The sequence below is a fragment of the Pleurodeles waltl genome, chromosome 3_1, assembly GCF_031143425.1.
Source record: "Pleurodeles waltl isolate 20211129_DDA chromosome 3_1, aPleWal1.hap1.20221129, whole genome shotgun sequence".
NCBI lineage: Eukaryota > Metazoa > Chordata > Amphibia > Caudata > Salamandridae > Pleurodeles > Pleurodeles waltl.
In genome coordinates, this window is record NC_090440.1 from 1,349,027,751 (window position 1) to 1,349,171,929 (window position 144,179).

Here is a 144,179-nt window from a genome sequence, read left to right on the forward strand (position 1 = left end):
GTGTAGTTTTGGCTGATTGTCTTACTGCTGAGCAGAAAGACAATTGCATAAATCTCCTAGGACAATTTTCAGAACTCTTCTCTACTGTGCCAGGCACCACTTCTTGGTGTGAGCACACTATAGATACTGGAGACAGTTTACCTGTCAAAAGTAAGATCTATAGGCAGCCTGACCATGTCAGGGACTGCATAAAGCAAGAAGTTCAGAAAATGTTGGAACTAGGAGTGGTTGAGCACTCTGACAGTCCATGGGCTTCTCCTGTGGTACTGGTACCAAAACCCAATTCAAAAGATGGAAAGGGAGGCCTTTGCTGTGGTCTGGGCTCTGAAGAAGTTGAGGCCATACCTGTTTGGCACTCACTTCATTGTTCAGACAGACCACAAACCTCTACTTTGGCTAAAACAAATGAAAGGTGAAAATCCTAAATTGTTGAGGTGGTCCATATCCCTACAGGGAATGGACTATACAGTGGAACATAGACCTGGGAGTAGCCACTCCAATGCAGATGGACTCTCCAGATATTTCCACTTAGACAATGAAGACTCATCAGGTCATGGTTAGTCTTATTGTCCTTCGTTTGGGGGGGGGTTGTGTAGGAAAGTACCATCTTGCCTGGCATGGTACCCCCATTTTTCACTGTATATATGTTGTTTTAGTTGTATGTGTCACTGGGACCCTGGTAACCCAGGGCCCCAGTGCTCATAAGTGTGCCTGAATGTGTTACCTGTGTAGTGACTAACTGTCTCACTGAGGCTCTGCTAATCAGAACCTCAGTGGTTATGCTCTCTCATTTCTTTCCAAATTGTCACTGACAGGCTAGTGACCATTTTTACCAATTTACATTGGCTTACTGGAACACCCTTATAATTCCCTAGTATATGGTACTGAGGTACCCAGGGTATTGGGGTTCCAGGAGATCCCTATGGGCTGCAGCATTTCTTTTGCCACCCATAGGGAGCTCTGACAATTCTTACACAGGCCTGCCACTGCAGCCTGAGTGAAATAACGTCCACGTTATTTCACAGCCATTTTACACTGCACTTAAGTAACTTATAAGTCACCTATATGTCTAACCTTTACCTGGTAAAGGTTAGGTGCAAAGTTACTTAGTGTGAGGGCACCCTGGCACTAGCCAAGGTGCCCCCACATTGTTCAGAGCCAATTCCCTGAACTTTGTGAGTGCGGGGACACCATTACACGCGTGCACTACATATAGGTCACTACCTATATGTAGCTTCACAATGGTAACTCCGAATATGGCCATGTAACATGTCTATGATCATGGAATTGCCCCCTCTATGCCATCCTGGCATAGTTGGCACAATCCCATGATCCCAGTGGTCTGTACCACAGACCCTGGTACTGCCAAACTGCCCTTCCTGGGGTTTCACTGCAGCTGCTGCCAACCCCTCAGACAGGCAGCTGCCCTCCTGGGGTCCAGCCAGGCCTGGCCCAGGATGGCAGAACAAAGAACTTCCTCTGAGAGAGGGTGTGACACCCTCTCCCTTTGGAAAATGGTGTGAAGGCAGGGGAGGAGTAGCCTCCCCCAGCCTCCGGAAATGCTTTCTTGGGCACAGATGTGCCCAATTCTGCATAAGCCAGTCTACACCGGTTCAGGGACCCCTTAGCCCCTGCTCTGGCGCGAAACTGGACAAAGGAAAGGGGAGTGACCACTCCCCTGACCTGCACCTCCCCTGGGAGGTGTCCAGAGCTCCTCCAGTGTGCTCCAGACCTCTGCCATCTTGGAAACAGAGGTGCTGCTGGCACACTGGACTGCTCTGAGTGGCCAGTGCCACCAGGTGACGTCAGAGACTCCTGCTGATAGGCTCCTTCAGGTGTTAGTAGCCTATCCTCTCTCCTAAGTAGCCAAACCCTCTTTTCTGGCTATTTAGGGTCTCTGTCTCTGGGGAAATTTTAGATAACGAATGCAAGAGCTCATCCGAGTTCCTCTGCATCTCTCTCTTCACCTTCTGATAAGAAAACGACCGCTGACCGCGCTGGAAGCCTGCAAACCTGCAACATAGTAGCAAAGACGACTACTGCAACTCTGTAACGCTGATCCTGCCGCCTTCTCGACTGTTTTCCTGCTTGTGCATGCTGTGGGGGTAGCCTGCCTCCTCTCTGCACCAGAAGCTCAGAAGAAATCTCCCGTGGGTCGACGGAATCTTCCCCCTGCAACCGCAGGCACCAAAAAGCTGCATTACCGGTCCCTTCGGTCTCCTCTCAGCACGACGAGCGAGGTCCCTCGAATCCAGCGACTCTGTCCAAGTGACCCCCACAGTCCAGTGACTCTTCAGCCCAAGTTTGGTGGAGGTAAGTCCTTGCCTCACCTCGCTGGGCTGCATTGCTGGGAACCGCGACTTTGCAGCTACTCCGGCCCCTGTGCACTTCCGGCGGAAATCCTTTGTGCACAGCCAAGCCTGGGTCCACGGCACTCTAACCTGCATTGCACGACTTTCTAAGTTGGTCTCTGGCGACGTGGGACTCCTTTGTGCAACTTCAGCGAGCACTGTTTCACGCATCCTCGTAGTGCCTGTTTCTGGCACTTCTCCGGGTGCTACCTGCTTCAGTGAGGGCTCTTTGTCTTGCTCGACGTCCCCTCTCTCTTCAGGTCCAATTTGCGACCTCCTGGTCCCTCCTGGGCCCCAGCAGCGTCCAAAAACGCCAAACGCACGATTTTCGTCTAGAAAGGCTTGTTGGCGTCTTTTCGGCGGGAAAACACTTCTGCACGACTCTCCAAGGCGAGAGGGATCCGTCCACCAAAGGGGAAGTCTCTAGCCCTTTTCGTTCCTGCAGAAACCTCAGCTTCTTCTGTCCAGTAGAAGATTCTTGGCACCCGCAGCTGGCATTTCCTGGGCATCTGCCCATCTCCGACTTGCTTGTGACTTTTGGACTTGGTCCCCTTGTTCCACAGGTACCCTAGATTGGAAATCCACAGTTGTTGCATTGCTGGTTTGTGTCTTTCCTGCATTATTCCTCTAACACAACTTCTTTGTCCTTAGGGGAACTTTAGTGCACTTTGCACTCACTTTTCAGGGTCTTGGGGAGGGTTATTTTTCTAACTCTCACTATTTTCTAATAGTCCCAGCGACCCTCTACAAGGTCACATAGGTTTGGGGTCCATTCGTGGTTCGCATTCCACTTTTGGAGTATATGGTTTGTGTTGCCCCTATCCCTATGTTTCCCCGTTGCATCCTATTGTAACTATACATTGTTTGCACTGTTTTCTAAGACTATACTGCATATTTTTGCTATTGTGTATATATATCTTGTGTATATTTCCTATCCTCTCACTGAGGGTACACTCTAAGATACTTTGGCATATTGTCATAAAAATAAAGTACCTTTATTTTTAGTATAACTGTGTATTGTGTTTTCTTATGATATTGTGCATATGACACTAGGTGGTACTGTAGTAGCTTCACACGTCTCCTAGTTCAGCCTAAGCTGCTCTGCTAAGCTACCATTATCTATCAGCCTAAACTGCTAGACACCCTATACACTAATAAGGGATAACTGGGCCTGGTGCAAGGTGCAAGTACCCCTTGGTACTCACTACAAGCCAGTCCAGCCTCCTACAATTGTCACTATAGCTATGCCAGGCCTACTGCCTTTGTCCTAAGTTTCCATACTAAAGAGATAGACCTATTGCCTCGATAACTGTCTTGTCACGTATTTCAAATCGGTCCTGCTGTATTGGGAACGAGCTTCCTAACATGGTAAAACGTGTAATACAAGCACTCTTTTTCAGAGAAGGCACACAACTTCTGTATAATCAAATACTACACTCATGGGACTCAATCTAGGGGTGCCGCCAACTCTGGCATCTCAGAAATGTTTCTTACAACTCTTTTCCTGTTGTTCTTTTGATTCTGATGCCTGACATAAGATATGGAAACATATGTGCTGTCAAGCCAGACCTAAAAAGTAATATGTCTATAATCTCTGAATTAAGAGGTGTGGTGTGGTGTCCAGTGTCGGAAGGGACGCTGAGTCGGAGGAAGGGGTTAGCGGCGATCCATGCATGTGCGTGCCGTCAAATTACTTTACTCCGAAGGCCAGTGGGAGGCGCCAAGGCACAAGTGTTACCGAGCCTTTCTCTTTACAGCTCTCTGCACGTTGTAAAGTGGTTTATTAGGTATTGAGCCAGTCTCACACTTCCTGCAGCTGTAGTGTGAGATTAGGCATTGCCCTAGGGGAGAGTCTGCGTTCACTGGTTTCTCTTGTTAGTTCAACCAACACTGTGCTGGGTGATTGGATCCGTCGCTGACCGTCTTATCTTGGCATTAGCCACTGATTACATTTCCTCTGTCAACTAGCCGCCGTTTACTCTGCCCCGCGGTTGCTCAGCCATGGCCGTGTTTATGTCCTTATTAACCACGTAGCGCAAAGACCCTGGAGTAGGCGGCTCAAATCTACTCGCATTAACTACTGTTGTAGTATCGACACATATTTGTAGGTGCCCTTTAACTTTGAATGGGCCAAAGAAGAGAGAGAGGACTATTCGTGTGGTTCTGCCTACCATCTTTGGAGTGTTTTTTTCAGCTTTGGATGGGCATCACCTTTGCCCAGCCATGGTCCTTCTTTCCTAGATATGGAATGTGGTTCTATGTGCTTGGCGGGAGGTTTTCTTAGATGCTCTGGTCTGGTCATCTAGTCTATGGACCTAATTTAAATTTGGCAGATAGAGTTCACTCTATCAGGCCAATGGTAAATTACTGTGTTGCCCTGATGGAGTCCCTGCCTGCCAAATTTAGAAATGTTCACTGGCCCAGCAGACATTTCTAGCATCGGCAGGAACTGCTGTCATGGTGGTTCCTGTCAATGCATTGTAAATTTGATGTACCACTCTGTCAACGTGATGGAGCCATACAGCAAACTTATAATGTTTTTTTATTTTTATAAAGAAAATCCCAAAGCAAGATTTTCTTTTTGAAAAAATAAAAACAATGCCCCCTCCCTCGTGATGGGAGTTTCCTACCTTGGCAAGGGGGCAATTCGATTATTTACAGTGCTCTACACCGCCAGGAAAGCCATTGAAAAACAGCTTTATGTTCACCCATCTGAATTAGGTCAGTGAACATACAGCCAAAACTGTACTTTGACCATGGAGTAGTCTCCAATCTCGCCCAGCTTTGTTCCACCCAAATTATAATTTGATAAGCAGACCATAACATTTAAATCGGGCCCTATGTTTTCACATTCTACATAATTTAGCATTCTACATGACATACGATATTTTGTTAACATTCTATCAGATAACATTTACACAAGTGTACCACACATTTTCCCCCTCTAAAGTTGAGAATATCAATGATTTGCATAGTGTCCCATGCCACTTGAAAACACAACTCCAAACACACTATGGACATACCCTCAGAATAAAACACGTAATACGCAAATGCACTCTTATCCCTTAGCTACAAAACAATATAGGAAACTTGATACATTTCATTACATTTTCTTGCACAACTAATGTTCAATTCATGATTCAAAGTCTCTCACGTGTTAGACAGTGCCATGTATTTCCCCTCTTCTTATGGCGCAAGTGCTCTCCTTCATTACTTCACCCTTGTCGCCTTTGGGAGTCCTAGAATTGGCTTATTCCTCTTTCCCTCTTAGACACTGAGGGCCATATTTATGCATTTTTAGCGCCGCATTTGCGTCGTTTTTCTGACGCAAATTCAGCGCAAATTTACAAAGTACAATTGTATTTTGTAAGATTGAGCTGATTTTGCGTCAAAAAACGACGCAAATGCGCCGCTAAAAAAGCATAAATATGGGCCTGAATTTTGAACGTGATTTTGGCCACACTCTTCAAGTTCATTATGCAGCTGTCATCAATTTTTTTTTTTTTTTTTTACAAATTGGCTACTGTACTTGGCACAGTATTTTTCGAGCCCTGCTGATTCCTAATTGGAGATCGTACCCTGACTAAGGGCCTGAATTAGGGTCTGGTAGATGGTACTCTGCCAGGAACCTGCCTTTACCAAGGATACACTTGGATGATTTAATCTGACGAACACTCCTCTGAGGGTTACACCAGCATATTTATCAGCTCAGCTTATTTAACCAAGTCCTCCTCAACTCTTTTATCTACCCTTATCTCCTAAGTACACCGCTTCTCTGCTGGAGCCCACTCCCACATATCTTTAATCCCGTTTAGTACAATAGGTGAATTAGGGTTTCTCTATTTTTCTTTTTGCCAACAGCAACTCTAGTGCTATAAACCTGCATTGAACGTTCTTTTACTTAGGTTTGGGAATCATTCCCAATATAAAGTCTGAGATTGTGACCTCTACGTTCATATGAGTCGAGGTTCTAATTTCACCACTACTGCTGCACATTAGTCCGACACAAATCTGCAACTCCAAATCACACGTAGAAATGTAAATTCTCTTCCTTAACATCTCGGGCAGGTATGTGATTTAGTATTGATATGTCCCATACAGTCTCACAGAGGTGAAACATGTGTGATGCAGAAAATAAAATTGCACTACAGTAAAACCTAGCATTGATAGCTTTGTTCTTCACCTGACCACAAGCTCTGTCCCCTTAGTTTAATATATGGCTATGAAACTAATCTCCCACAGACTTCATCTCCAGTGGCAGATCTAGATCTAGGAGATAATTGGGGCACTGGGAAAATCCGATCATACAACCAGAACCATCTTGGTTTACTTAGCGACTTGGAGAACCTGTCCCGGGTCTGTCCCATGAGCCTCCTTTGCTTCGGGTAGAGCGTCCCCCCAAAGTTGGGGGGGTGCGGCCCGTTAGGGGACGGGCCTCCGAGGCCCAATGCTTCCCTTACGCACCGGAGGTGCACAGGGCTGGCCTGGACTTCCGCCCCTACGCCTCACAAGGCGTGGGGGCGGAAGTACATCTTGGGGAAACGTGGCGGCTGCGTTGGCCGCCGGCTGGATCTGGCCCCCGCAAACCAGTGGGGGGCTATTTAAGAGCCCCCCCAAGAAGGCTCGACCTTCTTTACCGTTTGCGGCGGCCGGGTGCTTGTCGGTCCGTGTATAGCTGGTGGGGGGAGTGTGGGCTGTCTGGAGGCCTACGGTTCCTATTTGCAATAAACTCCTTTCTGGGATGTAAACCACACAGAGTGTGGCGCCCTTTTTACTGGGACATAGACATGTCTCGATTTAACTGTGGTAATGATTGTAGCCACCAAAGCGGCAAGTATCTGGAGAATGGATGTATTAAGACTCTCTTGACTGCTGCCAAACCTGCGGCCGCCACCTGCCCCACTATATGCCGACGGCCTATAGTCTGATGATCTCCTCTCATCAGTCACACCAGGAGTTGTTCTCGTTCTAGCCTCCAAACAAAGAGCTGTTTCTCTAACTTGTCCTCCTCCACCTTTCTTGTGGCATAATTAAGTGGTGCAGCTATATAATAAAGTTCCCAGTCAGATAGACCCAAGCCTCTTTCACTCTTGTTTAATTTCAGTGTTTCCAGATTTGTTCTGTTTATGTGTCATGCTCACACCAAACAAATCAAGAGACTGTCAATCTCTTTGACGGTCGTTCTTGAAATTGGACCCTTGGGGCCTAATTCACAAACTGCACTTTGTAGTTAGCTTTATATTACTACAGTAGTACAGCAAGTCTTACTACAAAGTGCTATTCACAAACTGCACTTTTGTAGTAATATACAATTTTAAGTAAGTTTACTACTTTTTGCTAGTTAAAAACTGCATTTTTGCAGTAACTTACAGTTGTGTAGCCATCCCTACTTCCACTATTTTCTATGGGAGTATGTTGCAATATCAGTGGTTGGCCATGTTTAGTAAAAGGCTGACTACAATATTGTGAGCTACTACAAAAGTGCAGTTCATCAATACCAAAAAGCAGTAAACCTACTTCAAAGTGTAAACTTAATCAAAAGTCTAAGTTAGATTGATGTATCATGGTATTTTGAAGAGTATATAAGAAATGGGGAGGAGCACTTTACCGGAGCGTAAATTTCAGAATTGGGTTGATGATCTGAAATTATTCAGTACTCTTTCTATAAGAGTGTTGTTTCTCCATGGCATGTGCTATCTGAATTAGGAAATATCTAGTTTGCAATGCTGCTTAAACCATGGAAGCTCATTCAGGTTCTTCCCAACAAGGCCTGCAAGAGGAATAGCGCTTTCTTGTCTTTTGTTATGTATGTACCTGAGGCCCCTCTAAAACTCTGCAACTCGGACAACATCTTAGGTATCGCACCTATGGCTATTGCAAATACATCAACATAGATTGACACCATATGTATTGTGTCTCCCATTTCCATAACCCATGTTCCCAGCTACGTTCTAAAGTGTATTGAAAAAAAGATCAATTGCCAGAGCGAAGAGGAAGGGGACAAAGGACAGCCTTGTCTAGTCCTTTTCTTTATAGCCCACCTCGTCATATCAGGCCTCCTAAACAGTTCCATGCCATCGGTACATAGTAAAAAAAATGTATCCAGCTCAGGAAGTTTGGATCGAAACCCATCCGGTAGAGCACAGTCAGCATATATTTCCAGTCAAACATATGAAAAATGTTTTCAATATCAAGCGCCATCAATACTTCCTCCAGTTCTGTATGTTTCAAACGTGTAAAATGAGATTGAGGCATTTGAGGTTTATGAGAGCACACCCTGGTGGAATAAAACCGCATCGATCTTCATGCGCCAGCGTCGATCACTTGCAGCAGTCTGTTGGCTAAAATCTTAGAAATCATTTTTGTATTGGCACCAATTGTCGATAGGCACTTTTATAATCCCTGCAACTGCTGATGGCTTACTTCATGGTCTGGGGAAATCTAATGTTAAACTTTATTATATCCCCCTATCAGTCTATCAGGGATCTGCACTACCAAAGATTGGTAAAATCTGTGGTGTCGGGGGGGGTTGAGGACATCCACCCCTGCACCTTGTTCCTTGGCATCCTCTGTATAGCCTCCACTGATTCTTTTTTTAGAGTTCCTTCTCCAAATTATTGATCTGATCATTGGTAATGGTAGGAAACTGGATCCGCCCTATTAACCCCTTGACCAATATTTTACAGCTCAGGGCTTGTTTTTCTTATGTCAATTCGCTAGATATTGGTGGGGGTGTCATTAATTGTCCCCTGGGTCACAGCTAGGGTACCATCTGGTAACTCCAAGGTCAGTAACATCGGAGCAGTTCCTCTTGTCTTAGTAGCTGTGCCAGGCATTCTTCTTGCTGTATTAAGCCATGTTGCCATTGTCATGTAGTAACATATATCTTATTTAAAAATTCTCCCCATAGAACCACCTTCACGGTTTCCCATTCATTCTCTCTAGTGTCAGTGGACCCACAGTTGTTTTGCAGATAAGTATCTACTGTGGTGCAATTTTTTTACAGGAATGCTGTGTCCTGCAACCCTTCTGGATTTACCTTCCATGTGAGAAAGCAAGCGACCCCATGTATACTCCACCAGGAGTAGTGTGTAGAATCAGAGAAACCTATTAAGATGTTGCTCCATCTGTATTTTTGTACATAGATCATAATCAATATAAAGTCTATTCTGCTATATGTCTTAAATGTGGCTCTTTAAGCTGGAATCAGGGCCTTCTAATTATCAACATAATTAGACCTTACTCAGTGACCTGGCATTTTTCCAGTTCAACTAAAAGTAGTTAATGCTTTGAATGCTGGTACTTTTAGTACTGTCTATAATGGGAAAAGCAAAATAAAACTACATCCGACAAGAGAGAGGTTGAGATCTCTACTTTAGAATCCTGCAACGTAATGTGATTATTTAACTATTGAATTCATTCACTGGATTGTTTACATAATGCAGAGGCCTTACTTTGGTTTAAACAAAATATATGAAGCACTTATAAATATTTCAGTAAAGCTGGTTACTTTCGTTTTTCAATGATGTGCTTGTATTAGTCTATATTTAGAAATTATTTTTAAACTATATGTATTGCATGTTGCTTATTATTTTGGCCTGGCACATTATTGAAAGCATGCCAGAGGGAAATAATCACTTCGGATTTCAAATTCTTTAATGGCAACACTGTGAAATCGCCTGCAATGACAAACATTTACTGTCCTGGCCAGGCCTTATGTTTTCCCCTTATCAGTACATACTTTAAACAGCTCATGTGAGAAGAAAGCACTTTGGAACATGTTCTACAGCAGCCCCAATGACCCCTGACTGATAAACGTCAGTAAACAAAGACATAAAGGCAATGTTAAGAATACATTTTTTGTACAAAGTTTTACTTAACGATCATGTGTTTGCCTTTGCAGTATCTTAAAATGTGAATAGTGGACTGGCATTTTTCTATCTGGGAAAGGTGGCAAGGCTACTTCTACTCCAGTAACTTCTATGCTGTCTCTTCCCTCTAAGATATGCAGTGCTCTGTGGAGAAGGCTTTCTCTGGGGGCACCTCCACACCCACTCCTATAAGGTGTCTGGCATGCTCAAACTGAAAAGAAACAAATAATTTATTTTGTTTCTTATCTGTCTGAGGCCAGCGCTGGCTGCGTCATCTCAAAGCAGGCAGCACACTGCAGCTGCTTTAGAGAGACACTGCACAGACAAGCTGAGAGGGCTCCCATTCTGTACAGAAGACCCCCCCCACCGCACTATGGATGCTGCGAGGGTGTTTGTTATGCCCCTGCCCTAGGTTCTCCCAGAGGCTCATGGAGGAGGCCAAGTGCCCCTTCCCCTAAAATGGGTTTTCTGCCACCATCCGCCTCCTTCCAGGACCAGGCCCAAAACGTAGGGTCGGAAGGGGAGGAGGGGAGTAATTATTTGAATACCGCAAATTTGTGCAAAATTATTTTACTACGTTTTTTGGCCTTGGGTTGGGTCCCTTTGGGACCACCTATCATCAGGCCTTGGGGGTCAGGGTATCCGTACCCTGGCCTTTTATGTCTTTTTTTTCCCTTTTTTCATCACTCGAGACAGAGTCCCAAGTCCTAAGATGACTGACGTCACATCATTGTTCATGTGGCAGCAGCCAATCAGATCTCATCTTGAGATCTATCCCGTCCACTGAGTCCCTGTAGTGTGATATATACATTTTTTTTGGCCTTAATTGATCAAAAACTACTGAATAGATTTCAACCAAATCACAAAAAGCATACTTTCTGCACCAAGATCTAGCTTTCTGCCAAATTTGATGTAACTCCAACCAGCTGTTTTTACAGTATCGCTGTTCAATTTTCCTACTGAAAAATGAATGAGAAAAATGTGTTTTGGGACTTCCCCTTTTTCTTGGCCCCCACCTCACGGATCACCCCGAAACTTTCCAGGAAGGAGCCGAGTTGCATGAGTGTTTTTTTGTTGTACTTTTTGTGAAAATTCGTCAAATGCCCCAAAGTAATTTGAACATTTTTAAAAATGCTATTCCTATGGAAACGTACATCAAAGTATAACTACCCTGTGGTGACTGCAACTGTGTGCTATATTGCTTCCTTTCCGTCATTTACTCTTTCTTTTAATATAACAAATACATGCCAAAATCTCTATTACAGGTGTTTGTTTAATTCTTTTGTTTGTAAGGTATCACACAATATCTTCTTTCCTCACAAACACTCTGGGCCGCATTATGACCCTGGCGGTCACCAGACTGCCATGGTCACGGTCGGTTTGACCGTGACATTATGGCTGTGGTGAAAGCGCCGAGGTCGTACCCCCGGCACCGCCACATTTCGGCTGCCAGACGGCCTGGCGGTGCCGGTGCTCCCAATCCGCTAGGACAGTGATGCAAGCAGTGCTGCCCTGGGGATTACAACCCCTCTCTCCTCTGGCGTTTACATGGCAGTTCCACTGCCATGTAAATGCTGGTGGAGACATGGTACTGGGGGCCCCCCTGGCCAGCACCGTCATGCAAATCACAATGGGTGGTGATGCACCTGACGCACAACAGCATTACGCCGGGCGTAATACGAGCTGGGTTAATGTTGTGCATTTCCCGCCCACCAAACTCCTAATGAGGACCTCAGTGTTTTGCTCTAAAATTCCTACTGTAATTGCAGATTTGGGTCGATGTTTTAGCAACAGACTTAGGCTTGACGGATATCAGATTCCTGACCTTGGACCTAAAAGTGCAGTGCTATCCGTCACTTGTCAGAGACGGGGCCCGTCTATCTTACGAGGGATGTATGTTTGCAAACATAAATAAACTGTTGTGTGTTTTCCATCATTCAAGTATCAGATGTGTTTTTGTTATCACATCTCTGACATGTGCGACTAGCATTATATGTCTTTTCTTTGGTATTCCTCAAGAGAGCAATGATTGGAAGAAGGAAGTGGACGAAAAGTTAATATTTTAATGAATTGCCATTGTTTTTATTTCTCTGAGAGGAAACGCTCTGCCTTCTGTTGGTTCGCAACGCGAGCCTTGGTGCAGGAGCGGCTAGGGTAATGTACAGGATATTCTCCAGATGGAGGATGGTCATTTTACCTTCCTGCAGAATGGAGGGAGGAAGTGGGAAAACTATGGTTCCGCCCTGGAACCAGGTGCACCTCAGAAGGGTAACCACTGGCACGAGGTAGAAATGACCCACAATGACGGCTTTACCGGTAATTAAACCAGAATTCAAAGCTCCATGTTAGTTAGTAGTGCACATAAATTGACGGTAGGCCCAAGTCAAAGGAGTCAGACCCCGAGGTTATGAAGTGAGGTTGTTCTCTCGAGGTCGCACTGCACGAGAAAGCGCCCGCAAATGCCTCTGTAAGAAACCCTGTATGTGCCAGCTTCCGCATCACGTGAGCCTTGGCAATAGATGTTAACTTGCAATGTCAATAAAGCATGCATGTATTGTACAGTCAGTCTGAGAGGGCGGGGGTGGTGGGGTTGCGGTGACTGGCCTCAGACCTCTCATCTCTTGGGTGTCAGGCGCCCACGGTGATGGGATTCGGAGGTCAGGTGTTTGCAGACACCCCTGTTTTGAGAGTGTTCATTAATCATTAACCCCGAGGTGTCTTGAGGAGGAGCAGTCTTTGCGCTGTACTTTGCACCTCGGTGCAGCAGGAGGAACCCTGAAGAAGCGCCAGCCATGGAGAGGGTGGAAGGTAAGGAGACGTGCCTCGGTGTGAGGGAGAGTGAAAAACTGGGCCCGGACGAAGAACGACCGAGTGAAGAGGGAGGACGGTGCAGGAATGGGGTGATAGGTGTTAAAGCGGGGTCTCTGGAGATGTGCGGGCTAGGCAGCGAGATTAGGCCTTGGTTGCGAGCGACTGACTCAGTGAGGAAAGAAGGTGCAGGAATGGAGGGAACGGGTGGCGAGAGGCTGTCTCCGGAGATGAGGGGGCCTCAGTGTGCGCAAGGAGGCGAGAGACTAGGCCCTGGATGCGAGCGAGTCAGCGAGGAAGGAGGGAAGCCGCAGAATTGAAGAAGAGAGGAAAAGAGTCCTTCCCTCTCACCGCCTCCCGCTCTGTTCCTGCTCTCTGGATTGGCGGGGCCTCCGTGTGAGGGAAAAGGTGACAGCCTGGGCCCTGGAGTGGTGAGCGGCTCAGTGAGGAAGCGGAGGACCTACAGAAATGGAGGAGAAAGAGGATGTGATAGCGCTATGGGGTGACGGAAAAGGAGGGCCGGGGGGACCGAGGGGAGAGAGGTAGTAAACGATGGGGCCCTGTGAGGGTGGAAGGGACGCGTTGCAGGAATGGAGGAGAGCAAGAGAGACTAAGCCCACTAGATAAGCGGGGGCCTCCGTAACGAATGGGGGAAGCTACAGGGATGGAGGAGAGAGATGAGAGATGCCTGCCAGCCATGGGTGGTGTGAAGGGAAAGCAGCTCACCGAGGCGGAAGGATGCGCAATAGGGTGACCAGACGTCCCGGATTTCCCCGGATAGTCCCGGTTTTTAGAGGACTGTCCTGGTGTCCCGACGCTTCTCCTAATTTTGAATAAGTGTCCCGGTTTTTGGGACAGAGGTCATATTATTAAATAAATGACCCGGTTTTTGGGACAAAGGTCATATTATTAAGTAAATGTCCCGGTTTTTTGGGACAAAGGCCAGATCATCTAGGGAAGCATAAGTTAAAGAGGCCACAAAGTATGAAATAATGAAAGAAATGTATCTGTTACTGTATACACACATACACGTATAGGCACACATTCAAAAAGCTACGCATAAAGCCGGGACAGGCCAGATATAAAAGTGACAGTAATGTCTTTAGTCCTTCTTTTATGTCTGACCTGTCCCGGTTTTTGTTCCTCAAAAGCTGGTCACCCTAGCAGAGAGGAGGGGGGCACGGTCTAGAGCTGTATGAGGAAGAAGAGTGGGCGTAGTGCTCCCACAAAGAACTGAACGGCTTTTAGGCTCTTGGGCAAGGAAATCAATAAACCTAACCTTCATGATTTCTCGCAGCCAAGTTATCAGAGAGTTCATCTTGGTTCTGTGAGCTTCTCTGGGTAAAAGTTAGAGTTAACTGTGAAGGTGCCCGGCTATGCTTAAATGTACATGTTATTTTCTGATACTGTGGTGAATTGTGTCGGTGGTTCTAGTTCTTGGCTGTCAGCGTGTTTACAGAGAGAGGGTATCTGGTGCCAGCTTATTAGTGGGTTTCACGCAAAGGTTACCAGCAGTTGTGTAGCTAGAAGCCACGGGGTAGAAAGGATTTGGGATGCCGCGTCACCATCACAAGTGAAGTTGTGAAATCAGCAATATTGGGGCGCACAGGCTCCCTCACAGGGCTCCTCCACCCTCCGCCCCATTGTGGCTACCACACTGGTTGTCAGTGTGTTTTCCATTGTGAGGTTTTCTGATGCTAGGTTATCAGTGGCTTTTACAGTGAGGGATTTATTTGGGCCTAGGTTACCAGTGTGTTTAAATTAGGATTATTTCCTGATGCTGGGCTATCAGTCATTTCAGCAGTAGGGGCTTCAGATGCGGGGTTATTCATTGGGTTTCATGCTGAGGGGTCTATCTACTTTGAGTTTAATACTAAAAGGTACCCAGCTTACACCTTAACGCCTGTCTTTTTCACGCATCTTAGCTTGAGTTGTGGGGCTGGGAGGTTGGAGCGGGAAACGGCCTTTGGTTGAGAGGTAGTTATCCTGGCATGTGACTGTCCCTGCCCAGCCCTAACAACCTATCGAAAAACATCTTATTTTTCTCTACGCCGGCCATCTCTTTTTAAGCGCCATAAGGCAGTGAACTCTGCTTGTTATGAAAGCGCTGCAGTCATACAGAGGAGCATTGTAAGCCCATGACCTCTGACCCCTTGTTTTCTTTTACCTCACAGGGACCGGAAATGACAACGAATTGACACGGTAGGTTTTGCACTCGTGCCCCTTCCAGAAATATGCAGGTTATGGCTGCTTATTATTGAATTAGAAGCTGGAGGGTGGACGCTTGAGGGGAGGGAACTGTGAAGGCGCAGCGGAAGTCTCCGGCGTGGTGGCAGCTCCCAGGAATACATTATGCGTTACTGCGAATCCATGTGGTAGTGGCGAGTGACGGTGCCTGGAGCAGGGCCAGGCCTGCTGTGTGGGTGATTGAAGACTGGGTCTGATAACACCCGTAAAAACCCCTACGGTCACAGAGGAGCTAGTAATTTGTCCAATGCTACAGCAGTGGCCTGTACCCAGTGTGTCATGGGCCCTAGGGAAAATAAGGGAATTGCCCCCCTCCGGCTGCTGTCTGGATTACAAAATACATCAATAATCAGGGCTGAGTGGACTCATCAGGCCTCCGGAGCCCGGTATCACCTCACCTGCTGCACTAATGGAAGCGTCACCCCTATGCTGCAGGTATGTGAATCCTTTCATACTCCGGGTTTATGTTGCATCGGTGATCTTTTTTGCACGTGGCTATGGCAGGATGGCTCAGTACGTTCCTGAGTCTCGTGTCATCATGTTTGAGGGGACTTGTGATGTCTCTGTAAGTGTCAGTTCTGAGGGACGAGGGTGCGGTTATTTTTGGATTGCATTGGTGACTAGGTGTGATGATCTTCAGGTTCCTTTGCTGAAAGGTGATAGTTCTCTGTCACACCTGTGATCTGTTTGCATCATTTTTTCGGTGGCTTGAGCAACTCCCTAGATTCCTGTCCCGACAGGCTGCTGTGCTCTTCTTGACCATGCGTGGTGAGCTGTGATGTTCTCTAGGTTCTGATCATGTGAAGCGATGGCGCTGTGCTGCACTTTTTTAGGCCTTGGTGGCAGACAGCTTTACCAGTCAGTATGAAGACCTATTGTTTCCAATACATAATATATACTTGGGCCCTCATTATGAGTGGCCTACTGAATGGCTGATGTTTATAAGATGTCAAAAAATCCAACTCTGCCTGGTCAGAGTTTATCGAGTGCGCTAAATAATACAAAATATCTAGTGTTTGGGGAATAACATGCAGATTTTGGTTCATATGCTGTGGTCACTTCCAGGTGTTTTTTCCCACCAATAAATATGTCCAGGTTTAACCTGCCAATATTTATCACAAAAGTCATAATTGCAATATGTGTAGTAAGAGCAGGCCAATTATAGCGAGGGTGTTAGGTGGGTTTGCCTCAGCCCCTTGCTCATGATTGTAATGCCTTGTTTAGGTCCTGGCTAATGCAGCCTTGGCTGTCTGTGGATGACCTATTGTTTATAATACATAACATATACTTAGAATGGGCTTTGGGACAACCCTTTGCTTCAGACTGGATGGCCTTGTTGTCTATTTCAGGTTATGCAGAGGCTATGTAGTCTAATTAAGGACAACCGAAAATCAATTGATTTTGAGCGGCATCATTTAAATCAAAAGATATTTCTTTCTGATGTTCCCCTGAACACGCCATAGTGAATGGTAATGTACTATGAGTCTCATGAGTAGATTTAACAATGTACCGTCTACCGCCCTGACTTATTGCATCTTTGTTTTCTCTTTTGCTGACCACCACAATTGGTGTGCCATTTTTAAGTCTCCTGAAGCACTCAAAGTGGCTAACTCAAATGCCTTTCCCTTAGCAGACGCATTCACCGTTAAATGTCTTCATCACAAGTCCACTGTGTTTTTTATAGACCTGTTAGCTGGAGTCAGGCACCTTCCAATCAATAAATGGACTCCAGTCATCACTGAGGAGAAACTGTTTCCGACCAAGCCCTGGATTGTCTTTTACCACATCCTTTCAAAAAAGGTTGATTAGACCTGCAACATAAACATAAATTATTTTTTTCTCTATTTCTCTTCTTGTCCTGTAAATAAGGGTGGTCTCACTGCTCCTATCTGCGTAGGTTCTGGGTGAGAGGGTCCTCCCTTTCATCTTTGATTTATCTAGATTCTTATACCAAACCCTTCCTGCAAACCTCTTCTTTTCGCCTTTCCTCTTGTGTAGTCAATGATCTAATTGTAAAATTAAATCAACCAAGTCCTCAAAACCGATTGCATGATTAAGAATTAGGGCGAAAATACCCTTCAACCCCCTAATGAATAAGGATCCTTTCTTTCCTGCGTGCCAGTCTGCCTCAATTGCTAATCGATTAAATAGTGTTAAATAAGTACGAAGAATAATTGCAGTCCCCCCCCCCAGTTTTTGGGTTCACACGTCTGGTGCAGGTCTTGCATGGCCTTAACTTTTCTTTGTGGGGCAGATGTGTCTAATCTTCTAGTGCCTGTGACCTGGTTTCCTCCTAGAGCAATAACCTCCCAGACCCCCTGCTTTTGCTCCCCGGTTGCCCCCTACTGCAGTTTTGTAGGCTGTGTCATTATCTTGGACAGAGGCTTTACATACATGACCACAGCTATCATGTTCTATTTGGTTCTGTCTGCTGACAAGAATTCTCTTCTCCCTTTTCTTGATGCTGTGGCTACACTGGTTGAGTGACGCATAATTTACCACTGGTTCATGTTTTCCGTCCGGAATCAGTATTGCTTGCCAATACGGCTATATGTTGCTGACAACTAAATAAATGCATGTTGCTTTAAAAAAGGTAACAATTCACTCCCTACTGTCTGTGATAAAGTTTGTCTGTTGAAACGTTTCTTTTTTTCTTGTTTGAAAGCCTCATAATCATGAGATATTTTATGATCAAATGTCACTGAAGTTATATACCAAGAGGCAGCATCTCCAGTTTGGCATGATAAAATAAAAGCCACCTGGGATTCTGAAGTAGGGAACAAAGAAAGCCTACACAAAAAAGAAGACTGCAATGATTTAAAATATATTAAATGTAATTTCAGTCATATCTCTTGGGAGGGATCAGGGGGATAGCAATCGATGATGCCATCATAGAGGACCCTTGTTCCTCACTACTTGATGTTTTATCTACTTCTCTTTATACCAGCATCCAACTGTAAACGTGATGCAACATTAGACCCCGAAAGAGAGGGTGGACACTGTATCTGAGAAGCATACGCCATTTCAGACTTTTGCATAAGATCTAAGACTTGTTTTAACCACTGCTTTTCATCAGGTATATCTGCCAACTCTTTCTGCACACCAAACACCATGTGACCCAGATCAGCTCACGTGAAATTATTCACCTCAATGGTGCCCTGGCGGGAAATAAACATGGCTTCCCAATCTGTCACAATAAAGAAAAGATGTTCCTTAGTTTCACCTCAGGGGTGCCATGTTCGACAACGCCAGTTCTCACTGCGTCCTTCTAAAAGCCCCCCAGAGCCAAATCTTACATAGAAGGCTCGAGAGAACTCAAGGGAAAAAGGGGAATGGAGCTGAGAGAAAAAGCAGCTGATAGGAGAAATAGTTTCTGTGTTTTAATGTCTAACAAGTCAGTTAGGAACAGCTTAACCCTTGTAACCAGTCGGTTACTTAAGCCAACTTCAACATGCTTCAAACAAATGTCTTTTGGCTCATATTCATGATAGCAAAATTCTTGAAGTCTTTTCGACAAATGCGAACAGACTAGTTTCCAACATAAGCAGTGCAGAAAACTTCTGCCATTGTCTCAGTGAACTAAAAAGGTCACCTTGAGCATAAATCTGCAAAGCTATTCCAAAACCAGTTCTCCAAGTTCCAACAAATTTTCAGTACGAGAAAGTTCGGGCTCCTAGCTATCAGCAAACCACTTAAACAGTTGGGAAGCAAGAACCGTGACGTCAGAGCTTCTTTTATGCCAGGATGTCATGCCAACAACTTGATCTCATTGCTAGAACTCTCACGATTCCAGTCTAACTTGTCTTTACCCTTACTTGGTACTTCAGTCCATACCGGATTCAGAGGGAGCATACGCGTCTTTGAAGTATTCATAGTTTGCTCCTCGGACCCAATACAGCATGTTTTTCCATTCTAGGCTTTACATCATTTAGTATCTGATAAATCATGTTAAGGTAGGAATTATCTACATTTTTGCCTGAGCGCTCTCTGTCTCTCTATCCCTGACAGTAGGTTCATTTACTTGAAAGGCAATGGTGCACGGCTACACCTTTGATCTGTTTGCAAAGTCTTTGTGGTTTGGCAAGCAGCAGATTCCTGAAAACAACTTAAGAAACGATCATGATGTTTTATACATGCTATCTGCCTGCAAGGTGCTTGTGGACTGACAGCTCTGTAGGTCTGGTTCCTGAGATGCAACAGTGCTGGGTCAGACAAGTGGTACATTTGTGGTGGTTTGTTGTGGCTTTATATATTCCTGAGCTTTGAGGCTTAGGTGTTGTGACACACCTATGATCTGTTTACAAGGTGCTTCTGGTGCAGTGACTGTGGCATTGTGTCCCGAGAGGCAATGGGCTGTGTCACACGTGTTCAGTTTACATTGAGTCTGTGATGACCTGTGTTTGCTTTGTAGGTTCCTGTCCATTGAAGTGTAGGTGCTGTGTCACAAATATGATCTACGTGCGGGTTTCTTATGGTGAGGTGGCCATGTTGGTTTGTTTCCAGTGAGGCGAGGGTGTTTTTGCACACCTTTGTTGTTTGCTTTGCGCTTGTGAAGGCTTCTATATGCTCAAGGTTCCTGTCCTGAGAGGCAGTCATGCACGCTGTGCCACAAGTAGATTCTGTTTGCATTGTGTTCGTTGTAAGGCGTACTAGCTCTTTATGTTACAGTCTTGAAAGGCAGTGATGCTGTCACCTCTAATCTGTTTGCAAGGCGCTTATGATGCAGTGGCTCTGAAGTTTGTTTCCAGTGAGGAGTTGGAGCTGTGTCACACATAGCTCTGTTTGGATTGTGTTTGCCTTGACTTGTGAGGGACAGTGCTGAATTTCAGGTGGTGGTTGCATGTGGGGCCCACCTCCACTCATTTTAAGGGATCAGCACTTATTTGTCATCATCAGAGATCCAGAGCAGACAGGCAGAAAAGGGAGAAAGGTGACCGAAGAGAAAGATGGGGAGACAGTGACAAAGGGAGAAAACAGACATGAAAATGAACCGCAAAAGTGAGACAGAGGGGCAAGGAGTGGATGGTAGTTGATGAAAAAGGCATGAGTTTGAATTAATATTTGATATGCTTGGTGTTCAGCAACCCCAACACCCAGCAGCATCAGCAGCATTGGCAGCAGGCTCCTAAAGACAAATTTGAGCATTGGCACCTATTCCTTTACAGATAAAGCTCTGGTGCGGGTTCTGTAGGTCCCTGTCCTCAGAGGCGATGGTCGAGTGTCGCACCAATGCTCTGTTTGCATTGTTTGTAGTGCCTTTTGATGGCTGTGTATGTTGCAGTCCTGAAAGGCAAAGTTGCTGTGTTACACCTTTGATATGTCAGCAAGAAGCTTGTCGAGCTAAGACTGTGTAGTTTCTTGACTGGCGGGGGAAAGAAGCTGTGCCATCCCTGAGTCGTGATTGCGTGGTGCATATGTTGGTTCTGATGGTTGTGTCTATTACTGAAAACTCCCTCAGCGTCTACAGATATAGTTGTGTTGTGAAAATGTATGCCCTACAGCTCACTGAAAGATGTAGGGTATCTGTGAGAAGCTCATCTATGGCTGAGACTGACCACATTTACCAGATTAGGTCGAAGCTATATCAAGGTAAAAAACACACACCTACAACAAATGGCCCCGCGTTTAAATCCACAGCCAACAGTTGGCACTAATCCGCACCACAGACCCATTCCTTTGGGCAACCCACATTTATTCCATATTACAAGACCCCAACAGTGCTCGGATGCCAAGGAAATGGCAAACGCTGCAGTACACAAAAACTGCTCAAAGTGTATTCCGCTAAAAGCCTGGCAGGCCTGTGGTGTCAGCATTACAAAGTGTGCCACCTCCTCACATTTTTGCAGACTGACACAGAGGTGCTTTGCGTCAGATGCTGGAAGATACAGGTAGAAAGGGGTAAAGTTTCTGAACTTTCCATCACTTTGGAAATCTGTGAGATCTTGTCATCTGATATTCCTAGATTGCCTGGTCGAAATTCTTATGTCCAGCATATATATTGATTTTTATGCTACTTCATAAAGGAGCCTGGGTATTTCATACATATCGTTATATAATGTGGGGGTACCTGGCGTTGTAGTTGAAGGTACATGTGTCTATCCCTTTTATTTTAATTCTTACTTACTTGTTACCTCCCAAATCTGCCCTGGTGTTGCTGGGGTGACGGTTGTGGTGGTACACTAGGGTGGTATTGTAGGGACTGGTGATATTTCTTATCGGGTTCCTAATTTTGTGCCAGGTCCAAGGACTGTCCCAGTGCTTGTGTGAAGCAGAAGAGTCCAGCTCAGATTGAGATAGATAATAGCCCCAGTTACCAAAATAAAAGTGGCTCTCATTGGTGATTTAGAAAGCTAAAAAGTGGCCCTTGTTTGCAAATTGGGGCAATTCTGAATTTCTAAAGGCCTCCTGTATAAGTCTTTTGAGCGGGATGAGAGTTTGCTTGGATCAAAGTTTGCTGCAAGCTATGTCTTTTTTAATAACAGGGAAATCAACAGTAAAAATCGGCCCAGCAGCCGAAAAAACAGGCCCACACACTGACAGATGAGGCCGGCCCATCGGGCACTGCTTGATTGCTTTATGAGCCAGTCGACCTTGGAAGAGTCTTACCCAACATTGTCTCACTCTCTGGTTTGTAGCTTGACTGCGGTTATCCGTTGTGGGTCACCCACGTGCTGCCCACTTGCTGCCTTACTTATGGTATGAACAGTAGGGGTTTTAACAGGTCCTGCCATCTTCGGGTCTGTCTCCAGTTTTAAAGATTGCAAGCAACAAGAAATGTCTGGGGGAATATGTCCAGCATTGACTTGAACTAGACTAGTTCTGTTTGTCCACTTCTTGAGTCCTGGAGAGTCTAGTTCCACCTCCCCGAGAAGTCCTTTTCCTGCTACAGACCTTCAAAGCCAGACCCAGAGCCCTTCAGGGCCTTAGCCTATCAGATTCACTCAGTCACTGCCACTCAGTATGCTCTACCGAAGCAGAACTTATATCTTTCTTGCCACGAGCCATGTGAATGTCCTCCTGCCTTTTTACTTGGACACACCAACTCTAGCACATCACACCCAAGGTTGTTTTGCTGCATGTAATAGTGTGTGTGTGTATGCAGGGAGTGGAGACAAAGGGCAAAGTGACACCGCACTTACCTTTATGCTTATTGTTCATTTTAGGAAATTTCAATTCAACCCAAAGCTAGGGATTGACAACCCGGTACTGTCCCTGACGGATGACATCGGTGAGTCCGTATTTGCAATTTGATTCGCATTGGGACTATTTTTCTTGAGGATGGGCATGGAGGGAGGAGGAATACAACCACGGCAGGCTTATGGCAAGCGATAAGTCATTCATGTGGGGCAGGAAATCCGCTGGTCTGCTTTGTATAAATTCATATGTAATCTTAGGTGAATGTTACTTACTGCTAGGAGTGGGGATGGGATATGGAAGTTGCGTTAAGAGAACTTTGGAGTCTTGGGCCATAATTTTTTCAAGGCACATAAGAAAGGTCAAAAAATATATCTTGGAACAAGTTAGGTATCTTCATTCGGTGAATACATACCATACTAATTTCTTCCCTCAGAGTCCGAGGGTCCTCTAAAGCCCCGTTTCTGCTCACTGACCAAGTCAGAAGGAGGTACCTTTGGTTTCTTCCTGCGTCAGGAGCTTGGTGGCGTCGGACATGTCATCCGACAGGTGGAGGTCGACGGTCCGGCTCAACATGGCGGGCTGCGGGATGGAGATCGGCTCCTGGAGGTGAACGGGGAGTACGTAGACGACATGAATCCCATGAAGGTAAGGAGAGATACTTTGCACCCAGAACCACGGTCCGGTGCTGGTGGAGCCCATACTCTGTTGCCTGTTTCTACTCTCCACCCTGCTTCTCCAGCAGCTGACTCCGCTGGAGTTACACCTAAAAGAGTGCGATTAAATATTACACACTGAATAGTAATTTTCAACTAATGTGCGCTCCATTTTTAGACATTTGTAGCCCGAGTCACCTTTTTTTTTGCACTGCTGCTGAAGCATCTCAGACCTACACAAACGCTTTTCTACCGTGTTGCACCGGACCAAGGCCCATATTTATACTTTTTTAGCGCCGCATTTGCGTCATTTTTTGACGCACAAGCGGCGCAAACTTACAAAATACAATTGTACAATTGTATTTTGTAAGTTGTACAATTTTTGTAAGTTTGCGCGGCTTTTGCGTCAAAAAATGACGCAAATGCGGCGCTAAAAAAAAGTATAAATATGGGCCCAAATGCGAAGCAGCGCAGGCGTTCTCAAGACAAACAGCCTGCAATCTTTATTTGCTGAAGAGAAAATGCTTGCGCACTTTTTAATCCCTTTGACAACATTTGGTTCCAGACTTTTTTAACGGTCCAGGTACACGCCATCCACCTAATTCTCCCGGTCACATCTCAGAAAAATAAGTAAATAGGGTAACGTGACAACATCTGTCCTGTACCAACAATGCAGATTGATGCTTAGACTGCACCTTTCCAATTTGTCTACAACATGTTCCCTTATATTCGTCTTCCAGTGAATGATGTCAACATAAATATTAAAACCAAGCAGACATAAAACAACATTCTGTAATGCGTAATAGTGATTGTGAGAAATGCTGAATGGTTTGTGTGGCTATCGGTAAATGATGTCACAATAGGTAGAAAACACAAAGAGACATCAAACAAAAGCACATTCAAGAATACCTGTTGGTGATTGTTAGAGATGAAGCCCCTCTTAAAATATTTTATTGTGTGGGATCAAAAGCAAACATTGCATTTATTCAGTGCATGGATAAAGTGCATTTTGGCAGCGCAATGCATGAAAAAAGAAACACAAAAAGAAGAAAAGAGCATTATAGTAACCAGAAAATACTTGCAAGGCATCCTAAAAATTACAAACAAAATAACTTCGATAAGAATTGTATAACTTACTATCCCTCCAGGCGTTCATCAAAATCATGCCAAATCGCTTGGAATTTACCCAGACAATTGTTTCTCATGGCATGTAAAGGTTCAAACATTCTCTCACGGACCATTTTAGAATGCCAACACTCCATGGTTGGAATTTCATACGATTTTCAAGGTTGAAGGACAAGAGATCGTGAAAATGAAATGACAATATATATTAAATACTGTGCAGATTTTGGAAGATCTCTCACAGTAACCTAATAGCGCTATGTATGGGTCAGACTGAATATTTGTCCTGAGCCTATTCAGTGCTTAATTTGTGCTTGTTGTTTCCGGTGCTGAGCACCGGCACTTATTTTTGAGGGCCGGGGCTTATTGTTCTGCCTCAAGCATTTACTGCGAGCAAAAGACACATATGGGAAAGACGGAGGAAGAGAAAAACGAAAAAGCGTCACAAAGGGAGAAAGTAGAAAGCTGCTAGAGTGAGCTGAGGGGGCAGAGAGTGGCTGTAAAAGGATGGAAGAGGCCCGAGATGGCTTCAGGATTACGCCCCCTCAGTATTCCGTGTTCCGGCACCGGCACGTTTTTATTTACAAATTAAGCTCTGTGGCAAATAGATTAGGATATTTCCTTCCTTGCAGGGCAAGTGAGAAAAAACTGTAACCAACCCATGACATTAGTTCGGCATCTAAAACATACCCAGGCAGCGCGGGATCAATATTATCCAAGGCAATAGAAGTATAATACCGCATCTTGTTTAAAAAAGGACATCCTTTCAAAATGTCCGACAGCAGCAATCTGTGGCCCATTGTACAGGTCACTTGCCATTGACCAGAGGTTATAATGCAATCCGTAGCTTTCGGGATTCTACATAAAATGTTGGGGACCGCTATTCGATGAAGACTTTGATGCAGCACGTGACACCATCTCTCCATCCGAAGTAACTTAACATTCATGTAAGCAAAGACCTTCATCGCAGGAGAAACATGTTTTTATAGACATTAAGGACTGCATTAAAAAAACTGTTTTTTTTCCTTTTACTGGATGGACGCTTCAAGTGTACTCGAAAATCTTTCCTGTAATAGATGTTTATAGTGCTTGATTTGTGCCAGGGCTTACAGGTGCGCCCACTGACTCTCATTTCTGGGGACTGACCCCATTTTTTCCCTCAACAAACTGTGATGCAGAACAAGACGGAGGACATCACAAAAGGGGGGAAGAAAGCAGAAGAGAGTGGTGGAAAACAGTGACAAAGGGAGAAAGCAGAGATGAAAAGAATTTGCCAAAAGGCAGTTTAAGAGGCAGGGAGTGTCGAGTGGTGGACTGAAGAGGAATGAGGTGGAACCAAGGCGATGTACTCTTGGCACTGGGCACCCCCACCAGAGGTGGCCCGTGGCACGGGCGAGCTAGGCTGCTGCCCAGGGCACCTGTGCACTGAAGGGCGCCAAGAGCCGCTGACAATATGTTAGGGCGCTGCCAAAATTGGGATTGTGTAAATTAAGGGAGCGAGAACCGTGGAACAAAAGCTAAACACTCAAAACCCGAAAAGTAAGGCAACAATGCGTTTTATAGCCTGCAGCAAATTAAGCCAACCCTATCCCCCCCACCCCCCCCCCTTCTGCTACTGATTTAAATATTCTTTTTTTTCGGGGCGGGGGAGAGAGCAGTTTTTAATTTGTAAATAAAAAGGTGCCGGTGCCCAAAGCCCTCCTCTTAAACACACGGCTGCTGCATTTAAATGTGCGAGTACGGAATTCTGAGGCAGAGTAATCCTGAAGCCATCTCGGGCCTTTTCAGTCCATTTATAGACATTTCCTGCACCTTCAGCTCACTCTTGCAGCTTTCTGGTTTCTCCCTTTGTGCCGCCTTTTCTTTTTTTCTCTTCCTCCGTCTTTCCCATACGTGTCTTTTGCTCGCAGTGAGTGCTTGAGGCATAGGAATAAGCACCGGCCCTCAAAAATAAGTGCTACTGCTCAGCACCGGAAACAATAAGCACAAATTAAGCACTGGGAAAGAGTGATGTGAGTTGGAGCACTTATTAGGTCCCTGCTGTGTGGGACGATCTGAGACTGGGGCGAAGGGCACCCTGTGTGGTGGCCTGCTGATGGACAGCCGACTGATGTCAGGGATCTGGCCGATGCAGAGGAGGGGGGAGGGGTTTTCCGCTTTCTGGTGTAGGGAGTCATTGCTACGTGGATATTCTCACTTTCTTTACACACCTTCGCTGTCTCTCTCTCTCTCCCTTTCTTTCTTTCTCTCTCTCTCTCGCGTTCTCTTTCTCTCTCGCTCTCCTTCTCTCTCTTCTCGCTCCCTCTCTCGCTTTCTCTCTCTCTCGCTCTTTCTCTCTTTCTCACTCTCGCTCTCTTTCGCTCTCTCGCTCTCTTTCGCTCTCTATTTCTCACCCCTTCTCTCTCTTGCTCTGTTTAACTCTCTCACTCTTTCTCTCTCTCTCTTGCTCTCTCTCCCTCTCTATCGCTTGCTTTCTTTCTTTCTCTCTCTCTCTCTCTCTTTCTCACTCTCTCGCGCTCTCTCTCTCTCTCTCTCTTTCTCGCTCTCCTTCTCTCTCTCTCGCTCCCTCTTGCTCTTTTTCTCGGACCTCCTCTCGCTCTCGCCCTCTTGCTCTCTTCGTATAACCCACAGGAAGGCAGTTCTGTCCTCTGGTTGCGTCACGACTGAGGCCAGGTTGTTCAGAAGCTCGTTTCATTTGTGCATGCACCCTTATCAGAAGGCCTAAAAGTTCAGTAATTAGAGTTGAAACCGACTGTATTTTATACATAGTGTAAACTGTAAACGTATTTTTTATCTTCATGTAGCAATGACGTACATCAGGTTATTATCTTGCTTTATCGTTCTGTTTCCCCAAAACGAGCGACTCTAATCTAAGATCGTATTAAGGGTAGGGTCATTCGCTAGAAAGATTCACTGGTCAGGCCAGACCACCGCTATTAATATCTTGAGTATCAGTGAGACACCCCGTTGTGTTTTTTTCAGTCTGCGAATTCTGTTTTTTATTTTCTTCGCAAAGCGACTTATTTAAGAGTTAACCTTTGCTCTGCTAACTTCCAGTGGTACTTTGCTTCGACTCCATGAGCAATGTTATAACAGTGATTAATGTACATCTAATACACCCTTCAGCTTTTGTAGGTTTTGTATGACATACGTAATTTAAATTAATCATTTTTTTAAACTAGCTTCTAGTCTTTCAATATAGGGCAACTGTTACCTTCTCATAACTTGCTCTTGTATAGCGTTTTATTCTTCAGTTCGGCCATTTCGTAGCACAGGTGCTATTTTACCCAATTTAGGGTCGTATTTATAGGCCCCTAGCGCCACAGGAGCTACTTTTTGTGGCTTACCGCCACCTTGTAAATACGGCCCCTTCCCACGCAGCACTGTGCGTGGAAGGGATGTGCAATGGGTGTTGCTGTGGGCTTGCCAGAGCAACACCCATTTTATTTTGACGCTGCCTCAGATTTATGAAATCTCGTAAACCTGAGGCAGTGCCAAAATCTAACACCACCCCCGGGGGTGGCGCTAGCAGGGCGCAACAAGGAGAAATACTTTGATTACTCCTCGTTTTTTGCTTTTTCTATGTGTACTGTATTCTGCCGCACGCATAGAAAAAGCAAAACGCCAGAAATGATTGTTTATGTGCGGGAAGGTGTCCCTTCCTGCACATAAACAATCATTTGAAAATGACGCTTTTGCACTTCTGTGTGTGTGCTGCATTGTGCAGCACACACAGAAGTGCCAAAGCACCATTAGTAATTGTTTATGTGCAGGAAGGGACACCTTCCCGCACAAAAACAATCACACCGCTCAACACAGACATCCTTGCACGACGGTGCAAGGATGCCTGCATTGGCGCCGAGAGCTAAATTTAGCACCAGCGCAGGGGGAAATGCAGGGGTGTGCCGTATTCCCATAAGTACGGCGCATCCCTACGTTTCTAAGGTGACAGAGCGCGGCGCTGCCAATTTTGACGCAGCACCGCTTCTCCATTTTTCTTGAAATCTGTCCATTAGGGCCTGATTTATGAAAAATTAGCACTACCTTTGCGTCATTTTTTTACGCAAAAGCAGCGCAAACTTACAAAATCTAGGCCCATATTTATACTTTTTTGCCCCGCATTTGTGTCCTTTTTTGATGCAAAAGCAGTGGAAATGTACAAAATAAAATGGTCTTTTCTAAATTTGTTAACTTTTCATAAATCAGGCCCTTAATGACGTTCAGTTTGTTACTACATGAAAGCTATGCTTTCTGGCGTCTAGATCTCAGAGATTAAAATGATTAACTAAAGCAGAAGGGACAAGACAACATCAACAGGAGAGGATGAACTGCTCACATATGCCATGGGATTATTGCCTAGACTAAAATGAAGTATTGCTGCTAATTATAATGTGCCTGCCATGTACACATGTGTGGCAAAGCTTATATTGTTGCTGCCATACGGTAACTGTACAGTGAATAAGAAAAAGTAGTACTTGTTCTGTGCACATCGAACCATGTGCTTATGAGATGCATGACTCAAGTTCATCAGGTGTGCCAATTTGTTTTCTGCCTATGGGGCAGACTCCGAAATTAGATAGCACCTGCTGTTGACTTCGGAACAAAACTTTGGGCCCCGGCACTTAGGGCCATATTTACAAGGTTCTTTTTGCCACTGGAACGTCACTTTGTGGCTTTTCATGGCCTTATAAATATGGACTTAGTCAACGCAGTGCAAGTTGCTGCTTTGACTCACTCTGCAACAGAGAGGCATTCCATGGGTGTTGCAGTGGGTGTTCCCAAGCTTCACCCACTGATTTTGATGCATTCCCAGATTTACAAGGATTTCTGAACCTGGGAATGTGCCAAAAGCCTGCACCTCCCCTGGGAGCCATAAGGGAGGAGCAACCTGGAGAAATACCTTTATTTCTCCTAGTTTTTAGGTCTTGCCTTAAACATCGCTCGAGCTGTTACTAGTCGACAATCTATTGTTTCTTTAAAAAAAAAAAAATCTAAAAGGGGCTTGGAGCCTGCCTGTTGCTTACTATTGGTAAGGATCGTACTCACACTCATTTCACTGATCCTGATTGGTCAGCATCCGGTCACTGCATCCGGTTTCACTTTCTTCTTTGTTTTGTCCCTGTGACACAGCAAGGAACAAGTACTGACTGATACATTTATATGTGTTCCTCTCGCAGTTGCCATGAGGTACTTTTTTCTCTCCATTACTTCCCTAGTCCCTTCTCCATTGCTTGTTATATGTGCCCTCCTGCTGCTTGTGCCCACTGAGGCTCAGTTTTTCTTTTTCTTTGGCATTCCCTTGAGCCGCGCACTAATGGTTTCATTGGACACTGATGATAACTGAACTGCAGGTCAGAAAAGCAAACACCCCACCCCCATTAAATCCACTTTAAACTTGTGGAGAATAGGTTTACTTACATTCAAAAAGTGTGATTTCTGCCAATGACGTGTATTCAGCAGTACATCAATCCAGTCTCCTTTTTTGACTCTGTCTCCTCCATTGTTTGTCACACTGCTGGACAACTTTATTAGGCCATTATGCCATTAGGCCATTTTTTACTCATTGTGCACTTCGTTGTCTATCTTTTTAGCTGTCGTGTAAGACAGAGATCTAGAAAAAGAGTCATTGCTGTTAGTTTCCCCGGTCACTGGTCAATTATGGAGTTCCTGCACATTTTTCAGTCACGCAGGAAGCAAAAAGGCATATGGTTTTCTTGGACAGCTGCCCTTTCACGCCTTGGACTGCAGCTCAGAGAAGCAAATCCTCCCGTCTTTTAAATCTGCTTTTAACTTCGGTGCCCCAGAGTAAGTGGGGAAGAGGTTTCCATCCTTTCAGTCAGCGAGACCAGTGACAATGATGGCTTAAGGGTCTCATATTCGTTGGCAAATCAATCCAGTCTCCTCATTTTCACTCAATATCTTATATTCATTGTCCTACTGGCGGACAGCTTCTGGGTGCTTACCTCAGCAAAGTGCGTCCCATCACCACAAGTGTCTCCATTTCATATTCGCTTCGGGGATAGTAGGATTCTTTTTTTTTAAATAACCATCATCCGAGTTAATGTACCAACTGTGCTGTTTAGTTTCCTAATTCAGAAATTACTTATGTGAAACAATAGCTTCAAACTAGACGCAGGGACACTGTGGGAAACAAAAACGTACATATTTAAAGTGGCATAGCCGTACCTACAAGATACAGCGCATTCCTCTCCTTTTTTCCTGCGCTGGTGCACAATGGCCTGCCATGCGCCAATGCAGGCACCCTTGGACGATGTTGCATGGGTGTCTGCATTGCGGGGATGATTGTTTTTCTGCAGAAAGGGATACCTTCCTGCACAAAAACAATCACAAATGGCATTTCCCTTATTCTATGTGTGCTGCAGCATGCAGCACTCATAACAAAAGGAGAAAAAAGGTATTTCTCTTCAATGTGCCTCCCTTACACTTCTCCTGGGGAGGCGTAGGCTTTTGATGCATTCCCAGTTTTACAAATCCTTGTAAATGTGGGAATGTGTCAAAATCCATGGGTGTTGCATAGGAACACCCATTGCAACAACTATTGTCGCAGAGTGAGTCAATGCAGCAACTTGCTCTGCATTGTCTCAGTCCATATTTACAAGGCCATCAAGAGCCACGTAGGGTGTCTTTACGTGGCCTTGTAAATATGGCCCTGCAGTGTGACGTTCCGGGGGCACAAAGGCCCATATATATATGGCCCTGGATGTTTAACTTAACACACTGGCATTGCTAGAACTTAACTGGGTCATTCTGTTTGTCCGACACATGCCATCAATAATTCAACCAATCGAGAGTGACCCTTTAAACTTCAGCTTCAGGGATGGATGATAAGATGCCTGTGCGTGACTCCTTGGGGATTTTCGCACATCATGAGAGTATTGTCTTCGTTATGTTCATGACACAAACAGAGCCGTGCCCGCATGTGGGTCTGATGAAGTCTGTTTGCTTTGCCCAACTAAGGCGTTATCTCTTCTTTAAGCCTATTAAGTCTCATCCCTTCCACAGTCAATCCGGTCCAGAATCCTTCCTTTAAATATGAACGAAGGTTTTTTTTTTTTTGTACACATTGGCAGATTCTCAGCTTTTTTGGCCATGCTCCAGAAAGCACACAGGGACGTTTTCTTACCACAGGCACTGCATATAAATATAAGTCGCATATGTGAAATATATTTTTTTTCCATATCGAAATGTATCGTACTTTCGATCATGTTTGTGTGTGGTCATTTCTCGTTTCAGTGGCCGATTTAGGTGTTTTCATTATTTTCGTTTGTAATTCTGTACTTTTAACTTGCTTCTGAGCCAGTCTGTTGAGCAGGGGCCACTGTCCCAGAGAAGGGCCCAGCATGGACACTGTTTCAGATCCCAGTTCACTTCATGGAACTGTTAAGAAGCTCAGTAATTCCGAGCCATGGGTCCCTGTCAGCACCGTTAGATACTTTTAGGGGTTCACTATATTTGAAGCCCCGTAATCTGTATCCTGAGATGCCTTCAATGTCATGACAATCCATTTCCGTCACAACGTCCCCTCATTATGATGACATCCCTTCATTACCACAACTATCCCCTCTCTGTCATGACATCCCTTCATTACCACAACTATCCCCTCACTGTCATGACATCCCTTCATTACCACAACTATCCCCTCACTGTCATGACATCCCTTCACTACCACAACTATCCCCGCTCTGTCATGACATCCCTTCACTACCACAACTATCCCCGCTCTGTCATGCCTAACGCTTCACTGTCACAACTATCCCCGCTCTGTCATGCCTAACGCTTCACTGTCACAACTATCCCCTCACTGTCTTGACCATGCCTTCACTGTCACCACTATTCCTTCGGTGTCACAAATATAAATCCTTGTCTCTCTTTCCTGCAGGTCGCGCAGAAGATTATGGGAGCAGGGAGATGCGTCTCGCTTGCGGTCCTGGATGAGAAGTCATACTTGGAGGCCAGGGCGCGTAACCTGAACACGGCCATGTTACTTCCAGCTTGTGCCCCAGCTCAGGAGCCTGGTGCTCGGCCCAGGCTCTGCTATGTTCAGCGGAACCAGGGAAGCTTCGGGTTTCGCATCTTAGCAACAGGAGGTAAGAGTGTCATTAGAGACTGAGTGACAGCCAGGAGTGCGTGAGCTTTTTTTAAGCAGAACCCTAAAAGTACAAAGTTGACTGCAAGATAAGTCCCCCAATGCTTTTGTTGTACCTACAGAGTTCTGGTAGTTCAGGACCAGATTGTCATGTAAGTGCAGTCAGACCCTAGAATGGCGAGCCACCCTTAGCACTGCCCTCAGTGATAATTATTTATTTAGCTTTTTTTAAAATACAGCTTTACTCTTACCCCTCAGAGTTTCTGTGCACTTTACTGATTAACAAAATACAGAGACTACCACAGCATGAGCCTCCTTCATGGGTTTTGTAGTGCCCTAGCAGTCCTACAGTATCACAACCGTGCCCCGTCAGTGTCATGGTGCCCCAGCATTGCCCTGTCACTGCTATGGTACCTGTAGTAGTAATTATTTGAGCACCCACAAACGCTCAGGAACAGGAACAACTCTCAGGGATTGTGGAACCTCATTTACAAAATGCCACATCAACTAATGAAAACAGCAGACACTCAATAGCAGCCCCCAAGTTTGAAGACCCCTGCTTTAATCTGACTTAATCCTCCACTTAATCCTTTTGGGTTTCAATAACTTTAACAATGTTCAATGTAGTGTTTGAAAAATGAGACAATAATTGAGATTCAACAATATTTCTTTTTACCAACTTAACCATATACACATTTTAACACCTTATTAGGTAAAATATTTTAATGGCATAGCAATATCAGAACACTTTTTACAATTCTGGAATAATATTAATGTAAACCCCAAAACTACTGAACTTGATCTTTGTTAATTGGTTTTCAAATTGCTTGAAAGGCTTTTAACAAATCCCCTTTTTTGGTGAGATACCCTCTTTAGAAATAGAGTTTCCTAAATACTCTACTTCAGTAGCAAAGTATTCACACTTATCAAAACAAATGGTCATGTCCTTTTAATTTAAAATTGACATAATTTTATCAAGCAGTTGATAATGATGATCTGCAGAGTCCATGTACACAAGAAATCATTCTGAAACTACTCCATCTGTACCTCTAAACAAACAAAACCTGACGTTTTGAAAAAGCAACGCAGCAGAATCCAGATGAAACAGCATTCGTGTATGCCTGAAAGCTCCATCTGTCATAATAACACTAGTAATGTGACAGACTCAGGCGTTAACTCAGTTTGATGGTAGACTGCTTTAAGATCAATGGTAGTAAAACATTGCATCATGATCTTCACCAATTACTCTCAAATATGTGGAAGTGGATGGCAGTCTGCCAGAATCTCTTTATTAACAGAACACAGATCTACACACATCCAAAGATCTCCTTTATCTTCCTGACCAAAACTATTAGGGTTACTCACTCAGCTGCAGTAACAGGTGCTATCACACTTTCTTTCCACAAATCAAACATCATTTTAGATTAGTCGTCCCAGCAGATAGCGGAATATGTCCTAATTTGTGTTTAACAGGGGGAGCATTTTTTTAATTTGGATGCAGTGAGAAAATCCGATCACTAAATCCTCACAAAATAAATTCTTATATTTTTTCAATAAACTTTGTAGACAGTCAAATCCATGGCTAAACTCTTGAACCATTAGTACATTTTCAGAAATATAAACTGGATTATTGGCATTAGGATTGAATATAATACCAAACCTCCCTTGATGTTGACAGTCCAAAAATTGTAAAACATCGAGTGCAATTTAAACCTTTCCAAAAATAGACCTATTCTGAAATGTAGTTTCTGCTACAAAATACCCAAGTGTATTAATTACCTTACCACCTTTAACCAAATGCACTCTCATTCTTAGGTTCAAGTTTTTCCTTACCTCTATTCTTGTAAAAAGAATCATTATATAAAATTGTATACAGAGAACCAGAGTCTGCCATGACTTTTATTTGTTTGTTATCATTTGAAATTTTACACATGAAAGGTACATATGGTTCATTATCAATAAGGGTATCAGAAGAACCCATCTTGAACTTCCTCCAACACACCATTTCCTGGACACACAGCATTTCTCACACCATCAATCATATTCTGAACATTCTCCACCAAACAAAGCACAAGATGTTCACTAGAATTACTCTCAATTTCAGTATGTTTGCTAACTAGCAAAATTCTTCTATTGGTATAAGTCATAAACACACCACAAAAGTGCCCAATTTTCCCACTTGTGATACACTCTTTTGCTTTTGCCATGCACAACTTCAACTGCAAAGAATGTGTGTCTTTGAGCCTTAAGTATTACAAGTAAATTTTCCAGAATCACTAAATAAGTGAAAATTAACTGAGTGTTTAAACTTATTACACTTTCCTTTTGCATTGGCATTGGCGGCCAGCGGCAAATTAAGTTGACAAAATATCTACATAGATGTTTTGAAATAATTATTAGAACCTTCTTCACTCTTGGCTATATCGTTAGCCTCCAAAAATGTCAGATTACATTATCTTTGTAGTTGTCTCTGTATTTTTTTTTTATTTCAGCAAAGTATAATTAACTGATCTCTGATGTAAGTTTCAACTGTCACTCTAAATTCACAATCAGCAGCAAGAACTCTCAAAGCTGATACATATGAATCAACAGTCTCATTAGGATGTTGATGTCTGCTGAAAAAAATTAACCCTTTCCAAAACAATATGTGATTCCTCTGAAAAGTCTTGTCTATTGCCTCAGTAAAACAATCAGAGGGGCATATTTATACTCTGTTAACACTGAATTAGTGTCATTTTTTTACTCTAATTCCGTGCGAAACTAACTCCATATTTATACTTTGGCGCTAGACCCCTCTAGCGACAGATTTATGGAGTTAAAGTCATTTTTCTGGATGTGGAAACCTACCTTGCCTTAATGAGATGCAAGGTAGGCGTTCCCATGCAAAAAATGACTCAATAGCCTTAACGCCATATTTATACTCCCATGCAAAAATGATGCACAGGAGGGAGAAGGGGTCAAAAATGGGGCAAAGCTTGCTTTGCCCCATTTTTTAACGCCTGGGTTAGGGAAGGTGTTAGGGGACCTGTGGGCCTATTTCCATGGTGGAACACCATGGAATAAGCCCACAGGTGCCCTCCCCAGGCCCCAGGGACACCCCCACCCACACCAGAGGGACAGCGGTGGATGGGGGACCCCATCCCAGGTAAGCACAAGTAAGTATTTTATTTAGTTTTTTAAAGTGCCATAGGGGTCCCTGAAATGGCCCCCCATACATGGCACGGGGGCAATGGCTATGCCTAGGGATCCCTGGTCCTCTGTGCTGGCCATTGGGGTAGTGGGCATGACTCCCATCTTTTCAAAGACAGGAGTCATGTGGTATGAATGGTTTTGCATCAGAAAATGACTCTAGGCAGGTTAAAATCATTTTTTTTACTCTAACCTGCCTAACGTCATTTTTCGATGCAAAGCCCTCTTCTTCCATACCGCCAGCCCCACCCGACTAACGTCATTTATTTTACACTAGCCTACCCATTGCACCGGCTTGAACCATTTCAAAAATATGGTGCCCGGCTGGTGCACAGAAATGGTGCAAGCCGGTGCTAAACATTTTGGTGCAAAACTGCGTTAGTGCAGTTTTGCACCAAAAAGCGTAAATCAGGGCCTTAATTTCTTGCATCCACATCCTGAGGTGGTAACATTGGTTGTAAGTGTTCAAATATTTCATCCGTCTCCATGCCAATTACGTTTAATAAGGAATCCTTCTTCTGATTAGAATCAAATTAGAGTCAAACAACATATAATTTCTAAACTGTGTAAACCATTTCCTCATTTCATACTGGCTTCATTAGAACTATTAAATTGTGGTGGTGGTGGATTCCAAAATGGAACACATGTGGTGCAAACAGAAGAACAAACAGCTAGTTAAACTATATTCCAATCCAAAGTCACATTTTCTTTTTTTCTCATATTTATCTGTGTAACCAGAAGGTGTTCCTATTGCTGTTGATAGGCTGTAAGGTGTGTTTATCACCACTGAAGATTTGTTATTTGAAAACAATTAATGAGCTTGTAACAACAGCACATAATTCCATAAAACCAATGCTATTGAATACCATGTTGCTCAAACATCCAAGATGGTCGACCTAGAGGGAAACATGTTTTCATTTGTAAACAGCACTTACCCAGAACAAGGCTGATTTTATACCCATTGTTCCTTGTTACGGGAGAAGACCAAAGTAATTAAGGTGCCTGCCGGGGATATGCGTTCTGCTGACGTATAGTACAAGGATTCAAGTGTGTGCATCTGCATTACATTGATCCATGAAACAACAGATAAGACGTGTAGTGTCCTCAAAAGTCCTTCCAGAAGACTCCAGCAAAATCCAACAAGCTTACACAGATCATCCATGGGGTGATCCACAAACAGTAAGCAGCTTCGTTTCTTTTTTTCCCCTTTCCGTCGAAGCACTGCACAATGAGCGTTTCGATGGACGATCCAAATACCCAAATTAATTGTCACAAAATGTAGTAGTAGAAATCCACATTGCAATTAGCTGCAGATTCACATATTTCTTGAAGCACCCACACACACGCACAGGAGCAGGTACATCTCCCATTAGATGTGAATGAAACCTCGTTTGAACGAACACCACATCAACTAATGAAAACAATCGAACATTCAATAACAGGCTTCTGTGATAAAGTATAACAAGCTTCAATGGTAAATGTACATGCATGTACAATTATATATAACACCTACACATGGACATATATAACTACTACACTACCCCAGTGCTGCTCTGTTGTTGGTAAAGTACCCTGTCTGTGCCCTGTCAGTGCTGTAGCACCTCAGCAGTGTTTCCTATCAATTATTGCAGTCTGGATCCTTCTCCTCTTCCCTCTTGTTTTCTCTTTTATAACGAGACAGGGGTGCCCTGGGCTGGTTGTTTTCATTAACTGTCATCTTTCTTTTTTTAAGTTAATTTCTTCTTGACCGGTATCATCAGTTTTTTTCTGTTTTACCTGTAGGTGAGAAGGGACCATTCCATCTGACTGTGACCAGTGGCGGTCCTGCGGAGGCAGCTGGTGTCTTCACTGGATCCAGGCTTCTTGAGCTTAATGGAACCACCGTAAACCATCTCACCAAGGCCCAACTCAACAAAAAGGTACTACCTGAGGAAGAGAGACGGGCGTACAAGCAGGCTGTTGGAGAACATCCCATTAGTAACTCTTGTAGTTTGGTGTAGATGCAATAAACAGATACCAGTTCCTGTGGGTGATAGAATGGAACATCAGAAGAGATGCATTTGTTGAGTGGGGAATCAGAGTAATAGCTTACTAGCTGGTACCTCTAGAAAGGGTGGGCAGCCCTACAAATACTGAAATGGTCCCACACACCTAAATACATTTTGTTTCCTGGCCCCTCTTCCAGCTCAAGCAGGCTGGTCCAGCCGTGGCACTTCTGGTAATGGAGCCTAACTCAGAGGAGTACTATCGCCGCAGAGGGTTAAAAGTTACAGCAGCCATGGCGGATCCTGCCACCATACCTTACAAGGCCCGGAAGCTGCATATGGTGAAGGGACCAAAAGGCTATGGATTCCTCCTTCGGCAGGAGAAGCATTTCAACAAGACAGATGGTACAGGGGAATGAAAGGGACACAAAAGAACTTGCAATGAGATGGAGGACCTATTGAATGACTGGGTAGGCAATAGGATGTGTGGTTGATGATAGGACAGTCAACAGAAGGTAGGAATGACAAATGTGTGAGTGCAATACATGCGTGAGAAATGGTTGGGCAATGGGTTCAAAGTGTGTGTGATGCATGGACCAAGAAGTCTCTTTCCATGGTTTGTAGCCAGTGGAGAGAGATTTATTGTGGTGGGGATAAATAAATATACTACAATACTTCAACCACCCTATTGGGATATTTCCTGATATGGCAGAGGTCTCGTAAATGTCAGTAGGATAGTTAAGGAGTCAGTGACATACCAGTGCTCCTCTGTAGGCCTGGATGTCTTATAACCACTATATTCTCAACAAGAAGGTCTCAGTGACAATATGTTACCTGCACATACTCCAGTGAACGTTACATGCATGTTAAAGGGACCTCTATGGAACACCACATCTGCATAGAAAATACTCACATCAAAGCTTCTCTGTGGGAATTGATGGAGTGGGACAAAACATTGTCTAAGTTCACTTCAGCTAATGTGTGGATGAGCGGAAGTCTGTCCAAGAGCAACTAGGCTGAAGAAGAAGGGTTGGATGATTAGTGAAACACCTGTTCCCTCCATCACACCTTTCTGTGTCCATTCCATAGGCCAGTTCCTGAGGGAAGTGGATGTGGGCCTCCCAGCAGAGAAGGCTGGTATGCAAGATGGAGACCGCCTCTTGGCCGTCAATGGGAAGGCGGTAGAAGGACTGACACATGAAGATGCAGTGGGACTCATCTGTGTTAGTGGTAACCAGGTCACAATGCTGGTTATCGACCATGTGGGAGACCAGTTTTACAATATGGTGAGTTTTGTTCTTGAGCAAGGGTGAAGGGAGTAGATTCCTGCTCCATTGTCCTTCGCATGACTGTTAATGGCAGGAAACAGCTAAGTGCCAGGACTGCTCTCATGGTTAAAAGATGTTTTCAGCGAATGGTCTACCTTGCCATGTAGTGTTAGCTGGTTTTGTGGCGGGACAGTTGAATGTCATGGTGATTCTCATTGTTGAGCAATTGGATGTTCATTCTTGCAGTACAGTTCACATGATAGTTAAATGTTTGAAAAAATTGTGTGGCATGGCAAGGCTCAAGGTTGAACTTAGGAATGACGATCCCAGCTGTATTCTCTGGCACCTGGAAATGGGTGACTGTTGTAAGGAATTGCCAGTGTCACTGGAGTATGAAGGAGATCATGACCGTTATATGAGTTTCCTTCTAGCTGGATGTTTGAAGGTAATTTATGACCTGTTACATTTTATTGTTGAGCTAGTGGTGTCTGCTTCTACGTTTTTGTCCTTCTCCTTGTGATTGGGTATGAGAAAAGGTTGATTCTCATAAGAATATGTGGACGATCCTTGCTGCTGTACATTTCTTCTGTCCACAGTCAATGTGGGAAAACCCTTTTTACTGGTGTGGCATAGAATTGTACTGCATGGTGAGTCTTAGATACTAAATCAAAAACTCTTGTTCTTCTCCACACAGCTTGGACTGTCTCCCTTACTCTTCTATGAGGAGGAAAGTCTGGAGCCAGCTGACCTTCATCCCACCATTGACCTTCCGCAGACAGCAGTGGTGACCAGTGACCAGAAACTTGGTGAGATGATCCAACCAAGGCCTAGGCTCTGCCATCTCTGCAAAGAGCCATCTGGGTATGGATTCCAGCTTGGGAACATTACGGATGAGGATGAGATCTTTGTTGCACAGGTGAGCTACTCTGGGATTTCATTTAGGAACCAGCCACACTACCTCACTTCACAACCTGGGGCCCCTGCCTGTAAGCATTAATAACAAAGTGCCAAGCCTAACAATCTCAGTCTAGCAGCCCGATCTACCAGGGCTGACAATCCCATGAGTCTCGGCCAACAATCTCTGCCATAACATTTCTTGACTATCACTATTCACAGATACATTGGCTTATTCAGTAATCTCTGGCCTATTGCCTCTTGATTACATACAAACAATATAGATACCACAAATCTAGTGCTTGTCTCCCTTGCTATAACCATTTGTAGCCCACTGTGTCATCATAGGTTACAAACGACCCTAGACTACAAGGTCTTGACTGTGTCGCTCTGAAAAGAAAACTAAGACCTGAGAATATTTCGAATAACTCAGACCAAACGCTGTTTTCCACAAGAAACTATAAATCCCCAGACACAGTGTCAAAGGGCTGTACCCTGGAGAAGCCCCACAGACCACAGACATGCCTACAATGCCAGATGTAGTGCCCTATGACTGTGTATACTCCATAAGTCCACCCCTTGATCAGCCCCCACCAGGGGGCCTAAGTTTGAGGAAGTTGGCCCATCATTGTGTGGGACAAACTAGCTTTCAAGTAAATTCGTTATGCACACTTAAGTATGTACCTCAGCAGTCAGACCATCTATAAGTTCTTTAGAGAGAGAGGCACATACACAAAATGCATAATAAACATTTGGAACACAGACAACCACCACTGAAATGCCATGCCTAAGCCTCTAACCATTGTTGCTGTACATTGTTTCTTTCCAGGTGGTCCCTGAAGGCCCGGCTCACCGGGCAGGGCTGCAGGATGGGGACCTGCTGATCGAAATAAATGGTACCAATGTAGAGAAGCTGTGCTATCAGGAGGTGATCCATTGGTTAAAGGAGAATGATACAGGGCAGCTGACACTATTAGTGATCGACTGGGAGGGGTATCGGTACTGCCGTCACCAGGGTCTGACTATTTGCCCAGCTATGGCAAGGGATGTTGGGCAGAAGACTACAGACCATACAGAAGTGAGTGAGGGTACTGACTTATTCTCAGATTATGGTATGCTGTTTTTTCCAACATTTTCATAGTGTAGAACTGCCACTAATGTAGCACTTAAAATGCTCACCACAGTTACAGCAGGAATGTGTAATTGACTGGGAAAGTGCATAGGCTAATATATCAAATCAGGGAAGCGTTAAGTGGGGTGCACGTTTTTTTTATGTGTACTGGCGGTGTCACTGCCAATTTAGCCCTGCTGGTGTGTGAGTCAATACTTACAGAGGTACATGAAAGGAGTAGATCGTACTTCATATAACATTTATTTCACTGACCTGATTAAAGAAATGTTGCATGGTGTATGCTCCCTCTTATTGTAAGCAGTGATGTGCAACCCAAGGGAGCTATTAAACACTTGTGTATAGGGGTGTCTGGTCTGTAGCCAAGAGCGGTACTGGTGCATTCCAACGGGAATGTTCCTTCATTGTATAGCAGCATGTTTCCCTGCCCTGAGTGTCCAACTGCATGAGTGCCCAACTGCATATAAATTTGGTATCCCGACTTATCTTTTAACACTTACAATATGCTAATTTAACTGTGTGTGCAGAGGGCTAGGCCTGTCCCTCTCTATATGAGGTCCTGGATCTATCCTGTAACCTTGGAGAGGACAGCATGTGTGCTGTTATTAGCGGCAAATCACTAATGTGCCTGTCCTGTGTATAGTGGATATAGTGGTGGTGGTACCACACTATGATTTAGAAGGATCAAGTGACCAGACCTCTTTATCTGTGTCACTTGGAGTTTGGCTTACTAGCCTCACTTGTGTAAACTTCTGCTATCATGTGTATACTCAGAATCTTGCACTGGCATCCCATGTGTTATGTCAACTGTGGTGCTTGCAGGACTTCTGTAGTGCTAAACTGCCTCTGTGAGAAAGCCCAAATTATAAGGTCAGTGGGAACCAAGCTGGATGCACCTGGCCTGGCATAGCACAAGATGAAGGGTGAGGTTGCTCTCCCTGAAAGTGAAAGTGTACTCCCTGCATCCCTGTGCCTGGCGAGAGGAGATCCAGACACTGAAGACAGGTGGATGGAGCCAGGGCTACCTTTAGAAATTCCATGAGGTCTTTTGTTAGCAAGGAGTTACTGAGTAATCTACCTGCATTTGGTGGGTGGTAACGATTAGCGGTGGGACTGCAGTTTTTATTGTGTAAGGTGAGGAAGTTTCTCGGTCAGGACTGCCATTTTGGCTGTCTTTGATTACTCCTTCTGTGGGGCTGATGACAGCCAGGTGCGGAAACCTCACACCTCATTGTGCTCATGTTGTGGGTTCTAAAGATTGGAGATGGTCCCATTGCTACCTGCTGTGAGAAAGACAGTGCTTGGAGAGCAGCCTGAAAAGGGCACTTGAAAGAAGAGCCACCCAAACCAGTTCTGCAGTTTGAAACCAGGGATCCACATCCCTCGTCAAGAAGTCATGTATAAAAGTGAGACCCAAAGCACCCCACTTTGTTCCAGTTTCACATCCTTTATGGTCATGGAAAGGAGCGCTCATCAGAGAGCTTGAAGGACTGCTGTGCAACAAGGGCTGGTGTCTGCTTGACAATCAGTCGCCCAGACGTGAGAGGGGACATCTCATGTAGTCTGTAGTTTTTGCTTGATGCGCTGTGTATCTGCCTGAATCACCTAGAAGCATGCCTGTGTGCTGAGTGAGGGAAGAATTCTGCTTGTCTAAGAGGAGAGAGGCCCTGTATGTCCCTGGGAACTGAGGGACAGGAAGAGAGAGCTCACTGACCGAGAGCGAGCGGGAAGTGACCCGTGTGATAGAGGGTCTTCTAGGTTTCTTGCCACTAGTTCCTTGCAGCAACCATTACAAGCTGCTGTCCCTTTACCCCTGCTGAGGGCTGCAACTTTTGTGATCACTGTAGGCTCAATGAGTGTTGCATTTATCTATGACCCAGTAGGAGGATGCAACAACTGTGAACATCTTAGGGCCAATGGGGCTGTGTCTAAGTTTGGGCAGATCTGGGGTTGTAAATGCCATGAACATCATATTCATGAGCAGGGGTGTGACTGCCTTTGGCCCAGTCAGGGGCTGCATCTGCCATGATCATCTTAGGCCAAATTGGGTCTCCATCTACCTTTGACCCGGTCGAGACGGTGACTGACATTATCATCATAGGTCTGATCAGGGCTAAATCTACCTTTGGCCCAGTCAGGGGCTGCATACACTGTGAGCACTACTGTTCAGATTGGGGTTGCAAATGCCATTGGTCTAGGCCGGGCTGATCCACAGTGATCAAAGCAAACCACCATGACTGGGACTGAACCTGACTGGACCTGCAGCACTGAAGAACTGAGCTGGACGAGCGCAGTGTGACATAGCCTATACTTGGCAGACCTGAGCAATCGATGGTCACCATGGCCACTGAACCAGATGCATGGAGGGTCCACCTGGACGTCCCGAGATGAGAGAGAAACAGACAATAACCTGATACCACATGAGGGAGTAAGACTCATAACGATCTTGAGCCTGAGCTTGATTCATGCTTTATTTGATTTACAGGAAGTGGAGATTAAAGAGAGATGGGCTACCAGTGAGTGAGTAGTACTGGAGAACCAAGGATGTAGTGCCATGAAAGAGGATTGCACCCAGAGACGCTATGGCTCTAATTTGAAACTCAGATGATAGGTTACTCCATTACAACCATGATGGATATCCCATCAGCCGAAACCAAAATTACATTATCTTCTATGGGATATAGATATGACTGGACGGGATATCTGTCACCGTTGTGACGGAGTAACCCGTCCACCGAGTTCTAAATCAGACCCTATGTTGTATAACAAATTGGACTGTGCAGTATTTAGTGCTATTGTTTGATTAATTTTAGTTTCTTTTCCTGAAAAGACAAGCACTGGGCTGGACATGGAAATTATTGTATCTGTTGGTTGATTGTTGAGTGCTGAGTTCTAGTACCCCATACTTCCTCCCTGAAAAGCCTGTGACTGCTTGCCCCAGTTAAGTGCAGGAATGTTGGTACTTGGCACAGTTGGCAAAACCATAGACAACGGACGGCTGGAAAAGTGGCAAATAACTCAACCAACATGGTTGGGGCCCAGCAGATGCCTACCTACCAACTCACACAGTGGATCCGTGTGTCACACAATACTAGCTCACTTCATACGGTCTCCCAGTGAAGAGCTGATACCACACTGCAAAACTGAGAGTTCAAAGCAAGCGGGAAAACCCTGAATAGAGTAGGTGTTCAGCCTATTGTAAAATTGCTGAAAATGTGAAATCTATGCCTGGGTTTTCAGCTCACCCAGCTGAGGCATAGATGGCAGCCCTTTCTTCAAACTCCAACTAGGAATGGTGTGCGTGGCTAGCACTGCACTACTTGGAAGGTTTTGACCACCAAGATCGACAAGCACTGGAATCCCCAACCCCGTCAAGTGTTGGTAAAAAGGAGCATCTGCTTTAATTCTCACATTGCATCTGAACACTCTGAAGGCTTCTGTGTGCTGTCCTTGTTGGGAGCTCCTGTTCCTGCCAAGGCTCTGCTTATGTGGCCTGTTACCTTCTGCATTTACTGCCTCTGATTCAAGACCTGCTTCAGGAGGCCAGACTTGGCTTTATATTAACTTCAGCTCCAGGAATCAAGGTCTCTGCACACAAAGTTTAGGTATGAATTTAAATTAATCAACTGTTAGAGGTTGTCCCTCTTATGTTTTTGGTAGCTCCTTATACGTCCTTCGGACTACTCATAGGATTGCTGTAATAATTTGTTCTGTCTGCTGTGCCCTTGCTCTCTTCCATGAGGTCTTTGCCCCCTGTTGTACTTCTAAATTCCCTGGGCAACTGTTGTTTTGAGCCAGTCATGCCAGTGTTCAGACTCTGCAGCAATTAAACACATTTACTGATTTTGAAATGGCTCCAGACAGCCGAAGCTACATCTGAGAAAAGTGAGTCTTTGGATAGAATGCACATGCCAGCTCCAAATGGTCAGTCTCTGAGGAATTTACATGTTTAATGTGCACTGCAGTCGTGAGGTATGTCGGTGGTGTGAGAGACATGTACAGAAAAGTGTACTGTTCCTATTAAGAAAATCCTTTTAGCACCAGCCAGCCATGTTATCAGACAATTCACTACCTATATAAATTATTAATTGTATGTAAATTTATGTTATGTGGCTATGCTAAATATTGGGCTGGTTCCAGTCTTCATGGGCCAATGCTGGACACCCCAGAACAGTTAATGCACACGCAGCAATTAATAAACTACTTGGTAATTCTCAGAATAAGCATGTGTATGTTTTATGTTTTACTTCTCACGGCGCAGCCCAGCATGGTATGTCCAATCCTGTGAATCAGAGGAAGGATCACACTGTGGATTTTTTTCCAAGGGTTGCAGATTTGTAGCTGCTTCTGGCTGTAGGGCCCCTGGAACAGGTCCCGGTGGTTATATTTTGTAATCCTAATTCTTCTCTAACAAAATCTCCATTGTTTAATGAAGAAATTCTGTGGCTGTGTATAAACAGTGGTGCGCACTTCCAAATTGTTTGCTAGAAAATAAATTATGTGAAACAGTTATTCAAAGTCCAGAATTCTCAGAGTTCTTGTATCAGGAGTGCCGGAGTGGTTCCACACCTAGCCACAAGGTGTGTGGACTGTGAACCCAAATGGTCCACAGTCAATATGTAAAGAAAAAAGAGCCACGGCACATCCAAATGTTCATAGGAATGTTCCTTTATTCTTCCAAGTCCAATCGTAGAATAATTCACAGCAAATGTTGCGCCATCATGATCATGAGTCAAGTCATAGGAGTTCCAGGTATAGCGGCGTGTATAGTAGCCTATTGTAAAATTGCTGAAAATAAGAGGCTACTATACACGCCGCTATACCTGAAACTCCTTTGACTTCATTTCATTAGACGTATCATGGTCTTGGTGTAGTTTTGGAGGTATTACCAGAATGCACAGACAAATATACTTACAAGAAACACTCTCATACTTAGGAGGTTTTGGATTTTGGAACAAAATACAATATGGATACAATATATACATTGTACTATGAATTTCTTTATCACACATAAATAGCCTTGAAAAAGTCGCCAATGACGAAACACGTGTCGGCTGTCTTCGCAATGGATATTATATTAATATACTAATATATTGACTTGACTCACGATCATGATGGCGCAACATTTGCTGTGAATTATTCTACGATTGGACTTGGAAGAATAAAGGAACATTCCTATGAACATTTGGATGTGCCGTGGCTCTTTTTTCTTTAAAATCTCCATTGTACGCACCAGCATGGACACAGCAGAAAATTGAAAAGGAAAATAGAGAAACAATAAGTTCCAACTTCTACAGATTTAAATTTGTGTTTTGAACCCAAGAAGTTGTAACTCTATTATGAAGGACAAGGAGGTACAGGATAAAGCAACAGTGAGGTAAAACAGATATAGAAGCAGTCACAGAGGACAAAAAAAAAGAGAAGGGGCAAAATGAGAGCTTAGTGTGAAATTACAGAAAAGGTGAGTTCTACTGGTGGGAAAAATTATTTTAAAACACTAAGCACTCCCATGTATTAGGAATGAAAGGTGCCATCAAAATGCAGTAGCACTAAAGCAAGGTAGGGGCTCATCACTGCACTTGCAATCCATGGGCAAACAAGGTTTGTGCTGTCCAAAATGTTTCACACACAGCATTGACAAGGTACTGACCAATGGCTCGATTTGCAGGTATATTGTAGCCTACGCCATAGATAGCCATGAACAAAAGTTTGTTGTCACATGTAGGTAATGTTAGGCCTATGGATAAGAGCTGTCAAAAATCATTTGAATAGGCATTCTGCCTAACTGTCTTGTGTCCTTCTTGCAGAGGCGTGAGGAGTAGCAGGAGAAAACATGGCCAGCCGGAACACAAACTCCATAAACTGACGGCATTGATACTTCAGAGGTCATGACACCATCGACCAGCTAAATCAGCCACAAAATATGATTTATCACCAACGGAGCATGGCACTCACTTAAACTTTAATTTCCTGGCTTCGCTCACTATAGCATTTCCTGGAAAAAGGTGTCAACTAGGGGTTTGTAGTAGAAAACCCACAATCTAAGGATTCTCTGAGAGGGGGAGAAATTCACTCTGGTGTTCCTGGATAACCAGTAAAGTGGCCTGGAGGAGTCCAATTGACAATTATGATGCTGACAGGTAATGGCGGCTCAAGGATTGCCTGTTGTAGGGTGGGTCAGAATGTTCTTTTAACAGTGCCATGTTCTGGAATATCTCCAAGATGAAGTAGTCTTGTGATATACTGGATTGAAGATGGCACCACAGTTGGTTTAGAGGAACTCAGAGAAGACAGGACTTTTTCAGACACCTACTGAGCACGGTCCCGGACCTTCTAATGTAGTTGTTATTGTGACAACAAGTGGGGTAAAAATATATAGGGCATTCTGATGACACTGGTTTGGTGATGCCCCTGGGCAAATGATCTGGCCAGTAAATTTACTGATGGTGCCTCTATTGTGAGTAAGTGACTGAGAATCTCTTGTAGCTATGAAATATATAAAGCCTGCATGGTTCATGGACATTGCTTGCTCCCCACCAATGTTCATCTGTACTGTAGGACAATCATCCTGTTTGCACCAGCCAATCATAGCACAGGACAGACTTTCATATACATTTCTAGCAATGGGACGCCCTTTGCTTTTCTATCCTTCACCTTAAAGTATCTTGAAATTCAACCTGCACACCATTCAGACACCATACTATTTCACCCGTCTGTGGTGAGCCCTGCTATCTCCAAATGCACACATATTTTAAAAGGTACCTTGAAGTTATTTAACTTACCTCTGCAAGAGTACTTTTACTGAGTTGCTTTATGTAGAGTTGGTATGGTGGGCCTATTGCTTTCCCGCTTTCCTCTGAGGAGGGTGGAGGAATTATTACACCAAACAGATTCTTGCACTATCTTCTTATTTCTTGAGTATCTTGCTTATGTCTTGCTTTGGTCTGGAAGGGAGATACTCTTGCTTCTTTCTTTGGTCTAGAGCTGCACATCCATCTTTTTTTTCTTTGGCAGTGTTCTAGCTTAACTAGATTCTGAGGTAGGTGGGAAATGTGTCCATCTCTTTTAAGAGGCCTTAATGTAATCTGGCGGTGAGTGGATCATTTGACTCCCTTGCCATGTTTATGTTTATCATTGTCCCGTGACTCTTTCTGGTGAATTTACGAAACCCAAACTGATCATGAGAGAGTCCCTATGGCTCTTTTTCTGAGGCAGCGTATGAAAGAACAGGTTTGGATCAGAAATTTGTTGTTAAAGCTGATCCCTTCACCTCCCAGAACCTTTTACCTCTGCATTGCGTATTTTCAACCACAGCTGCACACCTACCATAGATTTTTATAACACACATTAAAAAACCTGCCTATTCCTGGGGCGCATTGTGACTGTATATGCATATACCAACATCTCACTATTTTTTCTATTTCTGCGTCCCCATTCAGCGGAATTACAAAGATTGGCTGGTGAAGAATAGGCGAGTTTGTGTTTAAGAGCTCCACAACAAACCTGCAGATTTCTCCTGGGGTTTACTAATGCACTGGATTCAGTGCGATGAACTGAACTTATTACTGTTTAGAAGGTTCTTCCAGGAACACTGAATATCCAAACCTGCAGACCAGGCTAAGCGTGTAATTGATGGCTTGCAACACAATCAACCTTCTAACACACAATCTCTTGGTTTTAGTAAAAAATAGATATCATGTTCGACTCGATCAACACTCGAAAAAAACATTATTAACATACTAAAGAATATCACCATAAACATTCCAAATGTATTAATAAATTGATGTTAACCACATACATTTCTGTGTCATTTTTTCGGACGTTGCTTTCTATGATACAGCAGAAGACGATAGAGGACAAGTATTCATCACCTGTGGAGTATATTAACAAACCATTAAAAAACATGTTGCCATGTCAACCGTAATAGGTGATAAAAGGCTTAATAAAATGAAAATACATAGTACAAGACAATTGGCAATTTACAAAATGATGCAATTTTTGATACATTTTATAGCAGGTAAATGAATAGTGTTTTTGAGGACGATAATAACACCAAATAATTTACCTAGTCACCACCAAAGAAATCATAGCAGATTTTCTGCTATTTTATGGGAAGGATATTTACATTGCGTAGAGACATAAAATCTCCGATAGAAAATGATTTACAAAGTTGTCGGTATGAGCAGGGATGACTTAATCCTGATTTACAACAAAATGTACTTGTGTCTGCTGTGACTTACTCTTGATTTGGGCGTTTGTGCGCCTCGACTCCAAATCCAAATACGTCAATAATTTAAGAGGTTTGAGGCCCAGGGGATAAGTAGTGATAACCAAAGCGGGTATGTTAAATGTCACTCGCTGTTCCTTTATTCTTAAGAAATTAAGCCTGAACACAAGGAAAGACAGCAGAACTGTTTTTACAAGTAAAAAGACTTTCTTTTATTATTTCAAGTGAAGCACAAAGAAAGGCTGGTTACAGAACAACGTTCTATCTTTTACAAAGGTATGTCTCAGTACTGGGGTTTTAATATTGACCTGCCAAAATACTGTCGCCATGATATTGACTGCTGACATATCGTCAAACTAAGGGCCTCATTTAAAAGAATCTGACGCATCACCATCGATGCGCCAGATTTCTTGTGCTTCAGGCACATCCCCTAACGAAGCCATTGATGCACTGCACTGTATTTATAATACAGAGCTCCATGGTGCACGTTTTCACAGATGTGTCAGAACTTCTGACGCATATGTTGGCACTTAAACGTTTGCATTGCTAGAGTAGCTTTGTTAAACTGATGCAACTCCAGCAATGCAAGGGGTGTCACATAGGAAAAAGCCCTGCGCCAATTTTATGCCCGCTCTGAGCAGGCGATAAAATTCTGACACTGTGAAGTTGCAGAGTAGGTAGTGAAATGTTGTAAATTTCACTGCGTCAGTTCTGCATTGGCTTTTCCCATGGGAATGCCTACCATGCATACATTATACCTGGCGCTGGTAAAATGTGACGCAGGGCTTTACAAACTGAGGCATAGGGCCCAGTGCGTCAGTTGTAGAGCAGCGTAGTGCAGAGCTATAAAAATGACCCTGTGCTGTAAGAATGTCTCTCAGGTCTATGGTGCACCGGTGACACTTTGGTGCATTACTGCCCCTCTGGTTTCAGTGGGCTCCTGTTTTCAGTGTACCACGGCCCCGAGCAACGTAAGCTATATCACTGGTCCCTGACAACTTCTCTGGTTCTGACTTGCAATTCTCGTGTAAAGTAGCCGGCCCAGTATGACCGTCTCTCACTATAGGGCAGGCTCTCTAGTAAATGACTGCCTCTTCTATGCATGACTGCTCTTCTCTGTAATACTGGTCCTCTGGTGCATGATTCCCCTGGGTGAACACGTACGCTGTGGCATGTAATATAAAGCGCTGATAAGTGACTACAAGGAAAGGCAACACACTTTCTGACCTACCCACATAAATAAAAATTTCTCTGTTTTAAAACGAGTCTCCTCTCCAAGGTACATACACTAATGTGAGGTTTTTATGTAAACTGTTTAGAATCTTATCACTCACTCTGACAAGCCCCGTGTAGAACTCGGTAAATATGCTGGAAGACACGTCTAAGCTATGTCTTATAACCAGATAAGGACACACATGGTCACTCAAGCTTAAACAAGGTGACACTAATGGGAAAAAGTAAATGTTGCGTCAAGCCAAGGGAACCAGCGAGATGTAATCAACAGACGCATACATGGTTTATAAAATCATCCATGTCCATTGTTCGCCATAAGCCAGTGTATGCAATTGTCTTCCCTGCTCCCCTGGGTGCCCCATGTGACTGTACGTGCTTATTGTTTGGAGGGGCTTAGGCAGTCTGTGATGGACTGTTCCTGTAGGGCCACAATAACAGTTGATTTACATATAGCTGGATTCTGTTGAGAGAGGCACAGAAAGTGAAAAACGATGGACTGCATTGTGGCCCTGTGCATCTGTCAGAAGCTGAGTTTAATTGTATGAATTTCTCCCCTAAGGTGTATGATTGCCTCTCTGATTATATGACTTTTATTGCTATGTAGTATAATTGCCTCTCTGGTGTATACATTTCTCCCCTAAGGTGTACGGTTGCCTCTCTGGTGTATGACTTTCCCCATTAAGCTGTATGATTGCCTTTCTGATGTATGAATTTCTTCCCAAAGGTGTATGATTGCCTCTGGTGTAGAACTTTCCTCAATTAGGTGTATGCTTTTCTATGATGTATGATTTTCTCTGATGTATTACTGACACTCTGAGGTGCGACTTGTTTCCTTAAGATGTACCTTTGCCTCTATGATATAAGACTTTTAGCTTTGAGGAGGACAATTTCCTTTCCGACGTATGACTTTTCCCATCACGAAGTACGATTGTCTCCATGGTGTTCAAGTGTCACAGTTATGTCATGACGTCCCATTAACATTCTATGATTGCTCCTCCAAAATGTGTTCCCCTACCCCATTTGGTGTATTACATTCCTTGTGTTGTATCCTCTTACAGTATACGATTGACTATAATGACTAACAGTCCTAACCTTACAATCTTTGAAAGTGTATAAGCATGGTTCCTCATCATGTATGTCGTATGACTTTCCCTCTTACAGTGTATGCGGTGTCCACTGGTGTAACCTAGATACTGTTATACCTCTTTTGCTCCGTGCGGTACTGCCCATCAGTGTATGACCACCTCTCTGATGTATTAGTTTTCCTTCTTACAGCGTTTGATTGCCATTATGGTGTACTACTTCCCCACACATCTTGTCCCTTGTGTGTGATTGCCTCTCTGGTGTATGACATACCCCTTAGTGTATATGACTGCATCAAGTCTACAACTGTCTTGTAGCGTACTGCAACATTTATATAGTGCTTACTATCCCTATGTGGGGTGCTTAGCTGCTTGCCTACATGGGTGCATGCAACACCATGTAGAGTGCGTGGTTGGGAGTGTGTTGTCTTTGTTTTGATCCTATGTGGGAAGTGTTTCAATGCTGTGCATAAGGACCACTGAAGTGTGGTTATCTTATTATGGGGTGCAGCACTCAGCTGTGTACGGATGATGAGGTGTGATAGGTAGGCACGCAGTTTATGGTTTTCAGGAAGCTGGCAGCTTTGAGCAGGTCTGGAGGTCCCGTAATGGTATTTCTTATGATCATAGTCTACTTAGCCGGTTATGTCTCAGGGTTATCCACTCTGAGATATTTTGTTTGAAATTTATGGTCCTGAGTGTGCATGGATTAGAGAGAAAGATAATGAAGATGACTTTCTTCTTTATAATCTCCTTTATAATCTATACACCTCTGATGTATGACTTTCATTTTTCAAGAACCATGACTGCCTCGTTGAGTATCTTGTTCCCACCCGTCTTCAGTTTATGGATGCCTTTCCAGTGTTCTCCTTCTGATGGTGGATTAGTGTTTCTCTAGTGTAGGACTCCACACCCCAGGCAAGACTTCTCTTCTGGGAAACTTGCGCATGAGGTGTGTCTCCTTTTTCCATGCTCTTGCTGCCTAAGAAACAAAATGTTCCTGAGCACCTGCTGCTAGAGTCCACATCGAGATGTCCTGTGTGCTTCATGCAGAAGCTGCAGAGTCAATGGCCGTCATTCCTTACACTGTCAGATGTCCAAGGGGTTGAGTCCACACTCCTGCAGCGTCTGCTTGCAGGCCATGTGGATGGAGGTGGCTTGCTCAGTCCACTGCATTTTAGCGACTGCCAGTTTGGAAAGAAGCCCGTCCAAGCTGTCCTGTCATGAAGCAGAAAAGAAGAGACAATGGTTAGAACTGTAGGAAAAGAGACAACAATGACAGCTGGAAGAACTGAGCGACAGCTCTGCTGTATCAATCATCACTGGGATTAATACTAACACAGCTACAGGATAAATCTGCTGACTGGTGGCCACTGGCTGGTTCCGTCAGCACCTTGAGCCCCTCTCCAACATTTCCACATTTGCTCTATTGTCTTCATCGCCGATTTTCTGTCCCAGTCTGCTTTGTGTACAGTACCTATTTTAGGACCTCTTTATTCATAATGTCTCATTCATCATCCATAATGTCTCATCTTTCGACCATCATTCATCCTTTCTTATACTTCATTTATCATCCTTTGTTCCTCATCCATCACTCCTCTTACCTCAGTCATCAGTTATCGTCTTTCATCCATCATTTTTCGTCCTTTATCCCTCATGCCTCCTATCAGCCTTCATCCATTATCAATGCTCACTCCTCCTTCTTTAATCATCCCTCATCCTAATTACTCATCCATCAGGGATGAGGAATGTATGATAACAGATGATAAATGAGAATGTACTTAAATGTATTTTTGTGACCTCTCCTCTTCCAATGGCAGGCCCCTGACTTCCTTTCTACATTCCTCTCATTCCGCACCACTTTTTGAAAATCACTTCTTAATTCCATGTCTCTTTACAAAGTTATTCTCTCTTCATCACGATTTCCTTTCCTGCCATGGCCCTCTGATTCTCTGCCACATCTCAGAAGGTCCTTCCTGCTGATTGCTTGTCTCCCCACTTGATTTCGCTGCACCACTCCCTGAATTTAGGTTCAACTCGTGGGCTTTCTGCCTCATTGGTAATTTCCTGTTTGCTCCCTAGGATGCTATTCTTCCCAGCCCTCCAATCTCCCTTCATCCATCCTCCATGTCCCGCTCCACTCCCTGCTTTTAGCATCTTGATGTGTGCCCTAAAAGGAGGTCGACTCAGGGGAGCCATGTGTGGGGTGAGGTCAAAGTGGAAACCATAGTTTGGACATCCAAGGAGGACATGGGCCAGGGTCTGTCCTACAGAGAAAGAGGTAGATATGGACAGGAAGGGAGAGAACTCTTATGGACGGAGTGCGCCAGATGTACCAAAGCACTCGCTGGGGGGCGCCACCGTCCAAAGATTGTCTTTACATTGCGTTTAGGGCAGAGGTCTTCAATCTGGGTTCGCGACCCCCAGGGGGGCCACGGAGACATGGGCAGGGGGGTCACACATTCCCCCAGCCTCACTTCTCCGATCATTAAAATGCCTCAGCTGAACTTTGATTTATTGAGGCTCCTGTACAGGGAAATAAAGCCACACAGACAGCTGAAAAAGCTTTTGTGCCAGGTTGCCTGCTTCCTGAATTAAATGCAAATGTGTGCTACAAGTTGCTCTGCAAATGTAAAGGGTAATCTGCAACTATAAAGGATGCTTAAGAGCCGGATCCTGGCTTTAAATGATCGAGTCACTCAAAGTTTTATTATGACAAACATTTATTCTTTATGAGTAGTAGTGCAGAGTTAACAACTGTACTGTGAAGTGTGTGATTTTAATTATAATTGTATTTACATAGCGCTTACTTCACCTGGAGGTGTTGAAGGGACAGCTATTAAATATGGCATTACATATGCTCTGATATTACTTAAATCTACATTTTGGAAGCACCGTTTTATCTTAAACCTTTTTGTAGTGGCCTATCTTATACTGTGTGTAATACAAGTATGAAATAATGCCTCACATAATCACATAGATTTCTGTCACAGGCTGTGACCTTGTGGCACTAAAAATACTCAAGTCACAATTTTCCACTGCACCAACCAAGATTTAATTATTTTGCTTTTCCTTTACACACAGACCTCTGCAGTGCATTAACTAATAGAGGTTTCGTAATGCACTACAATGCATCTCCCAATGAGTAACATCTTTCATTTTTTTTCATTTAAGCTCACTGTTATTTTATATGTAGCTACCTGATGGTGAAAGACTTAAAAAAACGTACAGAATATTTTGGGGCTTATTTATGACAGGCTTGCACTGCCAGAGCATCACATATTTGACGCTCCTGCGGCACAAGCCTCTCATTCATACCTATGAGGCGACGCAAAGCCACTCTGCATGGCTTTGCATGGCGTCATAGATATGGAGTAAGGCAAAGCAGCACAAGCCACTGTTGCCTTTGCGTCAAGGGGGCAACCCATGGGAGTTGTGGTGGGTATTTCCCCGCAACATCCATGGATTTTGATGCTGCCCTAGATTTACAAAATCACGTAAACTGGAGCAGTGCCAAAACCGTACGCCTCCCCAGAACAGGCGTAATGTGGAAAAATGTTTGAATTTCTCCTTGTTTTTATCTCTTTCCATGTGTGTTGCTATCTGCCGCACATATAGAAAGAGGAAAATGCCTCTCTGGATTGTTTTTGTGCACGAAGGTATTCCTTCCTGCACAAAAGCATTCCTGCCTTCGTTGGCATTAGGCAGTAATTTGTGCACCAGCACAGGGGGAAAGGACAGGAATGCACTGTATTTCATAAATACGGTCCATTCCTGCCCTTTTACATTGCAGTAGGGCAGTGTAGCAAGAAGACTTGCGCCACTGCCCTACGCCAATTCCTCATATATGCAGACCTTAGTTTTTAGCCACACCTTTAACCACACCCCCACACTACTGACCTTTGGTTTGCTAAACACTGTTTAATATATTTCCTCACCGTAAAAATTATTTGTTATGGGAATTGGAGACGTTTATGATTGTCAATGATAAGGAGTAAAAGGTTCTAAAAAATTTTGTCAGAGGGGGTCCTTACACCTAAAACATTTTGAGAGGGAGTCCCAGCATCAAAAAGTTTGAAGACCTCTGCTTTAGGGAGATGCTGAACACATTTTGTGAATCCATATCAGGGGCTATGTTGTGTTTGAGAACATGAATGGTGTTTTGAATATTTTTAAGCTTAGTTACCCTGAAGGGGCGCTCTTTTGTCCTCTGCTACGATAGCTGTTATACCAGGGTCAGGATGAGGGATGGCCATGGGCGTCCGCAGAATTCTTTTCCGGGAGGGGGGTGGGAGGCATTTTTTCAGGGGAGGGGGCATAATTTTAACTGGGGCCATGGTCGTACTAGTGCAGGCAGCCTAGCACTACGGTGGCCGCAGTGTTACACTACATTATGAGCCTGCACATCAGGCTGTACCTAAATCAAGACAGGGCAAGCGCTGCCCCCCCAAAACCTCCAAGGGGGTGGCTCTGCTTTCTCATTTTGCCATACTAAGTTGTCAATTGCACATGTTTTGGTGTGACCGCCTGCTCACACTCTACTCACGTGCAGGATTTTCTCATACTCGGTCTCCATGCTGTTGATCTTGTGTTCCAGCGCCTCAATGGCCTCGTTTTTCTCGGCTAGAATTCGGTTGTTCTCCGCGTGCAGTTCCTGCACTTCACTCTGGCAAGTTCCTGTCGTGTGAAAGCAGTGAGTTATTGCGTCTGCAGGCGGGAGCGATAGTGTTTGGTGCAGGAAGTTTATAAAGCTGCTCTGTGTGACCATCCACCCTCGGGGCAGGATGTGTGTGTATGCATCTCCACTACGGGCTGTAAGGATGTGTGTGAGTATTGCACTAGGAGTGTGTGTCTGAGCATCCGCACTACAGGATGTAGGCATGTGAGCATATGCACCAGGGGCTATAGGAGAGTCTCTGAGAAACTGTACTAGGAGCAGTAGAATTGTGTGTGTGAGCATCCGCTCACATGCCTACATTCTGTAGCCATGTGAGCATCTGCAACAATGGCTGTAGGCATGTCTGTGAGAATCCCCACTACAGACTGTAGGCATGTGAGCATCTGCACCAAGGGCCGTAGATGTTTATGTGTACATTGCACAAGGAGCAGTAGGTGTGTGTGTGAGCATCTGCAATACAGGCTGTAGGAGTGTGTGTGAGTATTGCACAAGGAGCAGTAGGGGTTTGTGTGTGTACATCTGCACTACAGGCTGTAGATGCGTGAGCATCTGCTGTAGGGGTCGTAGTTGTGCGTGAGTATCTGGACCATGGGCTCTATGCATGTGTAGGAGCATCTACCTTCGGAGCTGTATGAGTGTGGGAATGGTCATCTAAGGGTTGTAGATATGTGTGTGACCATCTACCTTCCGAGCTGTAGATGTGTGTGAGAGCTTCTGCATGAGGGGATGTGGGTGTGTATGTGTGAGCATCTGCCTTTGAAAGTGTAGATGTTTCTAAGCATTTGCACATGGGGCTGTATACATGTATTGGAGCATCTGCACTATGGGCTGCAGGTGCGTGTGTGTGTGCATCTGCACTAGGGAATGGATGTGTGTGAGCATCTGCACAAGGTGCTGGATGCAAGTTTATGAGCATCTGCACTTGGGGATGTATGTTTGTATGTTAGCATCTGCGCAGGGTCTGTATGCATGTGTGCATTCCACCAGGGCTGAATTCTTGTGTGTAGGCATCTGCACAGGGGCTCTATGGGTGAGCAAACATTTATAATGTAGTGTGAATTAGCCTGGTGTATCTGCAATGCATAGCAATGTGTGTCATGACCTCGAGAAATACAATATTAATATTAATAGAGCTGAGCCCATCACTCCCTTTTAAACATGATGATGTCACAATGTATCTCAAAACCCCAGCTGACATCCTCAAATAAACTAAGGGGCATATTTATTAAAGTTTTGCGTCACCCTTGCACCAAGCTAGGTAACACAAGGGCAACGCAAAAGTTGGGTGAGATTTACCAAGCCAAGCAAGACCACCTTCTGTGGCCCTGTAGTGCTTGGTAAACCTGGAGTAACATAAGGCAACGCAAATCCATGTCTTGAGTTACTCTGCCCTTGGACGTTCCATGGGTGGAGCATCAGTGTGACCATGAATTTTGGCGCATTCCTAGATTTATCATTTAGGGTAGACCTGGGAATGGGAAAAATGCACCATCTTCGTATGAGAGCACTGGTGTAACGAAACTTGTGGGAGGGGGCCTGCAAAGTACCTTGGGTGGGCCCCCTCCCCCTGGACCCAGCCATGGGCCTGCCACCAGTGCACAGTGCACTGTGCTGACAGGCCCCCTGGAGATCAGGTATCCCCCCCACCATGGGGGCCTTTGTTACTCCACTGTAAGAGAGGCATAACGAGGAGTAATAGTTTTATTTCTCCTAATTGTTTCCTCTTTCTATGTGTGCTGCCAAATGCAGCACATGACACAGAAGAAAAAGCATCAAAAGATTGTTTTTATGCAGGTAAGTGCTCCTTCCTGCTCAAAAATAGTCCTGCCGGCAACGCAGGCACCCTTGCACTGTGGAGAAAGGGTGCCCGCATTGACACTAGGCAGCCAAAAGTGCGCCAGCAGACAGCAGGAATGCGCCATACCTTGGCGCATTCATGCCCTGTCCCTTTCATGCAGCGCAGCAAAATGTCTTGCTGCGTTGCGTGAAAAAATGCTACATATGGTCCTTATTTTACAGAACACTATTGTTGGTGGTAGAGATGCAGAAGTGGGAGTAGATACACATTTTGTTCCGTGCAGTGACTGCCCCTTTAAGATGAGCTAGGCCCTCTCATGGTTCCCGGAGAGTTCAAGACTGGCCTTTGATTTCTCCCGCAGCCACTGTGTGGAGTTTGCTGCTCATACTACCCAAACTCTTGCTTTGTTAGTTTCTGTAGGAAGTTCACCGCATCAGATCTTTTGGGTGACACCCGCTGTTGTGCCTCTACACCACAAGGAGCCCCTGATCACCTGACCCCTGCGTGATACAATTGTTGGGCTTCTTTGGCGGGATAAGCAGGGTCACTCCCCGCCCTACAGCACCTCCTATGCTCCTGTGAGTTGAACTTCAGCGTGTGCTGGATTATCCCATCCCCAGGTCCTTGTGAGATTAACTCACTGGTTGTTTAGGACAGTGTGTGCAGAAGGTTTCCTGTCCCGTCTCCTTCCCTCCCTGAGCTCCATACTCACCTAGCTGCTCCTCTAGGAGATTTGCTCGGGTCTCCAACTGTTGTATGCGGGCCTCGGACTCCAGCTGCAGCTCCTTGTACTGACGGATCATCTCTGAACGAAAAACAAAGGCAAAAGGTAAGACCCGGAAGTTTTTCAGAGTTGACAGATGGAAAATGGAAGCATCTCTCCTGCCTCTCTGATATACATACAGTGTCTTGTCGAACCATGAGGACGCTGGATTGATTAAAGGGGTATACGACTTAAACAGCAATTGGAGCAGAAATTGTATACGAAGGATTTTTCCTAACACCTACCTACCCACACATTGACATGCTTGGAGCTTCCTTTAGGCTGGTGCGCCTACTCTTCTGTTTGAGTGGCGACTCAATGCGGCCACCTGGTGGCGAAGAGCTGTTATTTTTTTAGGACTTTTCTGGCATATTAGCGCTTGGGATCGTAGACATGATCGTCATAGCAAGCATATTACCTAAAGATTAATTAAGATTAATTAAGTAACTGGGATGAAGCGAAAGAGGATGCAAAAACGTGTACATAATGCACCTGCCCAGTATCACCCTAAACCACTAAAGTAGGCCTGGGGGCAAGATCCTGAGGTATAGACAATGAACTGCTTTGAAGTCTTTAAATTCCAATGATTGTCAAACAAAATGTTCATGCGATAAAAAAACGCTAAAGTCCCCATCATCTTATATGGTGATTCAGATCCATTCTGTGACTTTGCAAACAAGGCATCCCTTAAAAACCTTGTAGGCCTAATGAGGAAGACTCCGCCACGCCCCGTTTCACTATGAAGCCAGCAAAAGGACAATCGTACATTCCGGAGGACTACAAGAGTGTGACCAGCGTCCTCACCAAGCAGAAACTTGAATATTGACTTTTTAATGACAGCTCAATACTACGTTATCTGTGCTTGAGCTGAGAGCAGTCAAATCCCGGAACGAATCTTGTATCACTTGAAAAAAATCAGAATTAGCAGTGAAGACTGTTTTACGGATTTCATCTTTCACAAACGAGTGTGCACTTCTCTCATCTAGGTCATAGGTTTCAAATGCTGGTTTTAGGACTGAATCCAAGTCAGCAGAGACATCCTCAATAGGATATGTGAATATTCAGTCACTGAAGTGGCATGCTCCATCATTGTGCCAGCTCCTCCTAGGGTGAACGATGCAATACCAAAGGGTGACTCCCTGACCACTTCAAAGGTTCTCCGGTAAAGAGCCCCCAAAGGGGCCCGTTCGCCATTGCTGCGCCCACCCAACCGAGAGCTGGCGCAATGTGTTTTCAGTACAGTCTCCATCACCAGCTATTACGATGAACCAGTTTCCATCTATTTCTGCTGTTTAAAGAAGCTGGCATAGCACTTGAGAAACAGGAAGTGCCCATCCACCACCACATAACCCTACTTGTAATAATGTGAAATCACTTGAAAAAATGGTGTGCTGATCTTATCAGAGGTGTTAAGAGAAAAACCTTAAAGTTAACAACTCGTTTGCATGCCCACAAAGACCCGTAAAATTTATAGTAGAAATATTTCTTCTTGGTTCAAAGATTTTGGAGTGTTTAAAGATGTGCATTTACCAGCACTTTAACGCCCTTCAAAGTGCTTCTTCGATTTTGCAGATCAGGGGAAGAAGCGGAGGTTAAGCTTGCTGATGCTTAAATGACCTCCTTTTCTCAGAAGATGGGTTGTCCCTGCAAAAACAAATTAAATAAACAGAAGTGCAAGAACAAGAATCCCTTGCAAGCCTTTACACGGTTATGCGGTCCAGCCCTGAGATGTTTTGTGATAGCTCGGTGCTATTTTGACCTCACGTTCACTCAGGGCTCTCCCCTTTTCAAGTGTGAGACATCAGAGTGGGCTGTGAAGTCGAAAGGGACAGCATAACTGCACCCCTCCAGCCTAGGGCGACTAAGGGACCCTCTACTCAGGCCTTGGAAAACTGACAGTGCTGGCCTTGGTATCGCTAGCCAGGGGTACAGGCCTTTCTACTTAAACCCGAAAGAGACAAAGGCCTCTGACCCCAACCTCTGTATAATGTCTGTTCAGTTCGTGTGTGGAGTAGAAGGTGCATGTGGGTATGGATTTGCATAGCTGGGTGACTGACTGAATGAATTGTGGCATTCACTGTAGTTCTAGTGTGTGTGCACTGACAAGAGGGTGGTTGGTTTTGTTCAAAGCTATCTAGGGTGCATGCCGTACCTTGGAGCCTGCATGCAGTCAATTTCCCCACCATTGACCTCAAAACTATTTATCGCCATGAGTAGGGGAGGTAGCCCACCACTTTTTGAAGTATCTGCGGTTACCCCTTTTAGAGAGAAACAGCTTCTTTCTGCCAAGATCTGCATTCCTTAAGAAGCTGATCTCCTTTTCTCACCTGAACCCACTCAAACCATCCCAGGAGGAGCCGCAATGGTTCATGATTAGACTGGTGATCAGGGCAGGGTTATGCACCTCTAGGATTGTGGGGAGAGGGTCCTCAGAACGTGAAAGCAGCGTTATTCTTGATTGACAAGCCCACCTATGAAGGATCAGTATTTGGCCCCCCACAAAGTACTTTGCTCACTGTTCTCTCATCGACCAAGGGACGGTCTTCCCACCAGTACAGATGAGAAGAACTGAGATCCAGGAGTAAAATCCCGTCGGTTGCCGCTCTCCCTCTGGAGGCTGAGAGTAAGTCCAGGACCACTTGGCAACACTTCCATTTCCGAGCTGTAAAATGCCCTGCTGGCCTCTGCAAGTCATTGGGCTGCATCTTTAAGGAGGACAGACTGCCCTCTATCCCCGTGAGGAACGATGGCCAGCTGTGTGGAGCAACCCAGCTACCTACGTCTGCCCCAGAGTCACACAGCCTCTCCCAGCCAGCTGACTTGGAAAACACAATCTCAGTACAAAGTTCTGGGCCCAGTCTTCAAGACAACAACACCAAGAGTGAGCCTGCTTTGTCCTTGCATGTGTGCAGGATGCACTGGTACTCAGAGCAGGTTACACCAATAGGTAATCCAGTGGCTACTGCGCTGTTGAACTCTAGTTGATTGTGACCGCCACATAGGGCTCCAATACCAGACACAGGTCACTGGGCTGAACATCAGTAAAAGTCACACAAAGGAGTTTGCTTTGTGTTCTAAACTTGGAGTGGACACTTTGATCTTTAAGTGGTGGCTCCGCAGATAGACTGGAGGGTCCACCTGAGGTTTCGTACCATGGTCACCGAAACCTCATTCATTTTCCTGCACTAGTTACTAAAAACCAAATCTCTGCACAGCACACATATTACCATTACTTTTACTTGCAGAAATATACACTGACAAATTCTGTCTTTAATGTGTACCCTCAAACACCTCAGATTCAGATACTATTCTGGCTTGGGAGCCTGCAGCTGCTTAGTTAGAGGTTGGTTGCACCATATAGCCTAGCAATAGTCTTGACAATATGTTCCATAGCATACAATCGACTATGGCCCCATGTTAACTGTATGTCTTGTGCTTAACACTTAGGAGCTATAATACTGTTGAGTATTTGATCTTTGGATAGGAAGTTCCAACATGCCTCTATTTTTAATTGCACAATCTAATGGTACTTGTAGCATTTTATGCTTATTGTAGGAAGCTGACCCTTTATGTGGTACATCAAAATGAGATATACTGTGCGAAGAGTCCAGAGGCTCCCTGACTAGTGAACAAAGGCTTGCTCTAGCAATCCTAAGGTGCTCTATTAGGGGGCACTTTGGTCAAGCAGTCTTAGGCTTATCAGGGAGGAGGGTTAAACATCTGCAAATACACACACAGTCAATAACTGATGCACAAGACTTAAAAAGAAAAAAGGAGATTCACACCAATTTATAAAAACAACACGTATCTTAATATATATTTAAGCACCAGAATCAATACAATCGAAAAAGTAAGTTTTGTAAGCAAAATACTTTTGGGTTTTAAAAGACAACACTAAGGCCCTCATTCTGACTTTGGCGGGCGGCGGTCGCCGCCCGCCAAAATCAGGCTGCCGAAAGACCGTGGCGGCCATTCTGGCTTTCCCGCTGGGCCAGCGGGCTCCCGCCAAAGGAGCGCCCGCCGGCCCAGCGGGAAAGGCCCTGCAACAATGAAGCCGGGTCCGAATGGAGCCGGCTGAGTTGCAGGGGTGCGACGGGTGCAGTTGCACCCGTCGCGATTTTCACTTTCTGCAATGCAGAAAGTGAAAATCTTTATGGGGCCCTGTTAGGGGGCCCCTGCACTGCCCATGCCAGTGGCATGGGCAGTGCAGGGGCCCCCAGGGGCCCCACGACACCCGTTCCCGCCATCCTGTTCCTGGCGGTAAAAACCGCCAGAAACAGGGTGGCGGGAAGGGGGTCGGAATCTCCGCGCCGCCATGGAGATTCAGCCCATGCAGGGGAAATCTGGCGGGAAACCGCCGGATTCCCTTTTCTGACCGCGGCTTTACCGCCGCGGTCAGAATGGGCTGGGAAGCACCGCCAGCCTGTTGGCGGTGCTTCCGTGGTCCCCGGCCCTGGCGGTCTTGGACCGCCAGGGTCGGAATGACCCCCTAAGTGCATTTTTCAGAGGCAGCAATGTTATCCTATGGAGGAAAAACAAATAGTGCATACAGGTATAGTACAGTGACTTACAGGACTAATCTTTAGGAGTTAAGGTAAGTATTTGGCAAGGTCCAAGTCAGCACCAACAGGTCACCTCTGGCGGCACTGGGGCGGCTGGGTGCAGAGGTGCTTTTCACCATCAGGTGCCTAATGTTATACTATGTGGGGAAAAACATGCGGTGCATTCCAGAACTTCACAGCGACTTATGGGACCAAGCTCCTGGACTTAATGTAAGTATAGAGCACGGTCCAGGGCATCACCCACAGGACACATCGGGCGGCACCGGGGAGGCCGGGTGCAGAGGTGCCTTTCAGTGTCAGGTGGCCAATGTTAGTCAATGAGGATTGGTTTAGTTAAAAAGAGGCTGCAAGTTTGTACTGGAAGGCTAGTGAGGCTGAACCAGCAAGGGGGCGCAGCTCTCACGATGTTTGGGGATGTGGGGATACCTTATGTCCTCTTCTCCATGGGCCAGAGGCAACAGGTGTAGAGGGGTCTTGAGGTGATTTTCATCACCGGGAGCACCTGTGGTCTAGGGGGGGCTGCAAAAAGAGGCTGCAGGCTGCGTCGGTGAGTCTACAGTGGGCAAGTCCAAGGTAGGCTTAGCCTCTGGAGGGCCAGGGGACTACGCTGGCACAATTGGACCACTTCAGCTCGGGCGAGGCGGCATGATAAAAGTGGTGCTTTGCGGTGTCAGGTTTTGGTGGTCGGGAGGCGGTCTCTTGTCGTGCCTGGTTAGTAGGAACCCAGTGCACTTCAGTCATAGTTGCATCAAAAAACAGCCAAAAAGTGGGGGGCTTTTGCAACCAGAACCAAGTTTCCTACACTCATATATATGGAAACCCTTTTATTTTTCAAAATCAAGATATGACAGTAAAATAATCTTATTTATTCTTACATTAATGTAAGCTGCATACCGAGTTTCTAATCTCATTCCACCTCCTTTACTAAGCCCTGACCTCCAATCATTGTCAACAGTCAATCTAGAGAGCTCAATTACAGCACAATCAGTAAAGTATTACCACCAATGACCAAAGCTAGGAGGTTCTACTGCAAGCAAGTTCTTGGGAGTACAGAGTCTGGCCATTAAGACTGCAGAGAAAACAATACCTTCCTGTTCAGGCAATACTGCGGCTGAATGCCCTAATACAACTTGTTTTAGGGGAAGGTTCTAAACCTGTGCCATTAACCCTAATAGTATAATTGAATATCTGACACCAGTAATCGTAACCCTTATTGCACTGCACAAATAGGTGGACCAGATCTGCTTGAGGTGATAGTCTGGATCAGATAATAAGAACATGCAAACTACCTTCTGGGGTTTGAATCAGGAGTGAGCTAATCCAATTATTTCCATATCAAAGGAATCCATCCTTTGGTGTACAGCAGTGCATGTCTGCTGCATTCTATAACCATAAGCCTCCTGTAAGTAACATGCAGATTTTTCAGAGGCATATGTGTCCACACTAAAAAAGAGTGGGCTATCCCAATTAGCCGATTTCAATAGCAGTTTTGAAACCACCCCAAGCTCATCAGCAGTATAACCATAAACTGAGTAAATGGTTATATGTTGATTCTGCTTTTTTAATTCAACAATAGCCCAGCACCCTTTCTCATCTGCTTTACGTGGGTGACATGCCCAAGGATTCTCTGTATATAATATAGCCACTCTCCTGATTGAGACAGTTTGTTCGATGGCTGAAGGTACTTGGCAGTCAAATACCTTAAGTTCAGCTCTTTCTGAAAAAGCAAGATGAGTCTCTTGTATACATACTGTTTCTATTCCAACCCGCCATAACTCTCGCACTTTTCCTGTTTTAGATCGTAGCTGCAGCATTTCAGCCATTCACGTTCCATGTTAAGAGTCTAACACTGCTCCTTTTGTCTCTAACCACCATCGTCACTGAATATGATGAGCAGAGAGTCAAAAAGCAAGTTTCAAGAACACAGTTGCCATCTTTCCATTTTTCTAAATTCACCCATTCCTTACCACCGTATTCCTCTTTGAAGCTGAAATTCCATGTCCTCCCACCTGTGGAATTCACCCACATTCCTGACTGTCACAATGACAGCTATCAGAGGGAGATCACACTCTCTTCCCCGGTACTCGAACCCCAGAACGATGAAAAAGCAAAAACAAACTACAATCAGCCATCAGTTAGAATACTGATTCAAACATCAAATATATCACACTGAAGGGACTTTGGTTCTTAGCTTTATCCCCTCCTTAATGGTTAAAAAGAAAGTCAATTCTTTATAATCATATTTTCATACAAAAGAGTTAATTGTCAAGAGTATCTATTTTTCCAAGCATTGATCAATTATTTTTCTCGAGCGTAACAAAGTATTAAAATGTATTGTCACCAAAAACAAATTTTCAATTTTCATTTTCCTGCAGATTTACCACAGTGCCTTGTTCCTGCACAGTTGTTATCCTCTGCAGTAAGCTCCAAAGATGCTCACCTTTGTGTAGTAAAGGTGTGCCCACATATGAAATGTCATACAATTCACTAAGGGAGAGTTTGGGGGGCATATCTGATCGCAGATGAGTTCAAGTAAAAATTCATTACCAATATAAAATATGATCCCCTGGGGTTTGTCTTGAGCATTTAGATATTGGGGTTTCCTAAAATGGCAGCAATGTGTCCTTTGGATCTGGCTATCTGTGTCCTAATCTGCAAGACTACTGAAAGCTATATGAAAAAGTACCACTACAAAGCTCTGAGTACCGTTTCCATTGGCACCTTTAGGAATCCATAAAATGCATAGATTGTGCCAACAAAGCCTATTCTCTTGATCCTCTACCTTCCAAATAATATCCCCAGCTTTTGGTTTCCTGTGAACGTAATCTCTCATAATCTCTCATTACTCTCAATGATGGTCTTTTCCAGTACCTCAGTTCTCTGCTCCACTTTACTTAATCTTGTGACCAGTAAGCAGACTTCATTTGTGAATTTCCAAACAACTGCCTGACATTCAGATTCAATATTTTAACAGCCAGATTATCAGTCATCTTCCTGATGAGTGGTGCTCAGATCTGAGATCACAATTGATACGGGTTCATGAGAAGCAACCTCGGGTATTTATCACATCTACTGCTGAGACTTCATTAGATGATTTCTCCTCATCAACATTCTGCTTTTGGACCTTCAGGCCTGCAAAAAATGTAAATTTATTGCCTGAGTCGTCCCCACTGTAATCTCTTCACATCTTCCTCACTGCCTGGCACTGCCTCACTAGTGTTGCATAGCTATTTCTTTTTCTATTATGTCCCACCAGGTCATTGATGTTAATAGGTCCTTCAATCCTGTGAGATATTCATAGCAACTAGAATCTGAAGCACTTTTAGATGCATCTGTTAATAAAAAGAATTCCATTTGAGATTATCAGTCTGAAACTTCCCTTGCATGAGTACAGTAATGGCCATCTGAGCCTTGGCCACAGAATCATATACTAAGATTCCTCCTTGTGTTTATCAGCCCAAAGCATGTCATAATTGCACCTTCTAGGCTTGTCAGGGCGCTAATTCGTATGCTTAAATTTCTGGTGTGTGCCTAGATCTATATTTCTTGCAACAATCATGTCTACTTCTGGTGTCAATGCCCTGGGTATTTGCGCCAGGGTATTACTTGATGAAGAAAATGAAAAATATCTTTCTGGAAGGGATTGTATGTCTGTTTGCTGTGCTGTTAAGGAATGGAGTCTTCTCTGCTCTGCATGCCTTTAATAGCTGTACATGATTCAAAGTCTGTGATCAATAACATCCATAGTAGGAGTTATCTCTGTTCTTTACCTTGTGGGTTTTAATTAAACTCTTATTGCTGTGCAGGTTGTTTCAGTATCAGAAATAGAAGCAATTGCTGTGCAGCTATTAATGCTGACCAGGTTCCAGCTGCTCCTATGGTATTCGCCGTTTGTTGATCATGTTGTCTGAAACACACTGGAGCCTGTCCTCCTTAGTTCTCTGTTTAAAATCCCATGTGACCCGGGTGCTGAAAAGTGGCTTATTCTGGTGTGCCGGGATTCTCCTCAGTCACAGATATCAGGAGACTCTGGCCATTGTCTTTCAAGGACCTGTGTGTCTCTAGTGATCCCTGATCTTCCTTGTTTACTGTGATATTAGTACAATCCCCTTGTTTACACTGATGAATTCATGTTTGAGTTGGAAGATCAGAGGTTTTTCCCAAATAATCTTTATTGCTGCATCCCATCATTAGCAGCATTAATGAATGCTGTTATTATTGGCCAATGCTGATGTTCGTAAAGAGGCCACTGTCAATCCCCTCACGCACCACTAGGCCTATGATCTCCTTTCCTCCACAAGGCAGAAGTAATCCTTGTGCAGTTGGAAACAACACATTTATATTGCTCCACGCAGCCAAATTGTAGCTGCTCTTCTTCTAGAGCGGCAACATCTGCCAGCGGCTCGGGCCCAGCAAAGATGTTTCATACATCAAATTTCATCCAGCATTGTCAAGCAGATTACAGGCCAGTATGTGATTTCCAAGTGTCCGCAGGGGGAAAAAGAGAGGGCACAATCAATGAGATGCAAAAGGAAGGGTCAAAAGCCACAGACCAAAAACTTCCCAGACTCCTCTTTATCAACTACCATACGAAGTCATGAGTCCTCTTTCCACCACATGTTAAATGCATTTATATAGGGCCTTCCCACCATTTGTGTGTACCAAAGAGCTATTCAGAATGTAGGAGCCATTGTGAGGAAAACTCACACCTATCTACCATGTAAATTTGCTTCACAATATAGAATTACTATATTTAATGATTGGTTGAAAAAGGATACAAACGTACAAAGCAAGGATTTAGTGATATTAAATAGCTCTCTACCAGACATCTTTGTGTCCAATGCAAGGATTGCATTACTGTTCAGTCTTTTAAGATAGCCTAAATGCTTCTGTGCTTTTTCAGGCTATTTGGGAACATTGACATTGGGGTGTGAAGCCTTCAATGGTTTAGCCATTGTGCACTGCATTTACATTTTTGGTCAATCTCCATAGTTGTACCATGAAATTTATTATGACAGGTAATAATAACAGCTGAGTATGATGGGAACAACTCACTAGAAAAATGAAAGAATTGAAAAAGCATAAATATGAAACAAAACAAAGATATGAAGACCAAACAAACAAATTCTACAGCTACAGTAAAATTATTAAGGAGGAGCAATTAGCCCAAGTCCACTGAAACGAAAAAAACACCCCTTCCCGCTGAACAATTCAAGTCAACTTACCAGTAAGGTAACAATGCCAGAGTCTGGTGAGATATTGTGCTGAGCTGGGGGAGTGGGCAGAGGAGTTCTGGAGGTATCCAAGGCCCTGTAATCGGGACGGTTGCATTGGACGCTGTCGCCTCCTTCCCCTCATTCCACATAGATAACAAATGTACACAACAACATCAATCTTGCTAAACTAGAGCAATCCTCCAGTCATATTAACAGAGATCTTGTCTGAAATGGAACCGGAACCCACTTTCAGCAGGGCAGTATAGTGAGTATCATTTAATAAGGCTCATACAGTGGTTGAAGTGGATGGGATGACATGCCCAAACTTGTTAAATTTATGAAAAACCATTACCCTACTTCTTATTAAAATTTAACCATCTCGGGACGGTAAACTCTGATCATGCAAATGCTTCAGCTTAAGTTTCATTCAGGGAAAGAGAGAGGCATTCAGCTTAACAATAAACAGGCCTTTTTGCCAGAGTGCCTTCTCGCCTAAAGAAATGCAAATGCGCCAGTGCTTAATTTGAGCCAGTGGTTTTTGGTGCGGGGCACCAGCACTTATATGTGAGGGTGGACACTCATTTTTCTGCCTCAAGCATTTACTGCGCGCAAAAGACACATATGGGAAAGATGGAGGAAGAGAAAAACGAAAAAGCGTCACAAAGGGAGAGTGCAGAAAGCAGCAAGAGTGAGCTGAAGGGGCACGGAGTGCCAGTAAACGGATTAAAGAGACCCGAGACGGCTTCAGGATTACGCTGCCTCAGTATTCAGTGCTTCAGTCCATCAACTGTTTTTTTTGCATTTGTCGCCCCAAGTGGGAAGGGTATGCCCAGACGTGGGTCCTCTGCTCACTATGCCACCAGATTCAAGCTAGCCTGGCAGGATGCTTGTTTCTGGTCCAGGGAGGACCGGGTCTGGTAGTTCGGGCTGGACTGTTCCCATTGGGAACAGGGTCAAGACTGTTTTGCATATGGCTGGGTCCAAACTGGAATGGCATGGTGAGCAAAAAAACTGATGGATTAAACCCAGATCTGTGACTGGGGGTGAATGTTTGATTTGTTCTGCATTCCGTCCATCAACTGTTCTTTTTACACATTTAATTGCAGCAGCTGTGTGTATCAGACGAGAGCTTTGGGCACATGCACGTTTTTATTTACAAACTAAGCACTGAAATGCGCACAGCCGGTTAATATGCAAATGTAAAGGGGGCTTGGGAGCGGATACTGGTTTTACAGATCGAATCACATTCTTTTCAGTTGGTAGTGCAACGGAGTTCAGCTGAGTTGTGCAGTGTGTGCTTTTCAGGGCAGTTAAATAGAAATAAATAATTACCTACAGTCTGGGTATTACTAAAGCCTTTATTTTGAAAGCACCGTTTTATCTGAAACCATTTGCACATTTGGTAGCAGTCTGTCTTATACTGCGTGTAATGCAAGTTTAACATAATGACACATTTTCTCAGTGCTTCCTGCCAAATCACAGGCTGGGCCTTCGCAGCACTAACAACACACAAGCCACAATACTCAATTGCACCAACCAAGATTTAATTCTTGGGCTTCCTGGGTACACACAGAGCTCTCAGTGCATTAACTAATAGAGGCTTCATAAAACACAATAGTGCACATACCACTGATTAACCTAACTTAAAAAAAAAGTTTAACCTGTGAGTTATTATATATGTAGCTACTTGAAGGAGAATATTTTGTTTTTTTTTAGCCAGACCTTTGACCCCGCCCCAATTGCATGCAGCATTACATTTTCCATACTTTTTTTAATGCACTTGACCGCTGGACTTATCCAGTGTGCACACAATTTCCACACAATGAATTACATCTTGAGAATCAATTACAAAAGTCACTAGATGACGGGCATTTAGTGAAATTGTTATGTAGAAATATTAGGTATGGCAAGGTCATAAAACTGCATTGATAGCCTAGAGATGTTAGTCTAATAAAACTGCTTGTGAAGATATGGGGCAAGATGTGGTAACATATTTTGTGGTCGCAAATACAGTGATTTACAAAAGCAGCGTCTTTGCAACCTCAAGAGAGGTGTTCCTAATAGAGGAATCCCTTTTTAGGAGACCGTAAACATTTACTGAATTCTAACATGGGATCCTGAATGACTAGTGGTGTGTTTTGGGCATCCCTTCCAAACTGTGAATTGGCAACATATGTATCAATTATTTGCAATCGGAATTTGGATTGTAAACTATTGAAAAGTTACCGACTCCCAATTTGAAATGGTAACTCATTCACAAAAGAAATGGAGCCCTTCCCCTTAGTGAATTGCAGAAACATTTCTGGAGTGTTGGGCAGTAGTTCAGGAACTTTTAAAAAAGAAAGTTTTTTTGTGATCAGCCCCATTTACTTTAAGGCATTTGACTATTTTTTGTATTTTATTCTTCATTAGAAAGCAATCTCAGGTATGATGACACTAAAAGGCCACCATGCATGTGAATGTCACCAGTTTCGACCTGCTCATAGAATAGGCACTGTGATCCAGGACTTGCTATGATTCTTTGGGGCATATTTATACTCCGTTTGCGCCGGAATTGCGTCGTTTTTTTTGACGCAATTTCGACGCAAAACTAACTCCATATTTATACTTTGGCGTTAGACGCGTCTAGCGCCAAAGTCCATGGAGTTAGTGTCATTTTTTAGCGTGGACACCTACTTTGCGTTAATTATATGCAAGGTAGGCGTTCCCGTCTAAAAAATCGACTCCGAGGCATGTGCGTTGGATTTATACTCCCGGGCAAAATTCACGCCCGGGAGTGGGCGGGTCAAAAAAAATGACGTACGGCCGCTTTTGCGCCGTTTTTTAGCGCCTGCAAAAGGCAGGTGTTAAGGGGCCTGTGGGCTCTGAAGGAGCCCAGAGGTGCCCTCCCATGCCCCCAGGGACACCCCCTGTCACCGTTGCCCACCCCAGGAGGACACCCAAGGCTGGAGGGACCCATCCCAGGGACATTAAGGTAAGTTCAGGTGAGTGTTTTTTAATATTTTTTTTTGTGGCATAGGGGGGCCTGATTTGTGCCCCCCTACATGCCACTATGCCCAATGACCATGCCCAGGGGACAGAAGACCCCTGGGCATGGCCATTGGGCAAGGGGGCATGACTCCTGTCTTTGCTAAGACAGGAGTCATTTCTATGGGGGTTGGGAGTGAAAAAAAATGGCGTAAATCGGGTTGAGGCGAAAAAATTGCCTCAACCTGACTTGCCCCATTTCTTGACGCCCAAGCCCCATATCCCCCTACGCCGGCGCTGCCTGGTGTACGTCGTTTTTTTTAACGCACACCAGGCAGCGCCGGCGGCTAACGCCGGCTAACGTCATTCAATAAATACGGCGCCCGCATGGCGCTTCAGAATAGCATTAGCCGGCGCAAATTTTTTTGACGCAAAACTGCGTTAGCGCAGTTTTGCCTCAAAAAGTATAAATATGGGTCTTTGTTTTGTGAACTGTGCTATTAGCACATAAGTAAGGTTAGTGAAATCTGAAGTGATTCCGAAAAGCCTATGTGCATTTTCCAGCTGCTTATTGCAGTTTGAAATTTAGCAGGGCACACACGTGGAGAAGTGTGGTTCAATGGTTAGAGTGGCAGACCCTGATGCAGAAATCTGTCCGGGGACCAGGGTTCAATTCCTGCCTCAGCAGGTCTTGGCTCAATTTCCTTGGACCTGATAATTCTCGCATCAGTGCCTAATCTAATTCATGGGTCCCACTCTGGGCAATAGCTTACTTAATCTCCACAACGGCCCCAACAGTGCTGGGATACCTGGCTTCACCTTGGAGGTTGCCCAGGAGTGAGCACCTCACAGGGAAAAGCCAGGAGGGGTTCCACAGCGGTATACATACATCGCCTTGAGACCCTAACGGGTGAGTAGTGCGCTATACAAGTACGAAGTTTACAGTTTACACACCGGCATATTATCGCTAAACTCAGGATTTGATTTTATGAACTTAAGGAAGGTGGCAGACAAGAGCTATCCTTATGCCCCTTTGTGAGTGGTAAAGGATAATTAATTTCTGATTATTACGATGAGCCACATTGCTACAGAATTACAGAGAAGTTGCAAATAATGGGAATGAGCTATTAAAATGCCAAATAATAACAACTGTAAATGTTGATTATGAATGACAAGACCATAGAGTACTTTAGGTAAATACTATTCCAAGATGATTGTCATATGATCCATTGAGCCTGACTGGACTTCTAGGTCTTTGTGTAGAGGGGCAACCTTGATGTGGGTGCAGGAAAAAAAAAGAGTGCAGCTCTAGGCCATATCCCTACTTCTTCAGGTGGAATATTTTCCGTGGCTTTACTGGAAGGAATAAATGAGTGGTCTCCTATTGAGAAAATCTATAGGGGTGATGCAATGCTGTCACATATAAAGTTTACAACAAACAGGACAACGGGCTGCTTTCTGGTAGATTAAAGTGAATTCAGCGTTTTAATCACCTTTAAGTCTCACTTCAGATCAGAAATCAAGAACGATAGGGCACTCTTTTGTGGTGCATACTTTCATATTTCATTAATATGAACCTATTTGTATGGCATACGGATTGCAGTTTGGGTAAAATGTTGTGTATACGCTGCTCTTTTTTCTCATAATAGGAGTGAGAACGGAGTGGTACCCACTACTTCCGGAGAACTGTATATTATATGTAAAAACAACATTCAAAGAGCCAGTGAACTTTGACCACAGCTATCACTAGAGCGTCAAGAGGAGTATGTGAGTCTTGGTGAAACTTTGCAAGCAATGTTATCCCTGATCCTTGGTCAGTAAGGAGAATAGGTACAATGAACCTGCCTAGTACAACCTCCAAGGCCCCAGACCATGTTAAAAAAAAGAACATGCTTTCTCTTACCCACATATGGAAATGCTCTTCGTGTCAACATGGTCACTTATGCCTCCAACTCTATCTGCTCAAGTTTAAATGGGCTCCTTGCATGGTGTAACCCCCAACCCTCTCCCTCACCTGTGTAAATGGCCTTCTTGTCGTGGCGCTCCCCTTCTAGCTCCCGCTCCAATTCCTGGAGTTTGAGCTTCAGCACCCCACTTTGAGCCTGGGCTTGTCGGGCGACATCTCTACGAAGAGCTAAAAGGAGATGTGACATATTCAGATGGGATCTGAGTCAAATGCACTGAGGTCATAAGGAATAGAGTGGCATGGTAAGGGGGATCATAGAAATGTAGGGTCACCAATAATGGGGTCACATACACTGACTCATAAGTAACAGAGTCAGAGCGAATTTGGATCACAGGTAACAGAGAAAGCGTGAATCAGACTAATGGGAATGGGGTGATGTAAGATACAGTCACAGTGTGTTTGGGTTTCAGCGTATCTGGGGTCAAAGGAAAACAGGGGTCATGGGAATTAGCATCATATTGTAAAAGAATGACCAGGAATGAATTCATGGTAAATGAATTCAAAGAGGTGTGGGTTGTGGGGAACATGTTTGTGTGCACCAGAGCCACACGAAAAGGGATCATAGGAAGCATGACTCTATGGAATAGAAACTTAGGAAGAAGGGCTTTTGGGAATGGTATCATGGATAATGAGGTCACAGGAGGAGAACATATTCTTACCCAGGTGATCCTGGAGGACTTCGACTTCCAGCGTGGAACGCCGGTACTTCTCTTCAATTGCATCTGTGCGAGAGAGAGGATAAGAAATCTGGTTAGAGCCAGCCTGAAGCGAAACAGTGGGAGCGACATAAAACAGGAATAAGTGAGGGACTAAACAGGTGAGATCTATGAAACGGGGAATCAGATGAAAATAAAGTGGATATAGTTAAGGAGTGCTGAGTAAAGGCGGTTCCAGGAAGCAGTCTGGATAGAGAGGGAACATGTGACAGTGAAACAGAGGGGCAAGAGGGAGATTTCAGAGAAAGGAGTTGTGGAAGTGAAAAAAGGAAAGGGAAGTGTGTGGTGCAAGTCAACTTATGGAAGAAGAATGTGCAGGAGTGATGTGCGGAGAAGTAGAGGTGGAGGTAAAGAGATCAGGAGGTAATAGAGGGGAGCAGGAGAGCCATAAAACTGAGACGGACAGTCTGTGGACAGGAGCTCTATGATTCAAAAGGCAGACATCATTATTTCACATCACCTCAGACTATACCCAGGAATAAAGGACTCTCAAATCAAATCTGGGTATGCACTTCTTTTAACGCAGCATTGTGTGGCACACTCAACCCTATCAAGCACGCTGATCAAGCACAAGAGCTCTGAAGCCAGACTCTTAAGTTCATCAGACTAAGTTCGTATCCTGTCACAGCAAGCATTTGCACAACAGGCATGAAGGTTGGTTTATTTTATCATGTATGTGCCGACATTGATAGCACCGTGGACAATGTTAAAGAAGGAGTGGCTATACAGGATTTATGTAGGAGAATCAGTAAATCTCATCCCAAGTGTACAGAAAGGTTGTATCACGCTAACTAAATCACACTGCCACCAACAAGGAAATCTCAGTGTTTGGACAAAATAACGAGTTAAAAATATGAGGAGACACAAATATCAGAAATTAAATATTGTGACACACAAATATCTTGATGCACTAATATTGTTGACAAGAAAATTATTTTTTGAGTTAAGTAATATCTTTTTAAATAATATCAATGTTACTAATATCGTTTTCACTAATAAAGTGGTTAAAAATATTGTTTTAAATTATTTTAATGTGCTTTACTATACATACTGTTGTTTATGTAAGCGTTACTGTTTTTAAAACAGCTTGGGATTTAGATTTAGATTGTTTATTTCATTTTAAATAGTCATTTATAGTGTTGTAGCAGGTTCTTGGGTTTGTGGGGCGATAGGTTGGGAAGTTAGGGCCAGATGTAGCAAACGATTGCGACTCGCAAACGGGCCGATTCGCAATTTGCGACAGTGCAAAATCGGAAATGGGATGCAAAAAGCCCATTTCCGACTCGCAAAAAGCGATGGGACCCGTTTGCGAGTCGCATCCGGTGCGACCCCATTTTGCGACCCGCAAATTGCAAGTCGCAATTTGCGAGTCGCAAACCTTATGCAATTGCAACTCGCAAATTGCGACTAGTCGCAAAAAGCCCAGTTTGCATGTCCCATTTACCACTAACTCAGAGCAGGTAGTAACCATAACCAAAGCAAAAAAGGGGACCCAGAAGCCATCTGGGTTACTCAAGATGGCGGAGATATACCTGATAGCAGTGAGGAAGAGAGTCTACGCAGCCCAGCAGAGGAGGAGGAGGGGCCACAGACAGGAGAAGATATATAGAACCAGGCAGACTCTTTTTCAGCAAACTGAAGAGGAGATCTATGACAAATACCGCCTTAGCAGCGCAGCCATTCTAGAATTAATAGATTTACTGAAACCACAGCTAGAACACAAGACTCTGCGTGGCTGCGCCATCCCTACGCATGTGCAAGTACTATGCGCACTGCACCTCTTGGCCTCAGGGAGCTATCAGGGGGTCATTGCCGTGGCAGGTGGGGTATCCCAAAGTGCAGTGTCAAGGTTCCTCAGGGCATTCCTAGATGCCTTAGTCACGCACATGTCTCACTTCATATACTTACCAAGGAATGAGGCAGAAATTAACAGCACCAAGCTGGACTTTTACCGCATTGCCCACTTTCCTCATGTCATAGGGTGTGTAGATGGGACACACATTCAAATATGCCCCCCTGCTAATCTGGAACACATTTTCCGCATCAGGAAGTGTACCCACTCACTCAACATACAGGTTGTTTGTAATGCCCATTATGTCATCACGGACATCGTAGCTAAGTTGCCTGGCAGTACCCATGACTCATACATTTTTAGGCATAGTGGGATACATCAACGCCTGGAACGTGGGGAATTTGGAGACGGTTACCTCCTAGGTAGAGCCACAGACACTTGCAGACATACACACAGGTCACTGTGCACGACAATCTGGACTTCCTAACCGTGTACTTTTGTGCCCAACAGGTGACAGTGCATATGCTCTCAGGCCTTGGATCATGACTCCGTTTTTAACACCCAGAACTGAATCAGAGATGCAATACAACAGTGCGCATAAGAGGACCAGGAACCTGATCGAGCGCACCTTCGGACTGCTGAAGGCAAGATTCAGATGCCTCCACCGCAGTGGAGGCGCCCTCCAATACACCCCCATTACCGCTTTCAAAATTGTGGTCGCATGCGCCATCCTCCACAACATAGCCAGATCCTGATGATGAAGAGCAAGAACAACCACATCGCCATCATGGGGATAGGAGTCTAGCTAATCAAGGCAGACTGAGACGGGACCACATTGCAACGCAATATTTTGGACGGTACGTGTCAACTCCCACCATACTCACCTATTAACCATTTGTTAAGTGGAACAAAAATAACAGTTTTATTAATGTCATGAGAAACTATATACAAGTTGAAATTGTCCATGGGCAGGAAAATGCCAACCAGTCATGTGGCACATTAACGCCATGTGCCACATTAATCTGTCCTGGCTGTTATCTATGATCTCCTGCCCCTCCTGCCAGCCTGGCTGGTCCCTGCTGCGTCCATGGTGCTGTGCCTACCACTCCTCAGCACCCTACTGTGAGTGGCAGAGACACTGCTCACTGTTGAGCCCTCCTCCCAGGTGTATTTGTTAACTTCCTGGCTGTGATGCCATCATCATGTGCCAGGAAGTGTTTCCAGAGTGTTCTGGTATGCTTTCTGGAGTGTACTGCTGCATCTGCAAGCAATTTTGAAGGTATTCGCAATTTGCGACACCCACTCGCTAATTGCGAGTTCGTTTTTGCACACTCGCAAACAGCGACCTCGCAAACTGCGGACTCGCACACAGCGTTGCGAGTCCGGCTGCGAGTCGCAAAATCGGATCGCTTTTTTTTCTGGCATTCCAATTTGCGACTCGCATTTTGCGAGTCGCATCAACTCGCAAAATGCGAGTCGCAATTTTTATTTTTGCTACATCTGGCCCTTAATTCGGTAATTATTAATTAGAAATTATTTCATGCATTTTATTTCATTATATGACTGATATTTAGTATGTAAACTATGTAATACTTATTTATTTTCATTGTATGCTATTTACAGGATTTAAGTTTGTAGGGGTATAGGTTGGAAGTTAATTAAGTAATAATTTAAAAAATCTTAATTGTTAATTAATTTAATTGATTTTTAATTATGTTATTCTGAAATACTTCTTTATTTTACTTATATTTTAGGTGCGGGCTGCTACATTTGTAGGAGTGTAGGGAGGGAAGTTAATTAAGTAGTAATTACATTTCAAAGTTTATTCTGATTGCACGATTCCCTAAAATCATAGCAAACATTACAGAATATAAGAGCATGATAGTCCTAAAAAACTGAACCATACAAGTAAAAAATACCACGATTACTAAAAGGCTTCTTTCAGGAAAAATAAACATTGTCTAATGATTAAAAGAAAAATAGCAGGGGAAAACACCTATTCAAGCTAACAGCAGTCAAAAGGTCGCAAAGAAGCTTACATATCACCAGGCCAGTACTGATAAAAAGTTCGAGTGCAAATCAATGCCTTCCACAAAAAGAACTGAACCTCATCCTACAATTACCGTAGACAAAGTGCAAGGAGTTATATATTATCAATGAGCATCAGACCTGCTCATACAGTCACAGGAAGGGCTTGCCAAACAGGGCAAATGTCCTAGTGCTTAAAGATGTAGACGTTGCATTTTAAGCTTTACATTCAATGTTTTATGTTTTTAAGCACTGATTAAGCAATTGCCAAAAACGTTATCAATCTTGCAGGTCACCTTTCAGACATTCTATAGCAGCAGTGTTACAGGCCCTGGTGCTCAATTGCCTAAAAACTGGAAAAAGCCAATAGCTTCTAAGCGGAGGGAAATAGGGGCAGAGGCATAAAATGTGGAAGTGATCCCAAACTTAAACCACAACCCCTACATAAAACGCCCTGGGTGCCAGTCAGACAACCATACGTATACACTTTGAGTGGGATTAGGTTGAATCGCAAGCGCAACAGTTGAAGCTTGACTGAAATTTGCAGGAAGTGATAAGTACGCTGGAAGAGTCACTGGCTGATACAAAGCAGTTTCCATATCAGCAATCTTTAAAGTGGACGATGCTTAAATCCTCCTGGGCTGGTAAAAACTTGCTTGCTTCATCAGCAGCTTCGAGAGACTTATCGGGGGCATTGCGGACTGCATAAGGTCTCTAGCAGCAAGTAGATCCGTGGCTGCCTGGACGAGCTTCTACAGATCTGATTTCGGACCCTGTGCAATGTCCCACAAAAGTCTTTTTAGCGAATACTGCTCGGCCATGACAAGCTTGGAGCAAAAAGATAGGAAGCTGGTGTTTAAAACACATTGTTGGTGGGCCAGATTAAACCCCAAACGTATCTGTGCCTGTATTGTACAAGCCGGTAGCTTAAAAAGATGCCTGTAGCATTAACATTGAGCCCAATCAAGCCAGCTTGGTATACGATTTAAGTAAACAAATGCTCTTTCTGCAAGTGTGGGCCTCAATTTGCATTACATTTTTTGACGAATTGCCGTCAGGTCTGGACCAGAAAGGCTCTTAATGGGGCGCTGGAAGGCAAAGGTAAGCGCCTTAGCTGCTGTAGACAAAGTCTCAAAATTAGGAGTTGGAAGGCCGCGTTCATTTAGCCAGACTCCTAAGTACTTGACGGTAGGCGCTCTTTTAACTTTCTGGCCGTTTACTGTTATATTGATATTAAGTTTATTGATCTTGCAATATTTAGCCAAGCATGTCAAAGCTCTTCAGAGGCCAATTGCAGTTTGGTCCAGAAGTATTGTGTCATCGACAAATTGTAGCATATGCCACCTCTTCCCTAGGAGTTTCAGTGGGAAACAGTTTATTCTGCTAAAATGGCCATTCAGGTCCGCCAGGTACCACTTAAAAAGTAAAGGGGCCAAAATATATCTTTGTTTAAGGCCCTGGTTGGTATAAATCTTTGCTGAGTAGGCCTATTTACTGAACATTCCTACTTTGACCCATGTCTTTGTGTAAAGACTCCTTATAGCTAACCGTGGATGTGATGTAATACCCCATGCTGTCAGTTTGGCCCCCAGCACACTTCTAGCTACTTTGTCAAAGGCTGTCGTGAAATCATTAAATACACTATAAAGCTGTACAGCTCCCCTTTTTGCCTCATTATTGATTAAGACTGACAAACAGTAGATTAATCTCGGTGCCCTGCCCCTTTTGAAATCCAGTCTGTGAAGCAGGAAGTTTTTTATTGTGTTGTGCCCTGGCCTCCAATTCCTTATGGAGAATCTTCACAAAGCATTTCCTCTACAAATGCGGAGCGTGGCAGTATGCCATCCAGTCTGCATGAAGACATTAAACAGCTCCTCTTGTTTTTGCTTTCGGGACACCTTATGAACCATGAGACAGAATTTTTTAGAGACTCTTCCTTTTGTTGCCGAGAAGACCGCTTGCCATTGAATGTCCAAGTCATGCCCTCTTTTCTTGTAGAGACATCGCCTGTAACTCCTGCACACTGATTTAACCTTTTCTACTAGTTGACTCGGCCCAACCATGAAGACAATATAGTCAATGACCTTGGTAATGATATTGCTTAAACCCTGTTCATTATAGCCTTCTGTGCTACTGACCCTGATGTTTTTGTCCTTTTATTAAGTTTCTTCAGCCGATTTTATTCATATTTAAGATCATTGGTGATTTTTGAGTATGAATATTGTGTCCAAAGTTGAGGGAATTGATGAGAAAATCTGGCTCTACACTCACTGGATTGTGGAGTTGTAAAACCATGCTGAAAAGGTTGGTGTTATCTCCTGCAGGCATCCCCTCCTGATCATGATGGTTTATCGATCCTGATTTGTAAGCACCCCATTGGAGATTGTCGTGCATCATGGTCCGTGGCCATCATGTCGATCAGGCTCGCTACTGTTGCGGCCTCACATATGACCATCGCTGTTGGTGGACCAGAACGTATGAGGAGTACCACCTTTTTCAGTTCTGTCGTTAGAGATGACATTACTGCTGGAAAGTTAGCCAATTTTCTAAAAGTTGAGAGCAAAGGCATGTGATTTCATTTTTGAGGGCTGTACACTAAGCCATGATAATAAAGATTTGTAATTGTTTCATTTTTGGTCCATGCCTTTGCTGTAGTCTGACACGTTTAGCAAAATCATTAATCGAACATCAAGTTTGTCAGCGTGCAACTCCATGTCTCTGCTAATAGCGAAGATGTTTTTTTCCATTAGTTGCCTCCAGGCGATCTCCTCGCTAACATGAGTGCTCACAGGCAAGGCTTGCGAATAAGAACTCGACTCTGTCAGGGTAGTGGGACAAAGCACTGGAGTATAGGAAGCGTCAGACGTCTGGCCTTGGCATCAAAGAGGTGCTAATGGTTTATTGCAAGGGGCTATCTCACCCTCTGCAGATGAGGATATATCATCCATCAGAGGGAGAGGACTCTGGGGTTTGATGATTTTTACTTAAGGGGACATCGGGATCTTATTCACTGATGAAGACTCCAAAGGAGGATGAGCAGCAGGATCTCCAGACATTTTTTCCAGTAATTTTCAGTCCAGGAAGTTAGCGCTAGTCTCCCTACAGAGATGTGGGTTGATTGGTCTCAAAGACTATGGGGTCTTGCTTTTAATTACTAAACTTGAGACTTCCATTGAGTTTTTAGGGATATCAGTTAGCTCATCCAGTGAGATCAGGCTTTTGTCGTCAAATGAGATCATGAATAAGGAATTCTCATTTAATGGGCAGACTTCAATGTCTTCTACCCCTGCAGAGGAGGCTTTTTTAACCACTGCAGGGAGTAAATCTTCCAACCCTGAGGTCTTCACTATCTTAGTGGGCAGGGGGCCTGCAAGCTTTAGTTGTGAAGTAAGTGAGGGCTGTAAATGCATCAGTACCCCCACGCTCTCCCTCCTCATTATGTTTGACCTTAAAACATCACTTGATGCCCTCACTTTGTGTGCCAGTTTCCGTAAGTGTTGCTACTTCACTAATCTGTGGTTGCAGCGCTTCAAGGGAGGGAGGATTCGAGTGATTATAGGTTGCCAGGTTTGGTAAGAGTGATGATTTCTTCCGGCTTGTGGCAGGCTTTGTACTTGTTTTTATTTTAGCTTTTTTGCCTCATTCCTTGATAATGCTTAGTAATGTAGAGCTACAGGTGCGCTTGGCTAAGCCACCTGTGGAGAGCACAGAAGATTTTATCAAGACTTGTTCCACTAAACGATAGATAACTGCCTGCTCCAACCAAATGAATGCCCACCGGCTCTGGCAATATGCTGAAAACATCAGGCGTTTTTGTGGGCAATTTGTTGTTAGGACTCTTGAGGCCACTTGAGAATAATATGGAGCGGGGAGCAATTGGGGTACAAGCGGCACTGGCCACTAAACCGGCCCCTTCTGCAACACCATTTCACAACTGAGCACCAGCTGGCACATAGCGACTAACTCGCTCATAGCACCAGTTGCTTGCTGCAGGCCACCCGCTCTCCTTGATGTTCGCTGAACCCCACTCTCCTTGACGTTCGCTAAAACCTGAGAGCTGTTTGAGGGGTGTTTGAGGGTGAATAGTACATTTTACCTTTCCAAAGTCCAACACTTTTCCTAATGTTGCTTACACTGGAGTGTGAATAGTAAATTTAACCCTTCCAAAGTTCAACACTTTCCCTACTGTTGCACTGACTGGAGTAGGAATAGTAATTCTAACTTCTCCAAAGTCCAACACTTTCCCTATTTTTGAGATGACTGAAGCAAGAATAGTAAACCTAACCCCTCAAATGTTCAACAATGCATAAACTAGACTGCGGATAGCACATTTAATATTGTTAGACTCCAATAGTTTTCATAATGTTTATTAAACAGATTTTATAGCATTAATCTTTTTTTATATTTTATACTATTTGTTTAAATTTTTAAATGTATTTGAATGTTTATAGTATTTTAGTAAATATGTTTTTGGGATTTTTCAGTTTTTAATATTTTATTTATTTTTTATTTTAACTAATAATTTTCTATTCATTTATTTTTATAGTTTAGTTGTGTATGTAATAATATATAGTATAGCATTAGTAATAACATTTATATTTTAAATTATAATAGTTTACATTGATTACTATGAACATATATATTCATAATAATAAAGTTTAATATTAAAAAAATAAATGCAAGCTAAATATTTTATTAGTTATATATGTTTTCATAGTAATACATGTAATACATGTAATAATATATATCACAGCATAAGCAATATATTTATTTTAAATTATGATAATTTACATTTATTACTATGAACAGATATATTCATAATAATAAAGTAAAATATTAAAAAAAGAATACAAGCAAAATATTTTATTAATTATTTATGTCTTTTCATAGTAATACATTTAAAATATAAAAAATAGTATAATGTAAAAAATATTTGTATTAGTAATATATATATGTAGAAACATAAATGTGTTTATGTGTTTGTATAAGTATATATTTATATGTATGTGGAATATATTTAGTATACGTCATATTAAATGTATATATTAAAAAATGTAACATTTACCACTTTAATCTCTATTTATATTAAACATTCAATATTTTTGTCTGTGTTTGGACGATATTACTGTCAATAATATTTTTTCCGATATGTTTGTACTCACCATTATAAGTATAGGTCCACAATATTGTGGTAAACGATATTTTTGACACAATATTTATGTCAACAATATTTTTTACCACAATATTGTCAGTGATCCGGCAGTCACCTAGTGTTGGCACATAGGAAGTCTCTCAATGAGAGACATCAGAGAGTGGCAGCTCCTCGGCCATGGCGGAGGAGCGTCGCACACCATGCCAGCAGCTGCAAAAGTTGAAAAATAAAATGATAATAAAGCATGGTATTTATTGTTTTATGTTTCTCCATAGCATCTAGTCTAGGGGGTGGAGCCATTGGGATGACAGGCACGAGGGGGAGAGGTAGGTGCACTGTTGTCAGTGCACACGTGGGTTTGGCCGGCTGTCTCAGGACAGTCGAACCGACATGCGCACTGAGCTGTCTCCTAACCAAGCTGCTTTGACGAGTTGGAGACAGCAGGCACAGGCTCCCAGTCTGTGTGAGAATGCAAATCGAAGGCAATCCAGCCAATCCTGACGCTGCTCTCATGCTGCCAGCAGCATGAGAGTAGCGTTACGATTGACCGCAGGGAAGTCTGGAAGCCTGTGCCTGCAGTGGAGCCAGAAGAATTGCAATATGGCGGGCATTCAGGTACTTTTTTTTTTTGCTCTTTTGTTTTGTCCTCCCCTCTCCCCCCCGCCGTCTGTTTGCCCCGACACCATCTACGACTGCCACCTTGTGATTAAAAAAAGGAACTTACATGTGAAAAAAGCAAAAAGTGGCAGGTTAGTACAGCTGTGACAGCATTTCAAGCACCAGTATCTTGAAAGTGGGCAGTGAGGTTGACTTTTTCAGGTTTCCCAGAGTTTGGGAATTTTACTGATCTCAGATCACATATTAAGTATATCCCACTGGGTTAGGGCTATGGAGCAAATGTCAAAGTCACCGGCTCAAGAAGCATGGTTCGCAGTTGAAAAATGTCTTCACTGAGTTTCCCTCCAGCCTTGAACTTTTTTGGGAAGGGTTGCGAGGCTCCAGGGGCTTCTTCCAATTAGTTAGAACTTCAATGGAGCTTGGGGCCCGATTTAAGGTTTGGCCGTTACTTCATCACAAATGTGACAGATATCATGGCCAACTTATTACAAGTGCTATTGTGTATAATGCACTTTAGATGGCCTAGCCATCATGTTGTGACAGATTAACCTGTACCCCAAACTCTGAATTAGGTCCTTTGTCTCAGATGTAGGGCAACAAGCAATAGGTAGCTCTACATCTCAGGAAGCATCATCACATGACCGAGGTTATATACTTCATATTGTGTTAAGTGAAGCCTTCTAACATATATGCATTTTTGGGAGAAAATAGACTTATGTCCACTTCAAACTAGGAACTGTGATTCTTTTAAAATTTGCCTGGCAGTATATCAAGGACACAGCTGGATTTGCAATCTCTTATCTGAACTGTCACATCACAACCAATTAAATCCAAAGATGGATGTTGATTCGTGCTCTGGGCTAGACATTAGGAAAGTAGCTTCTTCCTAACGTAGTATGTATGGAGAGGTCACATATTCAGAGAAAAGAAAGTGTACCATCCAGGAATGGGAGGAGGGTTGGATGCACCTGAAGCTCCCACACGTCCAACCAGGGCAGCCTAGCTACAACAAGGATGTTTAAATGGAAGGCGTGGGTGATCCTGAAGTGAAACACTATCTCAATCATCCAGCCCTTTTAAAAAGGAATCCCAGGCAGACATAAGGCTACTTTTCAGAGCATACAAGTGCCTGCACCTTGTACAACTATAAGGCTGAACTAGTGCTAACCATCTTGAATTTGCACAGAGGGGTGTGCACAAGAGACCAACCATCAGGTCTAGCCAATGGACCTACCACATTAGTATACAGGAGGAATCAATCAGAGAAGGTTTTGATTGAGTACCAACACAAGAGGTTTCTGAATGTGCTACAAACCACAAAGGAATCTGCATAAAAAACAAACCACAAATGAAATAAATAAGATCTATCAAAGGGCCCAAACAAAAGGGACTGCTCAAGGAGCTAGCCACAGAAGAGCCCGCACAACAAAATAACCTAAGAGGTCTGCATTGCTATCAAGCACAGGGAATATCTGAAGGGACAGTTTCGGATTTTCATTTATGTAGCGCATATACACTGGTCGAGGCATAGGGGCCCATATGCCGAGCTGGACGCATACTATTCCTTGGGAGTGCTTTGGTTGGAAGAGCCTCTGCATGTTGTGTGGTTTGTATGGACAGTGTTTTTGGTGTTGTGTGCACTTGCCGGAGCTGTACTCTTATTATGACTTTGTCACTGCAATTAGGTGCAAGCTGAAGCGAAATAGAGTTCTGGATTGGATGCTTAAGCATTAAAAGCTTGTGAGTGGATAGAGGGAGGGGAGCATGAGTGCACTGTTGCCTAAGTGGGAACTGTTTTCATGTAGTGCCTGTATTGCTGAGCATCCTCAGCCCAAGTTGCGACTGTTGTGACACTGCACCTACACACTTATGTTTTTTGAAAATCTGGGACCATAGGTGCGGTCAGGCAAGAAGACAGATTCTTACCATTCATGAAGTGGTCTTCATTGTTCAATTGCACCACCTTTGGTGTGAGCTGCCCCTTGGGTACACATCCTCCCATTGTCTAAGGTACAGCATCAGTATTCCCACAGGACTGGGAGAGGGTGAACACATGAGTAGACACACTACTTTAATTCTTAGTAAATGTCCTGAGGTAGTGCAGCGGTATAGGGACAGCAGGCCAACATGTCAATGGCTGTTGTGCTTTGAGTTGTGCTGTATTCTCTTGGAGGTCATGTTAATGGGGAACATACCATAAATTGTATTAAATTCACTCCTGCTGGGCCCAAAACAGCCTAGGGACCAAAGATATCATAGCATTATACAGACAGCTGATGCTCTTTGCTCTCATTGCTGGAACAGCAGAGGAAGAACCAAATATAAGCCATGATCTGCTGATACAGGCTCGGCCGGTGGATTTTGATGATTACGTCTGAGTGATTTGCAGATTGACCAGTTAAGCACTGTCATATCCCCATTACGGCAGGTGTCTTATAGCATGCCACTGTCAGAGCTCTGGGTTGAGAGGTAGTGGCAGCTCTCTTCATATATGGAGCGTTTGCAGCTACTGAGCAGTTGCTCTTTCTCTTCCCCATTTTTCTAGGTGTCTCGTCTATATATAGCATAGTTAACAGAGCTGACGTTTTTACTGAGAGGAGGAGTGAAATATTCAGCAGCAGTCCTTGATACCTCTGCAGTGCAATACAGTCTTTACAATAATTCTAAGAGAACTCCATTGGATGCCACTCGAGGCCAGAATTGACTTCAAAATAACACACAAGGCAGTTTTGACAACACGTTTGGTTGGCTGTGCTATTAAAATGGCAAACTTCACAACATAGAAGGTCAGAGAAACACCAAAGGTAAATTGCCACAGCTCCCGGAAACCACCATAACAAAAATTCTAAAACTCAATCAAGTTTTGTCCTGTCCAGGAGAATGTACTGGTATATGTTTTTGCCCAGTTCTGTGTAATCTGTTGTTTTATATGAAGCGCTCTGAAACCCATGCGCTAGTAAAGGTCCGTAATAATAATAATACTGACAATCATAATGCATGTCAGATATGCTGTCTCTACCTGGATCACAATTCCTTTCAGTTGGTGTGGGAAGTCCTCCCAGGTTTGACACTGATCGACCTAAAGTGATGGCCTTTTTGTGATCATTCTTTGATGATGGGCTGTTTGTACCCCTTTTGTTCCTTGCCCATCCTTACCCTCTGCTTTCTGTTTTCCCTTTAGTGCCTTCTAAGTTTTTTTGCTTCCTTGCCTCTTTATTCTCCGAAACCAGAAACATGCTGCTGCTCTCCATCTCGCAGCACCACCAAGGTGTTTGTATCACCTTCTGAGATAACCTGTGCAACCATCCTGCTGAACCAGCATGCTGCTTCGGGTGATTCCAGCAGCCTTGAATTGTCTCCTAAGCCATTTGGCTCCAGGCCTGATTACTGGTAGGACTGGGGCTAGAAACAGTATGTCCTTCCCAAGCAAGAGATATCCAAGAAGTCATTCTGGGATAATCCTAAACTGCTGTTGGCAATATTCTGAACCAGTGTTGGGGTGTCTTTTCTCTTCCCCTATTTTATCTCTGGTTCCTAACCATCCCACTATTATTCAGTGCCTTCCCTGGAACAGATGGACAATCATCATTGTCAGTTGACTTCATTCAGGAAATTACATTATTATCCTTAAATCCAGACATTTATGTGCGACGGTCAATATATATAATTTCTTCTTTACTTTCCTATGCTCTGGTTATGTTTTTATCTTCAGTGCATCATCTTGGGAAGAGACACTTCTTCACACCCTCCCTGAATTGCTTAGAGTTTTCAATGATACTTAGCTTTTTCAGAAGAGAGATCCAAGGTTTCTCCCTTTTACAGAGAAGGATGGTCTCCTGATTTCTTTCTGTGATGTCATCTTGGAGCACAATAGTCTCATCTGTGAATATCTTTCGAGCTTTACATGAACAAAAGTTTCGCCTTTTCCATTGATGCTCCTCAGAGTTATGCACAGTCTTGAAAGTTGAACATTTAGCAATGGGTAGCCCGTGTTGTAGTTCCTGAGGTAGTGTGAGCTCATCATGTGTATGAATGTGTAGTAGGTATCCTGATGTGGCACTGAATGTGTATGAGGTGTACTGATGTGGCATTCTGGTTTCTTTGTGGCTGTCGTGATAAGGAGATTTAGACACCTTAATAAACCCTTGTGAGATGATGAGGGAAGTCATCACCTGAAGCTTCTGCTTCTGTTGTAATGAACACATGGTGTAATAGCCCCTTCTTGAGGCTTGTTTACTTTGTGACCCATAGATAGGTGGAAGTCTATGATCACTCCCACGTTTCTCTCCCCTGTTTATATAGTATTTGGTACTCCAAATTCCTGGAACCAGTTTGATGAGGGATGGTAGTTCTTCCAGTCTCCACATGTCAAGATCTTCCTTTTCAATAAGTTACATCTGAGATAATTAATCAGCATTCTTTGGTTGGTGGCAAAGAGATACTAATTTAGTCCTAATCTATCCAGATCCCTTGGTGTTTCTTGTGTGGGGATAAGCTCAGCATTATGTTCATAAATGTAATATGTCACTGTGAAATATTTGATCAGATCCAATCAAGGGCCCTCTTTTTGGAGAGAAGGGAGGCAATGACTGATCCATGCAAGACAACTGCCTTAATGCTGACTGGTTCTGATGTTAGAGAGGGAAGTGAGATGAAGTTTGATCAGTCAGGCTGATAAGGCCAGTCCTGAGTGAATCCTTTATGTTCTTGTAATAACTCTTAAAGAAAGTAGTGGGCAACCATGTCAACGGCAGCTATAGCCCCAATAGAAGGAGTGTTGCAACTTAGTTTCCAGCCAACATTGACTTCGTCCTACATGGACATCAGAGCAGAATATGTGCCTCTTCTAGATTGGAACCCATTTTGTTACTTTGAGAGTAAGTTGTTTTCTGCAAAGAAATCACAAAGCTGGTTGAGGGCTGCTATTTTAATTAATTTTTCAAGAAAAGGTCCATTTGCGATTGGTCTGTAGTTGGGCAGGTCTACTGGTTCGAGGCTGCTCTTCTTTATTAGCAGGTTAACTGAATGCCTTGTGTTTTGGTGGGAAATTACCACAACATACAACTGTTGATGATGCTCATTGCCTGGCTTGCAGTGGTCATCAGTAGTATGATTTTAGTAGTCTTGATGCAGTGGAGGTTCTGATGGTGGTCTGTAAGGGAACATACGGGCCCACTAACCTTGAGCAGCTTATGAAATTCCATAATATTTGAAGAAAGCAAGTGTCTGCTGTCTTTTAATTGCCCCCCCTTCACTGCCCTCCCTCCTCACAGTCTTCGCTTCGGTCATCTGTGAGTTTTGCATCATGTTGGTGAAATTATGTTCTACATTTTTAGTGTTGGTCACCAAGTAATCTCCGATGAAGCTGCATAATTTGTGAGACTGATTGTACAGTTGTACAGTGAGGATCCCATGCCTCATGTGCCTAATTTGTGCCACTGATTCCTGGCGGTGGGCACAAGCAAGCACTAATTTTTACGAACTGGGACTTACTTCTCATCAGAATTTGACTGGGGGCAAGAGAGAGAAAGTGAAAAAGGAGAAGAAAAGCAAAATAACAGAACAGTCACAAGGGGAAAAAGAAGGTGGGAGAGTGAGATGAAGAGACAAGCCGTGTACATAAAAGAAGAGGTAAGAGGTGGAATCAGGGCTATTCACCCTTAGTAACTGGCAACGCTGGCATTCATAGGGCCTTGGTAGGCTGCTAAGAAAATTATTTTTGGGCACCTGCACTTACATTTTATTTTTTTACAAATTAAATCAGCTTAGTCTGCTCTTGACAGTGGCGATTATGGTTGAGTAATGTAACTTTTTAGTTTTTATATGGATGCTTTGTTGCTCCCGTTGAATCTCTGCAGTTAAGTTTTGCTGTGCATGCTTCTGGATTTCCTTCTTTGGCACTGAAGTGCTACCACTTGTGATATTATACTCTTTATACCATCATGGTGTTTTACAGCATTTTTATGGTGCATAGATGTTTCAAGAGTGATACGTTTGTCAAAAGCTTCAGAGTTGTGGAGCTGTTTTTCATCTTTTCTTTGGTTGTTGGCATTCCTGAGATGACACTCAGGTTCCTAAAGGTTTTATTTGTTCCAATGCCTGTTGGTGGATGACTTTAGTATTGTAGTAGCTTCCTATCTTGAGGTGACATTTACGCAGAAAAATGTTAAGATAGAAGCCACTCCAGAAGGTTGCTACTTTAACTGTGATTGATATGAGGCCACACAGAGTGAAAATAGCATTGAGGGTTTGTCAGCTGTGTGAGTGTAGTTTCAGCGACTATCTGTGACAAGTTGAAAGTTTACAGGTTTGTTGTAATTATTCTTGGCTGTGAGAGGGAGGGTTGTCAAACCAAATGTTCAGGTCTTTCGTAATCAGAGATATTTATGCCCAAGGGAAGCTTGCTTCCGGGCTTTTCTGAAAGGTCAGCTGTTCTATGGTGGTGTGTAAAGAAGCAGAAACATATACGAAAGTAGCAGTCTTTGTGCATCAGGCCAACAAGGATCCGATATCCGTAGAAAGCAAATCTACAAATGTAGATGGTTTGTAGTCATTCTGGTAAGATTACAATGATAACTTTCCTTGGTAGTTTTGTGCATGGATTCAATATCTAGGTTAGACTACCTTGTGGGCAGCCGGGAGCACTGTCTAGGTTTCAGGTAGAACAGTAGGTCTGGCTTTGAATCAGATATCAGGTGGAAGATGTTATGCTGGTTCTTGCTCACTGGATATGCACTTATCAGCAGGCAGTGTAGGTGGTGCGGTGTGTGAGAGTAGACAGAGGCTGGAAAGGTTACAGCATTACTAGAGAGTGCAGACGCAAGGGAGTAGATATGCAATATGGAGAAGGAGAGGGGCAGCAGGGTACTAGCAGCGAAGAAAGAAAGTGGTGGCTGTAGTGAAGAAGATTTGGGTTCCTCCTCCTTCTTGAAGAGGATACGTAGAGATGTAACAGAATTTGTGGGTGCTGGTGATGTGTGGCCTGCAACGTGATATGAGGTGGAATCGCAAGTGTATTATGGACAAACTGTTGAAAGGCGGGTGCTTCACTTTGTGGGAATGCAAGAGGTGAAAGGGTGCATTCTGCACTAGGTGCCAGTGGTTGCAGTGGTATAGGGTTCCAGAAAAGTATTAGAGGGGGCGAACTGTAGAAATGGATGCTATAACAATATTGGACATTGTGTTGTTTGGAGGTGTCTGGGACATGGCGTAGAAGAACCTAGATAGAAAGGAGGACATGATAGCAGGATACAGTGTTTCTAAGATGTAGGATGATTCAGAGTTTGGGTAGGAGGGAACATTAGAGGCACTTGGTGTAGGGGGAATGACAGGTTGTTAGAGACTGAGAAGAAGGGAGCAGAAAGATGAGGGAATTCAGAGGCGGGGCTAGGGGGGAGAGGAAATGCGTTGCAGGAAGAAGTGTTTTGAGGGTGCAGCAGTGGTGGGTTATGAGAGGGAGTAAGGGCATTGGAGCTGGACAGGTGCAGTTGAAGGAGGGGTACATGCGTATGAGTAGAAAGGGGAGGATGACAATAGCAAGTTGGTGTTGGGGCGCAGTGGTAGGGAGGAGGTACAGATGTCTGCTGGTGGTGGAGTTACTTAGGCTGGTGTGTGGGCTTTGGGGAGGGAAAGAGAAGAAGTCAAAGGAAGAAAAGGAAAAGGGGTCTGCCTTTAGCTTAGGGGTCTCACACTGGCTGCTGCATGGAAGACCCTACAAGTGCCCCAAGATTTGTCCAAGAACGTCCTACAGAGATCTGTCTGTGTACATGAAAGAAAGCCCATCCTGGAAACATAAGAGAGTCATCAGCGCCTCCAGACACTTAAAGTGTAGGTCTTACCTGGTCCATCGCTCTTCTTTGCTTTCCCTTTTTTCTTTCCTTTCCCTTTCTTTTTCTTGGGTGGCATTGGTTCTTTCCCTGTGGACAAACAATGTGAACGCATCAGAGGGAGCTCCACGCAAGGCTTATATTAACAGTAACATACGCATGTTGTGAGAGTGATGTTCCCTGCAATGCTTAAAATGACAAAACTCACACACACAGAAGAGAGAGCTCAATGCAAAACTTACAGTACCCAAAGTTATGCAGAACAGGGGATGGGTGGGAGAAACCTGTAGAACTTCCAGTAACCAAGTCAGTCTGACAGAGATTGTAAGAGGGAGCTCCCTACAGAGCCTTCCGTGCCACAAGTCATACAGGCACAGGAGAGGGGTTTCCAAGCAGAGCGTACAAAAACACAATGATGTCATCAATGATGTTATTTCAGATATCATCAGAGATTTTATCACTGATAAGATAGAACATGTCAGGAGTGATGTAATACATGAGGTCATCAGCAATGCATGGCAAGGATATGAGTTAAGTGATGTGATGTAATATATGAGGTCATCAGCAGTGCATGGCAAGGATATGAGTTATAGTTACTTCAGTTAACAATAAACTAGTCACTTTCAGTATTTCTTTAGCTTAACATGTTATATTTAAACAGACATTTTCACCTATGATGTCAGTTTAACCTTTGGTTTTTCAATGGATTTCTAAGGTTTTTAAATGTAAAGTAAGATATTATTACCATAAATAACTATAAAGTAATTTTAACATTTTTCTAATAAATTTATAGAATGATTTTAATGTAAAGTAAGATTTAGTTACTATTTGTAACTACGCTTACCTATGCTGTGCACAGCCGTCATCATTGATATCATAAATTATGTCATGTAAAATGTGATGAGTAATGTCACGTGAGGTCATAAACAGTGCATGGCGGGGTGCAACTTATAGTTAATGCTGCTAACTATGACTGCTTGATTTCTGTGTTTTTTTAGTTCAAAACGTTAATGTTATTACCGAGAAGATCACCTAATTATAACATTACTTTAACCTTTGATTTTTTCAGTGAATTTTTAAAGTTTTTTTTTTTTTAAATGAAAACAAGTCTTTTTATTATATCTAACTATAACATTACTTTAACAATAAGGGTCATATTTATGATGCCCCTAGCACCACCTTGCGCCACATTTGCTTCATTGTTTTTTACGCAAATGTGCTGTTTAGGTACCATTTCCCAGGTGCCTTATTTACAAAGTGGCTCAAAGCAAGCATTGTTCCACTTTGTAAACCCTTGTGTATGCAAGGGGAGGCGTTAGGAGGCCCCCAAAAATGGTGCAGTGAAATTTAACAGATTTCCCTGCACCATTTTTGGTGTCCTTTTTAATACGGTGCAACCATTGTGTCATTAGGTGCCGGTAGGGGGGTGCAGAAAAAGTGGTGCATCAAAGCTGATGTGCCACTTTTTCTTAAATATGAGCCTTGGTTTTTTACTGTAGTTGTAGGTTTTTTTAAAGTAAATTATGGTGGGTGTATGGATGGACTGACCTCTCCTTTCAGACCTCTGTCTGAGATAACCGGTTAGCGTAGTAGAGTGTGGAGCGTGAGAGGCCTCTCCTTCCAGACCTCTCTCTCAGATGACAGGTGTGCATAGTACGGTGTGTGGATGGACTGACCCATGTTGTAAGACCTCTTGCTCAGATGACGGGTGTGTGTAGGAAGGTAGGTGTATGGACTGGCCTCTCCTTTCAGACCTCTCGCTCAGATGACAGGTGTGCATAGTGGTGTGTGAGAAGAAACTATTCTCTCCTGTCAGACATCTCTCTCAGATGACAGGTGTGTGTAGCAGAATGTGTGAATGGACTGCCCTCTCCTGTCAGATCTCTCTCAGAGATGATGGGTATGTGTAGTAGGGTGTGTGGATGAACTGGCTTCTTCTTTGAGACCTCCCTCAGATGACAAGTACATGCACTAGTGTGTAGGTAGGGACTGCCCTCTCATATCAGATGTCTTACACAGATGAAGGGTGTGCATAGTAGGGTGTGTGAATGCACTTCTCACTCCTGTCAGACCTCTCTCTTAGTTGACAGATGTGCATAGTAGGGTGTGTGGATGGACTGGTTCTCCTTTCAGACCTTCTTCTCAGATGAATTGTATGCATAGTAGTGTGTGGGTAGGGGTTGCCCTCTCCTGTCAGATCTCTCTCAGAGATGATGGGTGTGCATAGCAGGGTGTGTGAATGGACTGGCCTTTCCTTTCAGACCTCACTCTCAGTTAACAGGTGTGCGCAGTAGGAAATGGGGAACGGCTATCCCATTCCTGTCAGATATCTCTCTCAGATGACGGGTGTGCGCAGTAGGGCGTGGGGATGAACTGGTCTGTCCTTTCAGACCTCTCTTTCAGATGACAAATGTGAATATTAGTGTGTGGGGATGGACTGCCCTCTCTTTTCTGATCTCCCTCTCAGATGAAGAGTGTGTGTAGTAGGGTGTATGGATGGACTAGCCTCTCCTTTCAGTCCTTCCTCTCAGATGACAGGAGTGCGTAATAGTACATGAGGGGGGAATATCCTCTCCTGTCATACCTCTCTCTCAGATGACAGGTGTTTGTGTAGTAGGGTATGTGGAAAGGCTGGCCTCTCCGTTCAGACCTCTCTTTCAGATGATGGTTGTACATAGTAGGGTGTGTGAATAAACTGGCCTCTGCTTTCAGATGACAGGTGTACGTAGTAGGGTGTGTGAATGGACTGGTCTCTCCTTTTAGACCTTTCTCTCAGATGACAGGTGTGCATAGTAGTGTGTGAGAAGGAACTATTCTCTCCTGTCAGACCTCTCTCTCAGATGACAGCTGTGTGTAGTAGCATGTGTGAATGGACTACCCTTTCCTGTCAGACCTCTCTGTTAGATGATGGGTATGTGTAGTAGGGTGCGTGGATAAACTGGCTTCTTCTTTCAGACCTCTCTCTCAGATAACAGGTACACACAGTTGTGTGTAGGGAGGGACTGCCCTCTCATATCAGATCTCTCACACAGATGAAGGGTGTGCATAGTAGGGGGTGTGAATGAACTTCCCTCTCCTGTCAGACCTCTCTCTTAGATGACAGATGTGCAAAGTAGCATATGTGGATGGACTGGTTTCTCCTTTCAGACCTTCTTCTCAGTTGAATTGTATGCATAGTAGTGTGTGGGTAGGGATTGCCCTCTCCTGTTAGATCTTTCTCAGAGATGATGGATGTGCTTAGCAGGGTGTATGGATGGACTGGCCTTTCCTTTCAGACCTCTCTCTCAGTTAACAGGTGTGCGCAGTAGGGTATGGGGAAGGGCTATCCCTTCCTGTCAGATATCTCTCAGTAGGGTGTGGGGATGAACTGGTCAGTCCTTTCAGATGTGACGCCGTGCTTAACCGCATAGCCTCTTTTTTCTTCCGCAGTTGGATCGTGACTCCGATTAGCGGAGCGCCATCCTCCGCATTTTTGCACACATTTAACAACACGTTTCAGGATGCACATTTCGTGCTCCCGGTCATGTTGTTCTTACCTGTTTACTTAAAATTCTTCTTACTTATCAGTGGTGGATTTTTCTTCTTGTCTTTTTACCTTCTTTTTCTTCTGTTTTCTAAGCACTTCATTTTTTCTATCTCCTGGGTTCCATGCTGTCTTCTTGCTGGTTTCCATGTTGTCTTCTTTCTGTTCCTTTTTCCCAGCATGCCTTTTTCTTTTATACTACTGCCTTTTTCCCATTCTGCTCTATGGGTCTTTCCCAAACCAAGATAGTGTTGCCTTCTCTTTCCTGTGTTGTCACTTCCTGTCTTCCAGTATATAAGGTCCAGATGTACCAAGGGGTTTTATCCATTCTGTGCCTATGGGAAAATGTGTTTGTACGTATGGCCCTAAGTCACTCAGTCCTGATCTGCCTTGCGTTGCAAACACTACTTCTTGGTGGTGATCTTCGCTCCTGTTCGTCGTGTTTTTCTCTTTTCCTGTTGCTGATTGAGATTTTTCCTTTTTCCTGTTCCTGTTGCAGATTTAGATTTTTCCTTTTGTTCCTTTTTTCATTCCTCATTTTTCCTCTATTTCAGGAGTCCTGTGTTTGAGGTTTTTTTCCCACCAGGACTCCTTCTAGAGGGTACGGTCTGCTTAGGCGTTTTCCTGTCAAGCAGCATCGTGGCTACTAGAAAGGGTCGCCCCAATATTGGTCTATTCAGAACCAGCAGAAGACCGGGTATCCTTTCAAATCCTGCAGTCAAAGGTGGGAAGCATTGTGCAGACCGTGACATCAGACCTCTCTTTTAGATGACGAATGTGCATATTAGTGTGTGGGGATGGACTGCCCTCTCTTTTCTGATCTCACTCTCAGATCGAGTGTGTGTAGTAGGGTGTATGGATGGACTAGCCTCTCCTTTCAGTCCTTTCTCTCAGATGACGAGTGTGCGTAATAGTATATGAGGAGGGACTATCCTCTCCTTTCAGACCTCTCTCAGGTGACAGGTGTGTGAGTAGTAGGGCATGTGGAAATACTGAGCTCTCCTTTCAGACCTCTCTCTCAGATGATGGGTGTGTATAGTAGGGTGTGTGGATAAACTGCCCTCTCCTTTCAGATGACAGGTGTACGTAGTAGGGTGCATAGATGGAGTGGTCTCTCCTTTCAGATCTCTCTCTCACATGACAGGTGTGCATAGTAGGGTGTGGGGAGTGGCAGACCTCTCCTTTCAGACCTCTCTCTCAGATGATGGGTGTGTGTAGTAGTGTATGGGGAGGGACTGCCCTCTCCGGTCAGACTTCTCTCTCATATGACGGGTTATCATAGTGGGGCATGGGAAGTGACAGGCCTCTCCTTGTAGACCTCTCTCTCAGATGACAGGTGTGCATAGAAGTGTGTAGAGATGGACTGCCTTCTCCTGTCAGACCTCTCTCTGAGATGTGTGTAGTAGTGTGGGGGGAGACTGCTTTCTCTTGTCAGACCTCTTTCACAGATGACAGGTGTGCATAGTTAGGTGTGTGGATAGGCTGGCCTCTCCTTTCAGACCTCTCTCTGACACAACAAGTGTGAGTAGTAATGTGCAGGGAGGGGCTGGATTCTTCTGTCAGACCTCTCTCACAGATGACCGGTGTGCATGGTAGGGTGCGTAGATAGACTGGGCTATCATTTTAGACATCTCTCTCAGATGATGGGTGTGTGTAGTAGTACATGGGGAGGAATCCGCATCTTCTGTCAGACGGCTCTCTCAGATGACGGGTTAATGTATTAGGGTGTGGGGAGTGACAGGCCTCTCTTTCCAGACCATTCTCTCAGATGACGAGTGTGTAAATTAGGGTGTGTGGATGGACTGGCATCTCCTTTTAGACCTCTCTCCTAGATGATGGGTGTCATGGTATGTGGCAAGGGACTATCCTCTCCTGTCAGATCTCTCAGATGAAAGGTGTGCATAGTAGGGTGTGTAGATGTACTTGGCTATCCTTTTAAACCTACATCTCAGATGATGGTTGTGCGTAGTAGTGTGTGGATGAACTGGCCTATCCTTTCAGACCTCTCTTTCAGATGACATGTGTACATAGTAGAGTGTATGAATGGACTGGCCTCTCTTTCAGATCTCTCTCTCTCAGTTGACAGGTGTGTGTACTAGTGTGTGAGAAGGGACTGCCTTCTTCCATCAGACGTCTCTCTCAGATGATGGGTGTGCATAGTAGGGTGTGTTGATAGACTGGCCTCTCCTTTCAGACCTCTCTCTCACACAACCGGTGTGTGTAGTAATGTGTAGTGAGGGACTGCTCCCCCCTGTCAGACCTCTTTCACAGATGACAGGTATACATAGTAGGGTGTGTGTATGGACTGGCCTCTCCTTTCAGTCCTATCTCTCAGATGACAGGTGCACATAGTAGCTTGTAGGAAGGGACTGCCCTCTCCTGCCTGTCAGATCTTTCCCACAGATAAAGGGTGTGTGTGGTAGGGTGTGTGTATGGACTGGCTTCCTCTCAAACCTCTATCTCAGTTGACAAGTGTGCGTAGTAGTGTGTGGGGAGGGGCTATCCTCTCCTGTCAGACGTCTCTCTCAGATGATGGATGTGCCTAGTAATGTGCGGGGAGGGACTGCCCTCTCCTGTCAGACCTCTCTTGCAGATGATGGGTGTGTGTAGTAGTGCATGGGGACGGACTATGCTCTCCTGTCACAACTCCCTCTCAGATGACTGGTGTGCCTCTTAGGATGTGTGGATGGACTGCCCTCTCTTGTCAGTCCTCTCACCCCAATGAAGGGTATGCATAGTAGGATTTGTGTAGGAAAGTACCATCTTGCCTGGCATGTTACCCCCATATTTCAATGTATATATGTTGCTTCAGTCTATGTGTCACTGGGACCCTGCCAGGCAGGGCCCCAGTGCTCATAAGTATGTGCCCTATATGTGTTCCCTGTGTGATGCCTAACTGTCTCACTGAGGCTCTGCTAACCAGAACCTCAGTGGTTATGCTCTCTCTGCTTTCCAAATTTGTCACTAACAGGCTAGTGACTAAATTTACCAATTCACATTGGCATACTAGTACACCCATATAATTCCCTAGTATATGGTACTGAGGTACCCAGGGTATTGGGGTACCAGGAGACCCCTATGGGCTTCAGCATTTCTTTTGCCACCCATAGGGAGCTCTGACAATTCTTACACAGGCCTGCCACTGCAGCCTGAGTGAAATAACGTCCATGTTATTTCACAGCCATTTACCACTGCACTTAAGTAACTTGGTGAAGGTTGGGTGCAAAGTTACTTAGTGTGTGGGCACCCTGGCACTAGCCAAGGTGCCCCCACATCGTTCAGGGCAAATTCCACGGACTTTGTGAATGCGGGGACACCATTACACGTGTGCACTGTACATAGGTCACTACCTATGTACAGCATCACAATGGTAACTCCTAACATGGCCATGGAACATGTCTAAGATTATGGAATTGCCACCCCAATGCCATTCTGGCATCGGAGGGACAATTCCATGATCCCCTGGGTCCCTAGCACAGAACCCGGGTACTGCCAAACTGCCTTTCTGGGGTCTCCACTGCAGCTGCTGCCAACCCCTCAGACAGTTTTCTGCCCTCCTGGGGTCCAGGCAGCCCTGGCCCAGGAAGGCAGAACAAAGGACTTCCTCTGAGAGAGGGTGTAACACCCTCTCCCTTTGGAAATAGGTGTGAGGGCTGGGGAGGAGTAGTCTCCCCCAGCCTCTGGAAATGCTTTGATGGGCACAGATGGTGCCCATCTCTGCATAAGCCAGTCTACACCGGTTCAGGGATCCCCCAGCCCTCCTCTGGCGTGAAACTGGACAAAGGAAAGGGGAGTCACCACTCCCCTGACCTGCACCTCCCACGGGAGGTGCCCAGAGCTTCTCCAGTGTGTCCCAGACCTCTGCCATCTTGGAAACAGAAGGTGTTTGTGGCACACTGGACTGCTCTGAGTGGCCAGTGCCAGCAGGTGACGTCAGAGGCTCCTTCTGATAGGCTCTTACCTCTTTTGGTAGCCAATCCTCCTTCCTAGGTAGCCAAACCTCCTTTTATGGCTATTTAGGGTCTCTGCTTTGGGGATCTCACCAGATAACGAATGCAAGAGCTCATCAGAGTTCCTCTGCATCTCCCTCTTCACCTTCTGCCAAAGGATCGACAGCTGACTGCTCAGGACGCCTGCAAAACCGAAACAAAGTAGCAAGATGACTACTAGCAACCTTGTATCGCTTCATCCTGCCGGCTTTCTCGAATGTTTCCAGGTGGTGCATGCTCTGGGGGTAGCCTGCCTCCTCTCTGCACCAGGAGCTCTGAAGAAATCTCCCGTGGGTCTACGGAATCTTCCCCCTGCAACCGCAGGCATCAAAAGACTGCATCACCGGTCCTCTGGGTCCCCTCTCAGCATGACGAGGGTGGTCCCTGGAACTCAGCAACTCTGTCCAAGTGACTCCCACAGTCCAGTGACTCTTCAGTCCAAGTTTGGTGGAGGTAAGTCCTTGACTCCCCACGCTAGACTGCATTGCTCGGTACCGCGTGATTTGCAGCTGCTCCGGCTCCTGTACACTCTTCCAGGATTTCCTTCGTGCACAGCCAAGCCTGGGTCCTCGACACTCTAACCTGCAGTGCACAACCTTCTGAGTTGTCCTCCGGTGTCGTGGGACTCCCTTTTGTGACTTTGCGTGGACTCCGGTAAACTGTTCTTCCAAGTGCCTGTTCAGGTACTTCTGCGGGTGCTGCCTGCTTCTGTGAGGGCTCCCTGACTTGCTAGGAGCCCCCTGTGTCTCCTCATCCAAGTGGTGACATCCTTGTCCCTCCTGGGCCACAGCAGCATCCAAAAACCCTAACCGTGACCCTCGCAGCTAGCAAGGCTTGTTTGCGGTTTTTCTGCGTGGGAACACCCCTGCAAGCTTCTTCACAATGTGGGACATCCATCCTCCAAAGGGGAAGTTCCTAGTCCTCTTCGTTCTTGCAGAACTCCAAGCATCTTCCAACAGGTGGCAGCTTCCTTGCACCCTCAGCTGGCATTTCTTGGTCTCCTGTCCACTCTCGACACTGTCGCGATTGGCGAGGATAGCACTGTGCTAATCCTATTTGTGTAAAGTAACTTGTAAGGGGTTAAAAATAAATTACATACCAACCTGCAAAGAAAAGGCACCTCAGATGTAAAACCATATGATATAAAGGCACGTCTGATGTAATGACTGACAGAATGACTCTGATGTAACAAGTGACATTCTGAGAGGAAGTTTCCTGCAAAGCTCACAGTAACATGACACACAAGCAAAGGGGATGAGAGGAAGCTGTCTATAGAGCTTGCAGCAACCCAAATCATACCTCCAGAGCTTACAGTAAACGTTGTACAGGGTTGGGGCTTCTGCTGAGTTGACAGTTACACAACTCATACCAACATAGTGCTAGAGAGGAGCTCCATCTGGAGTTTATCTTAACATAAGACAACCAGGCACAGAAAGGTGAAAGGGAGCTCTATGTAGAACTTGCAGTAACTCAGAATACACAGAAATAGGATGAGAGGAGGCTCCCTGCAGAGCTTCCACCAATGAAAATCATGCAGGCACCCAGTGAAGAGGAACTGCTGTAAAAGCTTACTTTGACAAGTAATACAGGCACATTAGGGTGTTATGGAGCTCCTTGCAGACCTTGCAGTAACCTATTATACACGTATAAGGGTGGGAGGAAGCTATCTAGATAGTATGAGACGGAGCGCCGTGCAGAACTTACAAAGACCTCAAGTCTCAACCTCTAGGAGTCAGACTTATGAATATGGAGTTTGATTTTGCACTCTTGTTGGACCTGGTCCTTTTTACAGGGTCATCCCCAAACTTTTTGCCTTCCTCCTCCTATTTCTTCTGACCCTTTTTGTTGACGTTAGGACGTTGGACACTTTACCACTGCTGATCAGTACTAAAGTGCATGTGCTCTCCCTTCTAAACTTGGTTTGATTGGCTTACACCTAATTGGCACATTTAACTTACCCGTTATGTCCCTTGTACAGTGGTATCCCTATACCCAGGGCCTGTAAATTAAATGCTACTAGTGGGCCTGCACCGCAGCTTGTGCCACCCACAGAAGTAGCCTTTCAAATCTGCCTCAAGCCTGTCACTGCAGAGCCTGCATGCTCAGTTTACTGCACAGGGACCTGGCATCTAAATTTACTTGCCAGGCCTGGAACTCCCCTTTTACTACATATAGGTCACCCCCAAGGGAAGCCCTAGCTAGCTTTTTGGGCAGGGTGCTGTGTATGTAAAAGATAGGACATATGTCTTTATATACTACATGTCCTGGTAGTGACAAACAACCTATCTAGTCTCTCACTACTGTGAGTGCTGCCTCTCTCAGATCACTGCCTTGGAAATGCCCTAACATATGTCTAAGTGAGATTGTCAAATCTACGAGGGGTGGTGTAGGCATGTTTGGTATGGATGTAATGGTGGTGAGAAATGCTGCTTTTTTTAAACAAATTTTATTGATTTCACATTGCGAACACATAGGTACGTTAAACAAAGGAATGGCAGTATATATGTATTACAAATTAAAAGTCTTAACTATGACAGTGATCGCGTAACAGAGACATTCTTCGAATAATGGTACCTTAATAAAGAGAAACCCAGTGTACCTCAAATCTGAGTCCCTATTTTTCTCTCTGGTGGTGTCTAGGTTATGTTGCTTTAAGATGCAGTGAGTGATAGTGTGGTATCTCCCTCAGCAATATTTTGTGGTGAATTAACGTGTAACTTTGGGTAACTCTTAACTCCCCCCCCCCCCGGACCCTCACCACCCGCCAACCCACACCTTCTGCTGAAATTCCTCACTGTTCTACCATCTATGCTGCATCTGGTTGTCACACAAAGAGTCCCAAATGAATTAATCCAGCATTTGCCCTAGTTCTTATATCAATAGTGAGAAATGCTGCTTACTGGTGTAGGTGGATTTTTTATTACTGATACAGAAATGCCATTTTTAGAAAGAAAACTTTCTCTGTGCTTATGACTCTGTTGTTTTGCAGCTTGCCTCCAATCCACGTCTGGGGCAGAGTGACAGCTGAGCTTTCTGCATACTTTCCAGACAGCCTGTACACAGGGAGGGTGGAAGTGTCACAAGAGTGCATCTGCATATTTAATGGTCTTCCTGGGCTGGGGTCAGCAGTCTCACTGACCCCATCCCACTCTGTGACAAGGCTGGGACTGCTGCCTTCCCTCATTGGCTGACCTTAGGGAAGGCAGCAGTCCCAACCCTGCTGGGCCCTCCGAGGCTGAATGTAAGTGTGTGTGTGTGTGATCTTTTAAAATGAGTGTTTGGTGCATACGTTCATGTTTGAATGTTATGAGTGTTGTTAATGGATATGCGTGCATGCGTGCGTGTGTGTGTGAAAGAATGAGTGTGTGTGTGATCTTTTAAAATTAATGTTTGGTGCGTGCGTGCATGTTTGAATGTTATGAATGTTGTTAATGGATGTGTGTGTATGTGTGTGAAAGAATGAGTGTGTGTGTGGGTGATCTTTTAAAATGAATGGTGCATGCTTGTTTGAATGTTATGAGTGTTGTTGATGGATGTGCACGCATGTGTATGTAAAAGAATGAGTATGTGTGTGCTTCCCGCCTGCCCCCCACTCCTAAAGCTGCCGGCCGCCACTGCTTTTGACCTTTACATTTGCTCACACACACATGCTTACACATACACACACAATCACACATAAACACTCTTGCGCTTGCATGCATGCACACAACATACATTTAAAAACATTTTTACTTCCCTCAACTGTTAGGGAGGGTCATATTCGAGCTAATTGTACTCCATTTTTATTATACTAATAGTGAATAATATGTTATTCACTATCAGTGTAATGAACATTGAAAAAAAACGAGATTGCAGTGCCAACCAATGTCCATTAGGACAGCTGCTCTTGTGTTTCTGCCACTGAAACTGCCACCTCTGAGGCTAGGGGGTCGCAAATGCAGAGCCAGGGATTGCAAGGGGCAAGCCAGGGGTCACAACTGCGACCCCTGGTGACCCCTAAATGGCATCCATGGTTTTGAGAAAGTGTATACTCTAAGGATGCAAAACTGTAGAGAAACAGCATTATTTCCATGTGAGACAGTGCTATACTAGATAATTTTGATGGGGCCAATAATCAGGCAAACAGTCATACAGACTAAAAGAAGCAAACATCTAATGCAAACATTGAAAAGGAGGTTCTGTAAATGCTGGTGCAGGCGTCTTCTGATGTTTACCCTTCATGTTTATCTTGCAGAATTCATTACCAAAATAAAAGTGGGATCAATTTGAAGATCCTTGATTTAGCATGGTACAGGATGGGGTTGACAATATCTTCATAGACGATGGAGGTGTATTGCCTCATTGCCTGCATTCCTGTAGCTGGAGGGAAGAGACCCAGACACCGATGTGAGGAGGAAGAGACACAGATGCGTTTTGAAATTGCATGAGGCCTTTTGTTCAATCCATAACTGCTGAGGCTTTTCAACCCCCTCTGCTGAGCCCTTTTTTCAGGGTACTCTGCACTTACGCCTTCATAACATTATTCCTCTTAAGGGATCCACACCACAATTACATCCTTTTTCTTAATAATCCTGGGGATATAAAAGTACCCAGGGTTTTAAGTATGAGCAGTGCTTAATTTGTGTTTGTTGTTTCCGGTGTGGAGCACTGGCACTTATTTTTGAGGGCCGGCACTTATTTTTCTGCCTCAAGCATTTACTGTGAGCAAAAGGCACATATGGGAAAGACGGAGGAAGAGAAAAACGAAAACGCATCAAATTGGGAGAAAGGAGAAAGCTGCAAGTGTGGGCTGAAGGGGCAGGGGGTGGCTGTAAATGGATTGGAGAGGCCGAGATGGCTTCAGGATTACGCTGCCTTAGCATTCCATGTTTGCACATTTAATTGCAGCAGCCGCATGTTTAAGGGGAGGGCTTTGGGCACCAGCATGTTTTCATTTACAAATAGTCTGAGTAATACAGGTAAGCTTCACTCATTGTCTTCCTCCTAACAGTGAACCTTGTGAGTGATAGTCTCCTGACCTCTAGACATCCCCAATGCCAAAAAGGAAAAATACTCCTCTCTCCTCCTAATATGGCTGACACAACCCCTTCCTGTGTTACACTTCTACTTCTTAGGAGGGGTGAGGGAGAATTATAACGTAATAACCAAGAAACAAAGCAAAAACGCACGTTTTATCCAACGTGCTAACCTACTAATAACCGTAAGGACGTAGAAAATAAGTTGTAATGGTAGCTTACAGTACGTAATTAAAGTATTGGATAAAGCCCATGTTGCTGCTGCACAAATGTCTTTCAAAGATGCTCCTTCAAAAGCAGCTATATTGAAGCAACCCCTCAGTTGGACCTTCATTGCACGAAAGAGGGAAGATGAATTCCTGCTTAGAATAGGTTAAGGAAATAGCTGCTTTTACCCTTCTGCTAAAAAAGGAAGTAGAGGGTTTGTGAGCTTTCTGTGCAATACCAAAAAGAGCATCTGTTTTCCTGAAAGAAGATGTTCCATTCGGATAAGTAGATAATTATATATGTAGATCCTGGGGGTGCCACAATCTCACCTGGTCCTAACATAGAGAAGGGAAAAGCACTGGGAGGACTATGCGCTGAGAATAGTTAAAAGATGGGGGAACAAAAGAAGAGACCTTCTGGAATTCTGAGCAGAAAGAGCAAAGAAGGAGGACTTCCAACTGGAGAGGGAGAGGTTACCAAGGACAACAAAACCAACTTGAGGCTTCCAGAATTACGTCTACCCTGATCTTTTGCACAACTCTGCATAACATGACAATTGGGGGAAAGCCAACTAAAGTCTTGTTGGGCAAGAAATGCTCATTGCATCTACTGGCCCACACCCCTGGAGTTGGAAGGAGAGAGCAGTGGTTCTTGAGACGAAGAGATCCAACCATGGGATTCTGAGAAGAGCCTGCAGGGCCACTAATGACTGGGGAGACAGGGACATCTCCATCATATATGGAAAGACTTGACTCAGACTGTCGACAGGAACATTCTCCATCCTTGGAAGATAGACTGCAGCGAGAGATCAGAGACTGAGCACAGCCCATGTGCTCATTTCCTCCACCAACAAATTCAAAGAAGGAACCCTGGAACTCCGGGGATGATTGATGTAGGCCCCGATTACCTGATTGTCTTGTCGAACCAAGACAAATTGATTCCGCACATGGGGAGAGGAAGCTATAACGGCTTTGAAGATCAGTTTATGTAGTCTCAGAGGAGGGAAACATACTGGCTCGAGATTGTTATGTAAGGGAGCTCCTATGTACTATAAGGCTTGCCCCCAGATAAAGTTGGGATTTCTTCAAGTTCAGCCGAAAACAGTGATGTTCAACATCCAGCACACTTGAGAGGCTGCTTCTGATGTCTTTGAAAATAACCACAGATTAACCAATGATCAAAGTAAAGAAAGCCAGGATGCCAATGACATGCAGATTACCCACCGGAGGATCTATGGTCTTTGTAAAGATTCTAGTGGCTGAAGAAAGCCGGAAGGGGAGGATGCAAAACTAGAAGTGATCTCCGGTGATTAAAAAGCTCAGAAATCTTTGGAAATCTGGATACATCACAATGAGCAGATAAGCATCTAATAACTACAAGGATGCCAGAAAGCCCTGGTGAACAAGCAGTATAATCGACGGGATGGTTTGCGTTTTGAACTTCAGAAAAGTAAAATGGAGATTCACCCTTTTCAAGTCAAAGTCTCCACAAGCCTCCACAAGCCTTCTGGACCAGGGACTTCAAGGAGTAACAACCCAGTCCTCTCTCCTATTCCAGGATGGGTATTTTTGCTTCCTTCATCAAGAGATCTGAGACATGGGGGCTAATGGGACACTCTGGAACCTGAGTTGGACAGAAGAAATATTCTGGAGTTGAAGTGAAATCTGTTCTGTACCATTCAAACACAATTCACAGAATGCAAGAGTCTTTCATAGTCTCCCTCTAAACAAGGGGTAAGAAGAGAAGTCTTCAGCCCTCCTTCCTTGAATAGTCATGCTTTTTGGGAGGAAGGCAGGTGACGGGTGATTACTGGCTGGATCTGGGATTTCTCAGATGAGAGGCCATCCCCGCCAAGATCCCTGCTCCGAAAGGGCCGATTCTTGCCCTAAAAGAGCCAAATGCTCCCGGGAATCTAAATCCTCTGCCTCTATAGGATGGGCACAAGAGCTTTCTGTCTTCGGCTAATTCCTTCACCAAATCTTCCAGTTAAGGTCCAGACAGTTTACATCCAAATAAGGGAATGTGGGACACCAAAGACGTCTGTGAATTGTCAACTTTCAAGTTTCTTGACTAGAGATTTCTTCTTGCTGAAATTGGTGATCTGAAAGCCAAAGCTGGTGCACACAAGCCATCGAAAGAGATAGCTAACAAAAATCTCACTTCAATAAGGATTCCTTCTTTGCGATTTCTTATTTAGAGAGTCGCAATTTTTGACTCTCTAAACAGGGTTGCAAAATGCTTTCATACATCTGGCCCCTAGTTACTTCCTCCTACGGTATGATGGACATCCTCATCAGGGATGCCCGACTCAAAAGAGATAAGTTATTGGAGGAGATTATTGTTTTGGAAAAAGAGATTAGAGAGATAAATCTTCCTGAAGCCAAAGAAAAAAACTTTAAGATACTTAAAGAGGTTATACACAAACATCAGGATTATATCAAAGATAAGAAAATACGCAAACTTAGAAGAGATGACAATGATTACAAGAATGGTAGGGTCTTCACGTTTGCACAGAAATTTGACAACATTAAAATTGACAGGAATGAGGGAACTCCACATACGCACACCACTGACACAATCTCTGTCGCCTCTACTAGCGATACCGAGCTATCCAGTGTTCTAGTATAAATGACAGTGACACTGGCATTACATCACATCGACCTACTGTAGGAGGCTGGCCTGGCTTATAGTGGGTACCTTGTGGTACTTACACCCTGTGCCAGGTCCAGTTATCCCTTATCAGTAGAATAGAGGTGTTTCTAGCAGCTTATACTGATAGAAGGTAGCTATGGCAAAGCAGCTTAGGCTGAACTAGGAGACATGCAAAGCTCCTACTATACCACTTATATCACATAGCACAATATCATAAGAAAACACAATACTCAGAGTTACTAAAAATAAAGGTACTTTATTTTAGTGACACTATGCCAAAAGTATCTCAGAGGATACCCTCACTTAGGAGGTAACTAATATACACATATTTTATGTACACAAACCCAAAACAGGTAAATAACAGTAAGAAAAGTAGTGCAAACAATGTAAAATCACAATAGGATGCAATAGGTAGACATAGGTCTAGGGGCAACACAAACCATATACTCCAAAAGTGGAATGCGAATCACGGATGGACCCCAGACCTATGGGAGATTGTAGAGGGTCACTGGGACTTTGAGAAAACAGTAAGGGTGTCCAAAATACCCCACCCCAAGACCCTGAAAGTAGGAGTAAAGTTACCCTACCACCCCAGAAAGACACAATAGTTGTGATAGGGGATTCTGCAAGAACCACAAGCACCAGCAAAACACTGAAGATGGATTCCTGGACCTGAGGACCTGTAAAGCAAGGGGACCAAGTCCAAGAGTCGCAATAGTGTCCAGGGGGGGCAGGAGCCCAGAAAACCCCAGATGAAGGTGCAACAGGGCTGCCTCTGGGTGGAAGAAGCCAAAGATTCGGCAACAACGAAGAGAGCTAGGAACTTCTCCTTTGGATGGAAGATGTCCTACGGTGTGCTGGAGGTTGCAGAAGTGTTTCCACACAGAAATACCGCAAACAAACCTTGCTAGCTGCAAGAGTCATGGTTGAGGATTTTGGGTGCTGCTGGAGACCAGGAAGGACCAGGATGTCGCCCCTTGGAAGAGGAGACAGAGGGGGCGCTCAGCAACTCAGAGAGCCCCCACAGAAGCAGGCAGCACCCACAGAAGTACCAAAGCAGGCACTTAGAAGATCCGTGAACTCAGAGTCACAAAAGGAGGGTCCCACAACGTCGGAGTCCAACTCAGCGGGTTGAGCACTGCAGGACGGAGTGCTGGGGACCCATGCCAGGCTGTGCACAAAGGAATCCTTGGAAAAGTGCCCAGAAGCCGGAGCAGCTGCAAATCACGCAGTACACAGGTTTGCTGTCTGGCGTGGGGAGGCAAGGACTTACCTCCACCAAATGTGGACAGAAGGGCCACTGGACTGTGGGAGACACTTGGACCCAGCTCCTGTGTTCCAGGGATCACGCTCGTCAGGATGAGAGAGGACACAGAGGACCGGTGATGCAGAAGTTTGGTGCCTGTGTTGGCAGGGGGAAGATTCCGTCGATCCACGGGAGATTTCATCTTGGCTTCCAGTGCAGGGTGAAGGCAGACAGCCCTCAGAGCATGTACCACCAGGAAACAGTCGAGAAAGCCGGCAGGATGAGGCGCTATAATGTTGCAGGTAGTCGTCTTGCTACTTTGTTGCGGTTTTGCAGGTGTCCTGGAGCAGTCAGCGGTCTATCCTTGGCATAAGTCGAAGAGGGAAGTACAGAGGAACCCTGGTGAGCTCTTGCATTCGTTATCTGAGGAATAGCCCAGAGGAGAGACCCTAAATAGCCAGAAACTGAGGTTTGGCTACTGAGAAAGGAGGCTTGTCCCCTGAAAGAGGTAAGCACCTATTAGGAGGGGTCTATGATGTCACCTGCTGGCACTGGCCACTCAGAGCAGTCCATTGTGCCCCAACACCTCTGAATCCAAGATGGCAGAGGTCTGGGACACACTGGAGGAGCTCTGGGTACCTCCCCTGGGAGGTACTGGTCAGGGGAGGGGTCACTCCCCTTCCCTTTCTCCAGTTTCGCGCCAGAGCAGGGCTGGGGGATCCCTGAGCCGGTGTAGACTGGCTTATGCAGAGATGGGCACCATCTGTGCCCATCAAAGCATTTCCAGAGGCTGGGGGAGGCTACTCCTCCCCAGCCCTTCACACCTATTTCCAAAGGGAAAGGGTGTAACACCCTCTCTCAGAGGAAATCCTTTGTTCTGCCTTTCTGGGACTGGGCTGCCCAGAAGCCAGGGGGGCAGAAACCTGTCTGAGGGGTTGGCAGCAGCTGCAGTGGAAACCCCGAAAAGGCAGTTTGGCAGTACCCGGGTTCTGTGCTAGAGACCCGGGGGATCATGGAATTGTCACCCCAATACCATGGTATTGGGGTGACAATTCCATGATCTTAGACATGTTACATGGTCATGTTCGGAGTTACCATTGTGACGCTACACATAGGTAGTGACCTATGTGTAGTGCACGCGTGTAATGGTGTCCCCGCACTCACAAAGTTCGGGGAATTTTCCCTGAACAATGTGGGGGCACCTTGGTTAGTGCCAGGGTGCCCACACACTAAGTAACTTGGCACTTAACCTTCACCAAGTGAGGGCTAGACATATAGGTGACTTGTAAGTTACTTATGTGCAGTGAAAATGGCTGTGAAATAACATGGACGTTATTTCTCTCAGGCTGCAGTGGCAGTCCTGTGTAAGAATTGTCTGAGCTCCCTATGGGTGGCAAAAGAAATGCTGCAGCCCATAGGGATCTAATGGAACCCCAATACCCTGGGCACCTATGTACCATATACAAGGGAATTATATGGGTGTTCCAGTGTGCCAATGAGAATTGGTGAAGATGGTCACTAGCCTGCAGTGACAACTGTGAAAGCAGAGAGAGCATAAACACTGAGGTTCTGGATAGCAGAGCCTCAGTGAGACAGTTAGGCACCACACAGGGAACACATACAGGGCATACATTATTAGCACTGGGGTCCTGCCTAGCAGGATCCCAGTGACACAAGGGCAAAAACAAACATACATACAGTGAAAATGGGGATAACATGCCAGGCAAGATGGTACTTTCCTACACCTACTGTTCCAATGGGCCATAAGTCTTCTTTTTTATTGGAACTAGAAAGATTCAGGAAGGGTCAAAAACAAACTTGCAAAAGGGAAGAGGCCTACACAAACCCATCAGGAGAGGCAAGAACAAATCACACAGACACAACAAAGGAACGGGAGGGTGTGACCACCTCCCGGAACCAGAAGTAACTAGCATTAACCAACAGGGCTGCACAGATATGAATGATGAGATCGCCATTGTCAACTTAACCAATGTGGAACTGAGTGATCAACAAATAAAAATTCTATGCAAAGGTCTGGGTTTTGTGCCTGCATTATTACCGAATTTCACTGAACTACATGTTAATTTGTTTAAATTCATTTGCAAATGTAAGCTGTTAACATTTTTCGAAGGGAAAACTAGTGTGACTGACTCCCTCACACCAACACCATCCCCAGTCAGTGATTTGGCAATCAAGGATGTTAGGGATATTCAAACCTTACTATCCTTGGAACACGCTCCCAATTTTTCTCCCTCTTTGGCAGATATTCTCACTGACTTGGAGATTGATCCCTACTTGAGTGTAGACAGTGGTCTCAAAACCTCCTCCAAGTTCACGTCCAGCTTACCTATGGATAATGTCATTGATATTTTCCACAGACGTATCACATCAGACCTGTACAAGTTGGAAGACCAATACCGAACGGGTCGCAAGAGCATTGCACACAACCTCACTATTTTGGAAAGGGAGGCCCTTTACTCCCTCACCAATATGAAAAACATCATCATCAAGGAGGCTGACAAAGGGGGTAACTTTGCCCTTATGAATAAGTGTGATTACATTAATGAAATAGATAGGCAACTGAATGCTACGGATGCATATCTGCTCTTGCCATGCAACCCAATCAGGGAGGTAAATGATCTCATACATCAGAAACTTGCCTTCTGAAGGGACAGATGTCTCATCACTGACATGGAATTCCGATATATGTTCAATTCCACACCTACTGCCCCATGTATTTACATTTGACCTAAAATACACAAAGGGGGTACATTTCCACCTGGCAGACCCATCATTTCAGGGATAGGCTCACCCACTGAGAGAATTTTCTTACAACCTTTTGTGATGAACCTTCCCTCATATATCAGGGACACAAAAGATTTACTTAGTAAAGTCAGTGACTTTGAGTGGACTGAGGGGCACTATCTGGTCACTCTGGATGTCACTTCACTCTACACCAGCATACCTAGAACAACTGGTTTGACAGCCATTCAACACTATTTGGATACTCGTGATGCCACTATGCTAGAGCATTCGAATATGCTTATGGATTTAATTGAATTGGTCTTGGATAACAACATTTTCACTCACAATGGCTTGTGGTACCGACAAATCCAGGGGGGTTGCCATGGGGGCTAAATTTTCCCCATCCTTTGCCAATATCTACATGGGTTTCTTTGAATTGGATCATACATGGAGGAAATGTTCACCAGACCTGACACAACATATTCTACACTGGGGTAGATATATAGATGATATACTCCTATTTTGGTCGGGTGACTTGGACCTAGTGGGTCGCTTCCTGCAGCATCTTAACACCAACACTTTTAACATTACGTTGTCGGGTGTACACAGCACAACGCAAGTTAATTTCCTAGATCTTACTCTGTACATCAAGGGGAATAAAATGTTCTCAAAACTTTACAGGAAACCTAGTGCTTGTAACGCTGTCCTACATGCTAGTAGCTCCCACCCCGTGTCACAAGTTAATGCAATACCTTTTGGGGATGCGACCCGCATCAGAAGAAACTGCAGTGAGGATACTGTCTTCCTGGAGGAACTCAAACAAATGAACACCCGGTTTCTCTCAAGGGGCTATCCACACAACACTTTGACCAAGGCTAACAACAAGCTTAGCCATACCAAAAGATCAGGCCTACTAGTGAATTCCAAAAAGAAGAAGACATGCAGACCATTGTGTTTAATTACCCCGTACAGTGCTTTAAGCCCGCAGATTTACAACATTTTGCACAAACACTGGCAGTTTTTATTAGCGGATAACTGCTTGAACAAAATCCTGACGGCCAGACCTAGCATTACCTACATTAGAGCCACACTCTATGCAAACACCTCTACCGTAGCTTTCTACCACCAGACCCTGCTGAGACGTGGTTACCCACACCCCCTCTGGGATCATTCAAATGTGGTCATTACAACATCTGTTGCTATATCAGAGACAAATTGGGGAATTCCCAATACAGCACTGCAATCACATACAGAATCAACACATTTATCAATTGCAACACAAACATTGTTGTGTATTGTTTGGTTTGCATCTGCAATCACATTTACATTAGGAGCACCATTCGATCATTGAAAGAGAGGCTACAAAAACACATCAGGGCCATACGCAACAACAATACCAGCTACCCCTTTGCAATACACTTTAACACGCACCATGGGCAACGCAAGATTCTAGACATTACTGCACATGGGATTGATGTGTCTCACACTCCACCTAGGAGTGTAACAGGACCCTGATCCTAAGACGTTTGGAAAGCAGTTGGATTGTTAGACTTAGAGCTGTAGAGGAGGGTATTAATGTTGAAAAGGACGTACATGTCTTCCTGTAAGCACCCCTCTCCGAACTTGACATTCCAATTCTCAGGATTTCACATCGAATTTGCATTTTTGTATAGGTCTAATCTAATGTTTTGCTTGTTGACAATTTTGATGTTTATACTACACAATGGTATGTGTATATGATTACGTGCTGGCACACATGCCCATGAGTCCCTATAAGATAGATTGCAATATGCGTATGTATTATTGGATCGTTTTTCGCCTAATTGGTTTTAAGTAAGTCATCACTATGCTGTTTCTGTGATTTGTTTTTCCACTGTAGCTCATGGAATATTCTAGTCCAGTTGCTCACATAAGTTTCACTGCCAGGAATGCCGGTCAGTTTTACTATTTTCATTTGTTTCTAACTGGTATCCAGTGCTATTCTGCCCCCCAGGCCAGGGCTGAAAGGGGAATCCCTTCCCCTTCAACCCCCGACCCCTCCCACCCCCCCCTGTGACGTCAGCGCGCGAGAGCGTGCTGACAATTACAGAGCCTCCCCTATCGTGCTGAAAGCTCAGCTTCCAGCGCGATCGAAAGAGAAATGCTGAGCATTTCTCTTTCAATCACATGGGGGAGGCAAGGAGAGGCTTCAAAGGGAAGGAAATGTATTTCCTTCCCTTTGAAGTCCCTCCCAGGGTTTCAAAAGCCAGATTGCTTGCCCGTAGGCAAGGGTCGCTCCCGGGGGGGGGGTTCGGTGGGTGGGGGTGCAAATTTATTTTAGGCCATTTCTGCCCCCCGGGGGCAGATCGGCCTATTGTTATTAGGCCGATCTACCCCCAGGGGGGGCAGAAACCTCTAGGCCCAGGGCAAATCTTTTTTTTTTTTTTTTTTTTCTGTTTGTTTGTTTTTTTAGAGATGGGGAGCGACCCCTTAGGCAAGGGTCGCTCCCCTGGAGGGGCAAATTGTATTTAGGCCATTTCTGTCCGCTTTGGGGGCAGATTGGCCGATTTTAGGTCAATCTGCCCCCAAGGGGGGCAGAAACTACTAGGCACCAGGGATCTTTTTTTGCGCCGTCACGCAAAGGAAGCGACCTTGTAGGCAAGGGTCACTCCCGGGGGGGGGGCAAATTTATTTTAGGCCATTTCTTGGGGGCAGATTGGCCGATTTTAGGTCAATCTACACCCAAGGGGGCAGAAACCACTAGGCACTGGGGATTTTTTTGGGGGCGCCAATGTCACGCAGGGGGAGCGACCCCGTAGGCAAGGGTCGCTCCGGGGGGGGGGGGGCTTGCCGGGGTGGGGGACAAATTTATTTTAGGCCATTTCTGCCCCCCCTGGGGCCGGCTGAGCTAGAGGCCAAAATCCACAGGTAGGCACTGTTTTCTATGAAAAAATGTGATGTGTCCACGTTGTGTTTTGGGCCATTTCCTGTCGCGGGCGCTAAGCCTACCCACACAACTGAGGTATCATTTTTATAGGGAGACTTGGGGGAACGCTGGGTGGAAGGACGTTTGTGGCTCCTCTCAGATTCCAGAACTTTCTGTCACAGAAATGTGAGGAAAACGTGTTTTTTAGCCAAATTTTGAGGTTTGCAAAGGATTCTGGGTAACAGAACTGGTCAGAGCCCCACAAGTCACCCCATCTTGGATTCCCCTAGGTCTCTAGTTTTCAACAATGCACAGATTTGGTAGGTTTCCCTAGGTGACGGCTGAGCTAGAGGCCAAAATCTACAGGTAGTCACTTTGCAAAAAACACCTCTGTTTTCTTTCAAAAAATGTGATGTGTCCACGTTGCATTTTGGGACATTTCCTGTCGCGGGCGCTAGGCCTACCCACACAAGTGAGGTATCATTTTTATCAGGAGACTTGTGGGAACGCTGGGTGGAAGGAAATTTGTGGCTCCTCTGATTCCAGAACTTTCTGTCACCAAAATGTGAGGAAAACGTGTTTTTTTAGCCAAAGTTTGAGGTTTGCAAAGGATTCTGGGTAACAGAACCTGGTCAGAGCCCCACAAGTCACCCCATCTTGGATTTCCCTAGGTCTCTAGTTTTCAAAAATGCACAGGTTTGGTAGGTTTCCCTAGGTGCTGACTGAGATAGAGGCCAAAATCTACATGTAGTCACTTTGCAAAAAACACCTCTGTTTTCTTTCAATAAATTTGTTGTGTCCACGTTGCATTTTGGGGCATTTCCTGTCGCGGGCGCTAGGCCTACCCACACAAGTGAGGTATCATTTTTATCAGGAGACTAGGGGGAACGCTGGGTGGAAGGAAATTTGTGGCTCCTCTTTGATTCCAGAACTTTCTGTCACCAAAATGTGAGGAAAACGTGTTTTTTTAGCCAAATTATGAGGTTTGCAAAGGATTCTGGGTAACAGAATCTGGTCAGAGCCCCACAAGTCACCCCATCTTGGATTTCCCTAGGTCTCTAGTTTTAAAAAATGCGCAGGTTTGCTAGGTTTCCCTATGTGCCGGCTGAGCTAGAGGCCAAAATCTACAGGTAGGCACTTTGCAAAAAACACCTCTGTTTTCTTTCAAAAAATGTGATGTGTCCATGTTGCGTTTTGGGGCGTTTCCTGTCGCGGGCGCTAGGCCTACCCACACAAGTGAGGTATCATTTTTATCAGGAGACTTGGGGGAACATAGATTAGCAAAACAAGTGTTATTGCCCCTTGTCTTTCTCTACATTTTTGTCCTTCCAAATATAAGAGAGTGTGTAAAAAAGACATCTAGTTGAGAAATGCCCTGTAATTCACATGCTAGTATGGTCACCCCAGAACTCAGAGATGTTTTTTCAGTTGTTATTTTCTGTAGGAAACCCTTGTAGGATCTACACAAATTACCCCTTGCTGAATTCAGAATTTTGTCTACTTTTCAGAAATGTTGCGGTTTCTTGGATCCAGCATTGGTTTCATGCCCATTTCTGTCACTGACTGGAAGGAGGCTGAAAGCACAAAAAAATCGTTAAAATGGGGTATGTCCCAGTAAAATGCCAAAAATGTGTTGAAAAATTGGGTTTTCTGATTCAAGTCTGCCTGTTCCTGAAAGCTAGGAAGCTGGTGATTTTAGCACCGCAAACCCTTTGTTGATGCCATTTTCAGGGAAAAACCACAAGCCTTCTTCTGCAGCCCCTTTTTCCCATTTTTTTAAAAAAAACGAAATTTTCACTGTATTTTGGCTAATTTCTTGGCCTCCTTCTGGGAAACCCACAAAGTCTGGGTACCTCTAGAACCCCTAGGATGTTGGAAAAAAGGACGTAAATTTGGCGTGGGTAGTTTATGTGAACAAAAAGTTATGAGGGCCTAAGCGTGAACTGCCCCAAACAGCCAAAAAAAGGCTTGGCACCTGAGGGGGAAAAGGCCTGGCAGCGAAGGGGTTAAAAGAACACTTGTCACACAGATCACCATAATTCCGAATACCGACGCGAACCGGCATGGTCACACTTGGTGGATGTGGTAAGATTATTGCCTTGCTTTTCTTCCTTTTGCCCATATGGATCGGCGCTTGCCGCTTTATTTATTCTCTGCCCCTCTTACACTCATACTTCCCTGCCCTATGCCACGCTTTGAGCGGCATGTTACTTTCATGCTTCCTGTTTTACCTCCACGTTGCTTATATATTTTTTCTTTTTTTATTGTTGGCCCTAAGCCTTAGATACTTCAGCTTCACATCTCCCCGCTGCTGAGATTTTTTACTTCGATTTTTTACTCTTATCCCTCTCCAGTCACCTTTTTAGTACGTTTCCCACCCCCTACTGACACTCATTTGATTTAGTTTTATGCGCTTTGGGCCCTCGTTTTTACTTCTCCATTTCCACGTGCAAGGTTTTTTTTCCAAACATTACCCACAGAACCCATTTCGCATACAGTTACTCAACCGCACACGCCCTTCCCAGCATACTCTGACTTATACCTACTTTTATTGTCGGCCCCTATTGTTGCTATATACCTGGTGCCTTGCTTTTAGGCTCTAACATTCTCTATCACCAGTTTTTCATTTTGCATTGCTTTTTACTCCACGTTCCGATCGAAACACGCAGGTCACAGTCATGCCCCTCCCTACTTTATCCCATTTACAATGCACACTCATATAAGGCTTAGCACTTTTTAGTGTTGCTCTATAGACTTTTCACCATTTTTTGCCTAACTTTTGGACTACCCCCAGCGCTCTTTTTCTCTCTGTTTTCTCTCACCCACTGGCTTATCAGGGACATTTTTCGTTCCTTACCACTTGGATATCGCTGTCCGAACAGGGCTGGATCCTTTATCTGCCTTGGATGGTGGACTTTCTCTCCAATTCTCGAATACTTTTTGATCAGTACTTTATCAGGTATTATATCTAATCCAATGCACTTATTACTCAAGTTTCACGGTATGTTTCAACTCTGGCTTTTAATTCATAAACACCCATTGTATGTTGCTAGTTCACTTGGTTACTTCCACTATACTTATATATACTCGTCGGCTTTGCTGTACCGCATATAAATTCCCACAAATCACTTAATATCTCATCACGTACGATGCTAATTTTATCCTTCACACATCACTACGCACTCCGGTTACGGAAATGTTTACGACATGATTTTTCACATGATTTTTAGCATCCCTTTTTGCAATTTCTCTCTTGGCATTTTTCTGGTGCATACACCTTGCGAACCTGGTTGTATTATCACGTATTAATTTTGGCGACTCTTCATTAGACCAATGTATACACATTGTCTATCTAATCCACAGCCTTGACAAAGTCTAGGAGACGAAACACGTGTTGACTGTTTTGCTGTACATTTGACGACTTTCTGTACACTGGATTGTTGCCTGGATATTGGCATTACCTTTGCACATTGTCAATAAAACTCTACTTGCACCTAAGTCGCTGTCCTCAACCTTGATTTTACGACCACTCGGATCCATCACTCAGGGCTGCTTGCGGTGTGCCCTGGTACTCCATTTACCTACCGGAGCAGAAGGTGGAGGCAGAAGAGACAAATTAGACCTAATATGTCCAATAAGCGCAGATAGGTCTGTTGCTTGAATGCAATGCGCCCTCAGCTCCAATTCCTCATCGGAAACATCTGTGTCCGAAGGTGCAGGATGGGGCTTCCTCTTTAAAGAGTGGAAGACCACATCCGGCTTTGTTAACCATCTCGTGCAAGACGTCTAGTTACTGAGGGTTAAGCCGTTCTGATGTTAGCTGCAGCCTAAGGAGAAGGAAGCTCGCCAGAAGAATGAGAAACATGCTTTCTCTTCGCAGGTCTATTGGCTCCCATGCTTGATACCGTAACCCAGCCGAGTAGCAAGTCATCAAGGACTACTTCCTGTTTACATATGGTTCCTAAGCAACCTATACCTGGAAGTCGCGCTGAACCCCTTATCTCAAGGCCCAAAATAAAATAAACCTTTTGCTAAAAATCATGAACGTGGGATTGCTGACATCTAAGCAGCAGTGATACTGAAGCAGTGGTAACATTTCTCTCTGCTTGGAAATGTTAAATGCACAAACACTGCATGCTGGAACGACTGTTGCTGCCCCTGCCTACGTCTGACCTCTCACTCAATAAGTACAACTATCAAGTGGAGCCACAAGCTCTGGCGGGCAGGCAGCGTTCTGATGGATTTTTTACTCCTGCATAATCCTACTTGATGTACCACTCATAGCTGGCAGTGCAGACTTCTATCAGAGCACATACGTTTGCGCATATAACTGTTATTTTTTGAAGCACCTTGTTTAAATATATATCATTTTAGTCGGAGTGAAGCAATTAGGTATAAAGTGTATTTCCACTAACAGTGACCAAATCTGCTAATCAGTTCTCACTCCTAAGAATTCTCAAAACATGAGAGCTCTGAACTTGCAGTCACACATTATATAGGCACAGGCGTGAGAAGGAGCTCCCGAAGACTTGTTTTACAAGTTTCAGAGACACGGTGGGGTGAGATGAAGCACCAGGCAAATGTTACAGAAACGCATCACACGCACTTCAAGTGAAAGGAAGTTATCAGCTGAGCATACAACAACGCGCAATTTCACCCTCGTCCTCCATACCTGTAGACAGGCGCTGTCCCGGTGCTGTCCTGCTTTGAGGGATTCCTACTTCAGGGCCAAAGAGTAGAAGGGGGAGGGCGTGGATACAGATTCCGATTCTGCGTTGCTAGGAAGCATCTGGGTAACCAGGGACGCTTGACCGGGTTCCGGGAGGCCTGTCCCGGCAGCACTTGCTGCTGTTGTCAGGTGCAATTAAATCACAACATATAAGTATTGTCAAAGCACTACCTCACTTTCAGAAATCGTGCCCGACCTCCCGGATTCGCTCAGGCTAGATAGACTACGAGACAGCCCAGTAATATGCCCAACATCCCTCGTACTTTAGAAACTCCAGCGCACAGCCATCGCTTTACAACAGTACTCCCGGTCCCAGACTGCACTGTGTCCCATTCCATTCGGATAGCCCTTGCACCTTTAGATGCCATAGCAACTCTGCATGGCATTGTAGAGTGACGCAGACCTCTAAATCAGGGTCACTGTAAGTTGACCAGTGATGTAGACAATCTTGCTTCCGTGAGAATTAACTGCTTAGTTATTACAGCGCCCTCGACAAGGATAGGGTAGTATATTAAGGGAAGTGTACGTCTCAGTAGTTGGCATAGGTCTATGCGCCTGCAGCAACCGCTAAGCTAAAGTAGGCATGAATGGCTGTCAGACTGCGGGCGACACCTGTCCTCATTCTGGCGCCATGTTTGCTTCCGTGAGCGCGCTGAAGAAAATCGTGAATGGATACTGGCTGAGCCGCAGCCTGCAATTAGCCTGGTCCTTTCAGCCGGCTCCAAGACGTACGTGCACAGCTACCCCTCAGTTTCAGAGAGTGGTGTAAGGCAAAATCGATCGGCTGAGTGACCATACAACTTGGTTGGTAACTGCGCGGCAGATTTAGAAACTATGTGGAAGGTGATCATACACAAACCATACGTGGAGGGAGCCTCCCAAAACAAGCAGTCACTATGCCCTACTCCTTAGTGCTCACCAACAGTACATGTGCTCTAATAGAACCCTCACCTACATGCTAGTGATGGGGGCTAGCCTGTTTGGGGCTGCCTTAAAGTTTGGTCCAAAATTCGAGGGATATGCACCCTGGCCAGCCATATTCCGTGAGTGGTGGGCCACGATAGAATTGAGGTATTGGCTAATATCACATAACAGGGATGAATCCTCTCTGTCCCCTACCTCTGCCCCTCTGTTTCTGGTTCAGTTTTACCGGTCGTCTAAAATGTCGGATTCTTAAGACAAACTGTCCCCGGATGACACTCTCAACATCACTTTCCTGATTTTTATAATCTGAGATGTATAGTCTTTTACTGACTAGGGATCTACCTTTTCAAAGGCAAACATTTCAGATCTTTTTTAAGTTTCTCAGCTTCAAATACTCCCTAAAGTCATTGAACTGTTTGTGGATGTCATCCAGTTTCTTCTAAAAGTGCCACTAAGAACCATAACTTTCAAGTTGTTACCACGCTTCTGAATATCAGTAAGGCATCAAATGGGCATTTCGCTGTTTTAATTATTAGCACGAGCCAATCGCATGTACATCTCCATGCTACTTGAGTCCGCCACTTGAGTTCATTCTTTTATGAATGTGGCCTATGTCAAAAATATATGTGGTGCTTTTGTGACACCCCTCTAAGTAAATGCGTTCTAATGTAAATACTCAGTGAGGATGATTCTGTGTAATAAAGTCTTAACCTGCACCCTATTTAATGTGTGCAAAGCATCTCAATCTTCTGACTTGGCTACAGCCTGACCAATGTTAGTCTGCTCAAACAGAGGGGCACTTGCCAACAGGAGTCACCTCCTCATCAGTGAAGGTCAGTCACAAATTCTCAGCCGTTATGAAGCTGGTGTTATGTCCGTGGCTTTCCATAAAAAATTATCTCTATACTGTTACAGGTATCAACGTCACCTGTTACTAACGTGGCACAATTTGTCACTGTATTAGTAATATTGTGACCCCTGTAGAAAGCTGGCTCTTTATATGGTATTCCAAAGTGAGGTTTACTGTGCAATATGTACAGGGGTTCCCTTACTAGTGGAGAGGGCCTTGATCTCAGAGTATAGCTTCAGGGGTGGTGTTTGGGGTGTTACAACCCCCTAATAAATGTATTTTCTTATAAATAGTTGGGTACACATGCTTTAAGTCGGGTATTGTGAGATATCAGTCGGATTTCAGCAGAGTTTTTTTTTTTACATACACGCAGGCAAAAAACGCACACACCCTCTGTTTGAAAGTCCTTAAACATATTGGTTATTTTACAGAATATGTTGTTTTCTCCCAGTGCTTCCTTTCCACTGCCACTTAGTCCCTGTCATGCACCCTGGCTCTCATATAACATATTTAAACATTATATGCCAGCCTAATTTTTGAAAAATCTGAAAGCCCCCTCCAATCTTACTGACCAAGCTAGGCCCCTGCTTGCTCTAGAAACCCCAAGGTACTCTCTAAGGGGTTAGTGTGGTCAAGCAGCCTTAGGCTTTTCAGAGAGGAGTGTTAGACAGTTACCTCAGGCACACAGTCAATAAATGAAACACACACTCAATAAGGAGATCCACACCAATTTACAAAAAAACAGTATCTTTATATATGTTTAGGCACCAGAATCAATACAATCATGTATGTACATTTTTCAATAGAAATTATCACAGGTTTGAAAAGTCGACAGTACAATTTTCTGAAGCTGAAATGTTACCCTATGGGAGAGACAGCAGATACAGCAAGCAGGTACTTCACAGCAACTTACAGGACCAATCTTGCCAACTTAAGTATAGGGGAGGGTCCTAGGCCACACCAACAGGTCACCTCTGGAGTTACTGGTGCAGCTGGGTGCAGTGGTGCAGTTCAGCGTCGTGTGCCCCGTTGAAGACAAGGGGGATCTGACCGGGCAAAAAGATGTTGCAGGTGAGGAGTGTGGGACCAGTCCTGGTGAACCACTAAGTGGGTTCAGGTCTTGTGATGCTCAGGGACATAGGGACACCAGTGGTCCTGTTCTCCTCTGTCTGGCACTTCCTGGTGCAGAGGGTTCTTGGACTGTCGTGTTTCTGTCACCAGTGGCGGTCGCGGTAAAGGGGTTCTGCAGACATGGACTGGGGGTCCAGTCCGACAGAACCAACAAGTGGGCTTAGGTATCCTGAGGCTCGGGGATGCAGAGACACCGGTGATCCTCTTCTCTTCGATCCAAGGTGGCCGGGTTCAGAGGTGCAGTAGACCAGTGGGTTTCCATCGCCAGAGGCGGCCTTGGTTGAGGGTGGCCTGCAGAAAGAGGCTTCAGGCAACACAGGAAAGTCCACAGTGGACAAACTCAAGGTGAGCTTTATCTCTGTAGATGAACCATGCTGACACCGTTGGCCCACTTCAGCTCGGGCTTGGGAGCTCAGCTCCAGTGGCGCTGTCCGCTGCCTTTTTTTTGGCAGTCCTGGGTCCTCTTAGGTCTCTTTGGGTTATCTGCAAGATTCAGGGGAGCAGCTCTGTTGTTCCACAGGAGTTCCTGGTTCTTGGTGAAGGCTGGCAGTCTTTCCAAGCTTTTGGAGGCACAAGCAGCTGCAGGATGAGGCGGCTTTGGCACAGTTATTGAAGTCAGCAGGCAAGCTGGCAGGGTCGGCCCGAGTCACTCACTGGTCTTCAGTTCTCATTTTGTGCATCTCTTCAGTGTCCTTCTTTTTTCAGGTCAGCAGGAGCTGATTTTCTGGTGCCAGGAGTTCTCCTAAATACTGAATTCAGTAGTTTTAGGGAAGTGTTGGGTAGTAGCCAATGGGCTACTTACCCTTGGGGTCACTACACCCCCTATATGACCACTTCCTGTGGGAAGTGGGCATAACCCTGTCCTAGTGTTCCTAATTCTGCCATCATCAAGATGGCAGACTTCTAAATTTTGTGTCCACAACAGGCAGCTCACCTTAGGGGTGGGACTGACAGGGGTGGACATGCCTTTCTGACTACTAATTTCCCCTCCTGTTCAGGTGCCAAATGGGGCCTGGAGGCAGAGGGGTCGGTATCTCTTCTGAGAGAAGCCAAATCTCCATACCAAGGGTGACAGGCTCCTCTGAAGCCCCCTTCTTGGTATGCACTTTGCAGTTCAAACTGTTGGAATGGGTGTGTTAGCACCGCTGTCAGAGCAGGCTTTTTTCCTGACTGCCCTAGAGCAGAGGCTTTCACCATTGGGTGAAGGGGGGGTACAAAAACATATCTGTTGGTGGCAGGCTGTCTAAAACTAGTCAGGCAGTACACCGGCAAGTGGTAGGTTTTTCAGGGGGCACCTCTAAGGTGCCCTCTGGGAGCATGTATTAATAAATCCATCACTGGAGGTTTAATACCAAACATCCCTAGTTTCAGTGAAGCCATCATGTAGCTGTGGAACTCATACTGACCCATGTCCAGCACGTGCATTTAAATGACTTCCCTGATCACTTACTATGTCTAAGAATCAACAAACATAGGGGGCGTGGTCTGCCTCACACAAAGATGTCCGCCACCTAAAAGAGCTCAGCGGCTCCGAAATAAAAATTCCTGGAATCGGACATAATCCGGCAACATCTCCCTCCTGCACGCAGATCTACAGAAGATCGCAGATAAGGTGTCCATGAGGAATCCGACAGATAAGCACTCTGGTCGACCTCCAAGAGCTTAGAAGAGCAGGTGCGAATCCTCATCACGCAGCAAACAACTGTGGAGGCCAAGCTGGAAGACCAAGAAGGCCACGCAAGACAGAACAATATCCGGGTGGTTTGGGTCTCGGGCGGGCGGGCAGAGGGGGCAAATGTGAACCTCTTTCTCAAAGACCTTACATTGAAAACCCGCTGCCCAAAGCGATTATCAAACTTCTTCTTGTGGAAAGGGCGCATCGGGTGCCGATTACGCCACCGAGGCCGGGGGCTCCTCCAAGAACAATCATTGCAAGGGTCTTCAATCACCGGTATCAACATGCCATTCGAGAGGCGGCTCGCACCCATAGTGACTTGCATTACGAAAATGCTGTCATTAGGGTTTTTCTGGACAATACATTTCAAGTCCAGAAGCAAAGTCGTAGCTTCGATGAAGGTAAAAAAAGCACTGCGAGCTAAGGAACTTAAATGTATGATGCTCTTCCCAGTAAAGCTCTGTGTAATACTGGAGGGCAAATTCTGGTACTTTACCTCACCAGCGAATATGTGGGACTGGATTGAAGGCTGGCGTCAGGGAGGCCGGCGAGCCTGTGAGAAAGGGAAAGATGCACACATGAGAACCCAGTGGCAGGTTGGCTCCTCCGGACCACACCAAGACCATGGCGCCCTGGGAGAAATGGAAAGGGGCAAGCCCTAGACCTAAACAGTTTCAAGATAGCGGGGCTGAGTCCTCTGGGGGTGCCATGGGACCAGACTTGAAAACAGCCCCTCGGAGGGGAAGGGACTATAGTACGACCAAAGCGAGGTTCTCCCTAGACGGGAGGGCATATAAGTCCAGAGGGCCTGCACAGCCCCAACAGGTCCGATAGAGGGGCTGAGAAAGCAGATGATAGCGGGCAGGATATTGCAAGATTTACTGACTGATCAAAATCAACAGGAGTGACTTATCTGAACATCATTCAGCATGTCTGGGTGGAGCCAGCCCGCCCTCAACAAATTCAATACAGTTGGGGTGACAGCCACTCTGCATGTTGGGGGGGTGGGCAGTTTTATTCCTACTACGCAGGATAGCAAGGAGGGGAGGATTTAGTTGGGAGGATGGGATGTTTAGTCATTTGGCAGCAGTTGAATGTTTGTCTAACGAGAGCTCAGGAATTTGGTACTCAGGGAAGGATGAGAAACCTTGGTAGGGAGGTTGGGGGGGGGGTCAGTCTGTGGAGGCCAATAGCCTCAGGTTACGAAAGTATCTGACCCAAAAGGATGACCACTAAGTCTTTGCCATTGAAGGTCATGACGTGGAACGTAAATGGCCTAGGCAACAAAATTAAACACACTTTGGTCCTGCAGTATCCCAAGAGACATACACCATACTTAGTTTTCATACAGGAAACTCATCTGAAGGGCAATCACCCCAAAGCCTTGGACAGAATGGGGTATTTTATGTTGGCACATGCCAACTTCACTGCTGCCTCAATGGGAGTAGAAATCTTACTAAGAAAGTCAATTTATTCCTGGTCCCATCTGGACTGATCCCCTGGGCAGGTTTGGCGGCCCGATCCGGAACCTGGCACAGGCAGACCCTCAATATATGCTCTGTGTACATTCCCCCTAGACTACATTCAGACACCTTTCCAGCCCTTGGGACTTAGCTGTTGCAGTTGCCCCCGGGGATTCTGATCTTGGGGGGACATCAATGATACCGTAGACCCGAAGTATGATAGGTCGACTCAAGCAGGAGAAGTTAGCATTTTGAAATTCTTCACAGATTTGATGGGGCTAACGGACTTGTGGAGAGCCCATAACCCGGGCGTGAGGCAGTACACCTTTTTGTCCACATCTCACAAAAACTTCTCACATCTAGATTAATTATTCACCCACCACTCAGATGTAGGCAACTTCCAGGGGACGACCCATTTAGTGTGAGGTGTTTCTGATCATTCTCCAGTTGAAGTTACACTGAGGGGAGCCATCAGGGACATGACACAAATGCTCAGACTAGATCCCAGGTGGTTGAGAGAGGAAGGCTTCTCCGAAAAGGTACGGGAGGGCTCAGAGTGATACTTTTTGGAAAATTGTGGGACATTAGACTCAGCACTAGACTCAAGATGGTACTCCAGAGGCTGACTCAGGCATTAATTGTGGGCCACAAAAAGGAGCGAAATAGTAAATATGCGACACTGGAGAAGGAAGTCTCTGACTTGGAGGTGGAGGCTCTTGGAGGGGGGACGGTTGACCCACACCAATGTCACAGACTCTGACATAAACAACAAGAAATGCAGGACCTAGGGACCAATGAGGCAGGAGCCCACGAGCGAGGTATGCAAAGGCCTCTTTACGAGGTCAGACACAAGGCAAATACATTTCTGGCATGGCTGGAAAAAAGGGATAGAAGCAGGAACTGGGTGGTGGAGATCTATGACGAGGGGGAACACGGCAATCACTGAATGAGGCTACAGCAGGGGCCTTTGCCACCTACTATGAATGTCTATACTCTTCCCAGACGACCACTACCTGAGAGGAATGTGAGGAGCTGCTGAAGGGCCTCTTGTTGGAGGAATTGTCAGGGGCCAATCAGGAGCTTTTAGACCAGGAGCTGACAGTTAAAGAAGTACAACAGGCTTGGGAAGAGATTGCATCAGTGAAGGCAGTGGACCCTATCAGTCTCCCGGTAGAACTCTTTAAGGGTATGATGGATATAGTGGCTCCCCATATGTTGGAAATGTTCCAGGCAGTTAGGGTAGAAGGGATTCTCCTGGAGGACCAGAGGCTCGCCATCATAGTGGTCCTGCATAAAGAAGGCAAACACCCAAAGTCCTGCAGCTCATATCGTCCCATCTCCCTATTGAACCTTGAGGTCAAGGTATTAGAAAAGATTCTGGTAAATAGACTACATCCACATACGTCCAAGCTAATACATAGGGATCAAACAGGCTTCATACCACATAAAAGCGCAAAATAAAATCTTAGACGTTTATATGGGATCTTGCATACTACAGTGGTCCTGGGTGCGGAGGAAGCTGTGTTACTCTCACTAGATGCCAGGATGGCCTTTGACAGTATTGAATGGCCCTATGTCTATGCTGTCCTAACCAGGCTGGGGGTTGGCCCCGGATTTTGTGCTTGGGTTCATCTGATATGTACTGGCCCACAAGCAAGGGTCAGAGTGAATGGGGTGTTATCCCGCCCCCTTACGCTCCATAGAGGACCTAGGCAGGGCTGCCTTTTATTGCCATGGATATTTGCCCTTGCACTGGAGCCGTTGGCCACATGGGTATGCCAGGACCCCCTGGTGTGGGGCATACCCAACGAAAGCTGGTGGGAGTCCCGGATATCTGTGTATGCCAATAATATTCTCCTATATGTCACAAGGCCCCACCAGTCCGTAGATAGACTATTACAGATTTTCCAGCTTTTTGGAACTTACTCTGGGTTTTAGATAAATTGGGAGAATCCCTAGTCTTCCCTCTAACAGGCAGGGACATCTCCCTACCGGAACGGTGCTTAGCCCCAGTGACTACCGTGGGTTTTCCATATTTGGGAATTTATGTGACAATGAACCTGGCAGAGTTCCTTAGGAAGAACCTTTATCCACAGCTGGACTGGCTTGGAGCTGATGTCTCACATTGGCAAAAGCTCTCACTGTCTTTCATGGGCAGTGCCGCCCTATTTAAAATGATGTCCCTGCCTCGCCTACTCTATGTGTTTCAGAATACCCCATTTAAGGTGCCTCCTGACTTCTTCTCAAAGATCAATAGCGAAATACGCAAGCTCCTGTGGCAGGGAGGATGCCCACAGATATCCCTGGTTAAACTGCAGATAGGAGTATATGATGGGGGTATAGCGTTTCCTAATATACAAATGTACTACTGGGAGGCCCAAATACTTTCGCTGGGAGACTGGGTATTGGTGGAGGTGGGGGGAGCACGCTTACCGAATAGACAGGGAGGCAACTGGAGAGGAGGGATACCCCTCGGTGCTGTACTCCAGGAAAAGGTAGGGCCTACTCTCGGCCCACACGCAGGCTGTGGTGAGGGCGCAAAGGGAGGCCACCAAATATTTAATCTGGGATGGTAATTTAACGGGCATGACTCCACTTTGGTGTAGTGACCAACTAAATGAACTTCGCACTCTAAAGGACTTCCGTAGTTGGGGACTACTCGGCATTGATACATTTGGGGATATCCAGAGGGGTGGTTCGCCGATCTCTCTGGCAGACCTGCAGACTGAATATAAATTGGGGCCATATGAGAACTTTAAGTACATTCAACTAGGTTGTGCGCTCGAGAGGCATCTCCATGTAGGGGAACAGATTCCTGACTTCTCCCCGGTGGAGGACCGATTACTAATGGACCCCATGCCGGAGAAAGCGATTTCTCTGATCTATAGGAAATTAATGAATAACTCCCCCGAACCTTAGCAACCTATCTGGGAGGCATGGGAGCAAGATGTAGGCCGAATCGAAAATGATGACTGGCAGGACACCCTCCAGAACCCTAGAGAGGTGGCACTCCAGGCGAGGTTCTGCCTTGTGCAATTGCGAATCCTCCACAGGTCATACTATTCTAGACACTCCTGCACTGCATGGTCCATGGAAATTCAGACCTATGTAAAGGAGGGGGTGGGGAGGTGGGGACATTCTTCCACATTCTATGGGACTGTCCGATAATACAACAGTTTTTGGGAAAAAGTGGTACATATCGTCCCAAGTCACGGGACTCTGGATCCCTTGGTAACCCTGGTGGTTGGTACTCAAGATCTCAGAGAAGGAGACCTGAACGAGACATCAGAAGACTTGGCTGAGGCTAGAGGCTGGGGTATCCAAAAAAGATATTGCCCGAACCTGAGGGGCATCCGGACCTGGGAGAGAAATATAGATTAGTGTCACCATACTGAATAAGTGGTCTATCAAGGCAGGGGTTTCCCCCGGAAATTTGGCAAGACATGGTCACCATGGGGTGGGTATAGAGGACTGTGAGGGGAGGGTCTGGGGAAGAATAAGTGGTTGGTGGGGGGAGGTGGATTCTAGTTCTATAGGGGGCGATGGAACATGATGTGAATAGAAGGTTTGACAACTGATTTGATATCTTATGCAGACATGATTTTTCAAATGAAAACTGCTACTTCTGACCAAGGTATTTTCGTTGATTATATTTGTTGGCAATGTACTGTACTGAGTAACGGTTTAGTAAAAAGATGTTTACAAAAAAAAGAATGAACAAAGATATAGGAGGGGCATATCTTATCTTGCAGATATGTCCACACATGTAATATAATGTGCCATGCCTTAGGGCTGGAAGGCCTGCTGAAGGGGTGACTTACATATCTTGCATGCAGCAGTGTTAATGGGTATGGCACACATGCTGTGTGCCATGTCGTGTTTTCACTTTTAGCTGCACCAAGACTCGCAGCCTGCTATGGCAGTCTGCATGAGCTAGGTGAAGGGTCCCTGAGGATGGCACAATACAAGCTGCAGTCCTTGGGGACCATCTTTGGTACCCAAGCCCTAGGTACCTGGGGTACCATTTACTAGGGACTTACAGGGGTGCCAACTGTATTGCCAATTGGGGAACAATTGTACAGTTTTAAGAAAGAGATCTGGCAGTGGGGATCCGGATAGCAAGAACCCAGTGCACTTTTAGTCAAAATTGCATCAAATATTAAGTAAAAAGTGAGGGTGACCATGTCAAAAAGGGGCCTTTTCCTACACCCCCACAGCTGTGCACTGCTATCATACCAAAACCAATGATAGAAGAGGGGACCACTTATGTGGGAAATGTTTGTAGTTCCCCCTAACTTATGTACATAAACCAAAAATGTAGAGTGTCTCCCAAAACAAGCAGTCACTATGCCCTGCTCCTGAGTGCTCACCAGGCACACTGCATGTGTTCTTCTAGAACCCTCACCTACATGCTAATCATGTGGCATGCTTCATCATCGGTTCCTCTCCTGGTGAGCTGCCCACCACCAAGTGGGCTGAACCTCGCAGTGGGGGGGATCAGTTTGATATTTATGTTCTTAATGGGCTCTTAGGATAGAACACATTAAAAATGCCTAAAGGGGCCCCTAACCCAATTCTTTAATAGGAGGGGCCCTGTGATATGTTTAAAAAATGTAACATGACACAAAGAGGCATTTACTGCGCCAGTGTGTCTGTTCTAGGTCGACATTAGGAACAGCTGGTGGTAGTGGGCATGAGGGGTGTCCACTTACCACCTTAGGGGAGAAACAAAAAGGATTAGAAGAAAGACTGAGCAGCTAGCAATAAATTGTACTTACTGCTTGGGGATAACTTATCTGAATGAGTGTTCTTTTTGGTGGGGGTGCTGAGGGAGGATGGCTCTGCCCAAGTGTTGGCTGGGGGAAGTTTTCCTCAGCCTGGAGGAATAAGCCATAGCAGTGACAATACACTTGTGGGCAGCATGTGAGTTACTGCCAGGCATAGACCTTTATGTTAGGCATTATTTAGATTGCCTGGGATGTGTCAGGAGACCTCCATTCATCTCATTGGCTTGGGCAGGGCAGAAGGTTTGGGACAATGTAGGAGTGGGTGCGCCAGTGGCCTCTGACTTCTTCACAGTCACCCAGCACCTCCCGTTGATGTACTTTTGATAGGTGAGCTGGAGTCTGGGGTGGGGCCCAGCAGCTTCCTCGGGCTTTAGCTAAAGTGTGGGTTCATACAAGTTCCTGCGGGTGCAGTCCAGTTGCCGGGTCCCGGGGAGATAAAGTAGCTGAGTCTTGTGTGAAGTTTTCTTGCATGTTTCAAAATGTGGGTGCCTTTCTTTTAACGGTTGTTGGTGTTTCTTTTAATCTTATCCCAAATAAGTATGTCTTGGCTGTGAGTGCTGGCAGGGACGATGCGCAGATTCCCAGCACACAAGGCACATTGCTCTGCTGCTTATGGCCTCTTTGAGGAGCACCTAAACCGCATTTCGGCTCCAAGGCTATTAATGGAGCTAAGGGAGCAAGTGGATCAGTCAGGGTGTGTGAGCTTAAAAGTAACTTCAATTGTTTAAAGGTACTTGCCAGGGAAATCTGAGTTTTGTTTTAGTTTCAGTTTTGAATCATCCTAAATTGACAAAGTGGGTTAACGTAATTGTAAGGAAATGCCTCCTTGGCATGGTTGCCCCCCTGACTTTTTGCCTTTGCTGATGCTATGTTTACAATTGAAAGTGTGCTGAGGCCTGCTAACCAGGCCCCAGCACCAGTGTTCTTTCCCTAACCTGTACTTTTGTATCCACAATTGGCAGACCCTGGCATCCAGATAAGTCCCTTGTAACTGGTACTTCTAGTACCAAGGGCCCTGATGCCAAGGAAGGTCTCTAAGGGCTGCAGCATGTCTTATGCCACCCTGGAGACCTCTCACTCAGCACAGACACACTGCTTACCAGCTTGTGTGTGCTAGTGAGGACAAAACGAGTAAGTCGACATGGCACTCCCCTCAGGGTGCCATGCCAGCCTCTCACTGCCTATGCAGTATAGGTAAGACACCCCTCTAGCAGGCCTTACAGCCCTAAGGCAGGGTGCACTATACCATAGGTGAGGGTACCAGTGCATGAGCATGGTACCCCTACAGTGTCTAAACAAAACCCTAGACATTGTAAGTGCAGGGTAGCCATAAGAGTATATGGTCTGGGAGTCTGTCAAACACGAACTCCACAGCACCATAATGGCTACACTGAAAACTGGGAAGTTTGGTATCAAACTTCTCAGCACAATAAATGCACACTGATGCCAGTGTACATTTTATTGTAAAATACACCACAGAGGGCACCTTAGAGGTGCCCCCTGAAACTTAACCGACTATCTGTGTAGGCTGACTAGTTTTAGCAGCCTGCCACAAACCGAGACATGTTGCTGGCCCCATGGGGAGAGTGCCTTTGTCACTCTGAGGCCAGTAACAAAGCCTGCACTGGGTGGAGATGCTAACACCTCCCCCAGGCAGGAATTGTCACACCTGGCGGTGAGCCTCAAAGGCTCACCTCCTTTGTGCCAACCCAGCAGGACACTCCAGCTAGTGGAGTTGCCCGCCCCCTCCGGCCAGGCCCCACTTTTGGCGGCAAGGCCGGAGAAAATAATGAGAAAAACATGGAGGAGTCACTGGCCAGTCAGGACAGCCCCTAAGGTGTCCTGAGCTGAAGTGACTCTAACTTTTAGAAATCCTCCATCTTGCAGATGGAGGATTCCCCCAATAGGGTTAGGATTGTGACCCCCTCCCCTTGGGAGGGGGCACAAAGAGGGTGTACCCACCCTCAGGGCTAGTAGCCATTGGCTACTAACCCCCCAGACCTAAACACGCCCTTAAATTTAGTATTTAAGGGCTACCCTGAACCCTAGAAAATCAGATTCCTGCAACTACAAGAAGAAGGACTGCCTAGCTGAAAAACCCCTGCAGAGGAAGACCAGAAGACGACAACTGCCTTGGCTCCAGAAACTCACCGGCCTGTCTCCTGCCTTCCAAAGATCCTGCTCCAGCGACGCCTTCCGAAGGGACCAGCGACCTCGACATCCCCTGAGGACTGCCCCTGCTTCGAAAAGACAAGAAACTCCCGAGGACAGCGGACCTGCTCCAAGAAAAGCTGCAACTTTGTTTCCAGCAGCTTTAAAGATCCCTGCAAGCTCCCCGCAAGAAGCGTGAGACTTGCAACACTGCACCCGGCGACCCCGACTCGGCTGGTGGCGATCCAACACCTCAGGAGGGACCCCAGGACTACTCTGATACTGTGAGTACCAAAACCTGTCCCCCCTGAGCCCCCCCAGCGCCGCCTGCAGAGGGAATCCCGAGGCTTCCCCTGACCGCGACTCCTTGAACCTAAAGTCCCGACACCTGGGAGAGACCCTGCACCCGCAGCCCCCAGGACCTGAAGGACCGGACTTTCACTGGAGAAGTGACCCCCAGGAGTCCCTCTCCCTTGCCCAAGTGGAGGTTTCCCCGAGGAACCCCCCCCTTGCCTGCCTGCAGCGCTGAAGAGATCCCGAGATCTCTCATAGACTAACATTGCGAACCCGACGCTTGTTTCTACACTGCACCCGGCCGCCCCCGCGCCGCTGAGGGTGAAATTTCTGTGTGGACTTGTGTCCCCCCCGGTGCCCTACAAAACCCCCCTGGTCTGCCCTCCGAAGACGCGGGTACCTACCTGCAAGCAGACCGGAACCGGGGCACCCCCTTCTCTCCATTCTAGCCTATGTGTTTTGGGCACCACTTTGAACTCTGCACCTGACCGGCCCTGAGCTGCTGGTGTGGTGACTTTGGGGTTGCTCTGAACCCCCAACGGTGGGCTACCTTGGACCAAGAACTGAGCCCTGTAAGTGTCTTACTTACCTGGTTAATCTAACAAATACTTACCTCCCCTAGGAACTGTGAAAATTGCACTGTGTCCACTTTTAAAACAGCTATTTGTGAATAACTTGAAAAGTATACATGCAATTTTGATGATTTGAAGTTCCTAAAGTACTTACCTGCAATACCTTTCGAATGAGATATTACATGTAGAATTTGAACCTGTGGTTCTTAAAATAAACTAAGAAAAGATATTTTTCTATATAAAAACCTATTGACTGGATTTGTCTCTGAGTGTGTGTACCTCATTTATTGTCTATGTGTATGTGCAACAAATGCTTAACACTACTCCTTGGATAAGCCTACTGCTCGACCACACTACCACAAAATAGAGCATTAGTATTATCTCTTTTTACCACTATTTTACCTCTAAGGGGAACCCTTGGACTCTGTGCATGCTATTCCTTACTTTGAAATAGCACATACAGAGCCAACTTCCTACAGTAATCATGTAAAGCCATAAAGTGAACCATGCAGATCACAGAACTGGACTTTTTAAAATAGCTCGATGGGATACTCCTTTTGACACAAGGATCCTTTAGTTACATGGAGCTCTTAAGCTACATTCCTAATATAACAATGTGAGCTATGTGCTAGCATCAATCAGCAATATGCAATCTGCAAACTACAGCAAGGGGGCTGTGTGCCCAGAGGGCGCAGCAGGCTGCACTGCACAAGGTGCCCAGCTGTGACCTCGTAGGGGGTCACAAGCACTGTGCTCCCCTGGTAAGCAAGCGGGCTCAGGCTGCTGCACGCCACAGAGTACTGTAGAGTGCATCTCGGTGTGCAGCGGGTCCAGAGAACAGACCTGGTGCGTTTGTGGCAGAGTTAGGCAAATGAGAGGTAGAGGGAGAACAAAGAGACAAAAATAACCAACTTAAGGACTAAAATAATAATTGACTTTTTAGTTAAATTGTTGAAATAAAATGTGGTTCATGTATAGCTGCTTGTCTGATGGCAATTTTATCTAAAACTTAATGGTACATTTGAGTGTGAAAAACTATAAATGGGATGCAAAAAACATAGTGTGGCGTGCGTGTCTTAAGTGCAGAGTTGGAATGTGTTTTGTATATGGCAATTATTACCACACCTGTTCTTGTCACTTGCCAGTACTCTTTGTGTAAACCTTGGAAGGATAAACAAATGATCGGGCCCTATTAGGTTTCATAGTGACAGGACTGCCAAGTCTTACCCAGGTCTCACCAGCAAGGGCTTAATGTCAGTGAGCATGTCAGATGTCATGTCGTGCTTTCCATCAAAGGCTGAAATCCTGATGGTGCTGGTAATGATGTGAATATTTTTTTGCAAATATAGCACGTATGCTGGGTCCATCTTCTCTAGGTGTAGTTAGTTATGTTTATAAGCTCACCTAATTGTGGCAAAAAGAGTGACGAAGGAAAATGTGTTGACTTTCACACAAGTGTGGCCCCAATTATGATATGATGACACCCAATGTATTTATTTTTGAGATTTTATTTAGCACCATCGTGACCCATGCGGCTTGGAGTGCTTTAGGGATTGAAGGATGGGGTTGCAGGAGTGCAGTTGGCCACAAAACATAGACACGCGCCATCTTAGCCAAAAATATATTTCTACATACAAATGTGAACGGGGCGACTGTACAGAAGAGAAAAGAAGCATAAGCAAAGCCAATAGGGCGCACCTCTGCAATAACTACTGGTTTTGTTTATTTTAGCAGTGCTGTTCAGCATTGTGGTTTTACAGTATCTTTAAAGTTTTATTCTAAATGTCTATGAAATAGCTATTATTATTTTGCTATTTATGAATATGTGAGAAATGGTACGAGCGTTGAATTAAAATGTGAAATGGAAGGGAATTAGCAACACAAACAACGGCTCTCCTAAAAAAACGTATTGTGATCTAGTGAAGACTGCATTTTTAATGGGTTTTTGGGGACGCTTAATATAGACAATGGTATTGGTAGTGATAGAAAATAATTTTGGTGGATGATGGGTAGTGTTGATAGTAATTATGCATCATGTTCAGAGGAAAGAATTGATTAATTTTAATGTAGGAAATAATGTATTTTAAATTGATGGAAATGATTGTGATTATGGTGCGAATCGATTAACGTGAACATGTTAAAAAGATAAAGGAAATTTGTTACTAACATTGCAAGTGAAGAGTGGTGGAAAACACACTTTCTTATCTCAAAGGAAACGGAATGTGACAGAGTGTGTGCGTGGCAGCCAGCAGTTGGAATGTGATAACGTGCGCACTCGATCTAAGAATGAACACCATTTGTTTTTGAAAGCACAGCAAAAGTATGTCCTTGAAGATCATTTTTTTGTCACAGCAAAGTTGAAAATAAAACTTAGGTTGTGGATGAGGGGGAAGTCACAGCTGCCTAACATAATAAATGAAAGGCAGCATTGTCAGAGGTGAAACAAAGGTCAATTTAAAACTGAATGTAATCTTTTCACTCTTGGTTGCTTTTTGGACACCCATAAGCTAAAATAAGTGAAGGATAACATTTTTCCAAGTATCTTGCACACATCTTGTGTTTTTGCAGTCACATTTATTGGTTAATGCTGGCTATCAAAATAATAAAAGGCAGCATTATTGAGGTGGAATAAAGGTAAATAAACAAGCCCTCACATGCAAGGTCCATTTCGTTTGAGATATGAAAATGTGCTTCCCATGCTGCTTTCATTTGCAATTTTAAGTGGGAGGGGTGGATTATTCTGTTTTTACATGTACACATTAACTAATTTGCAACACAATCGCAAGCATTAAAGTTTACACGTCTATACATTTTTTCTTTTGTACATTAAATGTGAACTTCATTCTTCTCCTTATTTGCTTCTTGTTGTACTATGTTTTTTCATGTTTGAACTATGTTATTTATCTCACTATTGAAAAATTAAATATGTTTTGTTAATTTTGTTTCTGTATTGTAACTTCTGAAACACTGCATACACCACATCAGTCACTTTTGTTATATTTCTGCTTTTCACCAAAAAAACTAGTCAGGTTCGGACATGTTTTTCAACTCAACTGTTATATGGTTCTTCTGTATGTGTAAACTGATACTACATAAATGGTATATTTTACAAAATGAACACACTTTGCTGAAACATTATTTTGATTAGTTTGGCTAATGCAAAAAGTTCAGTGATGATATGCTATGGATGCATATGTCTTTTGGCATCTAATTGTTTCAGTATTTGCCACGGTCAGTGTTACCACCTGACTGGGCCTTGATGACTTGCTCAACTAATTTAGTAAAGAGGCAGAGATGTGTTACAGGTAGGAAACAATTGGAATGCTTATTTCTATGGCTGGGTGGGATTGTGTACCTGGGGTGTTCCTCGTTCTGGGGGTGAAAGGGCTTTTTTTTCAAGAGGACCAGGCTTGGGGATATATTTTACTTGTTTCTATTGTTTTCTTCACACTTGTGCTTTAATAAGTCATATTTGGATCCCCTTTTTTTCAAAATTTTGAAATAAATATAGGCTAAAAAATCCGTAATTTGAATCAATTTTTCTTAAAATTTTCTTGTAGGGGAAAACCTCACCCACGGCCATTTTGCAGTTAAGACACACATTATACTCTGGTATACAATTTCTGCCCTACCACTTTTAAAATCCATCAGCCACCACTGGTCTACATGTTTCATCTGTGTTACAAGATGTGCAGATTCTATCAGGATCTCTAAGACCCTTGTACTCCTACCCTGTACTGAGCAGGAGTTATACATCCGCACACATTCCATGCAAGATCAAGAGATACACACCCAAACCTTCTATCACCGGTTGAGTGGGTTGAAAACCGGAGATTATCGACTTCTAGAATCTTAAAAAAGGGGAGTTAATATAGAAACAAAACAAAAATAATAGCTGTATTAGAATATGGGTAGTTTAAACAATGAAACCCGGGAATTGCATGACACACTCTAAGACTGTGAGGTCTGTGACCTTAGAGATACCATCATCTATAAGACTGGGTAAGTGACCCAGTGTGACTTAAAGTACTTGTAACAGCTAGTGTTCAAAGTATCATACAGTCACCTCATTATCCAAGTATATTTGCCCTTATCCAAGTATATTCGCCCAGTGCGTCCCATATACACACACAAAGAGGAGAATAAATACATGAATGTAAACCATTAATCTGCTAGTGTTTTAGGCGGGGACATATGTGTCAATGGACATTACCTGGGCCTCATCGGAGCAAATGTGGGGACATGCTGGATTAAAGGTCACACATCCACCAGAGCTCAGAAGGGTCTTCCCAACCTAGCTCCAAGGACCTCATCTCCCGGATGTGGTGAAGAGGCAGCTCCAGCTAGTCCTTAAATAATGCAATGTGGGAACTGTAGCATGGAACCCAAATCCCCACCTAATTACTAACACAGAGGAAGATCTATTCTAAATGCAGAAAACTAATCTAGTTTGCCTGAATCTGTTGCAGTGGGGGAAGATGTAGAAAACCATGGGGGAGAACATCAACATGGTCGTCACTACAGAACATGGCCACAAAACCTGCACGGCAAACTGAAACAGCACACACTTTCAGGACATGCAACGACTTCGATGATGAAGAATAGTTGTTTTGAATAATGAGTTCTTAGAGCACCTCAAAATGTTACTCTATTGTGTTAAGCAACATATGCAACATGTAACTTGCAAAGGTGCAGGCTTGGTTGGCTGTCCGTCCTGAGGTTAGATAACAAATGAAAAATGCTGTAATTGAAATCAATTACAGACCAAACCTGCACAGTAAAGCATTGGTGAAGAACCCTCTAACCAGTACAAACTCTCAAATTCAATTTGCCTGGCAATATTTTATTTGATTTCCAAATTCTTCATACTTCATGAAATTCTTTCAAGCTGTGTTAATTTGAGTACCATTGTTATTCTATAACTCCCAATGTATTTTGGACAACGTGTCCTTCATTAGAGGACGGTTCATGTAGCACCTAAAATGTAAAGTATAGTATTTTACCTTTGAGGAAACAAGCAAAAAAGATAATACAGAGAAAATAGAGTCCCCCATAGAATGCACTTTACTATAAGTCTAACCCAAAAAAGGGGGAATCGAAGAAATAATCCAAGAATAAAACAATTATGAGCAATGCGTCCAAACATAAAAGTTGTTTCATACTTGCAAGGTAAGACCTTGTGCAAACAAATAAAAATTAATTGCCCATATCTCTATTTACCGTTACGTGAGGCTTAGATAGTCACGCATTTATAAAACTGTGAACATGTACCCATAGCATACCATTCCACATCAAATCTTACCCGGAAAAGATTGAGTGAAATAAGTTCAGCAAGGGAAGCGTGTACTCCCTTCATGCATCGTTGTGGATGTGTCATAATTACCAGATAAGGTTACCATTTTTAACAGCAGTGGTTATTTAACAAATGTACACAGTAGCCATGTTTGAGTGGTGCAGTATTATGAGTATTTGATCATAGCAAGTGCATAAAGAGACCCAAGCAAAGTCCAAAAGACAGACAGTCACCAACGATACAACAAAGAAACCTTGAAAAGAAATGAAAAAAGATCTTACATATATTCTAGCTAAATGTGTTTTTCTCATTTAAAAAAAAGAGAAAGAAACAGAAAGTGTGGCTATCTTACTATGACTAAATACCAAACATAAAACCTGATTACCTTGCAACATGTTTAAAGAAGGGATCAAATTATGAAATCTGTTAGAATAAAAACAAACATTCTAACACCAACAGATATCACTGATCAAAAATAAGATTAAACATTAGTGTCCTTAAGAGATACTATATTTACTTGTCACCCAGGTAGCACATCCTCAATAGCTATATACTTCAAAGCATGATATATCTCAGCTCAAATTCCAAATCATTGAGAAAAGTGAGTATAATTCAGAATTTGACACCAGCAAGAGACTTCTCCAAAGAGAATTATTTTTAATTAAAAGATTGGATACACTCCACCCTAAAGGTCTGAATGACCACATTGAGATGTCTTGTTACCTTTTTCTCCTAACAGTTTTCATAATTTGATCTTGAAAGACAGGATCATAGTATATCCGATGATACACCCCATGATCCAGCCCCCACCTCAGCGACCGATGTGAAGGGTATTCTAGGCATGGTAAACTTTTATGGGTGCTTTATGCTTGTTTTATGCCAAGCGGCAACACCTTTTAGAGCCCTGGGGACAATTTTAAGGAAAGTGGCGTTGCATCCATCTAAGATACGGTACACCATGATGCAGGGTAGAGGGCAATAGTGACAAAAAATTTTATGCTATTGGTGTACTGTTCAGGGTCAGCAGCAAAATTTGGCACTAACTCTGAACAATGGTATGCCCCTTTTTAATGCCTGAACCGAGCAAGCGTCAAAAGTGCCGAAACAAAATGATGCAAAGAAATCTCTCAGATTTCTTTGCACCATTTTTTGTGGTTCTCCCTAATGGTTGCTGGGCCGGAGAGAGCCTGCACAGGCTCCCAGTCTGCCTGCTCTGAGCAGCATCAAGATTGGTGCAGGGCAGGCTGGGAGCCTGTGCCTGCAGCAGCCACGTGAGAGGAGCGCAGCGCAGGAGCAAAGCAGGTAAATCTTTTTAATTATTTTTTTTCCGGAGCCTCCGCACACCCATCCCCGCACCCCTCACTCCCCGCCCCACCCAGCCCCAGCCACGCGAGCCGCTCCTGGCGCACATACCTCAACAGAATGACTTCTGCTTATGAGGTTGCGTACAGCAGGTGGAGCCATGAAAGTAAATACATTAGAACTGATTAACCTCAGTGGGTTAAATCATCTGCTGCAGGGCTGTACGTTTGCGCTTCCGCAGGACACATATTCTAGTATCTTAAATAGAGCTCAGTGGGTTCGTACAGTGGCTTTGTGGTTTGTTTGTTATCTGAAGGGTACATATCTACATCCGTCCTACAGTTTGCATGTCGAGGGACAGAGGCTTCATTCTCAGAAGGGTAACTCAGACTGCTAAAGCACTGGCTGCAAATATCTGTGTGTGTCTGACCTGCAGGCCACATCTTCTCTGTCTGTGACTTCAGACAGCATTTAATTATTCATAGATTAATAGCTTGAGAAGTATCAACAGGTTTTTTCATAACAATGGTCCTTAATGTATGACGAAACAACTCTTGAGTTTATCTTAAATCTAGATGTAGTGATCTGAACACGCTTGGGAGGGTGTGTTTTTGAGTAGACAAATGATAATTCATTACTTATGGGAGTGAGGTATAGGAGAAACCGTGTCTAGTTTTCCAATAATGGATATTTAATGGAAACCCATAATTTCTTGGTTTGCTTCTGTGCAACGTGAATGACAACTTGTATTTTTGCTTGAAAGACGTTTTTCAGGTCGGGCAGCAATTAAAGTATATCTTGAGCCAGTGCCACCAATTGGTAGATATGATCCGAAAATACCTACGGAGTGCAGATCCTAATTGATATTTATATTGTTGTGCACACAGAGAGACATTTTAAGGCCGGGGCAAAGAGGGCATATTGCCCAGGGCCCCCACCTACTAAGGGCCCTTCTGGGAAAGTGAAATTTCCCTTTATCTCATATCTGTTTATTTCTCCTCCTCAACCTTTAATATATTGTTCAATATATGTTGGTATCATGGGGCTTCAATTAGCAGAAAATGGGCATAAAATACAAATTTGTTCCAGAAAGGGGCCCTGTCATAGTTGGACTCTCACTCCTTAGTGAGGCTGCTGGTTTAGGGGTGACATCACTTCTGTTTGTAGGTGACTGAGTCACTCCTACAACAAATCGCAACTGTCAGCCAACCCTCCTGCTCACAAGTAGTACTTCACCAAACTTTAACAGTAAGGGTGAATTCTGGGATCCTTACTCATGAACTTTAGATGAGACCTCTCAGGGAAGTTGTGGTGGAACGGAAGTTACCCTTTTCTCTCATTAGCAATAAGTCTCATAAACACATAGGCAGTAAAGGAGATGCAGGGACGTTTTCAATATATTTATTGAAAAATCTGCAATCTACGGTAAAATTTATGAATTGCAATGATTAGGATAATGAGCCATAATAAAAGCAGAATTGTGAAGATGAGAGTTGTGAATATGAACCCCCCCCATCATATTGGATATGTGACTCCTAGCATGAAACACCTAGGCCCTCATTATGAGTCTGGCAGTCCTAGGACCCCCAGATTCGCTGTGGCAGTAGGACTGCCGCCAATGCTGCAGTCCGACCTCCACATTATGACCGTGGCGAACGTGCCAGGGTCGGAAGTGCAGGGGCCCCCATGGACAGCCCTATCACATTTGTCACTGTCTGTTTAAGCCAGAAGATGATCCTGCTGTTGGCCAAGAGCAACCCCCCCCCCCCCCAGATCTGCAGTGCCACTATGATTGAGAACAGCTCAAGGAATGTAATATTCCTGGTGAAACCAGATGCCACCTAATCTGCTGGCCAGTCCTGCATGCACCATTTGCAGCCCAACACTGCCCAGAAGTATACGCCCCCTGCCATGTTTGTGTAGAGAGCCAGGTCTGCGTAGCTGGTGCCACAAGAATGTTCCATTAAAGTCCCCAGGGAATTCTATCCATATAGCCAAACCTTTCCTGACTTCAAAGGATAGTCTGGTATGGCGATGTTTGGCCCGAGGCCAGACATGGCTCTGGCTATATTTTTTTTAGAACGTCCTCTCCCCAAGGGAATGACATTGAGTGAAAAATTCAGCTGGTCCACCAAAACCTGCAGCTGATTAAGTGTAACTTTTTGGCTTCCAGGCATGCATCAATTGATGCCCGTGAAAGGTGGACACCTAGCTCTGAGGTGATCTACACACCCCTGCCACTGAGTATATCTCTGTGCCCAAGAACGAGAAAGTGGTTGTTGGACCCACCATCTTGTCCTCTGCCAATACTTGTGTTAGCTCACGGAATCCCAACAGGGCCCTTCAGCAAGCTGAGGAGCCAGCGGGCCCCATGAACAAGAAATCATCCAAGTAGTGCATTCTATAATCTGATGCTAAAGAAGGGTACCTCACACTACACCATTCTTGCTTGAGGCCATCATTAACTGATACCCGGAAGGGAAGGGTAAGTTGTGTATCAGGCAGATATTGCCCGGCTCTTTTTTGGAATGAGTCCTAATGGGGAACAGAGCAGGCCTTTGTAAGGTGCGGTATTAAATGGACCTGCTACCCTCCTGGCCGGCATTTCCTTCTGTACCTTCTTCCTGACAGTCTCAGTGGGCTGGGGCTGCTGAGGCGTTCCATGGGATGTGAAAACTATTGAAACCTCATGTTGTTGTGATGCATCCTATTCATGGTTATCGAGTCCCTGCTGCTCAGCCAGTGTGTGTGAGGTAATGGAATGTTAATGAGTGCTTTAGTGGAGATTGTCAGATGGTGAGAGTGAGCTGAGCAGTTGGATGCCCTGGTGGGGCATTTATCCATTTACCTAACCACTTGTAACTTGTAACCTAAGAACTTTATCTTAATAAATCTACATATTTTAACTATGTGACTGGCTACCTGACATCCTGCTTACAAGAGAGGAATCTTCATTTACAACAGAAACCATCCCTAAAACGTAGTACAGTAGGTATGAGCCCTAGCTATGTTTGTACTTTCCCAGTTGGTGTGCCAATATGTGCAAGCAAATAGGTGAAAGGGGCATGGGTAAGGAGGGGAGAATGCTAGATACCTTTGGGAGCAGACTGCTCTTTTGCCCTCCCATGTTTTCTGAAGGACTTGGTTTCCAAGTGCCTTTTGGTTGCATAGAATGAGCACACATGCTTGAACTTGCAAGCAGAGCCTCTGAGACATTCTTTCTTATTGTACTGCCATCAGTTTGTCTTTGTGTCCTCTGACCCTTTCTCTGTCAGAATTAACTAGGAGTATCTCCAGTGAGGGGGGCCCATACTGAATGCGGAGTGCCACATATTAAATTCCCTCTGATCCCATGCTTCCTCAGGCATGATTGCCTTCATATGCCTAAATTTAGTGTCATTCTGTAATCAAGCTGTTCCTTGGAACTCGGATGAAGCACTGTGTATCAATAGCATATACAGTATACGAATACCTGGGGCGTTGAGGCAGGGAACGTTTCTGTCAGAATTGCTGAGTATATTGAGAATTTTGTCACACAGTTCTTCAAGGACCACACCACCCAGACCTTCTTTGGTTTCTGCTCACTGTCCTTACCCACCTTACTTTTCCCTGGGGACCACTCCTACAGTTATCTAGTCAAACACATCACAAAACTCTCCTTTTTTAATTATTTCTGTATCTGCTGGTAAGTGCCATGCTATTGCTGATGTGGGGGGTGAGAGTGGGTGAGGCCATGCAAAACAGCAAAGGGCTAGAGGTGAACGCCGCATGCCCCATGCTTCCACTAATGGTGGGCACCACAGGGTGTGCCCTAACTTGTACAGCCGAGTTGCTAGGCTCCCCTCCCAAAACTACACCACCCGTCATAGGCGCTGAGCCTGCACCCACTATTGGTACTGATGAGTCTGTGGGTGCCCACGCTACAGATATTGTAGTTTAAGCCAAGTCCTGTGGGAGTGGAGATACCACTGCTGGCTGCACTGGAAAGGGGGGGTTACTATCCCCCTTGGCGTCGGAAATATCACCACATTACTCTGCCGATCTACCCCTGTATTAGCATTTCAGACAGGCCCCATGGCACTCTGACCACCAAGGGGGGACAGTGGCAATTGCCCTGCTGACCTACCCTCCACAGTGGGTGAGTCCTGCGACTGGTCCCGAACCCAAATTGTTAGAATTGGAAGGGCATCCTTAAAGTGTGCTGGCACTTTCCTCAGCCGCTTGGGCAAAGATACTGGTGGCTATTGGTCCTTTCCCGAGTCTTTCAACGCCTTCTTCAGGGCCCAGTCTATGCATGGGTTTTTGATGCTTTCCATAGCTTACTGAAGGAGCAGAGCCCCTCCTGAGTGGCTTGTCATCTGCGGCTGGATGTTCTCGATTTTTGGGGCCATACTATGAATGAAAGAAGAGGTATGACATGAAGGTCCACAACAAAAAACATAGGGTCTTATTTAAGAAAAGTGGTGCTGCACCCAGTGCAGAGCCACTTTTCTTGCACCCCTTAGTGCCCCCTTACGCCACCATGTGTGCACTACATCTAAGATATGGTGCACCATGGTGGTAGTTAGGGAACTAGCATCAAAGCCTGCAAAGCCCATTCAGGCTCATTGTAAACAATGGTGAGCCTCCTTTTAAAGCCTGCTCTGAGCAGGTGTTAAAAATGCTGAACAAAAATGATGCAAAGAAATCTCTTAGACTTCTTTGCACCATTTTGTCACCCCCTAAAGGGGGGACGCCCCCTTTGAATACATTATGCCTGGCGCAGGCATAATGTAGCGCAAAGGGTTACAAAGTTGTGCACTGCATGCATAGCATCACTTTGTAAATTTGGCGCGGTGATTTTGGGCCACATTAGCTAAAATAACATAACGCTAATGTGGCATAAGGAGGCACTAGCGGCTCTTAAATCTGCCCCTTAATCACAAGTGACCTCCTCTCCTGTGGTTTACTGTGAGCATAGCTGGAAGCTGCTGAGTGGTTGTCTCCTCCCTCATAAAGCAGATCGTCCAGGTTGCCAATCATATGCCAAGAGCCCTGTGTTCTTACCTTTCATATATTGTTATATCTAGGACCACCGCAGGCTGAGTTATGAGCAAAAATGTTTTGTAAAAGTAATGCCCTGCTAAGCATTATGGAGTGAGTATTTGTGCTGTGAATATTATAGTATGTTGACTGCAATGCCTAGAACACCCACTAGAGAATACCACAATAAAAACATCATTTGGAAGAAACATGGTTATGTAACCATACAGTTAGCCCTTAAAGAGCATGACCACATGAAAAAAGATTGGGAGAATGTAGGAAAGTCCTCCTTTTTGCCCTGGTCACCCTAACCTTTTTG

The 144,179-nt window shown here is 44.7% G+C and overlaps 2 protein-coding genes across 5 annotated transcripts; one reads left to right on the forward strand and one right to left on the reverse strand.

The window, feature by feature from the left end:
- The first annotated feature begins 12,824 nt into the window (after positions 1–12,824).
- NHERF4 (NHERF family PDZ scaffold protein 4) lies at positions 12,825–48,556 on the forward strand. Of its 3 annotated transcripts, XM_069224835.1 has the most exons (11): positions 12,825–13,030; positions 15,205–15,232; positions 22,441–22,505; positions 22,848–23,059; positions 32,090–32,297; positions 37,268–37,404; positions 37,671–37,875; positions 38,560–38,756; positions 39,433–39,654; positions 40,462–40,710; positions 46,569–48,556. In XM_069224835.1, the coding sequence occupies exons 1-11, from the start codon at positions 13,015–13,017 to the stop codon at positions 46,581–46,583; spliced, it is 1,554 nt and encodes a 517-aa protein (XP_069080936.1). In that variant the 5' UTR covers positions 12,825–13,014; the 3' UTR covers positions 46,584–48,556. The 3 variants fall into 3 exon arrangements, with proteins under 3 accessions (XP_069080936.1, XP_069080938.1, XP_069080937.1); XM_069224837.1 differs by lacking the exon at positions 40,462–40,710 and having other exon boundaries at positions 12,842–13,030; XM_069224836.1 differs by lacking the exons at positions 12,825–13,030; positions 15,205–15,232 and adding an exon at positions 15,267–15,712.
- DRC12 (dynein regulatory complex subunit 12 homolog) lies at positions 48,550–118,466 on the reverse strand. 2 transcript variants are annotated; one of them, XM_069224839.1, is made up of 8 exons: positions 118,340–118,466; positions 91,398–91,475; positions 73,913–73,975; positions 73,302–73,421; positions 58,492–58,584; positions 55,850–55,980; positions 52,389–52,521; positions 48,550–48,632 (listed from the first exon to the last, which is right to left on the reverse strand). In XM_069224839.1, exons 2-7 carry the CDS (start codon positions 91,462–91,464, stop codon positions 52,393–52,395), a joined length of 603 nt encoding a protein of 200 aa, XP_069080940.1. In that variant the 5' UTR covers positions 91,465–91,475; positions 118,340–118,466; the 3' UTR covers positions 48,550–48,632; positions 52,389–52,392. The 2 variants fall into 2 exon arrangements, with proteins under 2 accessions (XP_069080940.1, XP_069080939.1); XM_069224838.1 differs by lacking the exon at positions 48,550–48,632 and having other exon boundaries at positions 48,645–52,521.
- Positions 118,467–144,179: the final 25,713 nt, after the last annotated feature.

Coding starts and splice junctions, on each gene's coding strand:
- NHERF4 (XM_069224835.1), top strand. Junction 37,405..37,670: donor AGGCCCAACTCAACAAAAAG/GTACTACCTGAG, acceptor CCCCTCTTCCAG/CTCAAGCAGGCTGGTCCAGC. Junction 37,876..38,559: donor GCATTTCAACAAGACAGATG/GTACAGGGGAAT, acceptor TCCATTCCATAG/GCCAGTTCCTGAGGGAAGTG.
- DRC12 (XM_069224839.1), bottom strand. CDS start 91,464: ATGCCACCCAAGAAAAAGAAAGGGAAAGGAAAGAAAAAAGGGAAAGCA. Junction 58,585..73,301: donor CAAGAAGGCCATTTACACAG/GTGAGGGAGAGG, acceptor TTTTTCGTTCAG/AGATGATCCGTCAGTACAAG. Junction 55,981..58,491: donor TCTCCTAGAGGAGCAGCTAG/GTGAGTATGGAG, acceptor TTCACACGACAG/GAACTTGCCAGAGTGAAGTG.